Below are 144,179 nucleotides of genomic sequence, written 5' to 3' on the forward strand. Positions count from 1 at the left end.
CTTGGTTTTTCATTCAGACTCACGTATAGAGAAGGGGAAGTCGATTGAAAATTGATAAAGAAGAAAAAAAACTGCGGATGTTCTTGGAAGTAAACCTTTGATAGTGATGGGGGATTTAGAGCGCACCGGGGGGCGAAGTGCGAAATGGCGGAGAGGGAGAAGACTTGGGAGAACGAAGGAATGAATGACTGCAGGGAGAAACCATTCAGAGTTTTGTTCGGGACGCACACACAAAACGTACGTATGCGTGCGTGGAAAATTCCCTGAGATTCACATAAGAGCTGAATCATGCAATGGCTAAAGAGAGAAAAAGGTAGGGTATGATTAATTCACAGAGTTCCACGGGAGCGCCCGAGCATTAAGATAGTAATTTGCATTACAGCGTCAAAATTAAAAGAAAAGACAAGAAATATGGAAGAGAAATGCAATGTATATATGTATTAGAGGAAAGTAAAGGAGTACCAGGAGGTAGTGAACAGCTCGATGACCACGGTCGGGAAGACTGCTACTAGTGGAAAGGTAGGGCCATTTCAAAAATCGAACGGAAATCAATTAAAAAACCAAAAAAATATTGTATACAACAGGGCCATGAAGAATATTATATCATAAAACTATTATTATATAAATAAGGGTAGAATTCAAGGATTGAAATTTAAGAATAAATACGTAGAGATAAATTACGTGTAAACAGGGCCAACAAGGTAAAAAGGAAAATAAAGTATGGAGGACGCAATATGAGGATAAGGTAGAAATGGTGTAATTTACAGCAAGGAAAGACCATTATGAGGAAGAAAATGGATTTCTAGGTACGATGGGTTTGAATGGACACAGGCTACCAAACGGTAGAACGAAGATTCCCTTGTCGCACTTAACATGGTAATACAACATGACAAAATGAGAAGCCTCTCTTCATCTCCGTATATTTCCTTCCTCCATCATTTCATCCAACATCCTAATCCTATTCCTGTCCGTTTCTGCTTTGCCTAAGATCTTTCCCTCTAACCAGTCTTCAACATTCCACTGCCAATCAATAAGGTTTGCATCCATATTTCCTGTCTCCTTTTCAATTTCTCCCTAAAAGCCACTCACATCCCCTCTCACCACTCCAAGCACTTCCTCATTTGTTTCCTTTTTACCCATTTTCGTGCCGTAAAAAAATACCTTTTATTTTTAATAAACATCCAGCATTGATTTATTTTTGGCGAGCATTTTCTTAACGTCTCTGTCATCCATTCCCTAATCCATGGGAAATTATCTTCACCTCGAGAAATTTTTCGACTTGCATCCCAACTACTTTGACCACTCTGGTCAAGAACACCTCCGAAATAGGCAGACTATTCCACAGTTAATGAACGCATATGCTGATATTCCACTCATCTTTTATATTCTGTAAGCTAGAAAACACTTGATTTTGTTTATATTTGTTCTTATTCTAAATATACCTATCGCACTGACCTTTGAATGCACTCAGGAGATAGCAACCCATTGGCTGACTAATGAGCTAAAGCTTGGTAACACCCATATTTAACTGATTTAACGTATTCGCCGCCGACTTTCATTCCTGCCTCCAGTCCATGCCTCTTTAATCATTTCCTCTAAATACAGGTTGAAAAGCAACGGCGATAATGGCCGCCGCCCTGCCTTACACGTCTTCCTAACACTGCCCATCTGGACTCCTCGTTCCCCGAGTACTCTGAGACATACACAGGGTGCGGATTAGCCTCCTGTCCCTCCAATCTATTCCTATTTTCTGTAATCTACTCATTAGTTTTCCCCGATTCACTCTATCAAACGCTTTATCGAAATCTACGAAACAGGCAAATACCTCCTGGTTGTGTTCTATATTCCTCTCGATTAATAATCTCATTACTGCAATGGCATCACGCGTACCTCTCCCCTTCCTAAACCCAAACTGATCATCCCCTAAGTAATCATTTGCCCTACTCTCTATCCTTTTGTTTATGATCCTGAGAACAACTTTAGCTGCGTGGGATATCAAACTAATTGTCCTATAGTCCTCACATGACGTGGCCTTTACCTTTTTCGGAATCGGAACTAAAACTGCTCTCACAAAGTCTTCCGGCCAGATTCCCTCCTCATAAATACTACGGATCAGCCCATATAGCCTCCTCCTCCCACATTTTCCTAAGCATTTTAAAAGTTCCACGGGAATGATATCAACCCCCACGGCCTTATTTAGTTTCATCTCCCATAATCCCCTTTCTATCTCATTGTCTAGTATGCCTGGACCTAAGCTGTCTTCCTCTACGTCATATTCTTTTTCAATGTCTAACTTTGTTGGTGGCAGTTCTTTACTATACAGTTCTTCTATATACTCCTTCCATCTCTCTTGGATCTTTCCTGCGCCAACTATTACCTTACCCGCCTTATCTCTAACTGTTAGCATAGGTCTTCCCTTCTTACATCCCGATAACGATTTAACTTTGCTGTACAGCGCACCGATTTCACCCTTTCTCTGCAGACTTTCCATATCCTCGCACTGCGTCTTCCACCATGCTCCTTTTGCTTTATTTGTTGCCCGCCTCAATTTATTGTGCAATTCTTTGTACTTCAGCAGTCTGAGACATGTATAGGTTGCGGATTAGCCTCCTTTCTCTTCAATCTATTCCTATTTTCTGCAATATACTCATTATTTTTTCCCAGTTTACACTATCAAAAGCTTTTTCGAAATCTACGAAACAGGCAAATACCTCCTGGTTGTGTTCTATATTCCTCTCGATTAATAATCTCATTACTGCAATGGCATCACGCGTACCTCTCCCCTTCCTAAACCCAAACTGATCATCCCCTAAGTAATCATTTGCCCTACTCTCTATCCTTTTGTTTATGATCCTGAGAACAACTTTAGCTGCGTGGGATATCAAACTAATTGTCCTATAGTCCTCACATGACGTGGCCTTTACCTTTTTCGGAATCGGAACTAAAACTGCTCTCACAAAGTCTTCCGGCCAGATTCCCTCCTCATAAATACTACGGATCAGCCCATATAGCCTCCTCCTCCCACATTTTCCTAAGCATTTTAAAAGTTCCACGGGAATGATATCAACCCCCACGGCCTTATTTAGTTTCATCTCCCATAATCCCCTTTCTATCTCATTGTCTAGTATGCCTGGACCTAAGCTGTCTTCCTCTACGTCATATTCTTTTTCAATGTCTAACTTTGTTGGTGGCAGTTCTTTACTATACAGTTCTTCTATATACTCCTTCCATCTCTCTTGGATCTTTCCTGCGCCAACTATTACCTTACCCGCCTTATCTCTAACTGTTAGCATAGGTCTTCCCTTCTTACATCCCGATAACGATTTAACTTTGCTGTACAGCGCACCGATTTCACCCTTTCTCTGCAGACTTTCCATATCCTCGCACTGCGTCTTCCACCATGCTCCTTTTGCTTTATTTGTTGCCCGCCTCAATTTATTGTGCAATTCTTTGTACTTCAGCAGTCTGAGACATGTATAGGTTGCGGATTAGCCTCCTTTCTCTTCAATCTATTCCTATTTTCTGCAATATACTCATTATTTTTTCCCAGTTTACACTATCAAAAGCTTTTTCGAAATCTACGAAACAGGCAAATACCTCCTGGTTGTGTTCTATATTCCTCTCGATTAATAATCTCATTACTGCAATGGCATCACGCGTACCTCTCCCCTTCCTAAACCCAAACTGATCATCCCCTAAGTAATCATTTGCCCTACTCTCTATCCTTTTGTTTATGATCCTAAGAACAAATTCAGCTGCGTGGGATATCAAACTTATTATTCTGTACTCCTCACTTGATGCGGCCCTTATCTTTTTCGGAATAGGAACTAACACTGATGTCTTAAGGTCTTCTGGCCAGATTCCTCACTCATAGATACTGCGAATCAGTGGATATAGACTTTTCTCCCGTATTTTCCTAGACCTTCAAGTTGTTCCCCAGGAACGTTGTCTAACCCCACGGTCTTGTATAATGTCATCTCCCTTAATGCCCTTTTTATCTCATCGTTGAGTATGTCAAGGCCTAAGCCATCTTCATCTAGGTCATGTTCTATGTCCATCCTTTTTGGCCTAAGTTCATTAAGTTCAGTTTTTCTGCACATTCCTTCAATCTCTCCTGGATCTTTTCTGTTATCTTACCCACCTTATCTTTAACTGCTGGCACAGATTATTCCTTTTACTTCCCGATAGTGATTTAACGCTGCTGTATAACGCACCAATTTCTCTCTTCCCTTGCTAACTTTCCATATCCCCGCACTGCGTCTTCCACCAAGCAAGCTTCTTTTGCTCTATTACTGCCCGTCTCAATTTATCATTTATCTCTTTTTACCTCCTACTACCTAATTCTGTGTTTACAAGGTCTATCCTAAACGTAGTAGGGCAAAGTCGATTGAAAAAATGCATTGCCAAAATTGCTATAGTCACGTAGGAGTCTTCGAAGCAGAACCCTATTGCGCCCACACACGGGTGGGTTTTCCACGCCTTGTACTCCTGGAAGGCGGTGCCTGGAATGCTGATAAGCTCCTGTTGTAACGCTTACACCGAGTCAATGTGACGTCCTTCCGCACGTGTTTTAGACGGAGGAAAAGGAAAAATGTTGAGGGGCTTTGTCTAAATAATGTGCCTCTTCACTCACATTGCGAAGAGGCTCTTGGCAGATATCCACGTGCCAGTTTTCTTTTGTTCTTCGTCCGAGAGCACTCGCGGCACCAGCTGCGCACAAAACTGTCTCATGCCCATGTTTTCGCTCACAAGTTGATGCACATCACCTTTGGGGATTTTTAGTTAGTCAGAAACCATGTGAACACTTAATTTTCGAGCCATGTTCAACAAAGCCTTCACTTTTGCAAGATTTTCGTCACATTTTGAAATCGGAATGCATCCCCCAAAACGTTCGGCGTCTTCAACATCTTCTCTACTCTCCCGAAACAAATGGCGCCACTCAAAAACACCCGATCTACCGATGGCGTTATCACCATAAGCTGACTCGAGCACGTGATGAGTCTCTTTCCGAGTTTTGTCCAGTTTCACGCAAAATTTGATAGCGTAGCGCTGTTCTAATAACCAGTCCATGTCGGAGCGCAGCGAGGTTACGTTCTACGGATTTCGCGAACGAACGATCCGCATTTCTCAATGGTTGGGAGCCAACTGCCGCCTCAAGCCTTTCCTGAGACTCCCTTCCCTCGTCCCCAGCCAGAGAAACCGTCACCCGTTCGTCCGTCTCTCGGGGAAAAAATAAGTACCACTACTTTTAGAATAGACCCTGTACATTCTTCCATTTCCTTTTCTCATCTATTTTTCTTATCATCTCTTCCGTTATCAATGGTTACCTTTTTCTATTTACTATTCCTTTGGTTTTTTTGCGACCCTTGATATATATTCTTTGATATATTCCCACTTCAGTACCCACCTATCTTTCCTCATTCATAATATTCTCTTTAGACTGCTAAAACTCATTCTTTAGCGATCCGACTCTGCTTTTAAGATCTGTTTCCTAAGCCGCCTTTTTTGTTACATCTTTTTGAATCGGAGGCCACACTTTAAAATTGCTAAATTGTAATCCTGGAACGTATGTATCCCTAGGAAAATTGTGAAAATTGATCGCGCTGATTCTGTGACTAGCCATAATTGGTACCTACGCCTTTGATGGGGTCTTAACCATTTATTAGGTCTGTATAAACGCTGTATCTTGCAAACTTGATGAATGACAAATGTTTGCGTTAGATCTATTTTGAAATAACTTACACTGCTCTGCCACCGAGTTTAAGTCATTTTTCAACGACTGTAACGCGGATGTTTTAATTTTATGCGAACATTTCTATTCGTATGTCTTCGTTTTCGAGCAATGTTTTGGCAATAATAATTTAAAGTATTCAGGAACGCAAATAATGCGTACAAAGCGCCATCTATCAACTGAAAAATTACTCTCACCTCAATTTTAATGTAAAATAGCTTTATATTTAACGGACGGATTAATAAAAAGAAAGAAGGTTCAAGGTCTTACTCAATGAGTGAGTGATTACCCATATATACGCACGTGGTTTGTCCAAAAAATGTAAAGAGTGCAATATTCACAACGCCACAGTGCATTGCTTTTTACAGAGATTTATCCATGAGAAAGGTGCGCCAAGTTGGTCCCCAAGGTGCCCTCGGAAGACTGCCCGTGTGACAATTTTGCCTTGGACCTCTTGGACCAATGGAGAAAGTGACCCGAATTGTTTTAGAATAGGTGTTTGTTTACTGATGGCGAGACGTGGGTCTTCGACTCAAGTACAACCCCTTTGAATATCACTTTGGACCACTTGTTTATGCCAAAGAGGCCGTGACTAAGTGCCTGAACGAAATTCCCGTCGACGCCTTCCAGGAAGCGTGCCAGAAGTGTGGCAGAGGCAATGCCATGCCATGCCATGCATGTTGATGCACAAGAGTGCTCTTTTGAAGAGTATTAGTAATTTGTACTTTGATCTTCAGTGAATATTTTCCCCAGATTCACTCAACTTATTTTGGGGACAGACCTTCTTTTCGTGTATTCCAACTCTCCCATCTTGAGCTGGCAGTTTTGAAACCCCCACAAATGTATGGACGCTTCTTTGAGTGCTATGTGTGATCTGTGTAACTCACAAATTTATAGAGAGGTGATAAATAATTATTGTTTTAAATTGAAACACATTTAAGATAACATAAAAAATATGTTGCACACATTAATTAAGCTTAAAAATGAATATCCAAAGATAAATATTTGAGTCTACAAGCGTTGGAATGAAACGTCTGAGCCCGTCTCTTTCTCTTATCTTGCACTGTGGTCTAAGACGCATGCTTCGCCTCATATCCTCTCTAAAAATGCAGTATTTCACGTCCAAGATCAAAAGCGTCGTAAGCTTTTCCACTCAGCTTTTTCTATTTGTTACCTGAGTGGCTGACGCTCCCCAGGGCATTTTAAAACCCCCTGCGGGATTTAAATTTAATCCCATCCTTCCCATCACGCTTCCACCCCTCTCCCAAACCCCCTCTCTCCACCCCTCCCTCCAACCCTCCCTCCTCCCCCCCTTCAGGAATTTCGAACGATTCCATCAAGCTGAGTCGGGTCAACACGGATTGGCACTCGAAGAGATCCCCCTCCCCCTCCTCCCCCCTTAGCCTTTCCCGCCCCTCCCTCCCTCATTCAATCCGAGGCAAGGGTCCGATCGCGAGGCGGGCACTCGGGCCGGGGGCAAGGGGCGGGGTCCAGGGCATGTGAGTCTCTCCGCAGGGGCACAGAATCTCCTCTCCATCTTTTCTTCCCGGGGATTGACTTGAATGCCCACTTACCCCTGGAATAATACCCCTGCTCGGGGATTTCCAAGATGGGCCGACACTTTTTCCTCGAACTACATAAGCCCCCACTTCCCTCGCCCTCCCTTCCGCAAACCCGCACAAACGGATCCGCACTTTGAATCACTTGGACTAAGTCTCATTAATTCAAATAATAAAATCGGATACCTTAGCATGAAACAATTCGATCTTCCGATTACTTTCGTTCATTTCATTCAAATTCATATTCTTCCAAGAGTCGTATTTTTAAGCGCAATGCCCACCCATAACTAATGGTATATTTTTCCTCGTGATGATAGATTAACAAGGAATGAAACATCTTGGGAAGGCTGAATTTGATATCGTTGAAAAAAAAAGAAGTGCGTTTCAGTCTGGCCAAAATAAAAGTCTGCTACGGCCGAGTGCGGGTGTAAAGATTGAAAAAATCTCCACTGGTGAATCTCCACTCATTATGTCGAAACGAAGCGTCGTAGTTGCGAAAAGGTTGAATTTCTCGCCTAATAAACTACTTATTTGTAGGTCATGCTTGAATATTTACGAAAAAGACGACGCTCTTCAAAGATTCAATATTAGGGAGGCACTTTTTTACTACTTACCGTTGTATAATGGATCTGCAATAATATATCGGTTGTATTGGGTAATTGAAAACATTCGGCAGTCAATTGGGTGAACTTCTGATCAATTAAGTGAGGCGGGTGAGTGTCGTGGACGGGGGGGGGGGTCGATGCGACTGACGTTCTCGATCTGCAGCCCTGTCCCCTGGAGGATTGATCGCGGACCTCTGGTTTGGTGCCGAGTGGAAGGCGTTAATCGAAGGTTGCGTGCTATCCGCTGCTGTAATTTTTAGCCGAAAGCGTAGGTCAGCGTGCAGGTCTAATAGAGGGACTCCTCCTTGCCAAATTATTTACCTTTAAAAGAAGTGAGGGTGAGTTGAGAGGCGTATACAACATGTTTCTTGATATAGTCTGATAGCAACGGATGGGATATTTTATGGGGAATTCAATAATGGTGGATTCAGAAGTAAAATGTGCCCCGTCAAATATCCAAGCAGTCGTAATGCCAAGGAAACATATACATCTGTACAATTAGTTGCCAGAAAAATCAAAAAAAATTCGGTGAATGTCACAACCTTATTCAAAGCACATGCGCAAATGTAGCAATAGGAACTGAAATCTGGTAATCTACTGATTTAGCTGACAATGAAGTTTCCCAAAATCTATTTCTATTTACAGAAACGACAGAGTGTATTGAATCAGGGGTGGTGTTCTTAGATCAGTTAAGAACTCTTGTCTTAGCAGAGCTGAAATGATTCCAGATAACGGTTTTGATGATGCTTGGTATTCTATTGAAAATCCTCATTCCGAAAAAGCAAGTTTGCATATTTTATGCGTCCCCTGACGACAACGCTAATTCAATACTGGAATTAGATCAGCATATCAAAAGTTTAAAATACCAAAACAACGATCGAAACATTCGGTGAAGATTTCAATGACCCATCTATTGACTGGAGGACAGATAGTTCTAAAACGGGTGGTAAAAACAATGATATCTGCGAATCGCTATTGAATTCTTTAACGCTGAACTCCATATATCAGAGAAGTAAAAAAACAATGTACCTTTCCAGCAATTGTTTTTGTCACGACTAGTTTTAACACATCGGCGTCATCCTCAAGTTGGATGCGTTCCAATTTGTCGTATCTAATAAAAAATTTGGTGGAGAGATACATTGGTTTTTTTATTTTAGTGATAATGGGTTTCCACAATTTAAACCTGAAAACATGGATTATATTGATGTATCAATTTTGCACCTCGCCAACCAAAGAAAATATTATCCTTGATTTTTTGCCAACGAGCGTTCCCAATAACGTATTTAATGTAGTGACCATTAATGGAATGAGGACTTAAGAGCAGTAAACGCAAAATTTTTCCTGCATGGAGTAGGAAACAAAAGCTCAAAAGAAAAATTCAATCGGTAAAAAATGTGACTATAACGGCTTAGAAGCGCGTAACAGATTTCATTTGTGAAGTTTAAGAAAGAAAGTACACGCCAAAATACTGGAGGTACGTGGAATCACTTTGGAGTGAGATCCCTACTGTTATAAGAGGTTGAGGTTAACGCTATGACGACGGCGTTTACAGAAACTCTATGGAAAATCAAAAGGAACGTTAACGGAAATTGTAAAATAGAATCCAATTCCCTGCTCTTTAGATTCTATGTCGGTTCTATGTCAAGAAAATAATCCAAAGTTAATTCATTAAGAAACGATAAAATGTAAGGAGTAACTAGCAGTTTGGAAAAGGCCAGCTTCTTAAATTATTTCTTGACCATTTTCTTCACCAATGCCTCCGATAGCTTACCAAATCATTTCCCCCAACCGATGCCCAAAATTAAAATATCATAAAATGGAAAACAACGTTCGCTGAAAAATATCACGCCAAAAACCTTCCGGGCCTGATGAAATACCCAGTTGTATATCTAAGGGTCTAGCTTCGAAAATTGCGCCGTATTAAGAAATCATATTTTAAAATCCCTAGTAGAACACAAGGTTCCTTGTGATAAGAAAACGGCTGATGAATACCAATTGAAAAATGGAAGCAAGAAGGAACCGGGCAATTGTAGAACTATTTCCTTCACATCCCTTTTGTGCAAGGTCATGGAACTCGCAGTCGCTGGTTCATTCGTGACGCCCTTGGATAGTCAGGATTTTTGATGAAAAACCAGATTGATATCTGAAAGAGTAGATCCTGCGAGACACAACATGACCTTTTTTCATGATATTCTTAAATCGGGAGAGAGTAATGTAGCAATGGACCCGGGTTTTCCATATTTTAAGAAAGTCTTCAAAAAAGTACATCATAGTAAACTGCTCACAAAGCTAGAAGCATATGGCATGGATAAAAATATCCGGGGTTGGATTAAAGACTTTCGAATGGTAGCGTATTAACAGCAATAATTGACAGTGGTATATCTAATGTGTTAGAAACCACATCAGGTGTTCACCACGGAAATGTCTTCGGACCTATGTTATTCCTTCTTTTCATGAACAGAAAAATGGAAAAATACCACATGCAAAAAAATAAAACTGAAAATTACACCCACAGCAGCGAACACACTCATGCAAAAATCCCTTCATCCTACACCCATGCCAACATATTGGCCATAAATCAATAAACAACTGCACCCCAGGATGCAGCACGAAAGCCATCCCAAACACGCAAGCCAGGACACAACAAGCAAGAATGTAAAACATCACTACCACATGAACATGCACCACAAAACACTCTACCCCCAAAGAGTCTCTAAAAGGCAGGGAATGCGACCCAACGTTGCAGGTAGAAGGAATTTCCCCCCGCGAAGAGGGACGAGGGATTGAAAGGGAGACTTAAAAGCAAATGAACAGAACACTAATGAGCTCATTCGGTAAGAGTGGGTTATGATAACAAAACAAACTTGGCTAGTGGAAGAGCATGCATTTGAGTAGAACTAATTATTTTTTAGACGGTGAGGGTGGCAAGTGGAATTTTTGCTATCTATAACCCTGCAGTTGCTATCCCGTATTGTCCGTGGGAAGATGGAGTCCTTGAGTCGGCTTGTTCTGGAATTTATTTCCCGAATTTTATATGCATTATCCAAGCGACCAATGTATATCAGAGTACGAATAATTTGCGAGACCTCGGTGCTGAAACATGCGGATCTGAATTTATTTAATAATTTCAATCTTGCATTGAATCGTCTCTCTTCTAATGATTCCCACCCCAAATCCATGAGCATTTCGGTGACGCTTTGCGTTTTATCGTAGGAATTTTTTACAAAACGGGCTGCCCGGCGTTGAACCTTCTCAATTTCCCGAATTAGACCTTTTTCACTCGGATCCCACACGCTGCATGCGTATTCTAAATGAGGCCTTACAAGAGCGTGGTAACAACGTTCCTTGACCTTCGAGTCACTTTTGCCGACAATGCGTCTAATGAATTCCAATTTTTTATATGCTTGACCGCAGACTTTACGTATGTGAGTCCCCCAAGTTAAGTTTTTTGTGAATGTGACACCTAGGTATTTTACCGTATCAACTACTGCTAGGTCATCTCCAGCTAATTTGTAAGCAAATCTTGTTGATCTTTTAAAGAAATTTACCACTGAACATTTATTATAATTTAGAGTCAATCCCCAGTTAGAACACCATTTAGTAATGCAATCTAAATCCTGCGCTAGAATAAAACGATCCTCATCCCCAGATATCTCCCGATAGATCACCGTGTCATCCGCGAACATCCTAATTTTACATTTCACTTCGCGGTTCAAATCGTTAACAAAAATCAAGAAAAGCAACGGCCGGATTACACTTCCCTGAGGGACCCCTGACGTGACTCGAACGCTGTCGGAACTAGCGCCATCAAGGACTACCCTCTGTTCCCGTTCTGATAGAAAATCTTTAACCGAATTTATGGCGCCCTTGTTTATACCCGCGACGGGCAAGGGGAAGGTAACGCTGTGGCGTGGATTGGACTCTGCGGAGGCAGATACGATCCCCGTCTCCAACAGGTAGCAGGTGCTGTCGGATGAAAGCAGCCCCGTACCCGCAGCCCCTACGCCTACTCCGAGGGCACTACCTAGGGTAAGACGTTAGCGAACAGGAAGGGAGGGAATGGTAGTAAATGGCAGCTCGATTGTCCGCCGTGTAATGGTCCAATCTAGGTACATCTACATCTACTTAATACCCCGCAAGCCGCCGTAAGGGCGTGTGGCGGGGGGTGTTAGGACACCACCCGTAATTTAGAAAAGAAAAAAAAACCGCATGCAATATCCACAATAGTTAAAGGGCGTGCCGTGTAGGCGTTGATCAAGGGGTGACCGCCTGGTGTATACCAGGCGGAGGAGTCCCTCAGGTGACGAAGGCGATCGAGGTGGCGGTCAAAGGCACGAAGTGCTCTAGGCTGCAGGTCGTGGCCCATGTGGGCACCAACGACGTCACGGACCGTGGATCCGAGGAGGTCCTCCGTTCCCTTAGGGAACTGAGCTCCGAGATGAAGCGCGTCCAGGGCGTCGAGGGGGTTCGGCTGGGAGTAACGGTCTGCAGAATCGTTCCGAGGGAGGATCGCGGGTCTCTGGTTTGGAGCCGAGTGGAAGGCATAAACCAGAGACTATCGAGATTCTGCTCGGACATAGGAGCCTCCTTCGTCGACCTGAGACCAACCCTCCGATCTTGCAGGACTCCCCTTAATCGAACTGGGGTAGTCTATTACACGGCGGAAGCGGCGAGTAAGGTAGCGGATAGGATACTCGACCACTGTAGGCCTTTTTTAGGATAGAGGGCAGGTCACTTAGCGGGTCAGTAACATCTGGGGATAGCGCGTATAATATTATTAATAAAAATATAAAAGTCACCGACAACACTGGCATTGATTTAGAAAGACATGTGACACGCACTTCCCCACAAAGGCGTCCTAAATTACAGCCAGTCACAAATAAGGACGTTTTTCAACATCAAAATAATTTAAATATACTTGTTATAAATTGCAGAAGCCTCAAGAACAAATCAGCGGTTCTAGAACACATAATCCAAACTCATTCCGCTGATATAATATTAGGCACAGAGAGTTGGCTGTGTAATGACATAAACGATCAAGAAATTTTCCAATAGATTTCAAAGTTTACCGACACGATAAGGGATACAAGACCCGGAGGAGGGGTTTTCGTGGCAGTTAAAAGTCATTTTGAAAGTAGGCAAGTTTCATTTGAAAATAATAACATTAAAAGTGTTTGGTGCACCTTAATACGGACCAATCAACCCAACATAAATTTATGCTCTTTGTACAGACCTCCAGACTCCGATTTGAAAACACTTCACACCCTCAACGATCAAATTTACAGTTTTACTCGTAAATACAATAACAGTATCAACATAATTGCTGGCGAATTTAACCTCTCTGGTATGGCTTGGGACAGCAAAAGCGGTAAATCTGGGACCCGCGATCGCGAATCTTGCAATTCCATGATAAAATTGGTTCAAAGAAACTCCCTCCATCAAGCAGTACGCATGCCCACCCGTGGAAAGAACACATTGGATCTATTTCTTACAAACACGCCTGAACGTATTATTTGTGTATCAACTGATGAGGGCTTGAGTGACCATAAAGCAATTAATGTCCACTTGGACATAGAAATAAAAAAGATCATTAAACCAAAAAGAAAAATTTATAATTACCATAAAGCAGACTTTGAATCTTTTGCCAATCAATTAAACTCTTCACTACCCGAGTTCAAAACCCGCTTAAGCCATGTCAACGTGGAATAATCTTGGACAGAATTTATCAATATCATGCAAAAAGGAATCGTAGATTTCATCCCTATAAAATACGTTAAAGCAAATCGCGACCCCAGGTGGTACAATAAAGACGTTAGGAAAGCCCTTCGAAAGCAGAGAATGCTACACTCTAGGGTAAAGAGGGCAGGCGGGAAAACATCATCTCATGAGAATAAATAATTATGGGACACATATAGATCCTCTAAATATGAAACCAAAACACAATTACGTAGCGCTTTACTGGACTTTAAACGCAAAGTACTTTGCGAGCACTTGGACACTGACCCCAAAGCTTTCTGGTCACACGTTAGGGAAGTAAATGGGAGTAAACAAACCGAGGCTTGCCTAAGGGATTGTAGCAATACAATTCATACAGACAGTGAGGGTAAAGCTAACATCGTAAATTCATTCTTCCAAAGCGTTTTCACGAACGACGTTGCCACCGCATATCTCCAAGAAACAATACATACTCCACCCATGGAAAAAATAACAGCTGACCAACAAGGAATTCTAAAATTGCTTAATGAGATTAAACCCAACAAATCCCAGGGTCCCGAAAATATACCAGCTAGGGCAATAAAACATTTAACTCCACACATTGCCCCGTTCCTTGAATTTATATTGAACAAATCCCTCACAGAGTGCTAAGTACCTAAGATTTGGTAAACCGCCCAAATAACGCCTATTTTTAAAAGTGGTGCCAGGGAGGACCCCAGTAATTACAGACCTATATCTCTCACTTCTATCTGTTGCAAAATGTTAGAGCACATAATTGTCAGTTCAATATAGATACACCTTCATAACATGAACTTTTTAAGTGACAATCAACACGGATTCAGGAAAACCCGCTCCTGCAAAACCCAAATAGGATCATTTACACATGATATACTCATAATTCCCTCTCTGGTCCTCAACCTGAGCGGAACGGCCTACTGAGCGCTCCTGATAACCGGTTTGACCCACCAGAGGCTACCTGCCTGCCAGCTTGATTCTTGGTGCTTTTTGTTTTAGTGCAGTGTAGTGTCAACGTATACGTTGCTTCGTTTATATACTTTTCGATTTGTGTGTGGTTTATTTACCGTAGAGTGTGGTACAAGTAATTTATTTCAGTGGAATGTGGTTGTTTTTTGTCCTTCGACTCTGATTGGTGATCGGTGAGTGCTTTCCTTTTTTTTACTTTCTTTTTTTGGTCCTCTGAAAACCAGACCTCAAATATCGTTTTTTCCGCTCAGGCTTCATATTCCATTCCTTAGCGTAACTAATTGATTGAGCTAAATTTAGCTAAACCCTTTTAGAAATTTTAGCATAGTGTATACAGGTTAGCTCATGTTGGGAACTCCATGGTTAAATTAGGATGGCTACATCTAGGTCCCCTGTTGCCATGCTCGAAGGCACTGGCGAATGCGCGGCTTTAAGAGCCCGTATCGTAATTCTGGAGAGAATGGTGCGGGAGCTTCGATCGGAGATCGCCGGCCTGAGGGCTCCCCTCAGGAGAGATGGTGCTCAGGATGGGAATACGAAAACCCGCCACGCCAAAAGGGACGCCCGGATTCGTCCGAATGCTACACGTGGCTGGGCGATTAGAGACCTACCCCGTGTCCCATCTCTCAACGAGGGAGTGTCTCACGTCCGTAGGTAGAACGATTGGAGGGTCGTCTCTCGGGGCAAGGGGAAGGTAACGCTGCGGCGAGGATTGGACTCTGCGGAGGCAGATACCATCCCCGTCTCAACAGGTACCAGGTGCTGTCGGATGACAGCACCACCGTACCTGCAGCCCCTACCCCTACTCCGAGGGCACTGCCTAGGGTAAGGCATCAGCGGTCGGGGAGGGAGGGAACCGTTATATTAGGTAGTTCAAATGTCCGGCGTATAATGAATCCGCTGCGCCGCAGAGTCCAACAGGAGGGCAGTATTGGATTTTTGTCGTCCTGGTGTATACCAGGCGGCGCGGTACCCCAGGTGACGCTGGCGATGAAGGCGGCCGTCAGTAATACGGGCTGCTCCAAGCTACGCATTGTGGCTCATGTCGGGACAAACGACGCCTCGGAACGTGGATCTGAAGAGATCCTGCGCTCCTTGAAGGAGATGCACCCTGAGATAAAACGAGTCGAGGTAGAGTTGAAGGTCCCAATTAAATTAAGTATAAGTACGAGGGTCATCCGGAAAGTAGTACCCGTTCGTGAAATAAAGACACAGAAGTAAATATTAACAAACATAAAAAATTTTATTTGAAAGAGGATACTTTAAACTACTTCTCAACATAATCTCCAAGCAAATTAAGGCATTTGTCATAACGTGTGACAAGTTTCTGTATTCCTGCTGCATAGTCCTTCGCCGCCAGCTCATTGAGATACGCGAGGGACCCATCTTGCACAAATGTTTGCATAATGCAGATGGTGTTTAACAATTTCATGAACAATTGTTCGAGAAACATTGGGAAAATGCTCACAGATGTCATCAATTGTGACGCGCCGATCGTTCCTCACGAATTCGTCAACTGAGCTCACCAGTTGGTCTGTAATGACAGACGGTCTCCCCGAACGCTCATCGTCGTGTGTGTTCCCCCTCCCCATGTTGAAGTTGCGACACCACCGCCGAGCAGACGACTCGTCCATTACATTGTCTCCATACACCTCCTTTAATTGGCGATGAATATCACATGGGCGAACGTTTCTTGCATTGAGGAATTTAATCACTGCCCTCACTTCACAACTGGCGGCGTTCTCAATTTTTTTAAACATTGTAAACAATCACAGAAACAACACAGGCAATGCTAGCGTCACGCAACTTGGCTCAGAGAAGGCAGACAAGCCACTGAAGCTATCTGACCTCGTCCAGCGGCTACTCGCGTCGTCAGCACTTCATGCGGCACGAACGGGTACTACTTTCAGGATGACCCTCGTAGTATTCTGCCGCGTATAGACCGCGAAAGGCTCGTTTGGAGCCGAATTGAGGGTTTAAATCGGAGATTGCAGGGATTTTGCCGGGAAATCGGAGCGACCTTCGTTGATCTGAGGCCCGTCCTCTCATCGTGTCGGGTACCCCTCAATCGCTCCGGGGTCCATTATACTGCCGAGGCATCGCAGTTGGTAGCGTGTAGGTTACACGAACACGTTTCGAGGGTTTAGCGTAGCTGGTAGGCAAGAGCGTAGGTCATATATTGGGATAAATAAAGTAGAATCCAGCGCTTTTTGTCAATTCAGTTCAGGTAATGCCTCTCATATCCCCAAAAAAATTGAACAAACAAACACTTGCGTTAAAACAACATATAACTCACGTAAATTTAATAAAATTGGTGCCTCTACATACATAACAGATAGCAATGCAAGTGAATGTAATTCTTTTGTCTCTGTTCACCACGAATCGTCTCAAAACAGTTTTGTTAGCGTACATAAAACCGAAAAACAAGAAGTTATTAGCCATATTAAAATTTTAACATTAAACTGCCGTAGCATTAGAAACAAAATATCGGATATTGAACATATTTTTGTCAGTACAAACGCAGACATAGTAGTCGGAACAGAAAGTTGGCTCACGGGAGATATAGCAAACAATGAGGTTTTTCCAAACGGTTTCACAATTTACAGAAGGGACAGACCAAATAGGTTGGGTGGGGGAGTATTTATTGCAGTAAAGTCACATCTTAGTAGCCAATGATATAAATGCGACGTAGATGACATAGAAAGCGTTTGGTGCAACATTAAGGACTACAATGGCAGAAGCCTATTCGTTTGTTCATTTTATAGACCCCCAGATTCTAACACAGATGTCCTACACAAGTTCGACGGACAAATATCCAGTCTCAGCAGCAAACATAACAACAGTAATATTATAATCACTGGTGACAAAAAACTACCGTCAATTGACTGGGACACGTACTGCTTAGGAAAATTTGCCAAAAACGAGATTCATGCCAAGAGCTCCTTCATATATTCACAAAACAGTCCTTAGAACAAATTGTTAAATCACCAACACGGGGCTAAAGCATACTAGACATCTTTGCGACTTTTATGCCCGAAATCATGACTAACATTGAAATAATAGACGGAATCAGTGACCATAAGGCTATTCTTGTAGAGTTAAAAACTAAGTTGATCAAAATAAACAAAGAAAAGCGTAAAATATACCTATATACCAAGGAATAGTTTAACGGACTACGAGAATATTTAGAAACAAAATTTCCAGAATACAAGACAAAACACTGACAACCAATAGAGAGAACAGTTGGAATTATTTCTTATATATTTCACGGAAAGGAATGTAGACGCACATCCCGTCCAAACTCAAATGCGACAGTATGGAACCTAGACGGCACAACGGGGAAGTAAAATCGGCATTAAGAAGGCAAAGAAAGCTACAGTAAAATTTCAAAAAGAGTTTAAAAAGTGACGATATAGTTTATATGAATACATCCAAACAGCAACTAAAAGAAGTTCGTAGTAAGACAAAAAGTATTATGCGCACAGCACTACACTCTTTTAAATCTAAAATGCAAAGCGAATATCTTGAGGAAAATCCAGTCACTCTGGCCCTACGTTAGGGAAATATAGGGTAAATGTCCAACTGTTCATTCTTTGAAGACTGAAAATGGAGAAATCATTCCAGATAGCGTGAAAAAGGCAACTATTTTAAAACATTTTTTCCAGAGCTTCTAAAACAAAAACACAAACGCACCAAACGATCTTCAACACCCACCCAAGGAACACATGAGCGATCTTACTATGACCAAGCAGGGAATAGCACATCTGCTCCGTAGTATTAAAGCACACAAGGCACCTGGTCCGGAAGAAATACCTGCTAGAATATTAAAGGAATTAGCTGAAGACATTGCCCCATTATTACATATTTTTTTTCTAAAATTAATAGAAGAAAGTTCAGTGCCTCGCGACAGGAAGCTAGCCCATATAACTCCCATCTATAAAGGCGGCGGTAGGGATAAACCAACTAATTACCGACCCATTCCTTTATCATCGATCTCTTGTAAAATATTGGAACACATTATTGTCAGTAACATTAAGAGATTTCTTGATAGTAGGAAAATACTAATCCACAACCAGCACGGATTTAGGAAAAGCAGATCTTGCGAAACATAACTTGGTCTCTTTATTCATGATATACTCAGATCGGGAGAAAACAACATACAAATCGATGCAGTATTCCTAGATTTCAAAATAGCCTTCGACAAAGTCCCACACAATAAACTGTTACATAAACTTAAATACTATGGAATCAATGAGAAAATAATTAATTGGATTGGAGACTTCTTGTCAAATCGCAAACAAATAGTAGTCATTGATGGGTTATGCTCAACGGCTAGAGATGTAACTTCGGGCGTTCCCTAGGGAAGTATAATAGGGCCTCTTCTGTTCTTAATATACATTAATGACTTAAGAACACACGTTGGTAGCAATCTAAGGTTATTTGCTGACGACACGGTGGTATAAAGGGAAATAAGGAGCCAACTAGATCGCGAGCTACTCTCTAGAGACTTAGAAAATATCTCGGAATGGTGCAATAAATGGGGATTAACACTTAATACAGATAAATGCACATTTTTGAAATTTTGGAACAAAGGAAGCGACGAACAGGATATTAACTACGAAATAGAGGGTTCAGTACTAACTACGCCCAATCAAGTTAAATATTTGGGGGTTGTTCTAACACCACGCCTTTCATGAAAAGCACATATCAGGACCATACGCGGATCAGCTTTAAAGAAACTTGGCTTCATAAAAAGAGTGGTGGGGAAATGTAATGAGAAAGTTAAAGAGAGGTGATATTTTGCTGTAGTTAGACCGCATTTGGAATATGCCGCAAGTATTTGGGATCCTTGGGAGAAAATTTGGCAGGAAGAATTAGATAAAGTCCAGAGAAAATCCGCTAGATTCGTTAAAAATTGTTATGATAAGAACACAAGTGTGACAGCTCTCTTAGGGGAATTATGCTGGGCTCTACTTGAAGTGCGGAGAGAACAAGCGAGGCTTAGACTTTTAGAAAGGTTCAGAACCAACGAGTTTAACTATGACACTGAAGGAATTGTAATGGCCCCACACTACTTAGGTAGATCAGACTACAAAGATAAACTAAGGGAGATATATTCCAGGACAGATAGGTACAAATTCTCATTCTTTCCCCAAACAATCAGAAATCATAATAGTAAGAAACCGAAGTCACTTTAGAAATATTAAAAACATTGAATTCACAAGTCGGAGCAAAGTTAAACACTGCAAAGCTGTTAGGTATACTTTCAGGTGCATGTGTATGTTAGTTGGTATTTTGTGTGTTTGCATGTGTGTGGGGTGTAAGTGTTTATGCATGAATGTATGCCATGTTTTTTGTGGATATATGAATTTGTGGTTTTGCATGCGGTTTTTTTTCTTTTCTAAATTACGGGCATTGTCCTAATACCCCCCGCCACACGCCCTTGCGGCAGCTTGATGGGTATTAAGTAGATGTAGATGTAGAATATATCTATATATATATATATATATATATATATATATATATATATATATATATACATATTGTGAATGGTGTTCTAAATGGGGATTGACGCTAAATTATAATAAATGTTCAGTGGTAAATTACTTTAAAAGATCGACGGGATCTGCTTACAAATTAGCTGGAGGTGATCTAGCAGTAGTTGATACGGTAAAATACCTACGTGTCACATTCACAAAAGACTTAACTTGGGGGACTCACATACGTAAAGTCTGCGGTCAAGCATATAAAAAATTGGGATTCAATAGACGCATTGTCGGCAAAAGTGACTCGAAGGTCAAGGAACGTTGTTACCACGCTCTTGTAAGGCCTCATTTAGAATACGCATGCAGCGTGTGGGATCCGAGTGAAAGAGACCTCATTCGGAAAATTGAGAAGGTTCAACGCCGGGCAGTCCGTTTTATTTCTTACGATAAAACGCAAAGCGTCACCGAAATGCTCATGGATTTGGGGTGGGAATAATTAGAAGAGAGACGATTCAATGCAAGATTGAAATTATTAAATAAATTCAGATCCGCATGTTTCAGCACCGAGGTCTCGCAAATTATTCGTACTCTTACATACATTAGTCGCTTGGATCATGCATATAAAATTCGGGAAATAGATGCCAGAACTAGCCGACTCAAGGACTCCTTCTTCCCACGGAAAATACGCGATAGCAACTGCAGGGTTATAGATAGCAAAAATTCCACTTGCCACCCTCAGCGTCTAAAAAATAATTAGTTCTACTCAAATGCATGCTCTTCCACTAACTTGTGTGTTTTGTTATAATAACCCATTCTTTCCGAATGACCTCATTCGTGTTCTGTTCATCTGTTTTTAAGTTTCCCTTTCAGTCCCTCGTCCCTCTCCGTGGGGGGAAATTCCTGCTACCTGCAACGTTGGGTCGCATTCCCTGCCTTTTACAGTCTCTTTGGGGGTAGAGTGTTTTGTGGTGCATGTTCGTGTGGTAGTGGTGTTTCACATTCTTGCTTGTTGTGCCCTGGCTTGCGTGTTGTAGGATGGCTTTCGTGCTGCATCCTGGGTTGCGGTTGTTTGTTGGTTTGCGGCCAATATGTTGGCATGAGTGTAGGATGAAGGGATTTTTGCATGAGTGTGTTCGCTGCTGTGGATGTAATTTTCCGTGTTGTTTTTTTGCATGTGGTATTGTTCCATTTTACGGTTGGTGACCTAGCACCCCCGCCACACGCCCTTGCGGTGGTTTGCGGGGTATTATGTAGGTGTAGATGTACGGTGACCGGGGATATAGATAGAGTAAGGGAGGGAGCGCTTGGTATGGGAGAGGTGGCAACTGCTGTACTAAAGATATTGCTGCTTAATAGAAGGGTTTAGTGTAGACAGAGGTCAGGAATTTGTTATTGCAGAGGAAAATATTGACATCGAGGAAGGTAATCTGAGAAAATGAAATGGTCAAGATGAAAGACAGAGTTGAGGAATCATTTAGTTGGGAGATGAAGGAATTTAGGGAATCTATACTATGTAGCCAGAGAAGAAATTGTCATAAATGTATCGGAGCCACAGGAGGGTTTGCAGAGGATAATTGGAAAGGAAATTCTCTTCCAGGACACCGAGGTGGAGGTTTGCATATGAAGGGCTGAATCTGCTTCCCATGGCACATCCCTTTATTTGGAGATAATAGCTGTTGAAAGGAAAGGAGTTGCGGGTGAGAATAAAATTAGAAAGTTCAATGAGAAATTCGGTGCTGGGAATGTGAGGGGTAGGGCGTTTGGAGAGGAAGTGACGTAGGGAAGAAAGGCCTTCTTGTTGAGGAATGGGTGTGTATAGGGAGGTGACATCGATAGTAGCCATAGTAATTTGGGTATCAGGAGGGAGGGAAGTTGAGTGGAGCAAACTGAGGTAGTGGTAGGCGTCTTTTATAAAGGAGGGTAGGGAGTGAACTAAAGCTTGGAGGTAGTAGTCCACGAAGGCAGAAATCCTTTCAGTCAGAGAGCTACGAGAGGAGACTATAGGGCGGCCTAGGTTTTGGATCTTGGGAAGGATATAGAAGTGAGGGGTTTGTGGTTGGGAAGGGAAAAGGAGGAAAATGTCCCCAGGCGATAGATTCTGCTTAGGGCAGTTTTCTAGTAGGAAAGCGATTATTTCTTTTTGGAATGCGGGGTTAGGGTGAGAAGGAATATGTTGATTGGAAGAAGTGTCGGAGAGTAATATATGTATATATATTCGCATGTGTATATGTATGCATATACAATACTTGAACGGCACAAAAAAACACAAATAAAATAGTAACACTCAAAGACTCTCAAACTGTAGATTATTTAATTAAGCCTTCGGCCTTCTGCGAAGACTTCTTCAAGTAAGATATATATATATATATATATATATATATATATATATATATATATATATATATATGTATAATTTTTTAGAGTCTCACGGGCGTTAATAATAATGTATTACACTTAGCACTAGTGGACACAGACAAAAACACAGAATTACAGAATATCTTCAGGATGGCGTTCTCGTGGAAGAGCGGAGAGGACATGTGCGGGGAGAGGTGAGGGAAGGAGAGGTAAGGGACCAATAGGAAATGAACAAAGGGGTGGGAGGCGATATGTAGGCAGCCACATGTTGCATTCAGGGCTCTTCGTTCAGCCCGGACGGATTGAATGACTGGGTCACCCAGATATGCGCCATCTCGCGGGTTCTCACCTCTATTATACTAGCAGATTTGGGAAGGGTTTCTATCACCGAAACGGAGAAGCAGTCATCAATAGATTGATTGTGGGAAGCAGTGTGATTAGGGTTGGGATAATTAAGGAAGGTGGGGGATTTGGTGAAATATCGGTGGTTATTCGTACAAAGGGAAAGCGTGGTCGTGCATTCGCCCACGTAGAAGGCCGGGCAAATTACAGATGAGTTACAGGAGAGAGGAAGGCAGGGAAGAAGTTCCAGGAGAGGCGATATATGATATTTTTTGAGGTACAGCAGGCGAGTGGTTGGGAGTTGGTACTGAGTGAGGGGGAGGGTGTTAAAAGATGACAGCATTTGCAGCGTGGGCGATTGAATGGTGCGGACAGGGGCGGGGGAGAGACGGGGATGCTTGCAGTTGGTTTTGCTAACTTGAAGATGTCTCGCAAGTTCGACGGGCAATTAAGCGAAACAGCAGGCCAATGTGGAAATAAAAGTGATGTGGACTTAGTGTTATTAATAATTGGGAAGAGGTCACGTATTAAATGTTTCATTTTGTGTGTTCCGGGGAAGAGAGTGGTGATAAGATTAGGGAATTTTGGGCGGTATGGTTTGGGGAGGGGAGTATATTGGGTTGACGGTTTGAGGATTTTACTATTCAGTAGCTTTTCAGGGTACCCACATTTTCTGAGAGAGTCATGTAGCTGGTCCAAGTATTTCTGTTGGAAGGAAGTGTTGTTCCAGAGACGGAAGCCACGGAATAAGAGTGAGAAGGGGACGTAGCGCTTTGTGTGAGGTGGATGGCAGCTATTGAAATGAAGATATTGCTGCTTATTAGTTGGTTTAATGTGAACTGAGGTGTGAAGTATTGTTTTCTTATTGATCTTGACCAAGCAATTTCTTGATCAATTTCTTTCTTGATCTTGATCAATCTTTTGATTACTGCTAATCCGTTTCGGTGATTGAAACCCTTCAAAAAACTGCTAACACAATACAGGTGAGAACCCGCGAGATGGCGCATATCTGGGTGACCAAGTCATTCAAACCGCCGGGGCTGAACCAAGCCCACTAAATACATCAAGTGTCTGCCTACATACCCCTCCCACCCCCTTGTTAATTTCCTATTGGTCCCTCAACTCCCCGCACATTTCTTGTCCACTCTACCCCGAGAACACCATTCTGAAGACGACGGCCGAGCAGTCGAAACGTAAAACAACACATGTGAGTGTCCTTTCTTTGCGTTTCTATGATTTAAAAATCTACATCTGTGTGTGTGTATATATATATAAACATACGTATATGTTTATATTTATATATATACATATATGTTTATATGTATATACATATATGTTTACATATATATGTTTATATATTATATATATATATATATATATATATATATATATATATATATATATATATATAGGGAGGAAGAAATCTGGCCGGAAGACTGTGAGATCAGTTTTATTTCCTATTCCGAAAAAGGTGAAGCCTACATCATTTGAGGACTACTGGACAATAAGTTTGACATCCCACGCAGCTTGTTGTTCTCAGGATCATAAACAAAAGGATAGAGATTAGGGCAAATGATTACTTAGGGGATGACCAGTTTGGGTTTAGGAAGGGGAGACGTACGCGTGATGCCATTGCAGTAATGAGATTATTAATCGAGAGGAAAATAGAACACAACACGGAGGTATTTGCCTGTTTTGTAGATTTCAAAAAAGCGTTTGATAATGTGAATTGGGAAAACTAATAAGTATAATGCAGAAAATAGGAATAGATTGGAGGGAAAGGATGCCAATTCGCAACCTATACATGTCTTTGACTGCTCAGGTGCGGGTGGGGAACGGGGAGTCCGGATGGGCAGTGTTAGGAAGAGGTGTAAGGCAGGGTTGCCCATTATCACCGGTGCTGTTCAACCTATATGCAGAGGAAATGATTAAAGAGGCATGGGAAGAACTGGAGGTAGGAATGAAGGTGGGCGGAAAATTCGTAAAATCAGATAGGTTTGCTGATCAAACTTTAGTTTGTCAGTCAGCCAAGGGGTTAAAAGCATTGCTGGGTGTATTGGGAATTCAGTGCAATAGGAATGGGATGAGAATCAATATTAATGAAACAAAAGTTATGCCATTTTCTAGAAAGAAAAAGACTGAGCTAAATACTAAAATAGGAGGGCAAAAACTAGAGCAGGTAGAACAGTTTGCGGATCTCGGAAGTGTTCTGGACCAGCACGGTCAAAGTACTAGGGACGTAAGGAGAAGAATTGCGCTAGGCAAAGAGGCTTTCACAAGGAGGAGGGAGTTGATGACGGGGACTTTGAGTAAGGATGTTAAGAAAAGACTCGTAAAACTTTGATTTGGAGCGTAGCTATGTACGGCGCGGAAACGTGGTCATTGAAGCAGGAGGATAGACGTAGATTGGAGGCTTTTGAAATGTGGTTGTGGAGAAGAATGGAGAAGGTGAAATGGACAGAGAAGAAAAAAATGAGGAAGTACTTGGTATTACCGGCGAGGAGAGTTTATTTGGAGAAGTCCTATGGAGGCAGGAAAAGTGGATGAAGGGGGTGTTGATTGGCAGTGGGATGTTGAAGACTGTAATAGAGGGGAGAATGTTAGGCAAACGAGGAAGGGGAAGGAACAGGATAAGGATGTTGGACGGGATGAAGGGAGGAAGAAAGTACTCAGAGATGAAGAGGGGACTGATGTGTATATATATATATATATATATGTATGTATTTATATATATATATATATATATATATATATATATGTATATATATATATATGTATGTATATATATATATATATATATACACATATATGTATTTATATGTATTTATATATATATACATATATATATATACATATATATATACATATATACCGATAGGAGTGGCGCGGGAAATTCGATTTGCTGACTTGTGGAACGTACTTTATACATATACACACACACACACACACACACACACATACATATACTACCTTGATCAAAAATTTCCCGGAATTTATTCAGAAAATTAAAAATACAAGTTTATTCATCTAAATCTATATTGTCCCCTTCAAAGTAATCCCCATCGACTGCAACACACTTATGCCAGCGCTTGATCCAACCCTCGAAACATTTTTTATATTCGGTTTTCGGTATGTCCTACAGTGCTTCCTGCGATTTTTCCATTACTTCCTCTCGGCTGCTAAAACGCGTTCCCCGTAATGGTTTTTTAACTCGATTGAACAGAAAGAAGTCACAGGGAGCCAAATCAGGTGAATTCGGTGGCTGTTGGATGGTATTGGTTGCATTTTTCGTCAAAAAATTACGAATAATGATAGCACTGTGCGACGGTGCGTTATCATGGTGCAAAATCCACGAGTTTTCTGCCCACATTTCTGGTCTCTTTCGGCGAATTGCTTCACGCAAACGTCTCATAACGCCCAAATAATACTCTTTGTTTACTGTCTGGCCTTCTGGCAAAAATTCATGATGCACTACACCGTTGTAATCCATGAAAACCGTCAGCATTGCCTTCTTTTTTGACTGAAAACGACGTGGTTTTTTTGGTCTCGGCTCATTTGGTGAACGCCATTCACTTGCCTGATGTCTGGATTGCGTGTCGTACTCATAAACCCACGTCTCGTCTCCAGTAATGATCCTTTTGATGAATGTGGGATCGGATTCAGCCTCGCAAATCATGTCTTTTGCGACGTCAACACGGTCTCTTTTTTGCATGAAATTGAGGTATTTTGGCACCAACTTTGCTGCTACACGACGGAAACCCAAATCATTAACCACAATGTCTTGGGCGGATCCATAGGCAATGTTCAAGTCCTCCGCTATTTCTCTGATGGTTAATTTGCGGTTATTGACCAACATTTCTTTTACTTTATCAATTTTTTCACCGACTTTCGATGTCGATGGTCTGCCACTGCGTTCATCATCTTCGATTGACTCACGACCACTTCTGAACCGCTCGTGCCACTGGTAAACGACCGTTTTTTTAGAGAATCGTTGCCGAAACACTTTTCCAACATTTCCAACGTCCGTGCGCCACTAAATCCGTTTTTTACGCAAAATTTAATACAAGTTCGTTGTTGCAAATTTAAATCCATTTCTGCAATTGTAAAAAATCGCCAACACACACAGAGATAGATGTACTCTTGGCTACGTAACTTTTGCAAATGTCAAGTTATGACACTAAGATTTAAAGGGAATATCAACAACAGATGTACCAATTTAACAAAAAAACAGAACTCAAATCGGAACGATGGGAGCGCCACACGGTGGTTATTCCGGGAACCTTTTGATCAAGGAGTATATGTACATATATATATATATATATATATATATATATATATATATATATATATATCTTTATATATATATATAATGGGCTGACACAATATAACACAAATAGAATAGAATAGCAACATTTAAAAGGACGCTCACACGGATAATTGTTCGAGCTTTCGGCCCTCTCAGAGGCCTTCTTCAAGATATATATATATAAACACACACACGTGAATGGATTACCTTGCATTTTCTTCTCTAGATAATTTTTTTGTTAAAAGACTGGAGTTACAATGTAAAAGTATGTATAGTCTTTAAAAGCGAAAACTTTATTCCTGCGTTACGATGTGTTTCTGATATTTTCACCACCTATTATTGCACCTAAAAAACTGATTCCTCCAATATTCTGATCTCAAACGAGGAATCAATTTTCACACATAAACTTAAGAAACATAATTGTATGCTATTACATAGTGGAGATAACTATGATTAATGCTTGGCATGGGGCGACGACATCGTATTGTTGGTCATGTAAACAACCGATCATCCAGGCATTAATTGAATTCCTGGGCCACCGTTTTACAAAAATATACGACTACTCCAACACTTATGAAATGGCAAAATTAATGTATACCTGTGGAGCGAATGAAAATCGTCCCTAGTGTCAATTCTCGAGCAATAGGCACGCCAGCGGTGCTCTGGAAACTGCTACGGGCGGCCCGAGCGAATACGTTTTTGAACAGCTTTTGAGAGAACTAATTATTGATATCGAGTTTAGCGGTAAATAAATGAATGGAGCTCATCCGGTTTCAAATTATTGCTATTCAATGCATTACTCGTTTATCGGGTGGGCAGCCATCCCGGTAATTTTCCCATTCGAGCCTCTCCTCTATTATTCAACAATAATTGCCATAAATGCGGACTCTTTTACTGATTCCTCACCATTTACGTCAAATTTATTCGTGTTTTGCAGACGCTGAATAAATATCGGCAATCAAGCGGATCCCGGGCGATGTATTAAATGCGTAAATTCCTCTCGGGTCCTCCACCAGGTTATATCGTCCAAATTGGCCGAAGTTTCGGTATCCGACTCGGTCATCGTCTTCAGGGCTTCTGAATGATGTATCAAATATTTGAAGAGACTGAAGAGAGCATTTGAACACCAATGCATTCCTTGGTTAATTACATGCGGATAGCTCATGAATGATAGTTCAGCTGTCAAAACCAATTCCAAATTTGAAAGGCCATGAGGGAAATGTGTTGTAATAGCACCCCACTACATTCTATGCAATAATATCTCTTCCATGGTTATGAACTATTATGCGATTATGTTTACCAATATTTCGGCCGATTCAATCCCAAAACTAGTTACGGCCATTTCTCTAAAAAGAGCAATCTAAAGTGTTTAGCAAAACTATGCATCGTAAATATTTTGCTAGGTTTCGTCTTATTTCTAAATGGTGGTTTGTATTTATTTTTAAACCAAATGGTAAAATCACTTTGGTTTTTCCAAAAACTTGCAAACATTAGTGGAGAAACCAAGGTGTGTTCACACTTGACGATCAAGAGTCCCAACCAAGGCCACCCACTAGGTTCTGTTAAAAGTAGCAAATCTAATTTCCATTCAGAGAACTAAAGCAGAAATGCACAAAAATATAAAGGAATTTGGTTTATTTGGCCATATCGAGTGAATGGACAAGCGTTGAATTACCAAACGGATACATGCGCATGAAAGAATACTAAATGGTAGGAGAGGAATGGGTGCAGCGAAGTCATGGCAGAATGTGTCGGAAGACAGCCTTAAGATGCAGAACATAACTATCGAAAGAAACCTTAGAATGCAGAGAAAGCAATTGAGACGAGTGAGACGGTGGCGTGAGAACGTACATGGAGATGGAGCAGATGAGAATAATAATAATTAGTGAGCGGAACAAGTGAGTGTTCCTTCGTAACTTGATACGTGGCTCTTCCAGGAAGGGCCTCCCGCGATTGGAGAGAGCGCTGGAAGGGCATGTGCTGTGATTGCACTCTTAAACCCTCCATCGAGACAAATGGTTTATCTGGCACCACAATTATTTGTGATGCGTAAACGAAGGTCTTTTTTCGCCTATCGTCCATCCCTTCACGTGAGCCATTAATGTCATGTTCCAAGAGATGCCGGTGGTACGTGACAACACCCAAATAGATATTGATTGGTTCCAGGGAACCCGTGAATCGCACCGTTTATCACTTCATGTAAAATACGTATGATGCATGTAAAATACAAGAACCATTAATTGTGCATTTTCATTTACATAACATGCTAAGTGGGTCACGGTGGACCAGGGGGTAGATCGTTGGGCTATTGATGTCAATGAAGGAGCTAGAGGAGCAGCGTGTGTGCGTGACATTTTGTCTCAAACTTGGCAAAAGTGCTACGGAGACATTTGAAATGATTCAGCAATTTTGTTAATAAATCTATGAGTCGAAGCCAGGGTTTTGAGTGGTACAGTCGTTTTAAATCGGCCAGAACCTCGACAGTTGAAGATTCGCAAACGGGGTGGCCTGCGCTATATATTGGCGAACGATTTGGTGCGGTAAAATCACCGTTTTACTGTTTGGGAGATAGCCGAGGAAGTGAACATTAGTTTTGGACCCTGTCACACGATTTTGACAGACATTGTGGGCATGACGCGCGTCGCATCAAAATTAATTCGCCCCGCGGGTGCTGACTGATAAATAGAGACAAAAACGTGTGGACATTGGTCTGGAACTCCCGGGTCGAGCCAATGCCAACCCAGAGTTTCTTAAAACCATCGCCACCGGTGATGAATCCTGTGTTTACCCGTTACGATGTTAAGACAAAGGCCCAATCTTCTCAGTGGAAAGGTCCTCATTCTCCGCGACCAAAGAAAGCTCGCATGTCCCGGTCCAATGTGATGGTCATGCTGGCGTGTTCCTTCGATTGACAGGGGCTGATTCATTACTAATACGTCCCTCAAGGTCAAACCTCCAACAAAGATTTCTTCTTAAAGGTTATGAAGAGGCTGAGGGTCGCAGTAAGCCGAAAGAGGCCTGAAATGTGGAGAAGCAGTGCATGGCTTTTCCACCACGATAACACATCGGCACACACGGCGCTGATCTTGACAAAGTTTTTTGCCAGAACCGGAACTTGCGTCATGCCGCAGCCACCCTACTCTCAAGACGTGGCTCCATGAGACTTTGTTTTGTTTCCAAAGTTAAAATTAACCTTGAAAGGGCTCCGAACCGACTTTATCGCGGACATTAAAAATAATTGTACGGCGGACCTTAAGAGGATCCCTAAGGTGGCTTACTAGGCAGGGTTTCGAGAGCTGGTGGAAACGTTGGCAAAGGCGTGTCGTCAGCCAATGCATGATATTTGAAGGCAACAAGTTCGATTAAGATATCATCCGTCGATATAAACAAGTCCTGTCTTTTTTTGATCAAATCTTGTATTTTTCTTCATTTTTTTTCCTTTAGAATGGCGTAACCTAAATCTTGATGAGAGGTAATGGATATGTCTTCTGTCGTTGTTTTCCAATCCAAGCAATTCTAGTGTCTTGAATGTCTTGTTCCATTCGACGTTGTCGAAGGCTTTCTTCAAGTACACCAATGACACATATAATGGCATATTTACGTGTCTCATTTTTTCGGCCAGAACTCTCAAGCTGAGGATTGCCTCTGTTGCTCCTGGGTTTTTCCTGAATCCGAAGTTGTTTTCTGATAGGCTTCCTTGCACCCTTCTTCTATTCTTCGATTAATTATTCGAGCAAGGATTTTTGATGCTTGAGTCACCAAGCTGAATGTTGTGCTCTTCGCATTAATCTGTTTCCGGTTTCTTCGGGATTGCAATCATTATACTGTTCACGAAGTCTTCTCATATCTTTCCGCTTTGATTCTTCCATAGAGGGCATTCTTCGCTTTGACCCCGAGTGCCTTGATTATTTCTCCGTTTATTTTTTCATCTCCTGGTGCTTTGCTGTTTCTCAGGTCTGCCGCGGCTCTCTCGAATTCGCTTCTTAATATCTGCGGCAGTCGATCGTCTTTACCTATCTTTACCTATTCATCTTTCATTCAACCATCTTCTAGTGGTTTGCAAGGGTGATAGAGTACTTCAATGTAATATTTCCATCTATTCCTAATGCCATCACCATCTATTAGTACTTTTCAATTATTGGCTCGGATGTTTTGCGATTCTGTTTTTCTTTCCCCGAATTGCCTATTCACTAGTTTGTAAGCCATCTCGCTATTTCTCTTTTTCATTTTGTCGTTAATTTCCTCGCAACAGCTTTCTATTCAATTCTGCCTTTGCTTTCTTGCGCCCTCGTTTGACCTAGTTCCGCAATTGTTTATAGAGGTATTTTTTACTCTCATTTATTGGATTCTTGTATTTTCTTCTTTCGTTTATGAGACCCCTTATTTGAGCTGTTATCCATTACTTCTTAGATATTTCCACCTTATTTACAAGGAGCTTATCTGATGCTTTGGTAATTATATATTTTTCATTTCTACCCATCGACCCTTAGTGCTGGTATTTTCATTATTTCCTTCCATTCCCCTTTCGATGGCCGTGGTGAACCTTTCTCTTGCGCTCTTTTCTTCCAGTATCATTGTGTTTCATCATGTTTGTGTGAATAATTATATGCAGTTTCTGAATACTCAACTGTATTTTAAGTAACCTAATTGACAGATATGAAAAATGCGAGCGAAAATAACATGAGCCTGGATAATCGATTTATTTGTCTGGCATTGTCCGAAAGTTAGGCGACTGAGACCTTCTCTCGGGAAAAGATGCTTAGTCTGAATTTCAAAACTGAAAGAATCAACCATTGTAGAACTGGCATACATACTTGTATGTGGTAAATCCCACTCAATAGCAAACCTTGGCGCAGCTATAAATTAATCGGGTACAATACAGGCGAGCACGCCCATCTTATTCCTTCCCCGTCCTTGCTTGCCCGGCGTTCTGCCCCCAATAACTGACTTTGTCGTCCCATTCCCAAAGAAGGCGCTTTGAAATAATACTCACCACCCCCCTCCTGTTTTATCCCAACTCTCTTCTCCCCCCCCCCCTTCGCCAAACGTATCCTCGGTCCATTTCACCGTGTCGATCCTTCCGCACACCCATATTTCAGGGCATCAAATTTAAAAACAAGGAAGAAAGGATTAATGACGGGGACTTTGAGCAAGGGTGTTAAGAAATGGCTCGTCAAAACTATGATATGGAGCGTAGCTTATGTACGGCGCGGAAACGTGGTCACCGAAGCAGGTTGATAGGCGTAGATTAAAGGCTTTTGAAATGCGGGTGTGGAGCAGGATGGAGAAGGTGAAATTGACCGAAAGGAAAACTAATGAAGGAGTACTAGGTATGGTGGACGAGGAGAGGGGATTGTTGGGAGAAATCTCAAGGAGGTAGGAAAAATGGATGAAGGGCGTATTGATCGGCAGTGGGATGTTGAAGACTGTAATAAAGAGGGGAAACGAGGAAGGGGTAAGATGGATGCCGCACCGAGGCGATAATTCTTGTGGAACACTTGGAGAAAGAGCACTTCGAAATGAAATTAGGGAGTATGGGGTGCGCCGACAGGGCCGGCCTACTTTCCAGACGTCCCTGCCCATGTGGGAGCATCCACTCCTCCATTATTCTTGCAGGCGCTAGGGCCGGCTAAGATTAACAGCGTCTCGGTGCGCCGGAATAGATCCGGATATCAATTGCTTTCCGGAACCCCTCGGGAAGGTTTCCCGTCTTTTGTTCTCGCTGGTCGCACCCTCCTCCGAACCACACACTCTTGGAAAGTGCGTCGAGGAGACATCGCGTCAGCGCGCACGCGCAGTGCGTGGAGACGAATTACGACTCCAAATCGCCACGCTCTTTTAAACGAAAGAAACATTCAAGCATTATGCATATTTATGTGATTGAGAGACTTCACTAATTCTAACACTCCCCTACCTTTCAATTGGTTTGGTTCCACCTACTGGCATTCATTGCCTAATATTTTACTAACAAACCCACGTCAATCTCCTAGTGCAGTTCCCATCTCTTATTGGCATACTCGGCTTAGGCCAACCTGGATTATTTTTCTGATCCACCCGACCTCCTAGGAACCCTGACAACCGCCGAGCCTATTGAGCAAACCATTGGATTGATTCAAATAGGCTTTTCATGAATTTTTAATAAGAAATAGTACCGAATGTTTCTTTATAGCAAAGAATTCGCACATTAGGCGTTATTTATCCTCCGAGGATAATAAAATATGGAACGTGTAATAGGAAGAAAATAAGTTGATATCATTCCGGGCCTTAGTTCATCCCTATGAAATGCTTCAAAACGTGAAGGTGTCATATTTTCCTTTGAACCGCGACTTTAAATAAAAAGGGCACTCAGCTCTCTCCTCTTTGAAATATTTGATATAAAGAGTTTTTTCTAAAGGATGAGGCTTCTCAGCGGCGTTAAAACGTTTTACGGCAGATATTACTCATTGAATTCTTCTTCTTCTTTGGAAGCTAAAACCTTGTATGCGTTTGGCATCTTCTACACACAATTATAGTTCTTCCCGGTTTGAAATATTAATTCTATAAAGTCTTCTTAAATATGGTTAATAAATAAATTAATTAATTAATATGGTTTTACGTTGGCCGGAACATTCTTCCGACTATTTTTCTGCCAAAAATACATGTAAAATTTTTCTTACGTTTTCTAGGATAACCTCCATGCCTCACAGCCGTATGTTACACCTTTTTTTGGAGATTTTTTTGTTAGCTCAGACTACCACAAATTCGTGCGTAGTACCTTCATGGTGAACTGAAATCTGCCACCAGCAAGTATAACATGTTTTTCTGCTAATATTGCATTTTTTACACTAAACGATGATCAAACATAGTTATTTAAAGTCACTTCCATTTTCAAATTTTCTTTTTTCCAATTTGGATGGTTCCCATATTTATTTTGATCACTTTATAAAACTACATCATTTTTTTACCTTTCACAATGAATACCATCTTATAGGTCATGTTTTCTAGTTATACCTACTTTTACCAATTTATTGATTTTTTTACGGGTGGATTAATACTAGTATCGTATCAATGATAAAAATTTTAATTATTTTCCTTTCCAATTTCCTCCTACTACTCTCGCTCTAATCTACAGCTGAAGCATTTCACATTTCCGCGTAAGCTCTCCATGTCCTCTCACTGTGACCTCAACCACGCTACTTTTGCACAATCAGTCACTTGCAACAGCTTATTATTTTCACCTTTGTATTTATTACTGTTAAATTCGGTATTCATATCCTTCCATTTCCTTTTTTCATTTACCTCTCTATCCTTATCGTTAGTAACCCTTAACTTCTTCCTTTCCCAATTAATTGTCCACATAACATTTTTTTGCAACTTTCGTTGACCCTTTTATGATATGTTCCCAACTATCGTCAATCATTCTCCACTTTCTCACAATACATATTCCCACCGCCTCCTCCCATTCCTTCACACCAGTTTATGCAATGGGTTTCCTCGTTCTCCGTTTAGTCCTCTTCGGACGCGAATTTCTTCCTTCGTGATTCGTCGGTTATCCAGGAAAACGCCACCGATCCGCCCAGTCACCTCGGACGTAATGGGCCCGCCCTGGACGCGCATTCCTGTATGCAGAATGATGTGCACCCCTATCTGTCAAATGCCACTCGTGCACACTCGTCGGAGACAAACGGTGCATGCACAACCCTGTACAGCTAAGACATGCCATTGCCGCTGAAATCAGTACACCCCAGCGCCCTCGACCACCAAAATACAAACCACACCTCACTGCTCTTCTTTGCTTGCCACTTCATTTCTCCAGCTAAACGACAACACCAGATATATATATATATACATATATCCCTCCCCGGACTACAACCTTGACGTGGTGGAAGGGCTTGTGCGTTCCGATGACCCCTAGAGCTGTGCTGGCGGGAGTAATAATTATTGCTCCTGGTAGGGTCACCCATGCCAGATAGGTCGAAGGTAAGGAGCCAGACGAAAGGTAGTCCACGCAGCGTCTGTTCCTCAGTGAGGCGGCTGCGATGGCGTCTGACCCCAGTGGGGCGGCCAGTAAGTGATGGTGTCACGTTAAAAACACTATTGAGGGAGGCAACGGGAAACCACCTCAATTATCATTCCCTAGAAAAATATGATGGACAAAAGAGATATTTTGAGTCATGGAACCCACGGGGCTCGGCCCAATCGGCCGTGTGTCGTGCCCGGCAGCGGGGGAGGCAAGGCTTCCGCGGTCGTCATCCCACGAAACCCTTCCAAGGGAAAACCCGCAGCAGCAGGACAGAAGACGCAGGAGAAGAAGACGAAATTAGTTAAAATAGGAACGTGGAATGTTAGGACAATGATGAGGACAGGGAAATTGGAGAATGTTAAGCGAGAGATGGAAAGGGGAAATATAGATATTTTAGGTCTATGCGAGGTGAGATGGAAAGATAGCGGGGATTACTGGAGTGATAAGTATAGAATAATATACAGCGGCGGGGACGAGAGCCAACGAGGGGTTGCCATTGTATTAAATGAAGAGGTAGGGAGAAGCGAAGTCAACATAGAGCAGGTAACGCATAGAATACTACTAGTGGAGATAAAAGCAGAACCGACGAACTTAGTTATTATTCAGGTATACATGCCACCGAGCAACCATAAGGAAGAAGAGGTCGATAGGATATACGATCAGTTAGAGGACATGATCGCGTGTGTTCCTGCAGGGAAACATTTGATAGTGATGGGGGATTGGAATGCGACGGTAGGCGAAGGAAGAGATGGTGATGAGGTGGGGGACTACGGTTTAGGCAGGAGGAATGACCGCGGGGAGAAAGCAGTTGAGTTCTGCAGAAGACAGGGGTTAGTCATCACCAACACTTGGTTTAGACACCACAAAAGACGCAGGTATACATGGAAAATGCCAGGTGACTCAGAAAGGTATCAGCTAGATTATATCCTGGTTAGACACAGGTTTAGGAACAGTGTGATGAATTCGCACAGCTTCCCGGGAGCGGATACGGACGCTGACCACAATTTAGTTGTTATGAAATGTAGCGTACGTTTCAAAAAGATAAGGCAGGGGCGGCGAGTTAGAAAATGGAATGTAGAAGCGTTAAATGGGTTGAAAAGGAAGGAATACAAACAGGCGGTAGAGAAAATCATGGAGGATGGTAAAGGGCTTAGTACTATCGAAGAAAAATGGGAAATGATCAAGAAGGGGTTGTCTAAAGCCGCAAAAGACACTATTGGAACCGTTAATGCTGAATGGGTTTGGAAACCAAGGATCACGGATGAGATAATCACAAAGATGGATGAGCGGAGAAAATGGAAGAATGTAAATACATAGTTAGGAAAAATGAAATACAAATAATTAAACAATAAATTGATGCACGCAACAAATATGGCAAAAGAAGCATGGTGAAAGACCTAGTGTGAAGATATGGAAAGTTTGCAGAGGAAGGGTGAAATTGGTCCGCTGTACAGGAATGTTAAATCTTTATCGGAAAATAAGAAAGGATGATCAATGATGGCAGTTTGAGATAAGGCGGGTAAGAAAATAGTCGACGCAGGAAAGATCCAGGAGTGATTGAAATATTATGTAGAAGAACTGTATAATAAAGAACTTAGACCAAAAAAGTTAGACATAGAAAAGGAACATGACACAGAGGAAGATAGCTTAGGTCCAGACATACTCGACGATGAGATAGAAAGGGCGTTAACGACGATGAAACTTAATGAGGCCGTTGGGGTGGCATTCCCGCTGAACTATTGAAATGTTTAGGGAAATGTCAGAGGAAGAGGCTCTATGGGCTGATTCGTAGTACTTATGAGGAGGGAATCTGGCCGGAAGACTTTGTGAGATCAGTTTTAGTTCTTATTCCGAAAAAGGTAAAGGCTAGATCATGTGAGGACTACAGGACGATAAGTTTGATAACCCACGCAGCTAAAGTTGTTTTCAGGATAATAAACAAAAGGATAGAGACTAGGGCAAATGATTACTTAAGGGATGATCAGTTTGGGTTTGGGAAGGGAGGAGGTACACGTGATGCAATTTCAGTAATGAGATTATTAATCGATGAAGAAAATAGGAATAGATTGGGAGATTGATAGGATAGATTGGGAGACTGCTCGGGTGCGGGTGGGGAACGGGGAGTCCGGATGGGCAGTGTTAGGAAGGGGTGTAAGGCAGGGTTGCCCATTATCACCGTTGCTGTTCAACCTGTATGCAGAGGAAATGATCAAAGAGGCATGGGAAGAACTCGAGGTAGGGATGAAAGTGGGCGGGGAATTCGTAAAATCAGTTAGGTTCGCTGATGACCAAGCTTTAGTTTGTCAGTCAGCCAAGGGGTTAAAAGCATTGCTGGGTGTATTGGAAATGCATTGCGACAGGTATGGTATGAAAATCATATTAATAAGACAAACGTAATGCGATTTCCTAGAAAGAAAAAGGCTAAGCCAAACATTAAAATAGGAGGGCAAAAACTAGAGCAGGTAGAACAGCTTACGTATATCGGTAGTGTTTTGGACCAACATGGTCAAAGTAGTAGGGACGTATGGAGAAGAATTACGCTAGGCAAAGAGGCTTTCACTAGGAGGAGGGAGTTGATGAGAGGGACGTTGAGTAAGGATGTTAAGAAAAGACTCGTAAAAACTTTGATATGGAGCGTATCTATGTACGGCGCGGAAACGTGGTCATTGAAGCAGGAGGATAGGCGTAGATTGGAGGCTTTTGAAATGTGGGTGTGGAGTGAAATGGAGAAGGTGAAATAGACGGAGAAGAAAACAAATGAGGAAGTAAATTCGGGAATCGCCATTGAATCAATCACGAAGCACGGCCGTGATTGTGAGTGGGGCCGCCGGGGGGAGTGTGGTCGACCACGCTCTCCTTATGCTTGCAAATTGCAGTTGCAGATGGAAAATAGGACGCACTCGACATATCTCATATTTTAAAAAAATAGTTAATGCGCAACAAAATGGCAAAGAGAGACACTAATATTTCTCGCGCTCTTCATTTGTGCGTCTATTGTTGGAGCAAAGGATTTGGATAGGGATTTGGCCATTTTTGGAGTGCTGAAATGAGGAAATGTACAAGTAATCGCTTACTTCTTATAATGAATATTTAATCTGCAATACTTATATAAAATCAACAACATTTGGGTAATTTAATTATCAAAAACGTTTTCATCTCCATTTGCAGAGGGATGACCCCCTGCCACGAAAGTGTGTTTCCGTGCTAGATGGCTGAAATGGAATGAAAAGGCCCAATGGAAAGAAAGCTGGAATGAGATGTCAAAATTGCGTAAATTGAGATAACAGCATAGTAAAATTAATATAGGAAAATCAAACTTATGGTGAAATTCAATCTTCAACGCAATTATTTTCAAAACGCATAATCTTTATATTCTTAGCTAAGATATCATTCTTTGCTATTTTGTTCCGTCTGTTTAAACTTGCATGTGACGAAATTGTAGAAAGTAATAGGGAAAGTACTGGTAATAAAATTGAAGGTAGAAGGTATCCGTAAAATATGATTTTGCGGATGATCGCGCTTCAGTCAACTAGTAATCTGAAGGATTGGAGGAATTTCTGAGCTTATAAGAAAATCAGGGCGAAAAGCATGGGATGGGAATAAGTGCAAAGACAACAAAGGGAGAGAGATTTTTAAGAGGAGAAAGGTAAAGCAAAGCGTTGAAATTGGAGATAAGTGAAGGAGATTGGAGTAAAACCAACCAAGTGATAAATATGAGTGGGTTAAATTGTGAAATCGAAAGGAGGAAGTAAATTGAATAGGAGTATTTTGATTGGCGATGGATTTGTGAAAGAGTCCGCCATGCAAGTGAGGAAGACTGTCACAGGCATTTTGGATGGACTGAAGGAAAGTAGGATGTATTCGGAATTGAAGAAATAGATTACTTAAGGGCGATGTGTCAGGTTTTGTCTTGTTGGGCGAGGCTAATTGATACAGGCGTGTTGTCTTTGTCCATCCAAAACATCTCTTAAACAGAAGACTACCAAATGATAATAAAGCATATTAATATGATAGTCTGAAATCCAAAGCACCAATAAATATGATAGTCCGAGACCATAATGTTATACATCTACCTGTAAGCTAGTCACGCATAATGAAGCACCCAAGAATATTATATATTTAATACATTGATCCCCTGGTCAATGGTTTGCGTTCAGAATGATTAAAGATGCATACGCATATTTCAAGTTTCTACCTTTCCTTTTCCCAGACTTCCCCATAACAAGGAACTCACACTAATGATAAATAACTATGTAAGCGTTGTTGATCCTTGAGCTATTTACACTCACCCTGGCCAGCCTCCATTCGCATGGCGCCTACGTACAAAAAGCAAAGAGGTCGATGGAATTAAACGAGAACGCTAGTTGCAAAACGTCATCATCAAAACATCGATTCATCTTCCAAGGCTTAAGTTAAATCAGATAATGAAAAATGCTGGCATTATTTTCCAAGTGTTAGCTAACTCTACCGATCAACAAAGTTGTCTGATGGAACAAAAGCCGAACGCGAATCTCAGCTTTACACCGCACGAAAGGCCATCAATTTACACATTGCCATCAGATACACTTCAACTCCACGCAATGGCTGCCTCCCTCAATTCCTCTCCACAAGCATCTTCTATTTTCTCTCTTTGGTCTCAGGCGGCGACCTCCTCGGCACATCGCAGCATTCAATGCCCCATTCGACCCACCCCGCTGCATCCAATTCTCCCATTTCCCTCTTCGGAAACTTCTTTCCCCTCCCGCCAAACATACCTCCATTTGTTTCTTTCCGTATCAAAATTTCCAATCTCCCAAAGCATACTTGTCCTTCAAAAATTTTACCTGAATAATAGCTTTTCTAGTGACTAAATTAATCAGTTTCTTCAATTTTAGCTGGGCAAGCAAGATTCGTGTTTCATTAAACCACCTATATCGCAGGCATTTTATAAATCGGAGAGCGCGACGGAAATGTGACCCTGAGTAACATGCTATGAGCAATAAACAGCGCTTACAATGACGTGGCGTTATGAAATGGGGAGCAGCACCGGAAGCGTCACACTGCTCTTTACATATCACCGCGTTTTGCAAAAATTACATTGTTTTATCGGTCCAGGATACAATTCTCAGTCACGACGTTAAATCACATTCTTATTATGATTCTAACAACGCTTTTTCATTAAACAACTCCTTAGGAGACAAATATTGACATTCAGGCTATTTCCCATATCCCTGGGGGGGGGGGGGGGGGGATAGATTTTCGGATGATTGTGATCGTCACAACAGGGCATTCAAATATCAATTTTTTTTTTTTTAAACCGTCGTCGGTAAACGCATGCGCACGCTGGCCTCCGCTAGAGTAATAACACGTTGGCCGTTCCTGCCTGACCCGCGGTGAGGGTCACATTGCAGTTAAATTCCACTTCAAAAATCCCCGACGAGGCCTCTAGGGGTGGGGGCCGTGCGGTGGAGGCGGTGGACATCCCGCCTCCAGCGGTGTACCATTCGCGGCGGGTCATTCAGAGGCGAGCACTTCTGCCGCTGAGTGCAACGAATGGTTAACAAACCACACCCAACCACCCGAAAACGGGACCTCGCATTAGCAAATATGATTTGCTAATATTCTTCAGGGAAATTATTCCGGAGGTAAAACTTCAACTCTCAAATCCAATTTAAATAACGATAACAAAATCTTTTTATCTAATTACAAAACAAAACCTTACACCAAACACTAAAATTAACCCCTCTTCAGCTCAGCATAGCTACTTCCTTTATTCCGCCAGCATCCCTGCCCTATTCCTGCCCCTCCCTACTTACTCAACAATCTCTCTTATGCCACGGTCTTTAAATCGAATCGGGAAACAAAACGCTCGGAATCCATGTTTCCTGAATCCCTTGGATTTATTCCGGCAACAACTTTTCCACCAATATCGCGTGAATAATCTCCTATTTCTTTTACTCTCTTTCCATTTCACTTTTTCCATCCATCTCCACACTTAATTCAAAAAGCGTCCAATTGGCTTCAACGATCATGTTTCCGCACCGCAAAAAACCACGCTATACATTAGTTTTTACTAGTCTTTTATTGGCAATCGTACCCGTTGTCATCCTCACTCAACACTTTCTTCAATTAAGTGAAATCTCTTCTGCTCAGCGAAATATTTCCTTTGTCCCAACTACTTACACCACATTGGTCCAGAGGACTTCAGAGTTAGGTAGGGTTTCCCCAGCTCCAGTTTGTGAAATCCTATTTTAATATTTAATTCGGCCTTTATCAATCTTGTAAACCACGTCACCTTTGTTTACATGCATAGATTTACATTCCATACCTAATGCCACGACTTTCTAATTCATAAGGGAATTTTGCAACCCCGTTGCTGGCTGACAAACTTAAGCTTGATCAGCCGCAAATTTATATGACTTCAAGTATTCCCCATCCACTTTTAATCCTTTCTCCAGTTCCCCCATGCCTCTTTTACCAATTCCTCCTCATATGCATTCCAAATCACGATCCCCCGCACTTTGAGGAGCCCGACCCTATTTACTATCATGGAGCAAATTATTTGTGATATTCATATACAGGTACAAGCTGCTTAAATTTGAAATTAATTTCAACTAAAGAATTTTTCAATATGAAAATAGGCAATATAGGACTCGATTTTTAACAAATAGCCATTATTAATTATAAAGAAAGTATTAAAGGAGATTTGACGAAACTATACTTAAACTGTTGTTACTTAGACTACACTTCAACTAACGCCTTCTGTGAACAATTTGGATACGTCCATTCAAAATGTATTTCATCAAATAGACTCATCTTGCGCATTCATCGAACACTTTGATGACGGGTGAGGCTTCATTTTCTATTCTAAGCAATTCATAAACGTTTACTCGCCATTTTTCTTAAAGGTGAAGTTGGTGATTTAAATACCATATTTTCTAAATTTGTCAGGGAACTCACGGAAAATCCGGCAATGGTAGGTGACTTATATCCAACGATACGCCGTGGCCAACGGTCCTCCTAACCACAAAATAATTCACTGCGAACCTTTGCCACTCGAAAGGATCCAAAACATTCTGCTTACTTCTTTTTCCGCCATTTTGTCATCCAAAATAGGCGCTGCGTTCCACCGTAAAGAAGAAGTTGCACTCTGAAAGCGGATTTTAATATCCTTAAATTATATGTGGGCAATAAAACGTACAATTAAAAGGTTTACTGGCCCCTTGGAAGAATCCAGAATCCAGATTCGACTAACACTTGCTATAGATACTTCTGTTGAATTGGCGCTGCGTCAAACGGTTTGAGGTGAAAGTGTGCCATGGGCTGGAACTGGTTTTACATAAGAAAATAAGGAAAATGATTTGGACTATTTAAGTAAATTCTAGAACGTGTACCTAATAATGCCTTAACTATCATTTGGAGAATCATGCACCGGTTAGAGCAACGGCCTTGCAATTTGATATATATATATATATATATATATATATATATATATATATATATATATATATATATATATATATATTATGTCCTGTATGCAGAGGAAATGATTAAGGAGGCATGGGATGAACTGGACGTAGGAATGAAAGTGGGCGGGGAATTCGTAAAGTCAGTTAGGTTTGCTGATGACCAAGGTTTAATTTGTCAGTCAGCCAAGGAGTTGCAAGCATTGCTGGGTGCATTGAAAATTCAGTGCGACCAGTATGGGATGAGAATCAATATTAATAAAACAAAGGTTATGCGATTTTCTAGAAAGAAAAGGCTAAGCTAAACATTAAAATAGGAGGGATAAAACTAGAGCAGGTAGAAAAGTTTACGTATCTCGGTGGTGTTTTGGACCAACACGGTCAAGGTAGTAGGGACGTGAAGAGAAGAATTGCGCTAGGCAAAGAGGCTTTCACATGGAGGAGGGAGTTGATGACGGGGACGTTGAGTAAGGATGTTGAGAAAAGACTCGTAAAAACTTTGATATGGTGCGCAGCTATGTACGGCGCGGAAACGTGGTCATTGAAACAGGAGGATAGACGTAGACTGGAGGATTTTGAAATATGGGTGTGGAGAAGAATGGAGAAGGTGAAATGGACAGAGAAGAAAACAAACGAGGAAGTACTTGGTGCGGTGGGCGAAGAGAGGGGTTTGCTGGGAGAAATCCTATGGAGGCAGGAAAGGTGGATGAGGGGGGTATTGACCGGCAGCGGGATGTTGACAACTGTAATTGAGGGGAGAATGTTAGGCAAACGAGGAAAGGGAAGGAACAGGGTAGGGATGTTGGACGGGATGAAGGGAGGAAGAAAGTACTCAGAGCTGAAGAGGGACCTGCTGTAGAGTGGGATGTAGTGTTTTTCTAGGTGTCAAAAATTATGTAATTAGTAATTATGTCCATCCAAAAATCTACCTTAACCCGTAGATTACCTCATAAAAAATAATGTATTATAAATACATATACACATTTAATATATCTATATATCTATATCTATATATCTATATCTATATATTATATATATATATATACATATATATATATATATTATATGTACATACACATACACACATATATGTGTGAGTGTGTGCGTGCGTAGATAGAGTAAACGAATAATGATAATATCAATCAACCGAACGAGTTTTATCCTTTCAATTTTCATATGAATGGCAATTTAATTGGAATATAGGATGTATAGAATGACTCTCAGTGTTTTAAGCTTGAGTCGCGGCGAAGTCGCGGGTCTTTTATCTGCCGTCCCTATATTGAGACAAAGCTATGAATATTTCCAAGAGACGGAATCACAAGATGGTTTCCTTAAAAAAGAGAGCGCTCCACCTGCTGCCACTTGAGAAGCCATAAATATGGTATCCAAATACTCTTAAAGAATATCACATGAAAATGATGAAAAAATTCTCGCCAATAAGTTACTGAATTCAATTTCCGTGATGCTCAAAGAACCAAGCTGCGCCAAATTCGCCCGCGAAACGAAATATTTATCTGCAAAAATATCGCTCTCCGTACCTCCAGCTTGAACGAAATGTCTTTGAGGAAATGTATGAATATTGCGGCAGTGCTCCCACCTGCACTATTCTTCCCCCTACGTCTTGCGGGCGCGCAATGGGTAGGCGTGGGCGGCCGGGGGCGGAGAGGGTGGAAGCGATTGCCCGCCGAGCGGGGGCGGGGAGGGAAAACAAGAGGGTGCGAGAGGCCATTTGGGGCTGGATTAATGATCCCCCCCCCCCAATCTCATCGGCCGTCCGTGCAATCGAAGCAGATTGCGACATCTATTGTGGGGCGGGGAAGCAGAGAAGTATGTTATAATCAGGAGGCCAAGGTGGATGAATGGCGTGCGATCGGAAATAGCTTGATCGCTTTTTCAGCTAATTTTCACCCATTGAAATAATCACCGCAATTTGTTCTTTCCGGAGTAACACTATGTAATTTACAATACACATTGAATTGAACTGAGTAGCTTTGTAATTACACGCACACTGTAGAACGCGACCCAGGTTTCGACGTTGTACGCCATCACCACGTGACGTCCAACGTCGAAACCTGGGTCGTGTCCAAAATAAAATGTATGTGGAAGTTAAAAGTTACCAATTTCATTTCAATAATCACAGACTTTAAATGACACTCAATTAAAAAAAATTAGATTGTGCACGTCTAGATTTAACAAGATTATTTTCGTTCTTAGCGCCACCGACGAAGCTGAATGTCCGTCGTCGAATGGCAAGGCGAAATGGAACGTTGGAGCGGTAGAGCGACCAATCAAAATTCAAGATGGGCAATGCGTTTCTTAGTTCTCTAGGATGACGCCGAAGTAAATCAGTGCCAATGCTGACGAATAACAACGACTTTGGGCAAGGCGTCGAGTCACGTTCGAATTCAGTAAAAATAACAAATGAAAGGAGAAAGAAATGGAAACGACGATTCATTTCCGACGATGATGAAATGTGCAGAAAAAAATTTCATTATATATATTATTAACCTTTTATTATTTCTCATTTTACGGTGAGAATTGAAAAAAATGCTGCAGTTAAAATTTAACGGATCAAACATTTTGCAGCCAAGAGTGAAAAATCGACTCTTACAAACGCACTGATTCACGTTGACTTTCATTAGACTTGGATTTACTTAGAATCGCTTGGCCATCACCCTCGATACCAAGTTAATGTCACTCTTCCACACCGTGCTCTTCAATACATTTCAATTAACCAGAAAATCGTGAAAGCTCGGTTTATTTTGCATCACCCGGGGGTCAGATTTCGTTTGTCTTCCGCCCCGGGGTTTGCTTTGAAAGTGGCGCGCGGGTGAAGCAGCAGTCAGGGGTGCCGAAGGTAGAGGGTTTACTCCCCCCCTCACTCACTCACTCCCGCCTTTCAAAAGGGTTCGCCCCCTTCAACTTTGAGAGGGAGGGAAAGGAAGAAGATTAATTAAAATTCCTCCAGAGAGGATATTTCGAGCCGCTTTTCCTCCTTTCAAAGCCATAACTCCGAGTTAACATGTCCCTCCTCCTCGGGAGCGTCGGAACGGGGAGCGGACATGAAGTTTGGGCCCCTCTACTGCGGCGGGGATGGAGGCCGGGCTCTGGTGGGGGCGAGGGAAGGTGATGAGGCCCTTTGATTACGTTCCTGCGGGAATGTACACAATCCTGGCGCACACAATCGCATACGGGGTTGGAAATATACCATAGCAATATATATGCCTTGCTGCGGAAAAACTCCCTTGAGAATCAAGCGGAGTTGCATGCTCGACTTCTGTCTCCAGAACACAATGCTCTTCTAGAGATTTACGGAAAATTTCAAGTCACTTGTGCTCATGAACAAATGCATTAAAAACTAAAATCAACAAAAGTGAATGATTACCTTGGGAGCAGACATTAAAGATCTGATCCTTCCGGGGTTCACTCCGCGTTGGTCAATATATACTGTATATATATATAGGGCAACTGTTTCGTCTGTGTTGAAGTCGGCATCTTCAGCGCTTATGATCTAGAGGCGTTGACTTAAAATGGGAAGATAACAAAAAAGGGATAGAATAAGCTGCAAATAAAATATTAGGTGCTTTAAATAAAAACAATAATGACGAAAAAGGCAACGAAGGCATATAAATACAGGGTTAGAGAAAATGATGTGCAAATAGCAAAAGAATTGACTCAGACATGCAACAAATAGAGCGAAGAAGCGAGGTGAGAGACACTGTTTGAGGCTTGCAAAGAAAAAGTAACATTGGTTAACTATTCAGGAAGGTTAAACCTTTCGGAGAGAGGTGGAGGCCACCCCATCCCTGTCAACAACGGCTTTGCGGCGCTGTCCGAGCACGGCGTCGAGACGCCTGTTTGCACGGCCGAGAGCACACCCTGATCCTCGACGTCTTCCATCCCTAGGGGTAGTCACGCTGGGAGGGGGTAATCTTATTGCTAGGGAGTTCCAACGTCCGGCGGTTGGTGGCCCCATTGCGGGAGAGGTCAGATAGGAACGTGACGAACCAGAGGGTTACCTCCTACTGTATGCCTGGGGGGTTAATTCCTAACGCCACGGCTGCAGTGGGGGCGGTGGTCCGGGGCTCAAACTGCTCCATGCTGCGGTTGGTAGCCCATGTCGGCACCAACGATACTTCCAGGTACGGGTCCGAAAGGATTTTGGGTGCTTTTAGGGACCTAAAATCCGAAGTGGATCGTGTGCGGGAGGTATCTGGTGTGGACTTACGGTTGTCCATATGCAGCATAGAGAGATGGAAGTAATAGAGAAATGTCAGGTCAAGGTATTAAACCAGCAAGGTTAGACATAGAAAGAGAATTAGACGTGGATAGGATGGCATAGTCCCAGACATACTCAATGGAAAGATAAAAAACGGTTTAAGGAAATTGCTATAAATTTTAGCATGACGAGGGAGAAAGAGTTTTTATGGATTACTTCGCAGAATTTATGAGGTAGTAATTTGGTCGGATGATTTGGTGAGATCAGAAGTAGTTTCTAACCCAAAAGAGAATAAGAGAGGAAGCTGTGAGGTACACAAAACAATTGAGAGAACAATGGAACAATAAGTTTGATTACCTCCCTCCAATTCTCTCCTATTTGGTTACAAAGTGAAACAACCCAAAATCGCGAGGGTAGATCCCTTTAAATAATTGGGTGTAAAAATCACTCACCATCTGTCCTGGGGAAAGTCCATATGAGAAATATATGGTCTTGCTAATAAAAAATTGAGATTTGTAAAAAGAGTGCCAGGTAAATGCGACGAAAAAGTGAAGGAACGATGTTTCCTTGCCCTAGTCAGGCCCCACATAGAGTATGCTACCAGTATATGGGATCCTCAAGAGATAAATTTGATATCGGAATTAGATCGATGATTAAAGAGGTATGGGTAGAGCTGAACATACGCTACGGAAAATATATTTCAAATGAGGTCGTGTGGGTAGATAACATTCCCGCTGAGCGTAGATTTCGTCTGATGTGATATTTTCAATCCCAAAAATAAGGAATGTCAGCCGATTACGAGGACTAAATAACAAGAAGTGTCATTATCTCAATAGTTTCAGCCTCAACTTTGTGGAAGTTCTTTTTGATTTATTAAGAAGTTTCATTTTGCAATCAGCTAACGTTATCATGATAAATGAGAGTGTGGTAGAGAGGGCCACTGATAACATAGGGGATGATGTTTGAGTTAAGAGGTTGGATCTTCAGGGGCTTTGTCAGAGCAGTCATGAGGTCACTAATAGATAGGAACAAACAATTAAATCAGGTTTTATTTATCGTACATGTTAAGGCGTAATGATTGTAATTGAGAAAAATGATTAGATTGGGAGAAAAGGCGACTCAGTGAAACTAGTTACACTGCTCAAGTCCTGAGTGGCGGACGGGGAATCCGGATGGGCAGTGTTAGGAAGAGGGTGTCCACTATCACTCGTGATTTGGTATGCATATGAGGAGGAATTGGTAAAAGAGGCATGGGGGAACTGGAGAAAGGATTGAAAGTGGATGGGGAATACTTGAAGTCATATAAATTTGCGGCTGATCAAGCTTAAGTTTGTCAGCCAGCAACGGGGTTGCAAAATTCCCTTATGAATTAGAAAGTCGTGGCATTAGGTATGGAATGTAAATCTATGCATGTAAACCAAGGTGACGTGGTTTACAAGATTGATAAAGGCTAAATTAAATATTAAAATATGATTTCACAAACTGGAGCAGGTGTGGAACAGTTTATCCATCTCGGAATGGTTCTGGACCTTAACGGTCGAAATAGTAAGTCGAAGTGATGTAGCACGGAAATATTATGCAGAATTGCGTAGGGTAAATTATCTCTCACGTGGAAGGGGGAATTGATGGCAGGGACGTTGGTTAAGGCTGATCAGAAAAAGCTCGTCGAAACTTTGATTTTGAACGTGTTTATATGCGCCGCGGAAACTTGGTCATTGAGGGAGGATAATCGACGTAGATTGGAGACTATTGAAATGTGGGTGTGGAGAAAGATGAAGGAAGTGAAGTGGACAGAAAGGAAAATAAATGAAGAAGTGCTGGGTATAATGGGGAAGGAGAGGAGAATAAATGCAAAGGAGACGGAATAAAAGGATGCAAATCATATTGATTGGCATCGGGATGTTGAAGACTGCGACAGAGAGAGGCAAGGGAGGGAGGGTAAGGAATAGGATAGGGATGTTGGAGGGAATGCAGGGAGGAAGGAAGTATAGAGAGGTCAAGAGGGGCTGAATACAGCGTTGAAAACCCGGTTGCGTTTGCTAGGAGATGCAATGGAATTGTTGCTGTACCGTTGTTGCACATTTTCTATAGATAAAATATTCCAAAGGAAAGGGTTCACATTTAGATTCATACTTTCCCACCAGCTGTAATTCAGGAGGAACTATACTTTGCAAAATTATTCACAAGTAAATTATTTAAAAATTATTTTTTACCAAATCAACGGCGCATTGGACAAATGAGAGATCTTTAATGAGCGGTTAAAAGAATTTGGTCCCTACCAAATGAAATTTGATTGAACTTCAACTTACTGGAGTCACATTCTCAAGTAAAGGATTATCTTTTGCATTTGATGCTCATAAAGTGTAACATTACGAAGCTTCTGCAGCTGAGAGAGTGAGTAAGGCGTCGCCATTTACGCCTTTCGTAGGGAATGAACGGCCCCAACTCTCACGTAAACCGTGAATTTCCCGTAAATTTTTGTCCTCAGAAATTGAAAACTAATAACAACATTTAAATAGAGCATATTAGAAGAAATATCACCGATTGAATAATTCTCAACTTAAATCCACTTAATTAATCATAACAAATTTTAATGCCGTACGAAATGCTTACGAATAAAATAGCCTTTAAGGGCATAGGACAACATGTAATACTGTAATATAATGTAGGATGTAGCGGAAAAAACCTGCTCAAGAATTCAAACATATTTCTGGATGAAATAATCGTTAGGTATATTACGGAGGATTTAATGGACAATGAAATATTAAGGTCAAATTGACTTCTCCAATGATGTAACTTTAAAATCCTACCTCAGAACACTAATGACTATCAGGCATTACCATAAGATTTTAAAATGCTTTTTTGAGGTATTAAACCATTCAATGCAAAATTGTTCTTGCTCCCCTTTTGCTGTATTTTGGAAAATTCTAATCCGTAGAATATACCTCTATACAGCTCTTCCAGCATTCTCAGGTCTACATATATCTACATCATACCCCACTGCAAAGGTGTGTGGCGAGGGGTGCTAGATCACCAGGCATACAGGCACCATCAAAATCAGTCAATTGGATCTATTACGACTTTCAACAACATCAACATATTATCCATTCACCCCATCAATCTGCTTCCGATCTTCATCCAATACTTTCCATTATCTAAATATTACTCATCCTACTTTATCTTTCGCTACCCCGTGTGTCTCCACTATTCTAAATATCCACACCCCAGGACCGTTAATCCACATTTTTTTCTCAACGGACAAGTTTCTGGGCTTTCAAAGGCTGATTTCAACAAAAAATACCTTTCTTATCTTTTAGATGTGTCCTTGGTCGCTTGCCTTCACTCCCGTAGAGACTCCTTCATTATTTCCTCCTCCCTCTACATCCTTCGTTTGAACACAAAACTCTTCTCCTTGCCCACTCATTATTTTGCCATTTTTTCGGCCGTGATGCCCACTCCCCAGGCCCCGTAATACGTGCTCCATTAAGCCCCAAAAAAACTCTGCTACTTCAAGCAACACTTTTTGTCGTGACTCTTATCGATATTCATTTCAAAGTAACATTGTTTCAATTTATTCCAAAGACTGTGAGCTTACCTCTTCATCAGTACTAACTACCAAAAGCAGGCTCATATGATCCAGAAAAGGGCCGAGAAGGAAGAAAAGAAGAGACAAACCACCGCAGTTCCCGACAGGGAGGAAGACTCCAGACCACAACCGAAGGCTTACGTCACCATCCCCTTCATCGCAGGGACTTCGGAGAGAATCGCGAGGGCTTTAAGGAAGCATGATGTGGTGACCAGATTCAACTGCGTCACCAAGATAGCTGACACCCTACCCGGACCCAAGGATGAAATTTCACCGTTAATATCAGAAGGCGTGTACCAAGTGCCATGCTCCTGTGGCAAATGGTACATCGGTGAAACATGCAGAGCGCTGAAAACACGCATGAGTGAACACCAGAGGGCAACCAAGGCCAAACAGTTTAGAGCATCGGCCATCGCTGAGCACGCCTGGAGTGAACCCGGACACTCTATTCTGTTCGACGACGCTAAAATAATAGCGAAAGAAGAAAAATACTTCCCGAGGATAATAAGAGAGGCCATTGAAATTGTTAAAAGGCCAGAAAACTTTAACAGAGAGGATGGATATCCACTCCACAGTGCGTGGAAAAGAATTATTCCGCGCAAATATGAGGACGTTCCCTGATTGGCCAAGAAATTTCCCGGTGTTAGCGCCGGATTTTCCCTATATAAGAAGGGACAACGAGCTTCTTTTCATCCTTGACCTGAGGACGCCAGCAGGATAGCTGGCGAAACTGTTGTACATTTAAATGACGCGGACGCAGCCCGAAAAATGTGGAAATCACCTACTCGTCGCCGCGGAAACCTGCGAACGAACATCAGTCATTAATGACAGGATATATAACATTGTTTTACCGGAATTTCAAGCTTGATGTTGTGGAATATATCCATTAGGGAAACAAATATTACAAATTTGTGAAATTCAATAAATGTTGAATCGTACGCCTTGGTTTGCAATGCATTTTATCTGCATGCATAGTACCTGAAGATGATAGGCCTTATGTATTGAAACCCGGGTCGTGTGATTAAACATTGAGTGGCATTCATAACGCCGTTATCTCGCCAATTGAATATTCTACGTAAATGGAATGGAATGTGCGAAAAGAAGAATACTGCCATTGCCACTGGAATTCCCACTGGCATTTCCCACACATTTCAACAACTTTTATGTTCCTTTATTGGGGCTCCCTCGATCTAGGAGGTATAATGTGTATAATGTATGCCCCCTTAGATTTCTCATTTTTCCATGTCTACAAAATTATTCGTCTTTCATTCACTGTAGTTTACTTTTTCCTGACATCTTCCATTGGCATTCTGATAACTTTCATGAGTTAGAGTTCAAAGATTATAATTCCGTCGTTGTTATGAAGTATACTAGTAAGTGGTCATATTATTTTCATAACTTGTTTCAATTAACTTCATCATTTTTCCAAAACGAATTTTGCACACTCCTAGTTTACATAAACCAATATTTTAACTTGGAATATGTGTGTTTCATCTTTCCTACCTCCATCTTGACAAAATGTTTTTTTTCAAATTTCTACGCTCTTCCTAAATTCTAAATGGTATTGTCAAACCCGGATTTCTAATCGGCCTCATGTCCTTGGATTGATTAAGCCACTATTGTAGGCTTTACGCAAATTTAACCAGACTGGATTCCGTTCTTCTCGCATATCTAAGAGCTGTTCCTTTCATACATGCGGGAGGTTAAAGATCAATCCTTTAACGGTAACCTACCCGCGTTGTGTGTAAGTAAGGGAAGAGCACGCCCTCGCACCTGCATGTTAACTCACCCCATCAATAGGGGGAAAACTAGACGACAATGCTCTCTGCCTTGCTTGAGGCACTTGATTGCACAAAGATGTAGTGGATTAGAAAAAAACAAAGCTTAGTTGAATGCGAGGGTGCACTGAGGCACCAACTGGATTCGAACAATGGTGCTTCGGAGCATGGCTTACTGCTCATGCCCCTAGGCCACTTACAATTAATATGAACTTAATTTTTACAGGTGAAAGGGTCAATTATGAGGATACCTATAGTATGTCCAGAACCCCCTGAGCGTTTTGCTGCCACCCTACGCACGGCGTGTCTTTCGGGATCGTGGCGGTCGAGAGAGGGAGAAAGAAGGAGGGGATGGAGAAAAAAAATAACTGGTGCCCTCATGCACCCTGAGGAACGGCAGCAAAGGGGGTTAAAGGCGCGCTATCGATGATGCAGAGGCCTCGCGATCGCTTGCACATGCAGAGTCGGACGAAAGCAAGCAGCCGATTGGACAAGGCGAGGCAGGCTGCTGACTCCCTGCCCTCAGGCGCCCGGATCCAAGATAAAATGGTTCAATCAATCAATCAGCCAGACGGTCGGTCAACCAGCTTCCCACTCCCGCTCGCGAGGCCCTCTCCCTCTCCTGCGCTGTCTCCTCCGCCCTCTCTCCTGCGTGTCTCCCCCGCCGACCCACGCCGCCCCAGCGCCAGCCACAGGTCACCCCCACCCCCCCACCTCCCGCCCTCGGAGGCACTAACAAAAGGCGGGAGAGAGATGGGAGGGCACGGTCGACGCCCGCCACTGCCTAAAATACCAATTCCGTGGCGGGGCATGAGGAGGCCACTTTCGAACCCTTCCGCTCGTACCCTGGAATTCCACTGCCCCTTCAATCCGCCGGAGAGGGGCCGCCGAGGATGGGGTCCCGCCCGGAAGGAAATTGGCATTCCCCTGACCTCTTTAATGAAAAAGTGGTTTCGCCGGAGCCGGCAGCGACCAATCTCGCGACCACCTCCCCATCGCCCTCCCACTCATCTCCCGGCTACAAACCCTTTAAACAGGGGTCACCCCCGACTCAATGGCACTCTCCACCGCCCCCCCCCACCGCCATTTCCCCTCCCCTCTCGCCCATCCGCACTCTTTTGTCTCGCGCACCCCTTCTTCACGGGGTCGCTCTCCGAACCCATGCCTACTAAGGCCGACGACCCCGGCCTCCGCCTCCCTTGACCCTGCCTCCTCCAGTCCCACCGCGTCCCCATTCCGGCCTGGCCCCACCGGCAGGGGCACACACCGGAGCGGTTTCCCATCGTCATAATCAATTATGAAGTGCTTCGAGCACAGTCGCACACCCAGAATTGAATGTATTGTGGTCGATGCCCCAAGGCCATTAGTCGTCATATTGTGTGTTGTCCGAAAAATGTTTTTCGTTTTATGTCTTTGCTTAATACAAAAATAAATCTCACTTGTAGAGGTGTACTTGGGGTCAATCCATTTTTCCTAGCCAATAAAATTGCAATATTTAGAACAAAAAAACCAAAGTCAGAAACTCGAAGAATGGGTTGTGATATAGGGCTGATTCCGTGCCTAGCCAAAAGGAATACGTCTGCCACGTATTCAGAGTGACTGGGACAGTTACTTATCCTCTATGCAATCCACCGTTTCCCAGGAATTTCTACTAGCATATGGACAATTTGACAGTTTTGATCTAATTGACAGACAGAACAAGAGAAAAACAGTTATCAACTTTCCACTTTATAGGTTCTTTGATACCTACTAGTTAGGGTAAACTACAACATTTTCAAGTCAAGTCAAGTTTTGACCTACCTAAGGGTGGGTGCCCAGAAATCTCACCCGGGTCCTTCCGGTTCTTAGCTGGGCTCTCTCATCCATCTCCGCGGCCTTCGAATCGCATGCCAGAGTTATCAGTCTCAACTCAATGGTTTGCAAGAAAAGTATCGGGACAATTTCAGAAAATAGATTTATTTCAGATATCGCTGCAATGCCTCAAAATTCCCCAACATTTTTGCCAGAGCGGCTTTACCACGCCTCGAAGGCTCCCTATTCGGCGTATTCCGGAAAGGACACTCTCAAGGGTACGCGTGCAAGCTCCTTTGATGGCACTAAGGGTCGCATGGGGGTGTCCTTTGAGGGAGGATTTCACTTTTATGGGGAATAGGAATAATAGTCTGCTAGTGGTACCCAGTTGGGACTATAAGGGAGTTGGGGAATCGTCGCGATGTCCTTGCAGAAGGTCTTCGCAAGCAGACACTGGACTCTGCTCTTGGTCGTCCATCAAGACTTTCGGGAGGAGTTTAGCGAATATCTTTCGCCTCACCAAATTTTCAGTGATAATAATGGTGTGTACTTTCATTATCTTATCGATGCCAATATACGATCGGCGATCATGCGCACACTGAACCGAAGCTCTGAATTCAGCACTTCACGGGTCATTTTGCAAGTACTACGCTCTTTTTACATTCATCATTAAATTTTTACTAGCAATGCCATTTGTTAATTTATTATTATTGATTATTAAAAATACATATGTGCTAATGGACAGTGTCAGGTGGCACACAAGTCCCAAATAATCGTAAAAGATAATACATAAAACTAGACTTCAAAACACAAATCTCTTTAACAAAACAGGTGAATCCCATCCCATTTACAACCATTAATCAGTAAGAAAAAAAAAGATAAATTAAAAAAAAACAAAAATTAACCTATTACATATAATACAATACACCACACATCAATCAAATTATTACATATATGCCTTACATCTATTCTTAAAAGTATACACTCTGTTAGGAAAGGGCTCGAATATTTTTGCAGGTAAGGTGTTCCACTCAACAATTGTTCTATTTAGAAAAGAACATTTTTTTATTTGTTCTCTGTGCCCGGCATTTTACCTTAAATTTGTGATCATTTCTGCCAAAAAAATTTGGGTTCCCCGCCTCTTTCCTAAGATCTGCCCAAGCTTTCTCCCCCTTCAGAATTCGGAACATTCCACAAAGTCTGCTTGCTTTCCTTCTAGTTTGTAGAGGTTTCCAGCCCAGCGTTTCTAGCATGTCAGACACACTCTCCATCCTCCTATGCTTCCCCAGTACATATCGGGCAGCCTTTCTTTGCACCTTTTCCAGTTTTTTAATATGATTTTCTTCATGAGGGTCCCACACAAGAGAAGCGTACTCTAAAATTGGTCCTACTAGGGTCTGATATGCCTTCTCCTTGGTTGCGCTAACGCTCCCTTTGAGGTTTCTCATCACCCAATGAAGAGGTTTGAATGCTTTCTTAAAGATGTACTCCACATTTAGCCCCCACCCTAAGCCTTAGTTAAATATGCACCTAAGTATTTGCAAGTATCACTTCTAGGAATGACATTTTCTGAGAATTTATATTCCCTATTTTTTCCATTTACCTTATTGCTAAAAGTGATGTATTTGCATTTGCTAACATTAATATCCATCCCATTTTTTGTCATCCAATCCGCCATTTTATTTATGTCCCTTTGAAGTTTGTCACGGTGTCTGTCATTTCCGACTTTCCTGTAGATAATACAGTCGTCTGCAAAAAGTCTTATCTGAGAATTAATATTTATTGGGAGATCATTTATATAAATTAAAAACAAGAGCGGGCCGAGTACGCTTCCTTGTGGAACTCCCGATGTTTCCCTTGTTTTTTCAGAATACACTTCTCCTAATTTGACTCTTTTTGTTCGACCTTCCATGAATTTTCTGACCCAAGAGATTACTCTTCCATCTGTGTGTAGTGGCAATTGGCCCATCTTAAGCATTAAGCGTTCGTGGTCAACTTTGTCAAAGGCTTTTGAAAGGTCGACTATTATAGCATCCACTTCTATTCCCGCATCCATAGAGTCGAACATTTCTTGGCAGAACCCTAATAGCTGAGTTTCGCAAGAGTGCCCTTTCCTAAAACCGTATTGGCGACTATACAACCAATTCTCACTCTCCCACAAGTCCCAGAGATAATCAGCCATTATCCTTTCTAATAGCTTGCATACAACTGATGTCAAGCTTACCGGTCTATAATTATCAACTAGTGCCTTATCTCCTCCTTTGAAAATTGGCGTAACATATGCCTCCTTCCAAGCAATTGGCAGGGCATTATTGTTTAAGGTAACATTGAATAAATGATTTATATAATTTGAAACTACACTACCGCCCAATTTAAGCAAGTCAATTGAGATACCATCTGGCCCTTTTGATTTATTTGCCCTCATTTTCATAATTTTGTTATAAATTTCTGCGCTCGTCGTTTTAATACCTTTGGTATTTAATATTTTTTCGCCTCCTTGTTGACTCAGAGATGTATCTACAGGATCCTTTTTATTTACCATAACCTTAAATACACTTGCATACCAATTATTAAACGCATTAGCCTTTTCCTTATCATAAGCGATTAGTGTTCCATCCTCTTTTTTTTAAGCTGTTATGTTTTCCCTGTTGTCTTTCCTCCTCCGGAGGTACTTTTTCCATTATCTATCCCGATTATTTTCTGCAGAAAACTATCTTTGGCTATTTTCTTTTCTCTATTCAATTCACGAACTAATTTTTTGTAAATTATGAGCCATTCCGAGCTCTCGTTCCGTTTTTTGTGAATCACTCTCAGTTTTTAACGGCTCGTATTTAAAATATGTTTTTAATTGATACGATTAGTTTGATGAATATTGCTCCATTAGATTTAAATTTCTCCTCAAATTTGTGGACTGCTTCGCTGCGAACTTTAAAATCCTAAACGAGTACATTTCAAACATCCACAAAATCACCGAGTACCTCCTGCTTCGCCATTCCTAACACATTCACGTCCGTCTACGTACCACTCCCTACAAATTCACTTGCCTACATCAATTTCTCGATAGCCCCCATCTAGTCTCATCCTCTGACTACATGTTTCGGAGCCATAACCCGATTCCTCTTCCATAGTCGACCGCGCCTGCTCTTTACACAGCCATAGCAGTACTACTGTGCTTTCTCTGTATTCTTAAGGCAATTCACAAATGAAAAAGGATGATTTATCCCAAGGATGAACTGTTTTAATTACGTGACAATTTTTTTAAGGCTTGATTAATATGATTTCCAGATGTTAAAAAGTAATTCACGCAATATAATCTACTTCGACCTCACTTGTGCTTGCACGGAAGCAGGGAAATGATCACCGCATAACGTCGTCAGTGCAATTTATAGACATTTTATTAAACGTATTTTGTTGACTTCAATTTTGCAGTTTCAGTCACTTCAAGAAACGAGCTAATTCCATTTACTTCACAGTTCCCTTCAGGCTCCGCTACATTTGCGGCAAAACCCATACTGTCATAAACCCAGCTAACATTTGAAACTATTCCTGGAATTGGACCAATGAACGCCGAAGTATACTGAGAACCCAATGTAACACTACCATGCGGTTACATTTCACGTCAAAAGAGAGGTGTTTTTTTTATTCGCCACAAACAAAAAGTGTCCTTCCACACGAGGGCGGACCTGGGAGCGAATGGGTGGCCCTCCATGGCTCTGGGACTCATCAATAACCATCAACGGACAACAGGGGTGGGAGATCAAGTCAATATTTTTTTCCGATGAGGATTGCTCTAGGGACGTGACTCTGCACTCCGGTGGGTGAATCACTGCGTGTCCACGGGTGGCCTCTCTGCTCATTTCGAAGGGAGCGGATGCACCCAGGGGCGCGGGATTCCCGGATGAGGAGTCCAGAAGGCACGCCGGGTTGGCTGACGAAAATCAATGAGCCAACGAACGGTGCACACCTTTATTTGGGCGAAAATCGTGTGTGTCTGCCAATTAATGATTTAGATACGACGTCATTTTCAAATCATTCGCCTTTTGATTAACTTTCAGGATCGGGAATCAGAATCAAAAGCCCCAATACACTCGATATGAATTCCGAAATATCCTGTAGAGGAGCAGAAGGGGCGAAAGGTGAACATTAAAAGGTTTTTAGAAAGAGTATCGGTCGCAATATTTTCCTGAGAAGACTGTGCGTCGTGGCGCACTCGCCCTCTGCATGTTTGGTGGTGGGGGGTCTGACTTTTAACATGCGTCAAGCGCCAATCGCCCGCGAGAATTCGTTTGGGCTAGATCGTGTTTTTAGTGGACCACTGTCCAGTGACCTGGTGCAAGCGTTAAATGCAGCGGACGATTGGACAGCGGAACGCATTCAAATTTTGTCTCAGACTGGAGAAATCGGGTACGGACACGTTGGGCATGATTCTTCAAGTGTTCAAGATGAATGCATGTTCCAGGGCTGCAGTTTTTAATAGTGACGCAATCTCTTCAGAGATAGCCGAGAGAGCGGGGGAGGAGGACGAGCCCGCCATAGACGGCAACCGACGTCAAGAGCCGATGACAACGTGTGCTGAAGTAAAGTGCTGAATTCAGACCGTCGGTTAAGTGTGCGCTTTGTATTGTGTGTATTGCCGGGAAGTAAGATAGGGCAATCCGTGTAAACAATCAAAGCTTAATCTAGAAAATTATCAATACAACCAGAATATAATCAAGAATATAGAATGAACAAAGAAGAACTATGTATATGGCAAAGACATTAGGCCAACAAGTTTGAATATATGAAGAAAACATGTCGTAGATGAGGAATGGATAGGTTCAGGCATAGTTTAAGGCAAGATAAAAATAGAATTTCGGGAATTAATACAGAAAAAGCCCGTGGGGACAGACAATAGGAATTTAGGTAAAAAAGAAAGGAAGAGGTTTTATGGAATTATTTCTAGTATTTACATGGGATTACTTTTGCCAGATGATTTCGTCGAGTCATAATGTGTTCCGATTTCAAAAAAGAAAAGGTGGCCATATAGGAACACTGTCAAATTGTTTTGTGGATTTTGGAGAGTTATGAGGGTAGAAAAAGAAGCTATGCACCTCTACATAAAGATTTAATGCTTTATGCGACCATGGTTTCATGAGAATGACGCGCAGCATCGAAGCCACGCTCATATGAAGTATTAAATCTTTATGTGAAAGTACAAAGTTTCTTTTCCTACCCTCTTTATGAATGAATTCCACAAAGTTAAGCCTGAAACTGTAATGTTTGTCAAAGAGTTACTCAGGATCACAAATAAAACATTAAGGAATAGGGCAACTCATCAATTTGCGAATGATCAATTGGTGTTCGGAAAGGGAAGAGGCGCGCGTGATATCGTAGCAGTAATGAGGGCACTGAGAGATAAATATAGAATACAATGAGGTCATATTTTTGCATCATAGACTTTGGCTTGGCGTTTGAAAAAGTGCATAGGTAGAAATATTGAATATTATACAGAAAATAGAAGACTGAATATGTAAGAGGCTCCTCTGTAATGTATACTAGTACACGTCTACACTCATCTACGTAATGCCTATAGAAGGTGAAGTGGACCGAAAAGAAAATAAATGAGGAAGTGCTGGGTACGGTGGGTGAGGAGAGGGGATTGTTGGGAGAAGTCATGAGGAGGAAGGAAAAAATGGATGTACAGCACATTAATTGGCAGAGGTATGTTGAAGACAGTGATACGGTAGGGAGAACGGTTCGGCAAACGAGGAAAGGGCTGCAAATACGTAGAATAGGGATGCTGGACGGGATGAATGGAGGGAGGAAATATGCGGAGAATAAATTATATTTATTGCAAAATCGTATTTCAGGTACTTTTTCAGTTAAGACAGCATAGAATTTAATAGTTTTATTACTGTTTAAGCTGTGTTAGTCCAAACGCTACCTTAACTTGAAGAAAATCAACAATAATAGTAGTAGCGTAGCTATCTGCGCTATTATACCACCATGCACTTTAGTTTTTGAAGCAGAAAGGAGCCTTACACTTATGCCTGAATATTGAATTAACGTCATCGAATATTGAATTAAAACTAAGGATTGAACACGCTCACTGGAAGAAAATATATGTACGAGTAATATCCTAAGGAAATTGCGCAATAGGCATTTCCAAAATTTCAAATGTTTCACGTGAATTAAATTTAATTTTACTTTTATCCCAAAATGTTAATAAAATTCAAATAATTCCACAATATTCTAAGTTATATATTTCCTGATTAAGTAGTAAATATTACTTATCATTTGATATTAGTTATATCAAAGTTTTAATAGGATAAAATGCGAATTTAGGTTTTAAAAGTCAAAATAATTTAAAAAATATTTCCTATTCACAAAACGGGCTTATTTTCATATAAGCGAAAAGATAATGTCCTGCGTATTTAACTGTCGTTAAGATCAACACATTACACATAAGTACATATCATGTATCATATTACTTTGTTGTATCTCTTCAAAAATATAATTTTATAAATGAGGCATTTAGTTTTTTAGATATTTTATGCAAACGGAATAATCTTAAATTGAGACACCAAGGAATTTATTTTATTCAGGTCTTCGGATGAATTGCAACAAATCATCCCCGTAGATGAATTCTACACGATAATTTACCAGTAGGTGAAAAATAAAGCGATAGTCAGAAATGGAGCAAAGAGCAAAGGCGAGCGGGACTTCATCCATGAAAAATGACAGGAAACAAAATAAAAGTTCATTTTATTTAACCAGAACATAAATTCATAGAACTCAACGCATCATGCCAATGCGAAGCACAACCATTAATTTTACAGGTCAGGACGAAAACTCAGCTTTCCTGGACGCAAAGTGTATCTTCGGAAGCAATTAATTATTCAAACTGAAGTTTTTCAGCTCTAAACGGTACAACGATGCCTCCGTTTCAAGCTCCTCAAGCGTTCGCCCTTGATTTTCCCTTCTTGCCTCTCTCCACTCTCCGGCCGACTCGGGGACGGACGCATCCTTTCCTGCGTCGCAACCACTCGGATTAAAAACGGGGAAGTCCGTCGGCACTGTCGTCTCGAACCCGAATTTTAGCAGGGGTCCTTTCACTCCATTCCCCACCACAACCCTTCTTCCCTCTGGCTCCCTCATTCCGTCGGCCCTGCTTCACCACACCCCTTGCTCACCCCCTCCCTCTGGGATTTCTTCTTCCATTAACTTCCCCTCGATCTCTCTGTCTCCTCCCCCTCCCTCCAATCGCAACCCCATCTCGTCCCCTCCCCTCTTTGCACCCACTCCCCTCTCGCCGATCATGTAGCCCCTTCCTGGCCCTTCCGCGCGACCTCCTCCAAAGGGACAAGACTCCAGCGATACACGTCCGTGCCCCGATGTCGGTCCGTCCCTCTGGGCTGGAATTCCCCGGGCTGGTGACCACATATTCCGAATTTCCAACGCTATATCGGCATATGAGGAGGGGGCGGGAGATGGAATGTCCACTCCTTACGAGAAACGGAGCGGGAATTTCGCCGAACAAATCGAGGGAAGATGTGGGAAATATCCCCGTGATCTAACAGTGAGAACACATGCCCAGATTTCGACGTGAAATGCGGATGCTGGATCAAAATTAAAATAAGTTACTGCTAATGTCACTTGCGATAATGGTAACCTACTACCATAAAAACCCACGGTGAAGTAAAAAATATTAATAATTAATGCATGTTATCTCTGAAATCGAAAAGCCTCATTTTGTTTTCTTTAGGATGGATTTCGACAGAGGTTTAGCAGAGAAATTAATCATCCCCCGAGCAAACACTTGGGCACTCCGTCACATGCAATAATGCATGCAATTCTGAAAGCGTGCCCTTTTAATACAGGATGACATTTGACTCGAGATGACCCCAAACGATTTCCATGCACAAATCAGTTAGTCCTATTGATAAATTAGCTGGAGAATCAATTAATATATCTGCAAACCTAAGCTATAACTACAAGAAACAGGAGGTCGAATTTTAAGAGTTGGTATCAACTAACTTATGCAATTACTTCCCACCACAGAGTTCACTCGTAGAGCGAAGGGTAGATGATAAATAATTTGTAATGAAGCAGAAAAGTTAGGAGCGGAATATAGTGGTAGCATTGAGGGGAGGCGACCGACTGCTGAGGTCATTTGCGCCAAAGGGGATGGACAGGAAAGGATGAAGGGTGGAGAGAAACCCGGCGTCGGTATTAGCCTACTCTTTAAGAAAGGCGCCAAGGGGTCCGCAGCTTAACGTCCCATCCGACGGACGGCGTACTCACTCAGAGAACCCTCACCAAAACACCTCAAGTAGGGATCGAGATACCTCTGAAAAATATTCAACACCGCCGGGATTAGAACCCGGGCCCTCTAGGTAGGAAGCCAGTACGTTAGCCCCCGCACAGGAGGCTTTTTATATTTGTAGCCAAAGGAGAAGATCAAATGATCCAGTAGTAGAACTCTTAAGAATGTTGGATACGGATGAGAACTGAAACAAACTTTGAAAAAGAGGGGGTTAAGTTATCGAAAAAATTTAACATCATGAATACAAAAGTGAAACGAAATGAGGAACACATGAAGACGTTAGCCGACGAAGAACACGAGCAGAAAGTAAAACAGTGCCGCACCGAACTCAGGATTGATGACTAACGATTATATTGGCATTATTATTTAGCATCTTAGCATGAATAGTGATTGGCTATGAGGTTCACGTGAGTCCATCTACCTTCACATTATTATACCGGCCGGTCTAATCAGTTACCACGCCAAATATCCGGCAAAAACAGGATCAAAATTAATTTCAAATACATAACCATCATGGAATTCTAAGAAAAGGAAATTGCTCCCTTATCCTGATGTGGCATTTAAAATGTTTGGGTTTAGTATGGGAGCACCTCTACCCTTAAATTGTCACCCTACAATCAACTTCCATAAAAATAGTAATCTCAATTATAATATTGAATAGCTCAGGGTTTTTTTATTGAACTTACACGGTTAATGTATATTTTTATCAAATCTCAGATTATCAGCTCATTGGGAGGTGACAAAAGACCAATACATTTCTATTGAAGTGTTAACCTCCAGATTCTATGTCTCATTTCGCTTAGAAATAATTTGGAGGGCACAAAAATGGATGGATTCTTTAAATACACGAAAGCTAATAAGTAGCACAGCACTAATGATGAAACAAGGCACTTTGCTTTTTTACGTAGAATTTTATTTATTACGACCAGGGTGTCGTTACAGCGTAACATCTTCAGGTTAAGAGATCCTACGCTCCTAGGACGTGTTAAACAAAATATTCTACGTGGAAAAGAAAAGGGCCTTGTTTCATCATGAAGGACTCTCACCACGTTACGCCTAAAACTACATTACTTAGCGTAGCGTAGTATTAACTTTAGCATCCGAAGATGATATTTTTAAGATAATTAACATCAAAATGAATATCAAACCTAGTGGACAGAATGGGATTAATATAAATTACATAAAAATGTGCCGTATTACTATTGAACAACTAAAAGATATTTTAAGCAGCCAAAAGTCAATGTAATAATCTCTAATAGTGTGAAAAAAAAGCTGTGAAAAAATACACGAAAGGATATCATAAAGATTTGCTTAAATTTCTTCAATATTGAAAATACCTATTATTTAAAACATTGTGAAAAGACGTATGGATAATAGATTTCCTTTATAAGTATGAGTTTAAGTTAAAGTTACAATTTTGTTTTCAAACAAGTATACGAACCAAATATGCAATTGAGCTAATAGTAAATAGTGAAAAATCAGAGATGGAATGGATAGCAGGTTCAACACAATGACGACATTTTTAGTTCTTTTAAAGCTTTTGATGCAACATATTTCAATATACTGTTGAAATTTACGCTACAGAAGAGTCAGTGGACGCGACCACGTTTCAAATTGTGGACAGAACAGAGAAATCATCCCTAAAATCAGCAATGAATGCAGTGAAGAAAATGCACGTGGCATGAGTGTCAAACGCATACGTGTAGCACAAGACATATCCTCCGCCCTACACTATTCTTGATACTCGATTCAGTTTCTGTCATTTCTGTAAAATGAAATTAAATGCCGATGACGAAGTACTCATATGAAAGCATAGAGAACCGACAGTGACTATTCCGGGCATGACACATGAATTAAGTAAGCTGGTACTCCGTAAGAGAAGGTCTTGTGAGACCCAACTGGTACTTTTTGTTCATGGTAAACAATTATTTACTCTCTCTAGAGACAGTAGAAGATATAAGATGGGAAAAATATCACTCGACCGTTGAAAGATTCAAAATATATGGAATTAATACGTAGAGGAGTTATATGGTGAAGTGAACAGGCCGACAAATTAAACAGACGGAAAAATGTATGTCTATGACGATGGCTAAGGTTACTGCATAACAAAGACTGAGAATAGAAAAAACATGTGCAATTAAAAAATGACATTACTAATCAGGCGATGTGGGTATCAACCATCAACTTCTTTTTATGGGTTACATCCTAGTGTTTATGAAGTAGGAATTTGTCCAAAACACTCCCTCAGTTCTGGATTCTTTCAAATTCTATAAAAGAGTATAGGAGCCATATTTGATTACTATGGAAGAATTAAGCTGTATTTTTCATGTAGCTGAGATACTATGAGTACTTGGGATCATAGATAAGAGCATGGAAAAGCAGTGAATGATTACTCATTGATCTATTTGTGCGTAGGAAGAGGAGAGGTATGGGTAATGCCATGGTAATAGCGGGATCACCGATAGCAAGAAATATGGAATATGAAGGAATTTACGCTTGTTTCATAAAGTTGATTCTACAAAAATAATAGATGTGTTGTGGAGGATGGATTGGATCGGAGGTAAAGAGCAATTGGAGATCGGGGAAGGACATCCGTGCATTTTCATCAAAAATGCTAAGAGTCCCACCAATTGATATCCCCTTGGCAATCAAGATTACCGCCCGCCCCCACCCGCAGACGCCCACATTGTGGACTTACGCGACTTTATGTCGTCGCGGCATACGAGAGCACGCCGCCACAAATTCAGGTAGGAAGGTCGAGTTCCAAGAGGTCACTCTGATCGGGCAAAGGGCCTGTTGAATGCCTCTCGGTTGCCCTTCACCTCCCTAGCGAAAAGGACACACTTGCCAAAATGCACTCACCACCCGCATCTATTCCTATTCTAATCCCCTGCTCACGATTGACGTGCACTCAAATCCGGATGACTTCGGGGGTCTTAAACATGTGCTGTAGTTACCTGAAAAGAGAAGCGAACAAAAATGAGACTTTCAAGCAAAAATAATCAGCAAATTTAAAAGATTTTCGATTTAACAATATGACTTATATTGATACCCATTTTTCTAAATAAAAAATTGCATAAAAAGATTCGGGAACAATTTATTCCTGACGTAACTGTACAGGTACCTGTCAATTGCGACGCAATCGTAACGCGCAGAATTGGTAGTCTGGGCCTTCATCATGCACCAAGCGCCAATCGTCTGTAAGCGTTCTATTTTGTGTTTTCAGCTAACCCCAGTTGAGCGACTCGGTGCAAGCGCAAAATACCGCGAACGATTGAACAGTGGTCCGCAATCAAAATTTGTTTTGGACTGGGAATATTAGGTACAAGATTTTGGAAATGATTCGCCAGGAGTTAGAAATGAAAGCGTGTCACAAACTGCAGTTTCAAAGATGGCCAGGGTTCAAGGATGGAAGGATGCCACAAACTGCAGTTTCAAAGATGGCCAGGGTTCAAGGATGGAAGCATGCCACAAACTGCAGTTTCAAAGATGGCCAGGGTTCAAGGATGGAAGCATGTCACAAACTGCACTTTCAAAGATGGCCAGGGTTCAAGGATGGAAGGATGCCACAAACTGCAGTTTCAAAGATGGCCAGGGTTCAAGGATGGAAGCATGCCACAAACTGCAGTTTCAAAGATGGCCAGGGTTCAAGGATGGAAGCATGTCACAAACTGCAGTTTCAAAGATGGCCAGGGTTCAAGGATGGAAGCATGCCACAAACTGCAGTTTCAAAGATGGCCAGGGTTCAAGGATGGAAGCATGTCACAAACTGCAGTTTCAAAGATGGCCAGGGTTCAAGGATGGAAGCATGCCACAAACTGCAGTTTCAAAGATGGCCAGGGTTCAAGGATGGAAGCATGTCACAAACTGCAGTTTTTAAGTTCCTCAAACTCTTCAAAGATGGCGGAGAGTGTGGAAGACCGTCTGGAAGGCCGTCGACGTCAAGACCCGACGACAACGTGCGACGTTTGATAAGTGAAGTGCTGAATTCAGATCGTCGGTTTAAGTGTGCACATGATCGCACATCGCGTATCGGCATTGATGGCAGTGCACACCGTTCACCCTGGGAATTCGGTGATGCGAATGATCTGCGATAAACTCTTCCTCTCGAAGATCTTGATGAACGACCTAAAGCGGCAAGAAAAGAAAAGAAAACGACATCGCGACGATTCCCCAATTCAATACAGTCCCGACTTGGCCAGACCAGCAGACTATTTCCTGTCCCCTATAAAATTGAAATCCTCGCTCCCTCAATGGGCACCACCATGGCACCCCCTAAGGGCCGTTCAAAGAAACTTGCACGCGTTCTCTTAAGAACCTACCGCCTGCCAGGGAGCCTTGGAGTCGTGAAACAGCAGCTGGCAAAAGTGCGTCGCCTCTCAATGGATGTAATTATAAGAATTCTGAGGCATTATAGTGATAGCTGAAATAAATCTATCCCCCGATACTTTTCATGCAAGCCCGGAATCATCATGCAGGAAAGATACGAGGGTCATCCGGAAAGTAGTACCCGTTCGTGCCGCATGAAGTGCTGACGACGCGAGTAGCCGCTGGACGAGGTCAGATAGCTTCAGTGGCTTGTCTGCCTTCTCTGAGCCAAGTTGCGTGACGCTAGCATTGCCTGTGTTGTTTCTGTGATTGTTTACAATGTTTAAAAAAATTGAGAACGCCGCCAGTTGTGAAGTGAGGGCAGTGATTAAATTCCTCAATGCAAGAAACGTTCGCCCATGTGATATTCATCGCCAATTAAAGGAGGTGTATGGAGACAATGTAATGGACGAGTCGTCTGTTCGGCGGTGGTGTCGCAACTTCAACATGGGGAGGGGGAACACACACGACGATGAGCGTTCGGGGAGACCGTCTGTCATTACAGACCAACTGGTGAGCTCAGTTGACGAATTCGTGAGGAACGATCGGCGCGTCACAATTGATGACATCTGTGAGCATTTTCCCAATGTTTCTCGAACAATTGTTCATGAAATTGTTAAACACCATCTGCATTATGCAAAAATTTGTGCAAGATGGGTCCCTCGCAAGCTTACAGATGAGCACAAAACCAAGCGTATGGCTGCAGCACTGACGTTTTTGGGACGTTATTCTGATGAAGGAGACTCTTTCTTGACTCGCATAATTACTGGTGACGAAACATGGGTTTGTTATGCATCACCTGAGAGTAAACGACAGTCAATGGAGTGGCATCATGCTCATTCACCAAACAAACCAAAAAAATTCAAGACAGTTCTGTCCACCAGGAAACTCATGGCAACCATTTTCTGGGATCGACGAGGTGTATTGCTTATTGATTTTATGGCCCGTGGAGACACTATTAATGCCAATGCGTATTGTGAAACATTAAAGAAATTACGGCGGGCAATACAAAATCGGCGGCGAGGTCTATTGTCTACTGGTGTCATTCTCGTTCATGACAATGCCAGGCCTCATGCAGCTGGGATAACACAAAAACTTTTGCAGCAATTCAAATGGGAAACTTTCGACCATCCACCGTATAGCCCGGACTTGGCCCCTTCAGATTTTCATCTCTTTACAAAGCTTAAAGACTTTTTGGCAGGAAAAAGATTTGACAGCGATGAAGAACTTAAAGAAGGAGTGACCCTGTATCTCAATGAGCTGGCGGCGAAGGACTATGCAGCAGGAATACAGAAACTTGTCACACGTTATGACAAATGCCTTAATTTGCTTGGAGATTATGTTGAGAAGTAGTTTAAAGTATCCTCTTTCAAATAAAATTTTTTATGTTTGTTAATATTTACTTTTGTGTCTTTATTTCACGAACGGGTACTACTTTCCGGATGACCCTCGTATTATTACAGAAGAAAATAACATCAGCACATGATTAGTAGTTTTAACACATATTAATTTATGTCCGCACCCACAGGCCAAGTGCTAAATTGAGTATTATACTTTACATAAGTTCATAATTAATTATGCCGAGGTAAGTACTACGGCCTTTGGTCTTCGATTCCATGAAATTTTAAACCAGTCAAGTCGCATCGTCCCGAAGATTTTACAGTCCTTGTTTGCAAGGAAATATTTACATAGTGAGAAAGACATGTTAGCAAATCGTTGGCATAGCACAAGGCATCAGCGGATTGGAAATTAGCTAGCACCACGCATGTATTTAAAAGTGATGATAGGGAAGAACCCAGTTATAACAGACCAATCTCTCGGGCCGATTTGCTGCATTTGGATTTTAAAAAGGCTTTCGATAAAGTGCTTCATTATATGCTAATTACAAAATGAAAAAACCTTGGCATATACCGTACATTTAAATGCTGCATCATAGAACTCTTACTCGCGAACGATAACGGAGTTTATCAGAAAGGATTATCAACTCAAGCAAACACGGCTGGCCCTCGAATAACTCCCTGCTTAGATCTTTGGCCGCGGCTTAAACGAGTATTACGTAGAAGTGAATGCAATTTCGATTTTTTTATTTTTTTATTTATTAAAAATACACATGTGCCGTGCCAGACCGTGCCAGGTGGCACACAAGTCCCAAATAATCCCAAAAGATAATTGATAAAATCCGACTTAAAAACACAAATCTCTTTAAAAAAACAAGCGAATCCCCATCTCATTTTCATCCATCAGTCAGCAAGAAAAAATGATAAATTAAAAAAATTAAGCTATTACATATAACACAATACACAACACATCAATCAAATTATTACATATATTCCTTGCATCTTTTCTTAAAAGTGTACACTCTGTTAGGAAAGGGCTCGAATATTTTTGCAGGTAAGGTGTTCCAATCAACAATTGTTTTGTTTAGAAAAGAAATTTTTTTATTTGTTCTCTGTGCCCGGCATTGTACCTTAAATTTGTGATCATTTCTGCCCATAAAATTTGGGTTCCCCGCCTCTTTCCTAAAATCTGCCCAAGCTTTCTCCCCCTTCAGAATTCGGAACATTCCACAAAGTCTGCTTGCTTTCCTTCTAGTTTGTATAGGTTCCCAGCCCAGCGTTTCTAGCATGTCAGACACACTCTCCATCCTCCTATGCTTCCCCAGTACTTATCGGGCAGCCTTTCTTTGCACCTTTTCCAGTTTTTTAATATGATTTTCTTCATGAGGGTCCCATACAAGAGAAGCGTACTCTAAAATTGGTCTTACTAGGGTCTGATAAGCCTTTTCCTAGGTTGCTCTAACGCTCCCTTTGACGTTTCTCATCACCCAATGAAGAGTTTTGAAAGCTCTCTTATAGATGTACTCCACATTTAGCCCCCACCCTAAGTCCTTAGTTAAATATACACCTAAGTATTTGCAAGTATCACTTCTGGGAATGACATTTTCTGAGAATTTTATTCCCTATTGTTTCCATTTACCTTATTGCTAAAAGTGATGTATTTGCATTTGCTAACATTAATATCCATCCCATTTTTTGTCACCCAATCCGCCATTTTATTTATGTCCCTTTGAAGTTTGTCACGGTGTCTGTCATTTTCGACTTTCCTGTAGATAATACAGTCGTCTGCAAAAAGTCTTATCAGAGAATTAATATCTACTGGGAGACCATTTATATAGATTAAAAACAAGAGCGGGCCAAGTAAGCTTCCTTGTGGAACTCCCGATGTTTCCCTTGTTTTTTTCAGAATACACTTCTCCTAATTTGACCCTTTATGTTCGACCTTCCATGAAATTTTTGACCCAAGAGATTACTCTTCCATCTGTGAGTAGTGGCAATTGACCCATCTTAAGCATTAAGCGATCGTGGTCAACTTTGTCAAAGGCTTTTGACAGGTCGACTCTTATAGCATCCACTTCTATTCCCGCATCCATAGAGTCGAACATTTGATCCGAAATACTCTTAAATGCATCTGAAACGAAAGAACTAAGTTCAGGAAGTTCGCGAATGCTCTGTTTTTACCCTAGGAGGAGTAGAGGCTATGCAGACCGCTCTTTTTGATCTTAAGAACTTGGTATAATTAATGAAGACATTAATACTCATGGTGCGAAAAATATTTCATGCATAATAAAACGTCGAGGAATAGAATTCCGAGGTGATACATGCTTCCAGGAAATATGGACAACAATCAGTTTAAAAGTCTGTTTTCAATGAGCAGCGTCTCAACATGAAAAGGAATCCCGTGGGTGATAAGATGCGGTGAGCGATGTACAGCTCCGCCCGCCAGTCATGAGTGAGAAGGGTTAAAGAATTACGCGTGCTGAAATCACGAGGAGCGGCACTGCCAGCGGCCAGAGTGGCTCGGTCAAAGATGAAGGCATTGACATGGCCTTGGCTTGCGTCCGCAGCATTCGAAGACGTAATTTATAAGCAGCCAATCGCTGCCCATTTTTCCTACTCACATTTCCCACCAAACCCAACGGTGGGAATAAATTAATCATTCGTACACAAGTCAGGTTTGCGAATTCCGAAACACTTTTTCGTCCACTCTAACACAAAGTATCAGGAGACCCCAGGCATAATCTTGTGCAGTGGAGGATAATTTTCCACAAAACTTACAGCGGGACGGGAAATACGCTATAAAACGATCCGCTTGCCTTATTTCCTGTTGATGGTCCTCCCTTCATTGAAAAGGTTGAAATTAGGTGGAATATTGACCCCAATTAAACTTACTTATTTTTTTAGAGTGTAAATCATTCAACTTGACCGAAAATCGAACCAGGATCACTCGATGTCCGGCCGAAGTCATTGATTTTTAGTCTTTGAAATTGTGACATTGTAATGTACATTTAGCAGATGAGATCTCTTTAAAGTTACCGTCGCGTCATTTCCCGCGGTTTCTTAGAATTTTACGTTTTTTTGACGAATTTGCATATAAATGAGACAATGAATGCAAAATATGCAGCGAAAATATCTAATAACATTAAAAATGGTTTTTCATGACATATAAAATTAAATATATATTAAAAGTGCCAGTAGAAAAAAACACAAACAACGAATGAATATTAGATAAAGTTCATGGAATCGGATGCGACAACCAAATTCGCCGACCCCGGTGGCGGCGGGGTAACGTCCTCGTCTGCTATTCCAAGGGTCGCGGGTTCGATTCCCGCCTGGGTGAATTTTCCTCCACCTAGGGCTTGGGTGTTTGTGAATGTGACCATTGTTATCGTTGTTAATAGTTCGATGTAAAGGCCAAAATGTGCTGTTTTCGGACTTATACTGAATAAATAAAATAAATAAAATAAATAAAATAAATAAAATAAATAAAATAAATAAATCACTGGATCATATCAAATCTGTTTTCCTCCATAATAGGAGAGTAGAACATTTTATTTAAAAAGCGGAATTATAGTTAGTCCATTCCGCTGATCAAGCCCAAACCCATTTTTCCCTTCTAGAACTGCATCGGTTACTCTGAATTTTCATAGCCAACACCATTAATTAGAAAAAATCACGACCTTAAATGTTCGCACTGCACGGAATTATTAAACCGGTAGAGCGAAATAATTATCATTCAAATCATTCTATCCAAACCATCATATTTTTCATAGGGATTTTGTCATCAAATTCAACAAACGGGACTATATACAAGATATTAAGCTTACGAAAACAATTATTATCGATTAAAAATAGAGGTTTGGCCTCGGGTAGGTTTTTCAATGGACTCAGTATTCACTCGCTAGCGCATATCCATAGTTATGTAATCTTAACTAACATGACACGTAAATACACCTAAGCCTGATACCAAATGTCCACGACAGTAACTCCGTGACCGAGCTTATTTGCTACTTCACTTATTTCTATCCAAACGCCCTTTTCCCCCACTTAACCTATTGTACCGAGCATTCCCCTAATTCCCTCAAGTATCTACTGCTTTCACTTTTCTTGCCTTCTTAAACGCTCCCTGAGCGTCCGTATCTCTCCCCCTGCCACTCTTTGTTGCTTTTCCTCTCCATCCATTCATCTCTCTATTCTTCTCGACACCCATATCGTAAAATAAGGCAATCTACGATTATTTCCTTAACTCATATTCAGCACACGTGTTCCCGGGAAATGTCTAACTACGCTCAATTCTATATTTTTCCTATATTATTTCAATATTTTACCCAAGAAGAACTATCATCAACAGTATGCCTTGCCTCCTGGCTTCTTATTCCTGATGCAACCTTTCTTTTAATGGTCTTATATCTTATTTTAAAAACACTTCCTAAATAGGTAAACACCTCTAACAGTTCTACTTTATGTCCCCCAACTCTTGTGTTGTGTTTCACTCATCATACCTAATTGCCATTTTCTCATTACCCTCGTTTCCTTATGTCCTATGTCCATCCTATGTCTAACGAACTCTTCTTCAAATGCGCTCCAACCTAATTGATTTAATTAGTTTCAAATGTACTTACACCACTGCCTCAAGCCATTCCCATGCTTAACTTGCAATTTCCTCGCCATAATTATGCATGTAAGCATATACACACATCTATATAAAACTTTTTGAATGCCTCACGGACGTGAATAATAATGTATAAAATTTAGCACCAGAGTACACAGACAAAAGCACATAAACACACAAAAAAGAGACTCACTAAGTTTCAAATTTTTGGTGATCGCAGCCACCTTCCTCAAGGAAGAGAGGGTGCCTCTCTGCAGTGCTGTCCCTCTCTTCCCTGTTATGTGATTATGCTATGTGATTTTCTAGAAAGAAAAAGGCTAAGCTAAACATTAAAATAAGAGGGCCAAAACTAGAGCAGGTAGAACAGTTTAAGTATCTCGGAAGTGGTTTGGACCAATATCCTCAAATAGTAGCGACTTAAGGAGAAGAATTTTTCAAGAAAAAGGGGCTTTCATAAGGAGGAGGGAGTTGGTGACAGGGACTTTGAGTAAGGATATTAAGAAATGATTCGTAAAAACTTTGGTATGGAGCGTAGCTATGTACGTCGCGGAAACGTGGTCATTGAAGTAGGAGGATAGACGGAGACTGGAAGCTTTTGAAATGTTGGCGTGGAGAAGAATGGAGAAGGTGTAATGGACAGAGAAGAAAACAAATGAGGAAGTACTTGGTATGGTGGGCGAAGAGAGGGGTTTGTTGGGAGAAATCCTATGGAGGCAGTAAAAATGGATGAAGGGGGTATTGACCGGCAGTGGGATGTTGAAGACTGTAATTGAAGGGAGAATGTTAGGCAAACTAGGAAAGGGAAGGAACAGGATAGGGATGTTGGTCCTGGATGAAGGGAGGAAAAAAGTACTCAGAGCTGAAGAGGGACCTGAGGTATAGTAGGTTTCATGAATGTGTTTTGTTAGGAGTCACTAAATATTTATTTGGTAGTTGTGTCCATCCATAAACCTACCTTAACCGGTAGATTACTATAATAGTACTATTATAATAATAATATCACATTTCTACACACACTGAACATTCGTTTCTTACAACTCCGCCTAGCACTACCAAGCTCGACTATGTGCACCCCTTCAGGGTGAAACAGTCCTAAGAGAGAAAATATTCGGTAAACAGAGATTATATAATATGAACCAATTTGGATGTACCTTTGGAGTAAAAATAATCAAGGGAGTACAACTGTGCCTTTAAAGTTCAAAATATAATCCTTTTCATATTTTATATTATCACATTTTATGTGAAAATACTTGATCAATTACCTGCAGATTTAAATAATTCATTTTCACTAATATACTTCATTACATTTCAATGGTAATGAACAAATCATTCTTATTCGTGAAATATCTTCCTCGTCCACCTAGAGAGCGCAGGTGTCCCCCCCTCGGGTGGGCGCGCAGGAGTTGAGGTGCAGTCCTCAATGTCCTCAGTCTCGCACGCAGCCACTCGCCCGCCCGCTCTTCCGCCGCGCGGGGAGGCCGACGCCCCTGGCCTCGACCTCGCCCGCCCATCGCCCACCCGCGGCACGCCTCAAACGACATCGAGACTCCCACACTCCTCGAACTGCAATCCGCGAGCACCCCAACCTCTCCCGTAATCGTAAATAGAAAAAGGATCGTTTCGCAATAAATATGAATCACTGATCTCATTTCCCTCACCTCGAAGTCTTTTACACAGATGCAACGAATTGTGCATATCAATCACATTCCGATGGGTGTAAAGATATTGTAGAGATATCGTGAATCTTAATTCGATAATGTAGACACGGAAAAGCGTGAAATACACATTTTCAACAAGGCAAATTTTAACGGACTTCGAATTTTTTAATTATTCTACTCTATAAGGAATGAAGGCTTACGTTTCTTTTAAACTTCAATGCGGTAGTAAGGAATCGGAATGGTGAAACGGAGAAGCAAGAGCGGCGTTAAAAAGGCGAAGAATGTTGTGATCAGAGTCTAAAAAGACTTTGTGGCGCGTTGCGCCCTACTGTGAAGATGCAAGCATAGAAGAGGCCATCAATCGAATAATGAACAAGAGAAAATCGAGAGGAGCATGTCGTAACCAATCAATTCAAACCTCATTGTGTACGCCAGCAAGGCAATATTATTGGCAGCAGATACTCGAGAGGATACAATTACACGAGACGTAATTTTTAAGCACTATTTTGATATTATGGGAAACGTGTAAAATTTAAAGTTTTAATATTGCATTAAAGTCCGTACATTTATCCACTTTCGAGCGCAATGTCCTCAAATATTCAGGCACTTATCGGTTCGTAAAACCCGCCTCTGCACCCCATTAAAATTGAAAATTGCCGCCTGGTTTGCCAAACGATCTTTTAATGTCATCACCATCGTCTTGAGGCTGAATTTTCGGATCCTCTCTCAAGCGAAGGGAAATATGTTAATTGCTGGTCGCCGAGTCAGTGCTATGGCAGTGGAGGGCGATCAAGTTGTTCCTAGCCATGTGATGCGAAGTGCTGTTCCATTCGACGATCCCAAAGCATTTGCATCAAGCTAGAATATTCCCTGAAAGAACATATTATGACTTTTCTCTGGGATTGCTCGATGAAGTTTGGTTAAGGTACCGCAATATGTCTGCGAATTCACTGTGCCAATCAGAGGCAACAAAAATGCAGAAGCACTAACTATTCGCAATAATAACGGCAATTTTGAAACTGCAATCAAATCAATCATGTATGTAGACTAGGTCAAAATACATGAGAGCACGAAAAAAATATTGATGTTCTGCTGAAAGTGGCCAAATGGAGAGAACGTTGTGAGATGATTTCCAAGTATTTCGCTTTTTTATGAAAAAGAATGTTGAATCAAAAAGTTCTGTTGGTGCGCTTGGATCGTATATATCATAAAGACTAGTTAGAATGTCTCTAGCCTTGGACCCATGAGATTCCAAAATGAAATTCTTCTCGCATATCATTTTTGCTTCTGAAAATGGTTGGATTGATTAAAGTTTAACTACCGTACATATAGCTAATTAAATAATAATTTACACTTTTCCACTCCAAGGCAGTCAGTCACCTTTAATTATTATTTATCATTGTTTCCACGCAACGCTCCGCGCACTTCAAAGGCTTAGATGGGTCCCTAGATAAGAGGGCAGGCGGAACATTTCCCCCCGTCCTTTCCCGATTCCGCCCCCTCCGCCCCCCGGCGACTCCCTCAACCCCTCCCGCGTTCTCAGCGCCGATTCCCCCTCCGGCGGCCCTGCCATTAAAATTCCCCCTGATAATTTCAGCGTTTTCCCCCGCTCCATTTATGAAGCCTCTCTCAGGCACAGCAACACATCTAATAGAAAACAAGCACTCGAAACCCGCAAAAAAACCCCAAACAAACGGAAATGTTTCGAATTGAAAAGAAGTTAAAATTTCCACACCAGAAATGACCTCACGCCGTATTTTAACACTAATACGTCATTTACGATAGTAAAAGAAAGTTGGACTCGTCTCACCGGGAAGAGTCGCCACAGCCATGACTGAAATTGAAAGGAGACTGGAATCCGTCTCCCCCTTCCCTTCGCCGCCACGCCCACGTCATTCACCTCCGTCGGAATCGCTCCCAGGGAAGTAGGTAGTATCGCCCCACTGCCCTGCCCCTCTGCGCCCCGGCGACTCCCCTTCCAGTATAGCAGTATGTTCCTGTCAAAAATTCATTAGCGGACGCTGTGACAAAAGAGGAGGAGTCGTTTGGGGCGAGAGAAAAGAGGCGGGAGGAGCAACCGGACGGGGGGAGCTTACTTGAGTGGGCGGGGAAGAGCCCTTCACTCGAGGCCAATGCCGGGGTCCTCAGGCGAATTTCATCTCCATTATTTTGAAAATTAAGTTCACACTAATAAAAAAACTTTGTGAATGCCTCGAGAATGACAAACACGGGCAGGAACTAAATTAATGAATTAGACGCCAATGAGCTGATGGCTTGCAATTGAACATGATTGTGGTGACAGCTATGGCCGGGAATCGTCGAAACAAAAGAGTGAGTCGCAAATCGCATGCATAAACGAAAAATTAAAGCGTTGACTGAGATAACACACGTATTTGTTTCCGCTAACGCTTTGACAGTGTTCATTTGAAAAATTAAAAATTGCAAGTTTAAGTACAAGGATTTCACAAATATAAAATAAACACCGCAAAAATAAACTCGTGTAGTCGCGGTAATGGATGACTTTTCCGGGGTAAATTCCTGTGCATAAGATGATTGCAGAAAAGAAAAAATATCCCTGGAAAGCGAATCAGGTTAAAACTCTGACATTATAGCATGGATATAAATGTAAAGAAACGGAAACAAACAAAATCTTTCGTGAGAGATTAACTTTCTTTGACCTCTTAAAATAAGGAATATTTGATAAGAGTCAAGTTACTTATACTGAAATGCTTCTGAAAAACTAAGCTTTAAAATTGTTTACTTTAATTAGGGTGCCTTTCGCAAAAATTTAAAAATTTAATCAGAACACGAAATTATTATGACTTTATCGCCATTTTATAGTTTTCATTCGTCTCCCACGTCACCGCAGCAGGTGACATATTAATTTGTAATTTATGGTTATGGAAAAGTTAAAATGGCTTCAAATGAATGTTAATCTGTATGTTTTTTCGAGGACACGAGCTGTGAACATATAAAAGCTTTCCAGGCGTGAATATGTGATACATTATATAGAAATTCATTAACTAAAAGCGTGCCATCCATTCCACCGTAACATGTTTTCACTCAATGTGGCACTTCCTTTTAAACCTTATCTATAATTCCCATCCATAAGGTATGCAGCAAGAAAATAAAAGCCCCAAAGAGTCAGACAAATTAATCGGGCGCATTGTATGGAAACCTAGAATCAGTCACGTGACATAATCAACAAAACATTTCCCTAAGACTAAGGCTCTCATCATCATTAGGCATCGCATTTGTACGATGTCTCTTCAAAAAGATCCCGAACTTTATATATTGCAAAAAAATCCTTGGCTAACAGATAATTGGTGAGGGTCCCCCCCTTCGAAGCAGTCTCCTCTCCAACGTATATGCGCATATATCCAAACGGCGTTTCCACTTTTTGAAACAGTCCTGTGGAACGCTTCTTCCGGAATGCTCATTCCGAGGTATTTCCAAAAATTACCAGAACTTTTTTATTTCCAAAAAATACCTGCAGAATATTTGTATCTCTCAAACATTTCCTTTAACATTGAAGCTCAATACGGCGTGTGAAAATCTCACGTCTCAGGTGAAGCTGAGGGTGCCACAGAGAGGCGTCCATGGGAGTTAAACCCGGGCCCTCTGGTCAGTATCCCAGCGCTCTACTCAGTGCACTATAACGTCCTGATTCAATCACAGCCGAGTGTTTCTTTTCTACTACTACACGCGTGATTGGTTGCAGAGTGCAAAAACAAAGGTTGGGCGGGTGAAGAAACAGAAGCAGCCAAGAGGGAAAAGGGTGACTGTGCGCTTTTGTTTGGCTAAATGTTATGGCGCAAGTCTAATCCAATGAAAGATTGGATGAGAAAATCAGCAAATGTATTTCAACAAACAATTTACGGCCGGCGTCTGAGCGAGGTCCCAAAAGGCAATCAAGGAGAAATGCGTAATGCGTAATGTGATTCGATGATCAAACCCCCCGGGACACCAGGACCACCATTACTCTTTCAAGAGATTTACTTGAACGCTATACGAAGGAATGTATCGACTCGTATTCATCCAAAATATGTACCAGAATAGCAATTAAAACTGTGAAATGGGAGTGAGAAGACAGGGGCTGCGAGAACCATGGGCAGGGGTAGCCTTGAGGAGAAGCGGCGGGGGGACCACAGTGGCGGGCCTCCGCCTCTCCGCTCACTGTCCGGCTATCGCACTGGTTCATGGATCTTGTGGTATCAATTGCGGCGTATCTCGCAGACATCTCCACGAAACGAAATTAAGGAAATGAATAAAAAAGACGGTCTAAATGCACATCTTCTCAAAACAAAGAATAAAACTTTTTCATTTTCCAGGAAGTTGACTTTGATGTCGACTGTATAACATGATTATTGGGACAAACCACGAATTATTTGTTGTACGTAAAAATCAACAGCAGTTATATCTTAAATAAGGTCAGGATCAACGTTAACAAAGTTGGAACTCCTACATTACTTGCACACAATGGAAATTCAATCAATATATGAGATGCACATTATATGTAAAAAATTTAAGACATTTCTTTGGTGACATTTTAGGGCCGCTTGTAAACCATGAATATTCAGACTAAACAAGATGAGCAAATCATCTAGCGTTTGCACACATACATATGCGAATATGCCTGATCGAAATGCACAGAAAAAATACATTTGAAAAAATACCGGAAACCAACGAGAATGAAACCGCACCCGTCATACCAATTCTACTTCACTCGGCAAAAAAAGCGAAAATGTCGACATTAAAAAAACACTCACTATTTACACGAAATCGCTTAGGTATTGTATACAAATATCCGTTCAATCTTTAGTGACTATAATATATTGGTCCATAACAAGTATTTTGTTCGCATAAATGAATGTTTACATGGTGAAATCTTCAATAAACGAAGTTTACAGTACATGTTTGTCGGGTTATCCATTAGTGAAATTTTCTTATCTGTGATTTTGATGTTCACCATTTGAACGAAATTTGAACCGTCTAGGGTTTCTGCAAGTTCCCTTTCAAATTACAAAGAGTAACATGGTCACATTAAAATGAAAACGGAGCAATTGTGTTCCCGTTGCTGGCAACAAAACTTCCCCGCCCTTATTCTACCAGGCATTCTCCGGAGTAGACTCGGCCAAACCATAAACTCTTTCCCGCGCTCGGAAAACGATCTTTCACCGGAACATTTAGGTGAACTATGGCACAACTATGGTGGTAGGTCGACCGAGCCAGCTCTTCATTTCGAAGCAACGTAAGGGAGAGGAGTGGGGGGGTGCAGGGGTCGTTCCGCTGCCAGCGATCCTCGAGGGGGAGGGGTCAAGCCATCAGCGGTGTCATCTCCACAGGCGGAGTCGGCACCGCAGTCTCGCGGACGGCCCACAACCCCTCGAAACTCGAATTAATTCGCGCGGAAAATCCCCGGGAATGACCGCGAGGGAGTAAGCAACGGCCGCATGTCGGAGGGAGATAACCGCATCCTCCCCCCGGCCTCTCCTCTCCCCGGCCTCTCCTCCCCCCCCGGCCTCTCCTCCCCCCCCGGCCTCTCCTCCCCCCCCGGCCTCTCCCCCGCACACTCCCACAATATTTACACAGTCGGACTGCTCGCGTGGATCTCCACCAGAAGCATCAATTCCATTCTTCCCGAGGTGGTTTCGCCACCATCTTCGACTTCGCGCCGGGACCGCATACGCTTCCTCCAGCCTCCGATTCTTTCAGCCTCTCGGTGCAGTGAATTGTGAAACAAATCCCAACAGCACGGTCTCCCCGCGTAAATGCGCTTTCCGTGAGGACGGGCACACCCTCGAATTTCCACTGCTAACATCACTTGCATGCATTTAGTAACATGGTTTAGATCTTGAAATCATGATTTGAACGTTAACTGGTGAACTGCGTCCGTTAAGCACCTAAAAGAAATGCATACTGATGCATTCAAATTAAGTTTCAAATCATTATGCCTCCTTTAAATTCTGCATTGTCAAACTTCACCTATTTGTCCGTGAGAAAATTATGAAAGTAGTAATTAGTTTTTTTGTAATCTTCATAATTCACATTGATTGCATGATAATGTCCCTAAGATTGAGTGTTATCAGTAATAATAATCAGGTATTATCAGTAATAATAAGGAAGACTTCAAAAGAGATAAATAACAAAAGATTGAAAAAAAGAATAGATATGTGTCGCATAGTTACACGGAGAGACAAGGTCAGCTTATCCACACAACCATTTGAAATAAATGTAGTTTGGTTCAATTTTTTACATTCCAGAAAACCCTACTGCAGAAAAGTAAAATATAATAATAATAATAAGGCCACTAGACATCCACCAAGTTGGATTGGTAGAAGCAGTATCGATGCAGCGCTAATACACGCTTGATAACATTTTCGCCTCCCACACGTGGCACCACTCTTCTCATCTGGTGCAGGGACTGCGGAGACACACTTCGGAGCACAAATTCAAACTATCATTTTCTATTTGAAGTTGGCTGTATTCCAACTTGATCACCATTAGACCATAACCACGAATGAATTTGCAAGTACCTGGGTGCAGTATTGCGTCCTTGCCAAAAAATTATAATATCTATTTGAGAGATATTTGAGGCCATTACTTTGTGTAATTCCGAAATTTAATCAACGAAAAATGAAGACTCAGAATAACTTTGCGTTTCCAAAGGATATAAATTTTACGGTCAGCTAGTTTCGCTACGATATGAGGGTTGCTATTTATACTTCGAGCCTTATAATGAAAAGACAGTAATTTATTGTTGAAAATTGCTTTATTATATTTTTCGAAGTATTCTCCATTATAATAAATACACTTTTGCATGCGCTCGAACCAATTTTCGCGACACTTTCTCCGATTGAGGTACGTACCTCCAAAACATGGTTTTCGAATGCATCAACGGCTTCTTCAGGCAACGAAAAACGTTGGCCACACGGTTTTTTCTCGATAAATGGGAATAAAAAGAAGTCATTTAGTGCTAAATCAGGGCTTTGATGATCCTTCGTTGCCGCTTCTTTTTCCGTATTTCACCAGGCACTTGCGTCAACATATTCTCGTGTACCATTCCGAATTCACGGTCTACGTTGCTCCGACGGTGCGGGTGCCGCATGTCCAGTTATTCCGTAGAAGCAGGCGATCATTTGCTTCGACGTGCACGAATCCATTTCGTCGGATTTGGCTCGTCTTGGAAGACCCATACAGTGGATTGCTGTTTCAGGCTCACACGCATAGATACAAGATTCTTCACCAGTGAAGATGTTATGCACAGCGTTTGGTGCACCGCGATTGTATTTCTTGAGCATTTCTTTGTACCAATTGACACGAGAATCTTTGAGGTTTTGTCAAATTATGCGGGATCTAACGCGAACAAATTTTTTCACAGCTAAATGTTCATGCAATATCTAATTGATGCTCGTCGTACTAACTCCCAAGGATGCCTCAATCTCACGATTGGTCACCTGGCGATCTTCTTTTACTAGTTCTTGCACAACATCAATGTTTTCTGGCATAGCAACTGATTTTGGACGACCTTCACGACTTTCGTCACTGAGCGAACGGCGGCCATGATGAAGTTCATTATATCAGCGTTTCACAGTGGCAAAGTATAGTGCTTCATCGTCAAAAGTGGAAGTAATTTGATCGATGCGCTCCTGTCTTGATAATCCACGTCGAAAGTTGTAAAATTTCATCGCAGTTCACGAGTTAACTCCATTTTTTCGCTGAGAAAAAATTTTCGAGTCACTGTAAACAACACAAGTTATTATCAAACGACAAAATATTCTCAAGGGAGTTAGCGTTAAAAGGGTCAAAATTTCAGATGGAATCGTAAGATGGCGCCTAAAGCACTTAGTGTTGTCAAGGCCCAAAATATCACAGCAACCCTCGGTCAGCAAAATTATGACCTTTGTAATCTCTGAGTCGTCGCCGCTTTTACCACTTTAACAGGATTGGATGTCTAGTAGCATAATTTTCATTATACTTTATTTTGTTTTTCTCTTGTGGTGTTTTCTAAAATGGCGAAAGATGGTCTAAAAGATGATCCAACAGTTTTGCGGGATTAGTTGAGAGTAAATATTCTATGAACTTATTTTTTATTTTTAATGTTATCAATGTCAATGCGGCGGTCAATTTGTTTCTGTTGATAGGTGCATACGTTATGAAGTTAAATGTAATTATTTTTTAAACATATTTTTTCCACGATCGATATCATTGTTGTATTCATTGATTGAAAAAGGCCTGAATAATTATGAAAAAAGATATTTTTAATTTATTCATCAAGTTTTTCGAAATACTTCACATTCAATCATGTTTTGCTATGTTTACATCGAGGAAACCTGCCTTTGGGTAATTTTCTTCTTCTACTTAGAATAAAATATTTATACTCTACACATATACATCCAACATTTTTCTTAAATTTATATAATTTGTCCATGCCTACGTACCATCCCGTGAACCGCCGTATGGGCGCGTGACGTCAGGAGTTGGGTCACCTGTATTCAAATTTTATTTTTGAACTCTTTCACTTCTTTCGGTTAGTGCATATGACACACAACCAATTGGTGCAATGCTCCGGATGGCTTCATTACCCTACTCCTTTTATCATAATCCACTTTTGCTTCCCTAAGACGCAGAACAGGCCTTCCTCAAGTTCCTCTTTCCTTCCACCAACACATTATACCGAGGGCTTCTTCGCACCGATTTCTTGGTGTCATTCTAGACAACCAGCTCACTTTCCAGCCGCACCTCGACTTTTTCAGTCAGAAAGCAATGGTCGCAAGGTGCCGTCTCGTCTGCCTTTCCTCCATGATTTCTCCCCTGGGTCACGCCGACAGGATGCGACTTTACAGGTCGATCATTCGCCCGCAGTTTCTGTACGCTTGCCCCGTGTTTGCCATCCGGAAAACGCTCTGGCGTCACCTTGAAACCATCCAAAACAAGACTGTTCGGTCGTTACTCCAAGTGAGTCGTTTCACTAGGATGGCCGACGTGCGAGCGGCGCATAAACTCCCATCCGTCGCGGAGTTTATTCGCTCGCAAGTCGCGATTTTCAAATCCCGCCTCGCACCGTCTGGAAATCCGCTGCTACAAACCATCTGGGACTATGATCCCGGAGAGAAACACACTTATACACTGCCTAAAGATATTACTCGCCTATGAGTCTTTACTATGTCTTTTAATTTTAAATTTTCTTCATAGTATTAAGCCGCTTCATGGCCGGACGGATCTCTTCCTCCGTCCTCTAAGTTATATCAGTATCATTTTATCCGCTTCACGGTCTTGCTGTCACCCGCTTCCTCTTGCCCAAGTGTGATTTCCCGCTGTGGGAAATGGGCGACCCTCGCCTCCGCTTCCTTTTTGTACCGCTCTATGCTCAGAGTGTGCCGGTGGGCAGTTAGTGCTGTTACTGACGTACTTTTTTTATTTTTTGTAAAAAGCCGTTCCCTGTCGGCTTTCCTTTCTTGTTAGATTAAGCATTCATATTTTATTCCTAGTTTTAAGATTCACTCTCTCGCAAACCGCACTTACACCTCAGCCATGTTTCTTTCTTCAATGCCATGCGTTTCTTATGTACAATGACCGGTAAAGGTGGGACTTCACTCGCAGGGACGGTTTACACTTGCCCGCTTGGGCAGTCAATGAACTTTTGTTTGTTTGAAGAAATTATTTTGCCAGAGATACTTTCCATATTAAAAACAAGGAAAGAAAACTTCACTTGGCAATATTGAAAGTCAAAATGTGTTGTAAGAAGTGAAAGGAAATGGAAGATGATATTCTGAGCACAGTATTATGCTTAACTTTCCAGGTGTTTGCTCATCGATTTTTATTCCAGATTTTCCCCTATTTCCATATGTTACCCAACATTTCGGTTTGCGATAAATTCAAAGTTTGGAAGTCACATCTATGTTTCCATTGGACATTCAAGTGTTTTTTCATAAATAATCTCTTCGCTTCATAGTTAATTTCCAGTTGCAATTCCTAAATGTTTTAGATAACTAATGTGGAATTATTGTAGTAATTCGGTAACTAGACTGTCGTGGGACGACTCAAAGTGGAGATGCCGCCCCAATAACTTTTGGCTGGAGCAAAGTTCACATGAAATCAATCACACATTATATATGACACAACAAAAACAATAGTACCTACTAGAAATTTTAATCTTTTGAATATTCCGTCTGGTTTGTCAAATTAAAATGTACCTGAGTAATTAACCTTGGCTGATTCCGAGTACATATAGGTATAATTTTTGGCCAGTCACCTACATCGTCCAAATAATAAACACCATACAGTGATAGAAGTTTCTCCATCATCAGACATCCACCCACAGCATCAGTCGCCCCAATGAATGTCTCTCCCGTGGCGAACGGGGCGACGGAGCCCCATGGAATCGGGAAAGCTACCGAATGCACACGCGACGTGGGCACCCCCGACGGGCGTGAGTATAATTAAAGATACTGCAACACAAGCCTAACGCGAGCTTATTTACGACGAGATCCAATTTCGACTCATTTATCACAGGATGCTTGGTATCCTACCCGGCATGGCGTGGCCAACGGCGCTTTAAACGACGACTTCAGTTTACTAGAAAATCAGGAGGTGATTTATAAAAGCCGCAAATTCAATGGAAATAAACGGATCCAATTTCACCGCGGAGGCAATTTCGCTGCATAAAATCTGGACCACAGCACGAGAATGGGAGAGGCTTAAAATATTGCCTCAAAAACATAAAAGAATCAAGATGAAATTGACAGTGAACCACAACAAAAGCCGTATCACACAGGCGAAGGGCCAATCTAACTCAAACAAAATAAGTCAAATGAGGCAGATGGATTCAAATCACGGATAGATTAAGTCGTGATAGCATCGCCTAGATGTTCAATTTTAAGTTTTGTTACTTGATTGAACACAAGGTGAACTTCGACTAGGGGGTGATCGATGGTAAATCAGTTGTTAGAGAATAAGGCTACTTCACAAGGAGTGTCGGTCATGAATCCCAGAAAGAACTACGCAACGTAATTTCTGCACGTTATGTTAACTTAGATATTCAAAACGTTGTATGACCTAAATCGTGGTTTTCCAAATCCTAGCGAAATTTACGAACTCATACATTAACCAACTTAGCTTGAAAGAAGTTGAAAAGATTCTGTCATTGATACTTATGTAAAGCAGCAAATTTGGTGCATTAAAATTTTTTTCAGAGGAAAAAATCGATTGTTTAGAAGTAATCAAACTCACAATTCTCACTGAAACATCAAATTCTTCACACGGAAATCGGATTCCCTCTCTAATAACACTGAGAGCAATGGCTAAATGGTAGCAGTGTAACAAGAGTAAGTCAATTGTGTATTTGGTGAGCACCAATATATTTATATATTCAATGTTTGAGCCAAATTTTTAGCATTATATCTGACAGTATTAAATACATTTTTACAACTTTTATAATTAATGTAAAATAATTAATGAAAAAATCAGTCGAATAATAATTACTTTTTAAGATCCGACGCTTCTGAAATGCATGTCTTGTTCATGGCCCTCTTTCATTACAAATACCTCATTTCATTGCACCCTTCGAAAGTCAATCGATTTTTCACATACCTGTGTTCGTACTATTTTCACAGCTTTCCTCGAGTATTTTTGATTATATTTAGTACCATAACTCATATCTGTATTAACTATCGCCATTTTAACCTTACAAGCAAACCTTTCCAATGTTTTCATTCTCTTCAAAATCCAAAAGATAGAGAGTTCCAGCATGCCATAACACGCCATAGCCTTCCAAACAGTTTTTGAAGAAATAAAATGAGTGCTCTGCATTTTGATCTTGTATTTTTTCTTGTTATCCATTACCAGCGGACCATGAGAAAGTACTATCATATTTTCAGCCAATATTGCCAATTAAATTTGTATTTTATTTTAAGCCACATAATTGGTTTCCTTATTAATTTCATTTCGTCCTTAAGGGCTTCGAACTGCCAAAGGATTCAAGTAAAACTCTTTACATAAAACTCAAGAAACCAATTTCAGTGATAATGTTTAACTTTTCATTTTTACTTCCCCTTGGCAAAAAACGTTACAATTTTTATTATAACACGCAAAACCTTTTCCTCTAATTTCTTATAAAAAATCACGAGAATTAATTGACCACAGCGTAACGCTCACTGTCGTACTCTTTTAAATATGATTTGTACACATTGGTTAAAACCCGCTGAATTCATGTTGGTGATTGATGAAAATAGCCCAAGAAAGATCGCAAGGTAACTATGCAAGAGCGGATGAGAAGAGCAGGGGGGAACAAACAGGAGAAGGAGAGAAACTCGTTGGGAAGATCCTGAGGCAAATTTTAGGTCTGAGGTCTTTTGAGGTAATAACTGACAGAAACGTATAAAATTAAGACAAGCAGAATGGAAGAGGACGCAAAAATAACGACGAAGAAGTTAGAAGATTGACAGGTAGAAACGTAGCTTGAAGATGAATTGAAATAACATTGGGTAAGCCGGTTGGAGGGAGGATATACATTCGGCATTTAGAGATGGAAAGATGCATCTGAAAAACGATCAAATGTTATGTATATGACTCTGAAATTGAAGAAAAAGTACCTCTCGTACTAAGAACTATGTTCCAAAGAGGGCCAAAGTTTAACTCACTCCCAAATTCTACGACCGATTAACTACAACTATTAAAATGACAACTGCTGCCTGTGAAAACTGAATTAGAAGTAAGCATCGAAGTCCAGGAAAGACTATCAGTTGTTCGGGCCCGCATGAGATGGCCGGCAGAGTACTACTGATGATAGTTATGCGTATCCTTTAGTGGACAAAGTTTCGCAAGGAAGAAAGTAAGTTTCCAGAATGGCGTGCAATGGCCCGTGGACATACGAGCGATGGCTTCAAATTAATCTTGCAATCACAAAGAAATGCCACGCTGGACGGACAATCTCGTAAAAATAAAGAAGAACCCAAGCAGAAACAAAGGAACGCTGCCGCTTGCATGCGCGGGTGGTTCTAATGCGCACGTGGTTTCTCACACTCCGCACAGCAGATTTTTTATGATTGAAAAAATGGCGAATGGATAAAAAACCGAGTGCGATGGGAGAGAGGGGGGTGAGGGGCGGCGGAAGGAGTGTGCGCCCATGATACGTCAGCATGAGGCATGGATTACGAAAAAAAGAAGTGTTAGCGAAAATCTGCAGAAAGGAAATGAAAGTTGGCGCGTGCAATCCATGTAGCACAGCGGCGGAATAAAAAAGAACGGAAAAAAGAGCCCTCCGCGAATTTTATTCACAAAATATTCGACGGCGGTGCGGATGGAAAATGCGATGCTCCCTTGCTGCCTCCTCGTGCTCAAGGGTCAAGGCGTTCGTGCATGCGCTCGTGCGCGATTCTGAGAACCCTCGGCCAGAATGTGCGGAGATCGAGAAAATAACTTGAAGAAGAAGAATAAGTGGATAGGGGAGTGCAGCCAGGCAGTGAAGTTCACCCTCTTGTCTTCCGAGCGGGCAAAACGTCTCGAGATTGAAGGAACCCCGTACTAGAGAGCGAGGATCGAAAGGGCAAATAAATCATCTCATTGGACCTGTGCGCCAACACTGCACTGGGATCAGGGGAGCCCTGGGTCCGTCTGAAGGGTTGACCCGGGGAGGGCGAGGTCAGCGCAACCTGAAAAGATGAAGGGATAAAAAAACAAGAGAACTTCCGCATCCGAAGAGGAACGAACAAATGTGATTATGAACACGGCCCATGGAAATCTCGAAGATCCCGCCGACTTGGGAGACTGCCACAGGGGAAAGCACAGCGGGGAGGCATTGAAGGGAAGGGGAGAAATCCACTCGCGTTGGCCGTCTCAAGATCCTGCGACCGTCACTTCATCCGGGAGCAATGCCTCCTCCGCGGATGCGACACACTGCACTGACGGGATCAATGGCGGGCACATGGGCGGGAGCACTGGGATTATGGCTCAACCGTTTTGGTGACGGGGGCACAGTGGAATTCAAATTAATGACTGAACGAAAGAATAACGAGGAGTATTTGGAAAAAAATCAGTGTTCTTGCACGAAAATTACTGATGAGGAGAAACATTAGTTTGATTTCTCAAGACGCGTTGGTTCGCACGAGTTGTTAGGAAGAACGGAAATATAGAATGAGCACACCGATTGAGATCTGGGCAGCCAGGATAAGAGATTTGTTAACCAAGTTACTGCAATTCCTGGCGAACAAGGTCCCCGGGCCATTAAGCTCTTCTCACTAAATTAGAAGGATTACTTCGGAATAATTAAAAAAACTTCAATGCAACGATTTCAGAGTGTAAAAATCATTCGCCTTGACTGGGATTCGAACCCAGATCCCTCAATATCCGGTCGAGTGCTTTAGCCACTTAAGCTACCGAGGCGTCCTCTTAAACTCTGAAATTTTGGGGCTTTTAAAGGAACAAGGTGTTGTGACGAAATACCGTACATACAATGTCACAGGCATTCGTAGTCGTGCGCGAGGCGCCACAGTCCACGAGGTTAAAGCCAACTTTAAACACTTATGGTGTTTTCACTTTGACAAATTCCAAAGAAACTGCGGGAGATGCCGCAACAGTAACTTTTAACGGAGTCATCCGCTAATGTGCATTTCAATGCAACGATTTCAGAGTGTAAAAATCATTCGCCTTGACTGGGATTCGAACCCAGATCCCTCAATATCCGGTCGAGTGCTTTAGCCACTTAAGCTACCGAGGCGTCCTCTTAAACTCTGAAGCCCCAAGCTCTGAAGCCCCAAAATTTCAGAGTTTAAGAGGACGCCTCGGTAGCTTAAGTGGCTAAAGCACTCGACCGGATATTGAGGGATCTGGGTTCGAATCCCAGTCAAGGCGAATGATTTTTACACTCTGAAATCGTTGCATTGAAATGCACATTAGCGGATGACTCCGTTAAAAGTTACTGTTGCGGCATCTCCCGCAGTTTCTTTGGAATTTGTCAAAGTGAAAACACCATAAGTGTTTAAAGTTGGCTTTAACCTCGTGGACTGTGGCGCCTCGCGCACGACTACGAATGCCTGTGACATTGTATGTACGGTATTTCGTCACAACACCTTGTTCCTTTAAAAGCCCCAAAATTTCAGTTTAAGAGGACGCCTCGGTAGCTTAAGTGGCTAAAGCACTCGACCGGATATTGAGGGATCTGGGTTCGAATCCCAGTCAAGGCGAATGATTTTTACACTCTGAAATCGTTGCATTGAAATGCACATTAGCGGATGACTCCGTTAAAAGTTACTGTTGCGGCATCTCCCGCAGTTTCTTTGGAATTTGTCAAAGTGAAAACACCATAAGTGTTTAAAGTTGGCTTTAACCTCGTGGACTGTGGCGCCTCGCGCACGACTACGAATGCCTGTGACATTGTATGTACGGTATTTCGTCACAACATCTTGTTCCTTTAAAAGCCCCAAAATTTCAGAGTTTAAGAGGACGCCTCGGTAGCTTAAGTGGCTAAAGCACTCGACCGGATATTGAGGGATCTGGGTTCGAATCCCAGTCAAGGCGAATGATTTTTACACTCTGAAATCGTTGCATTGAAATGCACATTAGCGGATGACTCCGTTAAAAGTTACTGTTGCGGCATCTCCCGCAGTTTCTTTGGAATAAAAAAACTTCGTTGGCTTCTAATAGAGTCAAAGCACCGAAGGAACCAACGTAATTGTTTCAATATTTGAAAAAAGAATATAAAAATGATAATTATTATCGATGAAGGCGGTATGGGTGCGGGAGAAACAACCTCCGAGGCAGGAGCTTCCCGAATGCTGCTCGGTGTGGGGAGCGGGGAGGGTTGGGTTATGGGGAGAAGATGGGGGGAAGTGGGGGCCAGGGGTCAACCGGGCTCCTCCCCGCCGAGGGCACCTGGAAGTGGCGAATAGAGCGAGGGGGATGAGAACATTAACTCCGTTCACTTATCTCTGTTGCTCCGGACATTCCTCGACATCCGCCGCTGTTTCGACGCGTCAGGCATTGCGCCATTTTCAAAATGTAAGACTGTGGATTGAGATCGCATTTGGGCCCACTTGCGCCCGTGGGTTAGACGAAATGAGAAACAGAATCTTAAAACAGCCACTCTGACTCACTCCCAACTTCCTGTCCAACAAATCCCGAGCGAAACTCACGTTGTAAAATGCACACTCCACATTTTTTCTATTTATGAAGTTTGGGTAAGAGTCGAGGGTTTGGATGGAGGGATTGTACGGGGGGGCGGGAATGAGGGGGGGCGGGAATGAGGGGTGCCTGGGAGGGCAGCATTGAATCCACGTAGCGTGGCGATGGGTACTTTCGGGGAGGGAGGGTGAGGGTCAGGGGGGGCGGTTGCGTTTGATTCGGACGGCGGCCAGGGGCTGGCGTGTGGGCCGCAAGGAGTCTAGAAGGTGTGGGAGGTATGATTGCATAGTTCGGAATTCTCCCCGGGAGCAGCGTGGTCGTCTGCTAGGGATCGACCTGCCTTTTATATAATTCCGTTCTTGTTATTTTGATTGGATTGTATTGTAGTGAAGGAAGATGATTTTCCATACATATCTCTTAAACCGTGAATCTTTCAAATATTCAAAATTGGAAATCTACGCTCGGATAAACGATGATGTCTCCTCCATCGCCATTTATACTATTTGGGCGCTGATTGGCGAGCGGTGAACGAATCATGGAGAATAAGTACAACCTTTCGTGTATTCAGTTGTAGTTGATGTGACTTCTAAGAATTTACTCATAAGTATTGCGAAGAGCGCTCAGAAATATTACATGCTTTATAATTGAAAACTCGAGGAGTTTAGACATTTTCGTGTTATTGACGGAAGTATTTGCACAGAGTTAACACTCATTTGCGTTCAACTAAGTTTGTATGAGTTAGGCGCCACCCAGTGCAAATTTGCACTTTTGACAGTATGCGAGCGTCAAAACCGTAAATCCGTTTCATATTCTTATTTCATTAGTATATAAATGTGGTTAATAGGATAATTATCAATTTTCCATCAATTACGAAAGGTGTTCATCTTGCAGGAAAACTTAATTGCTCCTGCACTGAATTCTGTGGCAGAACAGGTTTAACCAAGACTTAGCTTTTTACATTAATAGTAATTCTGGGATGCACTTCATAATAATATGCTCTAACACTGTGGTAAAAGTTTATTAACAACATAAGTGATGAGCACGAATTGATATTGGCATGGATATTGATTCTTCCTTTAAATATTAATTTAACCAAAGGTTCGGAAAACATGTATTCAGGCTGTTTCATACGTTACTTAGAACGAAAGAATATTTGATTATATCGATATAATAATGCATTATATCGATAACTTGGGATTATTATTTCAAATGGCAAGAGACTTCCAATATATCGAGTTGGGAAGGTATGGTGACCCTACCACAAATCGCCCTTTGAACCCATAGGGCGTTCGTACAAGCGTGGCCATTTGGACTTCCCCCTTTGGCCCGAGTCCAGTTCGAGACTTGGATCACCAAGAGCATCCTAGAAAAATAAATAAAATACAAAGAGTACCTCGTAGACACCTCGTATTATACGTAATATCAATTTGGCGATTTACTTCAAAGGTGGAACTTGCTACAGTTCGAATGCACCACCTACCGGCACAGAAGATAGGAGCCACGCCAGGGCAAAACCTAACCTTCCAGAAGCCATTCCCTTGTGTCAGAGTGGAGACGCAGCCGAGGAGTGATAATTGCAGCGGGAAGGCAGAGGGTACGAAGGCGGCCGAAATCCCACCACGAGGTGGCAGTGCCTCCCTCCCTGACCACACCTGCGTTTTTCCATTGAGAATCACTCACAGAGCGAGGGTAAAATTGCGGGTTTTTTCTGGTATCTCGTAAATTGGAAGGAGGATTCTTCAGCGACGATATTTAAAATGAATCACAAGCCCTAACTTACTACGGTAAGAAAGATAGTTCAAATAAAATTACAGTGATGTGGGAAGAACAGATAGATTTACAGATAAGATGAAGTTATCTTCGCCGGCACTATATGAAGTATTTGACATGTATATACTGTAATTAAATATTATGAAATATTTGCTTTCTGATGTCGCATACCTGCTATGTACTCATCTGCTGACATACCCTTGTGGTGTCTTGAATATTATTTTCGTATTTTGCTTTTATTTCACATTTATCTTAATATGGTACTTCAAATTTACCATGCACAAAGTCTGTCCCAAAAGTAGTTGGAATTATTTTTTCTCGGATAGCCGGACGGACGGGCGGCGGTTTCCCTGGCTGGGTTCGAGGGTGGGTTGTCTCAGGAAACGCTGCTGGCCAGTGGTAGTTGTCGCCCACCCTTTGCGGAGTGCAGATAATTTGTTTACGAAACCTCTATTACGTGACCTCGTTACGCTCCGTCATGAACAATTTATTGGAATAGCACTATGCCATCAAATTTTGCGTGAAATGGGCAAAACCGAGAAAGATAGTCACGACATGCTCAATGCAGCTTATATAACGCTATGGGTAGATCGGGTGTTTTTGAGCGGCATAAGTTTTTTCGAAAGAGTGGAGAAGATGTTGAAGACGCCGAGCATTCAGGACGCCCTTTGACTTCAAAAGGTGACAAAATATTACAGGAATTGAAGGCTCTGCTGGCCAGGGATGGCTCATTAAGCGTTCCCATAGTTTCTGATGAACTCGGCATACCTAAAAATGATGTGCATCGACTTGTGACCGAAAAAATGTACATGAGAAAGGTGTGTGCGAAGTTGGTGTGCTGCGAGTGTTCCCGAATTAACAAAATCAAAATCACACGCGGATCTGCCAAGAGCTTCTCGACCATTCCTCAGCCACCCTACAGCCCTGACGTTGCCCCATCAGACTTCTTCCTCTTCCCCCGCCTCAATTTCATGCTGGAAGGACGTCACCACGGCTCGTTGTAAGCGTTACAAGAAGCCGTGACGATGGAACGTAGCAGTATTCCGGTAGCCTCCTGCCAGAAGGCGTGCGAGTTATGGAAAACTCTGTGGCACCGATGAATCGATACACAAGGGTGCTACCTCGAAGACTTCTGAGTTGATGCATCAATTCTGGCAATATATGTTTTTAAATCGACTCAGTCCTACTAATTTTGGGACAGACCTCGTATTTTGAAGTTATTGAGCACAAGAAGTTCATTGATTGCCCAAGCGGGCAAGTATAAACCGTCCCGGTGAGTGAAGTCCAACCTTTACCAGTCATTGTACATAAGAAACGCATGGCATTGAAGGAAGAAACATGGCTGAGGTGGAAGTGCGGTTTGCGAGAAAGTGAAACTTAAAACTAGGAATAAAATATGAGTTCTTAATCTAACAAGAAAGGAAAGCCCACAGGGAACGGCATTTTACAATAGAGAACAAGTACGTCGCTAACAGCACTAACTGCCCACCGGCACACTCTGAGCATAGAGCGGTACAAAAAGGAAGCGGAGGCGAGGGTCGCCCGTTTCCCACAGCGGGAAATCACACTTGGGCAAGAGGAAGCGGGTGACAGCAAGACCGTGAAGCGGATAAAATGACACTAAAATAAGTGTGCGTTTTCGTCTGCGGGAAAAGTGAATATGTGTGCTTTTGTCAGGATTGATTCGTATTTTCCAAGTCCGTGTCCACCGGTGCAGTTTGTCAAGGCGTGCTGTAAGTCGTCTGATGTTCGCTGAGCGTGTTCGAGATGTGGCGGCGATAGCAGTGTCATCGGCGTACATGTAAAGGGAAGTGTGAGGTGTAGAAGGCAGATTTTGAACGTACAAGTTGAATAACAGAGGGCTGATAAGAGAGCCCTGCGGCACGCCCGCCTCGGCTCTCTTTACAGAAGAGAGGGAATCACCCAACGACACGCGGAACGTACGATCGGAGAGGTAATTTCGGACGAGGAGGAGAAGGGGATGGGGAAAGTCGAGGATATGCATTTTGTAAATGAGGCCCTTGTGCCAAACGTGGTCGAAAGCACGGGCGACGCCCAGGAAGACGGCGTCCGTGCGTTTTGAACACGATCGTTCAAAGCCTTTCATCCAGCCAAAATATATTTTCATCCTTGTCAGATGCTGTTTCCTTCGAATCCCAAAATATCACGACCAGAAAGCATCATCTACATCTACATAATACCCCGCAAGCCGCCGCAAGGGTGTGTGGCGGGGGGTGTTAGGTCACCAACCGTAAAAAGGAAAAATACCACATGCCAAAAAACAACACGGAAAATTACACCCACAGCAGCGCACACACTCATGCAAAAATCCCTTCATCCAATACTCATGCAAACACATACCGCAAAACAACTAAAAAACTGCACCCGATGATGCAGCACGAAAGCCATCCTACAACACGGAAGCCAGGACACAACAAGCAAGAAATTGAAACACCACATGAAAATGCACCACGAAACACTCTACCCCCAAAGAGTCTCTTAAAGGCAGGGAATGCGACCCAACGTTTCAGGTAGCAGGAATTTCCCCCCGCGGAGAGGGACGAGGGATTGAAAGGAAAGAGACTTAAAAACAGATGAACGGAACACGAATGAGGTCATTCGGAAAGAATGGGTTATTATAGCAAAACACATAAGGTTAGTGGAAGAACATGCATTTAAATACGACTAATTATTTTTTAGACGCTGAAAGTGGCAAGTGGAATTTTTGCTATCTATAACCCTGCAGTTGTTAACCCGTATTGTCCGTGGGAAGAAGGAGTCCTTGAGTCGGCTAGTTCTGGCATCTATTTCCCGAATTTTATATGCATGATCCAAGCGACTAATGTATGTAAGAGTAGGAATAATCTGCGAGACCTCGGTGCTGAAACATGCGGATCTAAATTTATTTAATAATTTCAATCTTGCATTGAATCGTCTCTCTTCCAAAGATTCCCACCCCGAATCCATGAGCATTTCGGTGACGCTTTGCGTTTTATCGTACGAATTTTTTAAAAAACGGGCTGCCCGGCGTTGAACCTTCTAAATTTCCCGAATGAGACCTTTTTCACTCGTATCCCACACGCTGCATGCATATTCTAAATGAGGCCTCACAAGAGCGTGGTAACAACGTTCCCTGACCTTCGAGTCACTTTTGCCGACAATGCGTCTAATGAATCCCAATTTTTTATAGGCTTGACCGCAGCCTTTACGTATGTGAGTCCCCCAAGTTAAGTCTTTTGTGAATGTGACACCTAAGTATTTTACCGTATCAAATACTGCTAGGTCACCTCCAGCTAATTTGTAAGCAAATCCCGTTGATTTTTTAAAGAAATTTACCACCGAACATTTATTATAATTTAGTGTCAATCCCCAGTTAGAACACCATTTAGTAATGCAATCTAAATCTTGCGCTAGAATAAAACGATCCTCATCCCCAGATATCTCCCGATAGATCACCGTGTCATTCGCGAACAACCTAATTTTACTTTTCACTTCGCGGTTCAAATCTTTAACAAAAATCAAGAAAAGCAACGGCCGGATCACACTTCCCTGAGGTACCCCTGACGTGACTCGAACGCTGTCGGAACTAGCGCCATCAAGGAAGATGGCATCCTTTTGCCTACCTCTCTCACTAGATTAAAGTAAATTATGTGTAAATAATCCTAATTGGGCTTCGCAGGAGCGGGTGTTCCTGAATCCGTGTTGATTGTCACTTAAAACGTTAATATTGTCAAGGTGTCTCATTATTGAACTGACAATTATATGCTCTAAGATTTTGCAACAGATAGAAGTGAGAGATATAGGTCTGTAATTACTGGGATCCTTCTTGTCACCACTTTTATAAATAGGCGTTATTTGCGCGGTTTTCCAAATCTTAGGTACTTTGCACTCTGTGAGGGATTTGTTAAATATGAATTCAAGGTACGGGGCAATGTTTGGAGCTAAATGCTTTATCACCCTAGCTGGTATATTTTCGGGACCCGGGGATTTGTTGGGTTCAATCTCATTAAGCAATTTTAGAATTCCTTGTTGGTCTACTGTTATTTTTTCCATGGGTGGAGTATGTTTTGTTTCTTGGAGATACGCGGTGGCAACGTCGTTCGTGAAAACGCTTTGGAAGAATGAATTTACGATGTTAGCTTTACCCTCGCCGTCTGTATGAATTATATTGCTACAATCCCTTAAGCAAGCCACGGTTTGTTTACTCCCATTTACTTCCCTAAGATATGACCAGAAAGCTTTGGGGTCAGTGCCCAAGTGCTCGCAAAGTACTTTGCGTTTAAAGTCCAGTAAAGCGCTTCGTAATTGTGTTTTGGTTTCAATTGTAGAGGATCTATATGTGTCCCTTAATTGTTTATTCTCAGGGGATGATGTGTTCACGCCTGCCATCTTTACCATAGAGTGTAGCATTCTTTGCTTTCGAAGGGCTTTTCTAACGTCTTTAATGTACCACCTGGAGTCGCGATTTGCTTTAACGTATTTTATAGGTATGAAATCTACGATTCCTTTTTGCATGATATTGACAAATTCTGTCCAAGATTCTTCCACGTTGACATGAATTAAGCGGGTTTTGAACTCGGGTAGTGAAGAGTTTAATTGATTGGCAAAAGATTCAAAGTCTGCTTTATGGTAATTATAAATTTTTCTTTTTGGTTTAACAATCTCTTTTCTTTCTATGTCCAAGTGGACATTAATTGCCTTATGGTCACTCAAGCCCTCATCAATTGATACACTAATAATACGTTCAGGCGTGTTTGTAAGAAAAAGATCCAATATGTTCTTTCCACGGGTGGGCATGCGTACTGCTTGATGAAGGGAGTTTCTTTGAACCAATTTTATCATGGAATTGCAAGATTCGCCATCGCGGGTCCCAGATTTACCGCTTTTGCTGTCCCAAGCCATATCAGAGAGGTTAAATTCGCCACCAATTATGTTGGTGCTGTTATTGTATTTACGAGTAAAACTGTAAATTTGATCGTTGAGGGTGTGAAGTGTTTTCAAATCGGAGTCTGGAGGTCTGTACAAAGAGCATAAATTTATGTTGGGTTGATTGGTCCGTATTAAGGTGCACCAAACACTTTCTATGTTATTATTTTCAAATGAAACTTGCCTGCTTTCAAAATGACTTTTAACTACCACGAAAACCCCTCCTCCGGGTCTTGTATCCCTTATCGTGTCGGTAAACTTTGAAATCTATTGGAAAATTTCTTGATCGTTTATGTCTTTGTACAGCCAACTCTCGGTGCCTAATACTATATCAGCGGAATGAGTTTGGATTATGTGTTCTAGATCCGCTGATTTGTTCTTGAGGCTTCTGCAATTTATAACAAGTATATTTAAATTATTTTGATGTTGAAAAACGTCCTTATTTGTGACTGGCTGTAATTTAGGACGCTTTTGTGGGGAAGTGCGTGTCACATGTCTTTCTAAATCAATGCCAGTGTTGTCGGTGACTTTTATATTTTTATTAATAATATTATACGCGCTATCCCCAGATGTTACTGACCCGCTAAGTGACCTGCCCTCTATCCTAAAAAAGGCCTACAGTGGTCGAGTATCCTACTCGCTACCTTACTCGCCGCTTCCGCCGTGTAATAGACTACCCCAGTTCGATTAAGGGGAGTCCTGCAAGATCGGAGGGTTGGTCTCAGGTCGACGAAGGAGGCTCCTATGTCCGAGCAGAATCTCGATAGTCTCTGGTTTATGCCTTCCACTCGGCTCCAAACCAGAGACCCGCGATCCTCCCTCGGAACGATGCTGCAGACCGTTAGTCCCAGCCGAACCCCCTCGACGCCCTGGACGCGCTTCACCTCGGAGCTCAGTTCCCTAAGGGAACGGAGGACCTCCTCGGATCCACGGTCCGTGACGTCGTTGGTGCCCACATGGGTCACGACCTGCAGCCTAGAGCACTTCGTGCCTTTGACCGCCGCCTCGATCGCCTTTGTCACCTGAGGGAATCCTCCGCCTGGTATACACAAGGCGGTCACCCGTTGATCGGCGCCTACGCGGCGCGCCCTTTCCCTAAATGGGACCATTACACGACGGACATTCGAGCTACCTATTACTACAATTCCCTCCCTTCCCGTTCCCTGACGTCTTACCCTAGGCAGTGCCCTGCTATCCCGTATTGGTAATGGGAAGAAGGAGTCCTTGAGTCGGCTTGTTCTGGCATCTATTTCCCGAATTTTACATGCATGATCCAAGCGACCAATGTATCTAGGAGTACGAATTATTTGCGAGACCTCGGTGCTGAAACATGCGGATCTGAATTTATTTAATAATTTCAATCTCGCATTGAATCGTTTCTCTGCCAATGATTCCCACCCCAAATCCATGAGCATTTCGGTGACGCTTCGCGTTTTATGGAAAGAATTTTTTTACAAAACGGGCGGCCCGGCGTTGAACCTTCTCAATTTCCCGAAACCAACTCTTCTACAAAGTGCCTTCAATCTTAAAGTTATACCAACCTTTTCTCCGGACTGGTACCATGAATGTACTAGAGGAGGGTGTGATTGAGCTTCAAGTGTACACCACGAATGGTAAACATCGACGGATGCACCATACAGTAGACCGAGTTCGTCTTGCCGCCGCTAAAGAGAGGAGCTTTCTCAATATTCGAAATGGCGTCGTTTAGTAAAAGAGAAAGGCTTGTGGTAATAGTTTTTCTCCAATTGCACGACCCATTGACAATCACTGACCACTGAGTGAGACTTGCAGTTCCGGTGATGTGATATTGAAATACAGTCGTTCGCGGGTGCGGAAGTTCAAATAAGCGTCGATCCCGCGCCGTGAGACGACGCACCCAAGACAAGAGGGGGAGGCAAAAGGTACTCACTCATTACTCTCAAGTGATGCTTAGTTGTCGAGTGCAAGTGATTAGCAGATACGATGGCACTTTTTCTATGTCCTTGCTCCATTCTTCTAAGATCATTCCTGTATAGGCGAACATTTTTTACCGGCTATACTTTCGGATATTCCTTGTTAGTATCAAACTTATTATTCATATTTCTTAAGACGATCACTTCCTTTGGTATCATCTTATTAAATCTCATCACGCCCGTATCTCAAGAATGACTGCAATTCATTGCCTAACCTAGCTGACTTACTTTAGTTTCCTCTTCTACAATTCTTAACGAATGTTCAGTGCTACCTCACCTGCCCTCATTCCTGCCTCCAGGTTTTTATATTTATTTTTTAACATTTCCTTTGAATATAAATTTCAAATTTCGGCTAACAATGGACGATCTCATCCCCCAGAGACCAAGGCCTAAAATGCTGAGTTCTTTTTATATTTCTACGGATGACGGAGCAAACAAAATGCCCGCGGTCCCTCGCACGAGGCAACATAAATAAGAGGACCCGGGGAAGCGCTTTAGTCGCCTGAGTCGGGGGCCGTGGTCGATTCCCCGGCCCTCTCCCTGCCATGGCCTGCATCGATGCATATTCATTGCGGAGGACCAGGGGGACGACGGGGGGGTGGGATAGTGCTCGCTCCGGCGACTTCCCGGTCCACGATCCGCGTCACGTCCGACAACGCGTGCCGCGGCATCGTCGGCGCGTCGGTCGCTTGGCCTGCTGCGCCAGTTTGGCTCGAATCAGGGGGATTGGCGAGAGGGACGGGGAGGCTGCGTGGCCGGGCGGATACGCATCTATCTCCCTTCACAATTTATCCACGGAGAAATTATATATTTGCGCTCCGACAAAGTTCGTTTTTTCATTTTTTTAAGTTCCGGGAGGGAGGAGTGGAGGGAGGGGGCGGGGGGAACGGCGCCCGATATTTCATGGCTCGCCACTCCCTCCATCTGCACTTCCTCCCCCGGTGCGCTTTCGACGCGCTTATTTGTTTCTCCTCACGCTCTACCGTCCACGCGCCGCGCCCTTGCCTTCCTCGCAGAAAAAACAAAACACGCCCGAATCGGCGCACGAAATGGCGACCTCAGCTAAAGAGGAAGGAGACGAGCAGGAGCTCGCGGCGAAGCGAAGAGAGCGATGACCCCGCCTTCACCGATGACCGCTCATGGGCCCCCGGTCTCACTTGGTCACTGAGCCGTTTGTGGGATCCATGAGTAGGTACTCAAGCGGCCACCTCCACTAAAGGGGCCAGAAATACTTTCCCCAATCTGAGGCTACTTGATACAAACATGGCTTGAATAAAAAGTATCGAGTAATGTTTTGAAAATATAAATTTATTTATGGTATTAATAGTGTCTCAAAATTCTTCAAAATTAAATCTCTTGAGCTTTAACAAACTCTTACCAACGAATTTTCCAGGGCTCGAAGGCTCCCTGGTAGGCGAGCCTTAGAGCACGCGTGGGCTGAGCTAAGAGCCCGCGAGCAAGCTTCTTTGACGGCACTTAGGGCCCCATGGTGATGTCCTTTGAGGGAGGATTTCACTTTTTGCAGGGAATAGGAAATATCCCGCTGGTGCCAAGTCGGGACGGTTATAGGATTGGGGAATCGTCGCGATACCGTTACGGAAGTTCTTCGCAAGCAGACCCTACACACTCCTTTTGGTCGTCCGTCAAGTCCATCGGAACGAATTTTATTCAGATTTTTAATATCCAAATTTCAGTGACAATGGTGTGCACTGAAATCTTATGTCTATGTCAGTAAAATCTGCAATCATGCCTTTGTATAATCTACGGTCAGAACTCAACACTTCACGCACACACCAGGAAAAAGTTGTTGCCGATACTTTTTATACAAATATTGAGAAGGTGCTGGTGTAGACAGATGTTCTAATACGTTAAAGATTTGTACCACAAAACTAGGACTAAGAGTTTGAATTTTATATGCATATATATATATATATATATATATATATATATATATATATATATATATATATATATATAAATAACGATTGTACGGAAAAACTCACACGAGCGGCACAATAATGGGCTGACACAATATAACACAAATAGAAAAGAATAGACACATTTAAAAGTACACTCACACGGTAAATTGTTCGAGCTTTCGGCCCTCTCAGAGGCCTTCTTCAAGAGAGACTGGAAGAGCAATCTCAAATCTCTCATTTCGAGCAAAGCTCGAAAAATTTACCATGTGAGTGTTCTTTTAAATGTGTCTATTCTTTTCTATTTGTGTTATATTGTGTCAGTATATATATATATATATATATATATATATATATATATATATATATATATATATATATATATGAGGGTAATTAGAGAAGTACTCGACCCAAAAACGAAACCCAAAAATTTTGATTTTTTTTCATATTTTTAACATAAACTCCTTTCAGCTCTATTCAATTTTCCCACCTATTCTCAAGAAGTTCGATACCTCCTCAAAATAGCCATTAACTGCCGACATCAATTCTTAACGTTTGGAAAATCTTTGTCAGTCAAGTTTGCGAACAGAAAATAAGCCAGATGCAGCCCCCAAAGAATAATCCGATGGGTGTACATCTGGCGAATAGGGTGCATCAGGTAGCAATTAAAATTTTAATTCATGGCTTTTGGCCATTGCAATAACGGCTCTGTGAGCTGGCGCATTGTCTTGATCAAGCAACACTTCCTTCTTAGCCAAATTCGACCGCTTTTACTCGATTTCTTCGCTCAAACGTTGCAATAAGTTCGCGTAATACTCGCCGTTGATAGTTTTTCCTTGTTCAAGATAGTCCATGAAAAATTATCCCACACACACCCTTCCATAAAAGCGACGCCATGACCTTGTCTGCAGATGAAACGGTCCTCACCTCCTTTGGAGACGGTTCTCCCTTTTGAATCCATTGTTTTGATTGTTCTTTTGTCTCACTTGTGAAATAATGGGCCCATGTTTCATCTATGATTATGAAACAGCAAAAAAATTAGGCTCTGTTGTTGTGAAACTTTCCTAAACTCTCAATTGAAGCACCTTTATGACACTGATTTTTCTCGAGCTCGACCCATCTTGCACATTGCATTCTCATGTACAAATTTTTAATTATTTTGCGATGCTACGTACTTTTTGAAATGCCTACTATGTCTGCTAGCTCGCGCACTATCAGTCGACGATCATCAGGTGTCACTTTGTGGATTTCCTTCACCATTTCTGCAGTCATCACCTCATTTGGTCGACCAATGAAAGACTTGTAAATTCAAAGTTTTTAATATTTCTAAAGTGACTTCGGTTTCTTAATATTATGATTTCTGATTGTTCGGGGAAAGAATGAGAATTTGTACCTATCTGTCCTGGAATCTATCTCCCTTAGTTTATCTTTGTGGTCTGATCTACCTAAGTAGTGTGGGGCCATTACAATTCCTTCAGTGTCATAGTTAAACTCGTTGGTTCTGAACCTTTCTAAAAGTCTAAGCCTCGCTTGTTCTCTCCACACTTCAAGTGGTTCCCAGCCTAAATCCCCTAAGAGACCTGTCATACTTGTGCTCTTATCATTACAATTTTTAACGAATCTAGCGGATTTCATCTGGACTTTATCTAATTCTTTTTGCCAAATTTTCTCCCACGGATCCCTAATACTTGCGGCATATTCCAAATGAGGTCTAACTAGAGCAAAATAACACCTCTCTTTAACTTTTTCATTACATAGAGTAAGGATGTCAAGAAAAGGCTCGCCTGAAACTTTAATATCCAACGTAGCTATGTACGGCGCGGAAGCGTGGTCATTGAAGCAGGAGGATAGATGTAGATTGGAGGCTTTTGAAATGTGGGTGTGGAGAAGAATGGAGATGGTAAAGTGGACAGTAAAGAAAACAAATTAGGAAGGGCTGGGTATTGCTATGGAGGAAAATAGAAAGCAAATGGGGCAGGAAAAATGCATACAGAGTTTTTTGATTGGCAATACTTATGTAGAACACCTTGATAGGAGTGAAAAGATTGATCAAGCGAAGAACCCGTAGGAATCTGGTCACATGCATCTACATCTACATAATACCCCGCAAGCCGCCGCAAGGGTGTGTGGCGGGGGTGTTAGGTCACCAACCGTAAAAAGGAAAAATACCACCTGCAAAAAAACAACACGGAAAATTACACCCACAGCAGCGCACACACTCATGCAAAAATCCCTTCATCCAGTACTCATGCAAACACATGTACCGCAAAACAACTAAAAAAACTGCACCCCATGATGCAGCACGAAAGCCATCCTACAACACGGAAGCCAGGACACAACAAGCAAGAAATTGAAACATCACTACCACATGAAAATGCACCACGAAACGCTCTACCCCCAAAGAGTCTGTAAAAGCATGAATGGAGGACGTAATTATGGGGAATTTTAGACGACCTATTACTTATGCCCGGCCATTCAAAATGTCTTAAATTAAGGCCAGAATATTTTATTCATGCCATAGGCTTTTAGCTTCGTGATTAGTTAAATACGAGCTACTTTATCATGAGCTATGTTCTTTTCTAGAAAAATCGCATCCACTACATCTCCGCACTGCTCTCTCCCAGACTTAATATGTCATGAATAAAACGCGCAAGTTGTGTCTCTTTCAGGATTTATTCTTCCATAAACCGTGCTTGATTTCAACAATAACTGTTTGCTATGGAGACATCTCATAATCGAACTAATATGTACCTTGCATGAGAGGGCAATAGGTCTCTAATTACTCGGTTACTGCCCGACCATGATATTGGGAAGATGTGAATCTTTAGGAACTACTAGCAGTTTTTTTAAAAATATGATTTATCGATAAAACGCTAGATCCTTAAATATACGAGGGTCATCCGGAAAGTAGTACCCGTTCGTGCCGCATGAAGTGCTGACGACGCGAGTAGCCGCTGGACGAGGTCAGATAGCTTCAGTGGCTTGTCTGCCTTCTCTGAGCCAAGTTGCGTGACGCTAGCATTGCCTGTGTTGTTTCTGTGATTGTTTACAATGTTTAAAAAAATTGAGAACGCCGCCAGTTGTGAAGTGAGGGCAGTGATTAAATTCCTCAATGCAAGAAACGTTCGCCCATGTGATATTCATCGCCAATTAAAGGAGGTGTATGGAGACAGTGTAATGGACGAGTCGTCTGTTCGGCGGTGGTGTCGCAACTTCAACATGGGGAGGGGGAACACACACGACGATGAGCGTTCGGAGAGACCGTCTGTCATTACAGACCAACTGGTGAGCTCAGTTGACGAATTCGTGAGGAACGATCGGCGCGTCACAATTGATGACATCTGTGAGCATTTTCCCAATGTTTCTCGAACAATTGTTCATGAAATTGTTAAACACCATCTGCATTATGCAAAAATTTGTGCAAGATGGGTCCCTCGCAAGCTTACAGATGAGCACAAAACCAAGCGTATGGCTGCAGCACTGACGTTTTTGGGACGTTATTCTGATGAAGGAGACTCTTTCTTGACTCGCATAATTACTGGTGACGAAACATGGGTTTGTTATGCATCACCTGAGAGTAAACGACAGTCAATGGAGTGGCATCATGCTCATTCACCAAACAAACCAAAAAAATTCAAGACAGTTCTGTCCACCAGGAAACTCATGGCAACCATTTTCTGGGATCGACGAGGTGTATTGCTTATTGATTTTATGGCCCGTGGAGACACTATTAATGCCAATGCGTATTGTGAAACATTAAAGAAATTACGGCGGGCAATACAAAATCGGCGGCGAGGTCTATTGTCTACTGGTGTCATTCTCGTTCATGACAATGCCAGGCCTCATGCAGCTGGGATAACACAAAAACTTTTGCAGCAATTCAAATGGGAAACTTTCGACCATCCACCGTATAGCCCGGACTTGGCCCCTTCAGATTTTCATCTCTTTACAAAGCTTAAAGACTTTTTGGCAGGAAAAAGATTTGACAGCGATGAAGAACTTAAAGAAGGAGTGACCCTGTATCTCAATGAGCTGGCGGCGAAGGACTATGCAGCAGGAATACAGAAACTTGTCACACGTTATGACAAATGCCTTAATTTGCTTGGAGATTATGTTGAGAAGTAGTTTAAAGTATCCTCTTTCAAATAAAATTTTTTATGTTTGTTAATATTTACTTTTGTGTATTTATTTCACGAACGGGTACTACTTTCCGGATGACCCTCGTACGATCGGGTACTTGATTGGGCACGGGGAATTTGTTATGCATAATATTTTTCAGGAAGCATTTTATCCCATTAATTAGTTTTCAAACGATCTACATCTACATCTACTTAATGCCCCGCAAGCCGCCGCAAGGGCGTGTGGCGGGGGGTGATAGGACACCACCCGTAATTTAGAAAAGAAAAAAAAAACCGCGTGCAATAACCACAAAATCATACATCCACAAAAAAAACATGGCATACATTCATGCATGAACACTTACACCCCACACACATGCAAACACTCAATCTTCATCTTACATACACATGCACTTTAAAGTATACCTAACAGCTTTTTATTATACTACTATAATTTGATACTCTTACTTAGCGCGCGATGCCAAGAATGTGATAATACTGACGTATCCTCAGTATTTAAGTGTTTGTTTATCTTTCTTAAAAGTTTCAAGTTGACTTTTTAACTCGGATTGTAAGTCATTTAGTTCCCTTTTTCAACAAGGTATTTGGACTTCTTATTTTGGACCCCATATGTCGTAATCCTTGAATTTACTGCTCTGTAGTAACCGAGTACTTCAGAAGTTTCTATAGTCAAGGCGTTTTCGGGTATGTCGTTTACTAACAAATCTAAAATATTAATACTCCAAGCTGGTGAAGTGACAAGCTCCACAAGCAAGTTGAACGTAAAGGAGTGTAACAGCGACTCGCCTGTTTGCCTTTACCACCCCTTTTAAAACTATGAGTCGTCCAATAAATAGACGGGACATTGAAATATCCACCGATTACGCATAATACTGCGATCAATGTGTTGGGATAAGGAACTTCTGATTTGCTGCTCTATTTCTGGCCTAGAATTATATATGTCGACTGGCGGTCTGTAAAATGCATTTAAATAGATTCTTTTGGAATGAGGGCATTAAATTGACCACCAAACGCTTTCCAAACCATTACCTGGAATTACTTCAGCCCTGCTGACGTAAAACGTTTAAACTACAATAAAGACACAACCCCCGATTCTATTTGTTCGGTCATTTCTGTGAAAAGGAAAGGATTTTGGGAAAACTTCACCATCGGCCACATACTTGGATAACCAGCTTTATATACCAATAATTACAACTGCGTCTGTGCTTTGAACAACGTGATGACATTCTACGACTTTGTTTTTTTAAATTCGGTAATTAATTACCGACAAAGATAATGTTTCTTGAATTAACGGCTTTTTGAATTTTTCACGAGGATCGTTTTCTTTTTAACATTGAATCCCTTACTAAGCATTCCATCCGATGCTATTTGATTCGTGTCAAATAAGCTATTGCTAGCACTGATCTCACATCCATTGAAACATAAATTATTCGGAAATGAAGTATTTAGTTATTCACTATTTGAACTACACACTTTCCTATGCTTTACGATCTAAGAAGGCCTTGCAGTGCTCGAATATCCTACCCGCTGCACACCTGGTGGTCTCAGACGTGTAGTGAGCACCAGAGTGGTTCAGGGGGTTCCTGCACGATTGAATCGCCGGCTGAAGGTCAACGAAGGACGCCCCGACACCCCTGCAGAAAGCACGCAACCTCTGATTGATGCCGAACCAGAGATCCCCGATTTATCCTCGAGACAAGGCTGCAGATCGAGAGCGTCACATCAACCCCCGTGACGCCGCTTCACTTCCGAGTTCAATTCCCCCAAGGAATTCAGAATATCTTCAGATCCACGGTCCAAGGCATCGTTGACGCCAACTTGAGCCTAGACCCTCTCAGCCTGGAGCACTTAGTGCCCGCAGCAGCCGCTCCAATCGCCTTCGTCACCTGGGGAACGCCGCCACTAAGAATCGACCAGGCGGTCAGGTGCTGGCTCACACCTTCAATGTAGACCCTATCTCCCGCAATCGGACATTTGCCCTTCTTTCTTTACTGCTGGCCATCACTAAAGTCCCCCTTCCCACTCTTGCGGTTCCTTCTGGGTGGTGCTCTCACAGGGGCGGAGGTAGGGGCTGCAGATACCACTGGGCTACCTTCTGCTTGTATCTAATATTTGTTAAAGACGGGGCCAGTGCCGTGTTTGTGTCTGCCCCGCCGCATCTTTAACTTCCAACCGTTACTGCGTCAACAAACCGTCCGAACTTCCTCTCAGCGGATTGGCGCCTCTCCTTCATCGAAAGACCGCAACCTGGGAGGCCTTTCGACCACTCCCGTTTGTTGCATTCGGGCGAACTAATATAAGTATTATTTGCTGAAATACGCTAATTTCAACAAAAGCTTCGAGAGAGAAGTTCACGCTAAGTAATTGCATAGGATGGCCGGAGTTTTATCAACGCTGACAGTTTCATCAATGATTCCCGAGCGCCAGCCATCTTGGCGCGCGCGACGCCAGGGAGTGTAACGGCCTTCCAAAGACGTGCACCTCCAACCCACGGCACCATAGCACACTCGCCTGACGCCCTGCGTGGTGATGCACTTGATAGAGGTCATCATTGCTTTGATTTTCAAGAAACCATTACTAATAATAAGGCTGCATTCCATTTCATTGAGTCCTGTCCTCGGAACACTTTCCAACTATAGCCACGCCCGCATTTCCTTTTCTGAGTGCTCTTGTATGTAGCACGGAACATCTAAAATTTATGCAAAACCTACGGTGAATTTTTCAGCTGGCGCTCTTATGAGAGGTCCATTAAACATCTCTGAATTATTCAGGCGCCCTCATTTTTCACTGGAGTCAGCCACCATGTGAAAGGATAATGGAGATTGTGAAATGCAGTAATAAATATTATAAAGGACGAGCTACACTAGAGTTGGATGGTCGTAATTGTGAAATAGATATTATAAAATATTCATGGTTTGCAAACGGTAATAAATATTTTGTCAAAAGAACGCAACACTAAATAATCCTTAATTACTGACACTTTGATCTCGTAAAAGCCATCTCCTATATTATAAATGTTTCTTTCTCAAAACACCATTGTGTTCCATAATATCTCTTGCCGAGAAATCTGCTCTCTCTCTCCTACTTTCTCCCCCCCTCAACAGGCGATCGGAATGATGCGGCATGAGTTTCCAAGGCCATGCGTCATTGCAAGAGGGACTCTGAGGAACTCTGGATCTCTGAAAAGCTTGACGCACACAATTCAGAGTGCAGCCTGCAAACGGAAAATTCGGAGTTCGTTTTCGTGATTATCCTTTTTTATTGGGTTTTACGAAATCTTCTACGTGAATTTTAAATAATGAGCACGGCGTCAACATACGCCAAAGGAAATTTCAGGAAAACCGTTTGAGATTAATTCATATCATAATGTAGATGTAGAGGTATCTCAAGGGATTTAGGCTGGGAACCACTTTAAGTGCGAAGAGAACAAGATACTTTAAGATAGATTCAGAACACTTTGGATGGACTTAAAGAAAGGTTCAGAACAAACGAGTTTAACTATGACACAGAAGGAACTATAACAGCCCCACACTTCTTAGGAAGATCAGATCACAAAGATGAAATAAGGAAGATAGTTTCCAGTACAGAAAGATAAAAATACTCATTCCTTCCCCGAACAATCAGGAATCATAATAGTAAGAAACCGTCAGATATATTGGAAATATTGAATTTACAAGTCGGAACCAAATTGGAGATTGCAAGGATGTTAGGTGTATTTGTAGGTGCATGTGTATGTTAGTGGGTGGTTTGAGTGTTTGCATGTGTGAGGGGAAATGTTCTTGCATGAATGTATGGCATGTTTTTGGTGGATGTATGGTTTTTGCATGCCGTTTTTGTCTTTTCTAAATTACGGGTGGTGTCCTAACACCCCCCCCCCCGCCACACGCCCTTACGGTGGCTTGCGGGGTATTAAGTAGATGTAGATATCTTATACTTTGAAATTTAAAAAAAAATCACGGGTATCATTACCACTGAGGCTGCAGATTAAAAGAAAGACTTTCATTGCGCAGCAGCACATGGCAACGCACAAGACTACTTAAAATCAGATTAATTGTTCAAAACACTATGATGACCGATGCATCTTAAGAGTTCCTTAAGAAAACGAGAAATGTTGAGAAAACGTCAATTGATTAATGGAAAAAGTTTGAAAAAGGAAAAAAGAATGAATGAAGAGAGAAAAAAGAGGATTGGATAGCTGGCTTCAATCTCTTCCCTTAGGTTCCAAAAATATTGACGAATATGTCAGACTCACTAATTTGGTGATGAATCAAAGTTATTTTACGTTCCAAGGTAAATTTTACAAACAAGAGTTTGGAGCTGCAATGGGCAACTCACTCTCTCCCTTCTGGGCGAATGTATTCAAGGCTCACTCTGAGAGCACTTTCAAAGAAAAATTGAGTCACTTCGTAGCGCTTTATTAACGATATGCTGACGACATCTTCTCCATAGTTGATACGACTAAATAAACATCTACATCTACATAATACCCCGAGGGCCGCCGCAAGGGCGTTGGCGGGGGGTGCTAGGAATTTTATATGCATCATAAAAAGGAACAATACCACATGCAAAAAAACAACATGGATAATTACACCCAGAGCAGCGCAGACACTCATTCAAAAATCCCTTAATCCAATACTCATGCAAATACATATGCCATGAATCAACGAAGAAATGCACCCCAGGATGCAGCACGAAAGCCATCCAACAACACGCAAGCCAGGACACAACCAGCAAGAAATTGAAACACCAATACCATGAACATGCACCACAAAAACACTCTACCTCCCGAGGAGACTGTAAAAGGCAGGGATTGCGACCCGACGTTGCAGGTAGCAGGAATTTCCCCCCGCGGAGAGGGACGAGGGATCGAAAGGGAGACTTACAAACAGATGAACAGAACACTAATGAGGTCATTCGGAAAGAATGATGATTCTATGGGTTATGATAACATAACACACGAGGTTAGTGAAAAACTCAATGTCATGTACATCTACATCTACATAATACCCCGCAAGCCGCCGCAAGGGCGTGTGGCGGGGGGTGTTAGGTCACCAACCGTAAAAAGGAAAAATACCACATGCAAAAAAACAACACGGAAAATTACACCCACAGCAGCGCACACACTCATTCAAAAATCCCTTCATCCAACAATCAAGCAAACACATATGCCGCAAACCAACAAACAACCGCAACCCAGGATGCAGCACGAAAGCCATCCTACAACACTCAAGCAAGGGCACAACAAGCAAGAATGTGAAACACCACTACCACACGAACATGCACCACAAAACACTCTACCCCCAAAGAGACTGTAAAAGGCAGGGAATGCGACCCAACGTTGCAGGTAGCAGGAATTTCCCCCCGCGGAGAGGGACGAGGGACTGAAAGGGAAACTTAAAAACACATGAACAGAACACGAATGAGGTCATTCGGAAAGAATGGGTTATTATAACAAAACACACAAGTTAGTGGAAGAGCATGCATTTAAGTAGAACTAGTTATTTTTTAGACGCTGAGGGTGGCAAGTGGAATTTTTGCTATCTATAACCCTGCAGTTGCTATCCCGTATTGTCCGTGGGAAGAAGGAGTCCTTGAGTCGGCTAGTTCTGGCATCTATTTCCCGAATTTTATATGCATGATCCAAGCGACAAATGTATGTAGGAGTACGAATAATTTGCGAGACCTCGGTGCTGAAACATGCGGATCTAAATGTATTTAATAATTTCAATCTTGCATTGAATCGTCTCTCAGCCAATGATTCTCACCCCAAATACAATTATGGGACACATATAGATCCTCTAAAATTGAAACCAAAACACAATTACGTAGCGCTTTACTGGACTTTAAACGCAAAGTACTTTGCAAGCACTTGGACACTGACCCCAAAGCTTTCTGGTCATATTTTAGGGAAGTAAATGGGAGTAAACAAACCGTGGCTTGCTTAAGGGATCTACATCTACATCTACATCTACTTAATACCCCGCAAGCCGCCGCAAGGGCGTGTGGCGGGGGGTGCTAGGACACCACCCATAATTTAGAAAAGAAAAAGAAAAAAAAACCGCATGCAAATAACGACAAAATCATATATATAAAAAAAACATGGCATACATTCATGCATGAACACTTACACCCCACACACATGCAAACACTCAAACTACCAACTAACATACACATGCACCTGAAAGTATACCTAACATCTCTATAGTGTTTAATTTTGTTCAGACTTGTAAATTCAACGTTTTTAATATTTCTAAAGTGACTTCGGTTTCTTGCTATTATGATTACTGATTGTTCGGGGAAAGAATGAGTATTTGTACCTATCTGTCTTGGAATCTATCTCCCTTAGTTTATCTTTGTGGTCTGATCTACCTAAGTAGTGTGGGGCCATTATAATTCCTTCAGTGTCATATTTAAACTCGTTTGTTCTGAACCTTTCTACAAGTCTAAGCCTCGCTTGTTCTCTCCGCACTTCAAGTGGTCCCAGCCTAAATCCCCTAAGAGACCTGTCAAACTTGTGTTTTTATCATAAAAATTTTTAACGAATCTAGCGGATTTTCTATGGACTTTATCTAATTCTTTTTGCCAAATTTTCTCCCACGGATCCTAAATACTTGCGGCATATTCCAAATGAGGTCTAACTAGAGCAAAATAACACCTCTCTTTAACTTTTTCATTACATTTCCCCACCACCCGTTTTATGAAGCCAAGTTTCTTTAAAGCTGATCCGCATATTGTCCTGATATGTGCTCCCCATGAAAGGCGTGGTGTTAGGACAACCCCCAAATATTTAACTTGATTTGCCGTAGTCAATACTGAACCCTCTATTTTGTAGTTTATATCCTGTTCCTCGCTTCCTTTCTTCCAAAATTTCAAAACTGCACATTTATCTATATTGAGTGTTAATCCCCATTTATTGCACCATTCCGAGATATTGTCTAAGTCTCTAGAGAGGAGCTCGCGATCTAGTTGGCTCCTTATTTCCCTGTATATCACCGTGTCGTCAGCAAATAACCTTAGATTGCTACTAACGTGTGTGCTTAAGTCATTTATGTATATTAAGAACAGAAGAGGCCCTATTACACTTCCCTGGGGGACGCCCGAAGTTACATATCTCTCCGTTGAGCACAACCCATCTATGACTACTATTTGTTTGCGGTTTGACAAGAAGTCTCTAATCCAATTAATTATTTTCTCATTGATCCCATAGTATTTAAGTTTATGTAACAGTTTATTGTGTGGGACTTTGTCGAAGGCTTTTTTGAAATCCAGGAATACTGCATCGACTTGTGTGTTGTTTTCTCCCGATCTAAGTATATCGTGAATGAAGAGACCAAGTTGTGTTTCGCAAGATCTGCTTTTCCTAAATCCGTGCTGGTTGTGGATTAATATTTTCCTACTATCAAGAAATCTCATAATGTTAGTGACAATAATGTGTTCCGATATTTTACAAGAGATCGATGTTAAAGAAATGGGTCGGTAATTGGTTGGTTTATCCCTACCGCCGCCTTTATAGATGGGAGTTATATGGGCTAGCTTCCAGTCGCGAGGCACTGAGCCTTCTTCTATCGATTTTAGAAAAACAATATGTAAAAATGGGGCAATGTCGTCAGCTAATTCCTTTAATATTCTAGCAGGTATTTCTTCCGGACCAGGTGCCTTGTGTGCTTTGATACTACGGAGCAGATGTACTATTCCCCGCTTGGTCAGTGTAAGATCGCTCATGTGTTCCCCGGGTGGGTGTGGAGGATCGTTTGGTGCGTTTGTGTTTTTGTTGTAGACGCTCTGGAAAAAATGGTTTAAAATATTTGCCTTTTTCACGCTATCTGTAATGATTTCTCCATTTTCAGTCTTCAAAGAGTGAACAGTAGGACGTTTACCCTGTATTTCCCTAACATAGGACCAGAATGACTTTGGATTTTCCTCAAGATATTCGCTAAGCATTTTAGATTTAAAAGAGTGTAGTGCTGTGCGCATAATACTTTTCGTCTTACTACGACATTCTTTTAGTTGCTGTTTGGTTGTATTCATATAAATTATATCGTCACTTTTTAAACTCTTTTTAAAATTTGACTGTAGCTTTCTTTGCCTTCTTAATGCCGATCTGACTTCCCCGTTGTACCATCTAGGTTCCTTACTGTCGCATTTGAGTTTGGACGGGATGTACGTCTTTATTCCTTCGCGTAAAATATTTAAGAAATAATTCCAAGTGTTCTCTGTATTTGTTGTCAGTGTTTTTGTGATGTATTCTGGTATTTTTATGTTTAAATATTCTCTTAGTCCGTTAAAATTTGCCTTGTTGTATAGGTATATTTTACGCTTTTCTTTGTTTATTTTGATGAACTTAGTTTTTAACTCTACAAGAATAGCCTTATGGTCACTGATTCCGTCTATTATTTCAATGTTAGTAATGATTTCGGGCATAGAAGTCGCAAAGATGTCTAGTATGCTTTGGCCCCGTGTTGGTGATTTAACAATTTGTTCTAAGGAGTGTTTTGTGAATATATGAAGGAGTTCTTGGCATGAATCTCTGTTTTTGGCAGATTTTCCTACGCAGTAGTTGTCCCAGTCAATTGACGGTAGATTTGTGTCCCCAGCGATTATGGTAATACTGTTGCTTTGTCTGCTGCTGATAGTGGATATTTGTTCGTCGAGCTTGTGTAGGACATCTGTGTTAGAATCTGGGGGTCTATAAAATGAACACACGTATAGGCTTCTGCCGTTGTAGTCCTTAATGTTGCACCAAACGCTTTCTATGTCATCTACGTCGCATTCATATCGTTGGCTACTAAGATGTGACTTTACTGCAATGAATACTCCCCCACCCAACCTATTTGGTCTGTCCCTTCTGTAAATTGTGAAACCGTTTGGAAAAACCTCATTGTTTGCTATATCTCCCGTGAGCCAACTTTCTGTTCCAACTACTATGTCTGCGTTTGTACTGACAAAAATATGTTCAATATCCGATATTTTGTTTCTAATGCTACGGCAGTTTAATGTTATAATTTTAATATGGCTAATAACTTCTTGTTTTTCGGTTTTATGTACGCTAACAAAACTGTTTTGAGACGATTCGTGGTGAACAGAGACAAAAGAATTACATTCACTTGCATTGCTATCTGTTATGTATGTAGAGGCACCAATTTTATTAAATTTACGTGAGTTATATGTTGTTTTAACGTAAGTGTTTGTTTGTTCAATTTTTTTGGGGATATGAGAGGCATTACCTGAACTGAATTGACAAAAAGCGCTGGATTTTACTTTATTTTTCCCAATATATGACCTACGCTCTTGCCTACCAGCTATGCTAAACCCTCGAAACGTGTTCGTGTAACCTACGCGCTACCAACTGCGATGCCTCGGCAGTATAATGGACCCCGGAGCGATTAAGGGGTACCCGACACGATGAGAGGACGGGCCTCAGATCAACGAAGTCCGCTCCGATTCCCCGGCAAAATCCCAGCAATCTCTAATTTAAACCCTCAATGCGGCTCGTACTTAATTTAATTGGGACCTTCAACTCTGCCTCGACTCGTTTCACCTCCGAGTGCATCTCCTTAAAGGAGCGCAGGATCTCTTCAGATCCACGTTCCGAGGCGTCGTTTGTCTCGACATGAGCCACAATGCGTAGCTTGGAGCAGCCCGTATTACTGACGGCCGCCTTCACCGCCAGCGTCGCCTGGGGTACCCAGCCGCCTGGTATACACCAGGACGACAAGAATCCAACACCTCCCTCCTGTTGGACTCTGCGGCGCAGCGGATTCATTATACGCCGGACATTTGAACTACCTAATATAACGGTTCCCTCCCTCCCCGACCGCTGATGCCTTACCCTAGGAATTGGCCTCGGAGTAGGGATAGGGGCTGCAGGTACGGTGGTGCTGTCATCCGACAGCACCTGGTACCTGTTGGAGACGGGGATGGTATCTGCCTCCGCAGAGTCCAATCCTCGCCGCAGCGTTACCTTCCCCTTGCCCCGAGAGACGACCCTCCAATCGTCCGACCTACGGACGTGAGACACTCCCTCGTTGAGAGATGGGACACGGGGTAGGTCTCTAATCGCCCAGCCACGTGTTGCATTCGGACGAATCCGTGCACCCCTATGGGCGTGGCGGGTTTTCGTATTCCCACCCTGAGCACCATCTCTCCCGAGGGGAGCCCTCCGGCCGGCGATCTCCGATCGAAGCTCCCGCACCATTCTCTCCAGCATGACGATACGGGCCCTTAAAGCCGCGCATTCGCCAGTGCCTTCGAGCATGGCAACAGGGGACCTGGTTGAAGCCATCCTAATTTAACTACCGAGTTCCCAACAAAAGCTAACCTGTATGCACTATGCTAAAATTTCTAGAAGGGGTTAGCTAAATTTAGCTCAAACAATAAGTTACGATTTGGAATTGAATATGAAGCCTAAGTGGAAAAAACGATGCTTGAGTAAGGTCTGGTTTTCAGAGGACCAAAAAAAAGATAGTAAGAAAAAGGAAAGCACTCACCGGTCACCAATCAGAGTTGAAGGACAAAAACCACCACAATCCACTAAATAAATTACTACTACCACACACTACGGTTAACAAACCACACACAAAACGAAAACTATATAAACGAAGCAACGTATACGTTGACACTACACTGCACTTCACTAAAACCAAAAGCACCAAGAATCAAGCTGGCAGGCAGGTAGTCTCAGGTGGGTCAAACCGGTTACAAGGAGCGCTCAGTAGGCAGGTCCGCTCAGGTTGAGGGCCAGAGAGAGAATGAGATTGTAGCAATATAATTCATACAGACAGCGAGGATAAAGCTAACATCTTAAATTCATTCTTCCAAAGCGTTTTCTCGAATGATGTTGCCACCGCATATCTCCAAGAACCAATACATACTCCACCCATGGAAAAAATAACAGTGGACCAACAAGGAATTCTAAAATTGCTTAATGAGATTAAACACCAAAGATGATTAAAGACCAACAAATCCCCGGGTCCCGAAAATATACCAGCTAGGGTGATAAAACATTTAGCTCCAAACATTGCCCCGTACCTTGAATTTATATTTAACAAATCCCTCACAGAGTGCAAAGTACCTAAGATTTGGAAAACCGCGCAAATAACGCCTATTTTTAAAAGTGGTGAGAGGGAGGATCCCAGTAATTACAGACCTATATCTCTCACTTCTATCTGTTGCAAAATCTTAGAGCACATAATTGTCAGTTCAATAATGAGACACCTTGACAATATTAACTTTTTAAGTGACAATCAACACGGATTCAGGAAAACCCGCTCCTGCGAAACCCAATGAGGATTATTTACACATGATTTACTTTTATCTGGTGAGAGAGGTAGGCAAGTGGATGCCATCTTCTTAGATTTTCAAAAGGCATTTGATAAGGTCCCTCATGCTTCGCGGTTCAAATCGTTAACAAAAATCAAGAAAAGCAACCGCCCGATCACACTTCCCTGAGGTACCCCCGACGTGACTCGAACGCTGTCGGAACTAGCGCCATCAATATAAACGGGTGGTGGGGAAATGTATTGAAAAAGTTAAAGAGAGGTGTTATTTTGCTCTAGTTAGACCTCATTTGGAATATGCCGCAAGTATTTGGGATCCGTGGGAAAAAATTTGGCAAAAAGAATTAGATAAAGTCCAGAGAAAATCCGCTAGATTCGTTAAAAATTGTAATGATAAGAACACAAGTGTTACAGGTCTCTTAGGGGATTTAGGCTGGGAACCACTTGAAGTGCGGAGAGAACAAGCGAGGCTTAGACTTTTAGAAAGCTTCAGAACAAAGGAGTTTAACTGTGACACTGAAGGGATTATAATGACCCCACAATACTTAGGTAGATCAGACCACAAAGATGACCAAGAAACTAAGGGAGATAGATTCCAGGACAGATAGGTAAAAATACTCATTCTTTCCCCGAACAATCAGAAATCATAATAGTAAGAAACCGAAGTAATTTTAGAAATATTGAAAACATTGAATTTACAAGTCGGAGCTAGGTTAAACACTGCAAAGCTGTAGGTATACTTTCATGTGCATGTGTATGTAAGATGTAGTTTGAGTGTTTGAATGTGTGTCGGGTGTAAGTGTTCATGCATGAATGTATACCATGTTTTTTTTAATATATGATTTGTGGTTATTGCATGCGGTTTTTTTTTCTTTTTCTTTTCTAAATTACGGGTGGTGTCCTAACACCCCCCGCCACACACCCTTGCGGCGGCTTGTAGTAGTATGGTATGGTAGCTTTAGTAGTAGATGTAGGTGTAGATCAAGGACTACCCTCTGTTCCCGCTCTGAAAGAAAATCTTTAACCCGACTTATGGCGCCCTTGTTTATACCCGCGACCTTTAATTTATGAATGAGTTTACCATGTGGGACCTTATCAAATGCCTTTTGAAAATCTAAGAAGATCGTATCCACTTGCCTACCTCTCTCACCAGATACAAGTAAATCATGTGTAAATAATCCTAATTGGGTTTCGCAGGAGCGGGTTTAACATGTAAACTCAATGACTTCGTGGACAATCTCAATAGTTTTCCCCTCCATCTTTTTCAACGTTGAAATCTAAAAGAACAACATCCTCCCTTTCCTCGACCTGTCCCTCAATAGATCGAACGATAAATTACTCTTTGACATATATCGGAAACCTACACAAACATACAACTTCATCCACAAACATTCTTCTGACCATTCCGGCCACAAATTCGCTGTCTTCAATTCTCTCATACACAGAATGTTAAATATACTTTTGACCACCATGGCTTACAATAAATAATTTGAATACATGTTAAATATTTCCAAACGGAATGGTTTCTAAGAATCAGTTATCGACAGAAAGTGATATTAAAGATCGTGCTGCATCCTGGGGTGCAGTTGTATGTTTTTTATGGCATATATGTTTGCATGAGTGTTGGATGAAGGGATTTTTGCATGAGTGTGTGCGCTGCTGTGGGTGTAACCTTCCATGTTGTTGTTTTGCATGTGGTGTTGTTCCATTTTTCGGTTGATGACCTAACACCCCTGCCACACGCCCTTGCGGCGGCTTGCGGGGTTTTATTTAGATGTAGATGTAGAAATAAATACAAGTTTAAAAAAATAATCTCGATTTCCACAACACACAAAAAAGACGCAATGAAAAAATAAATTATATTACCCTTCTATCATGAGTTAACCAGGGGTATTGACAAAATTTGCAAGCCCGTTTGACTCGAAAATCTCCCACACCAACAACAGCAAACTAAAACAGCTCCTAGGAAACACCAAAGACAAAACACCTACAACAGAGAAGTCGGGTAAATTACCAAATCAACTGTGGGACTTGCCAAGCTTCTTACATAAGCCAAACACTCAGAAACATTCTTACTACAAATAAAGAACACTACGCCCACTACAAAACACTATAAACCAGATAAATCCAATATGGCACAGCATTTAATTGAAACAGCACACCGCATGACAAAAGACAATCTAAATCTTCTAAAACAAACGATGAATAAATTACTTGATAGCTTTGAGAGCATTTTGATTTTCAAAGACAGAGGCAATCTCCTAAACAGCGACACAGAACCTATTTCATATTCCTTGCTTTTCTCCTTGCCAAAATTGAAAGAGCCTTTTTTGTTTATTTTGAACCTACAGTCTCTTCAACGTTTGTGCTTCTCATCCCTCCACTTTTCCCGTTCCCAAACTCAATTCCCCGATTGTGAGGTATTCGCTTCATTCTTTGCAACCTTCTTCCCCCTTTACCCTTCCTCAACGGCCCCTTGGTCCACTGGTTGCCTTTCACTTCTCCTTCCCCCACCAACGTACGCACAACAGTTGGGCTAAGCTTCCCCTTCACTTCTCCCCTCCCCCTCCTTCCCCAACGGTCATTTTCTCGATCGTGCAGCTCCCCTTACCCTTAGCAATATACCGCACCCATCTCCTCAAACTCCTCAACTGTCGGTTCAGTATATTGGCTCCCGTCCTTTTCACCACCCCCCCCCCCCATTTCACACTGCATATATTCTGCGAATGCCCGAAACCCATTCGAACTTCAACTTGTGTTGTCGTGACGATTCACCTTCTGTACGTTGAAGAAGGCTACTTTGTGGCTGAAGTACGCGTAATCGTATTCACCTTTCTTATATCTTATCTTATTTACACAATTCTTGACTTTAAGCGTTAGCCAACTAATCTCATTTGTAGTTTGTTTATGGCTATTGTAGTTTTTCGTTTATTCAAATCTTAATGTCAATTAAGCTCACAAGCCTGAACTCAAATATCTCCCGTGACATTGAGAATGTCATTTTTTGTCTACTCTTTTTTCTCTTCTAACGAGAGTCTATAGATATAAAAATGCGTTTAATTTGACAATCACTCTGTTTGCCAGACATTAGCATAATATGCTCTTAGTGAAATCTGCAACTTCGAAAGCCCGTCTGACAGAGAACCACGTAAAAAAACGTTGGATAGGATACTTGACCCCTGTAGGCCTTTTTTAGGATAGATGGCAGGTCATTTATTGGGTCGAAAACATCTGGGGCTAGCGTGTATAATATTATTAATAAAAATACAAAAGTCGCCGACAACACTGGCATTGATTTAGAAAGACATGTGACACGCACTTCCCCACAAAGGCGTCCTAAATTACAGCCAGTCACAAATAAGGACGTTTTTCAACATCAAAATAATTTAAATATACTTGTTATAAATTGCAGAAACCAAAAAACAAAATTAGTGGATCTCGAACACATAATCCAAACTCAATCCGCTGATATAGTATTAGGCACCGAGAGTTGGCTGTGCAATGACATAAACGACCAAGAAATTTTCCCAATAGATTTCAAAGTTTACCGACACGATAGAGATACAAGACCCGGGGGAGGGGTTTTCGTGGCAGTTAAAAGTCATTTTGAAAGCAGGCAAGTTTCATTTGAAAATAATTACATAGAAAGTGTTTGTTGCACCATACCACGGACCAATCAGCCCAACATAAATTTATGCTCTTTCTACAGACCTCAAGACTCAGATTTGAAAACATTTCATAGCCTCAATGATCAAATTTACAATTTTACACGTTAATACAATAACAGCATCAACATATATGGTGGCGACTTAAACCTCCCTGGTAACGATTGGGACAGCAATATCGTTGAATCTGGGACCCGCGATCGGGAATCTTGCAATTCCTTAATCCTTAGGCCTCCGCGCCGTCTATCTGATGAATCCATGCTGATTTCCGGGAATTACCGTCGCGTAGTTTAGTTGGTAGACAACTGTTTCGCCCCCAGTCCTGGAGGCGTCTTCAGGTCGAAGTGATGTGCGTTGCAAAAAAAAACAATACGGATACCACGCGATAGGATAGACTCCTCTTCGGGGTGGAAAAGGGATGTGCGTTGCGTTTTGGCCGCTATATATAGGAGACGCTGGCTGGCTGGGAGCCCTGTGATTGGCTCTTTCTTGAAGGCGAATGAGAATCACCCTTTTCCAGGGTAGCCGTCCTCACGGTTGAAGTTGTATGGATTTTCTATTATTTCCACCGCTGCTCTGATGAGTCGCGTAAAATATCTCCTTTCTCTTGCCAGCAATCTAGTCTGGTCGAACTTTATAGAGTGTCCGGGTTCCGACCACGCATATTCGGCAATTGCCGAAAGTCGGAACTGTTTCTTATCCGTGGCTCTTTGGTGCTCCTTGGTCCTGCATCTGATGGACCTTCCTGTTCGACCGATATATGACTTCCCACACGTGCACTTTATGTCATATACAACTTCGTGCATGAGATCGGGGATTTCGTCCTTTGACTTAGATATTATGTCGCTGATTTTTCTGGCTGTGGAGAACCTAGTGGTTATGTTATGCTTCCGTATTCAGTAGCTTGCTTATCTTCTCAGCTGTTCCGGCGACATACGGGATGGTAGCATATGCCGCTGGTTATCTTTTTCAGGTTTCTCCTTGCTCTGTTCCTTTGCCAGAATCCCGTCTTTCGTCAACTCCATTTCCTTTATGACGGTAATTTTTTGGACCATGTGTTCTGGGTATCCATTTTTCCCCAGCGCAGAAACGAAGTATCTCTTTTCTGATGGGAGTGATTCGGCGTCGGAGATGGCGTAGGCGCGATGAACTAGTGTATTTACTAGCGAGCTCTTCTGGGCGGGATGTTGTTGTGATCGCGCATCCAAATACCGGTCGGTGTGGGTTTACTCTCGGTATACCGCATGGCCAAGGCTGCCATCCGGTTTTTTGGTCACTAACACATCTAAAAAAGGGAGAACACCATTCTGCTCAGTTTCCATGGTAAATTTTATGGCAGGATGTTGCTGATTTAGGTGTTTCAGGGACAACTCTAGTTCTTCTTTCCCGTGTGGCCAGATGAAAAAGGTATCATCGACATAGCGGATCCAAAGAGATGTTTTTTTCGGATAGGTCTCTATTGCCTTCTTCTCAAAATTCTCCATGAAAATGTCAGCTACCACAGGAGAGAGTGGTGATCCCATGTCCGCACTTTTTTCTGCTGAAAGTATTATTATTTTAAAGGAAGTATGAGTTCTTCTTCCCACGCCTCGTTCTTCTTCCCACACGTATTATTATTTTAAAGGAAGTATGAGTTCTTCTTCCCACGGACAATACGGGATAGCAACTGCAGGGTTATAGATAGCGACAATTCCACTTGCCACCCTCAGCGTCTAAAAAATAAGTAGTTGTATTTAAATGCATGCTCTTCCACTAACCTTATACCCCCCGCCACACGCCCTTGCGGCGGCCTGCGGGGTATTATATAGATGTAGATGTATGTGTTTTGCTATAATAACCCATTCTTTCCGAATGACCTCATTCATGTTCTGTTCATCTGTTTTTAAGTTTCCCTTTCAATCCCTCGTCCCTCTCTGCGGGGGCAAATTCCTGCTACCTGCAACGTTGGGTCGCATTCCCTGCCTTTTAAAGACTCTTTGGGGGTAGAGTGTTTCGTGGTGCATTTTCATGTGGTGTTTCAATTTCTTGCTTGTTGTATCCTGGCTTCCATGTTGTAGGATGGCTTTCGTGCTGCATCATGGGGTGCAGTTTTTTAGTTGTTTTGCGGTATGTTTGCATGAGTATTGGATGAAGGGATTTTTGCATGAGTGTGTGCGCTGCTGTGGGTGTAATTTTCCGTGTTGTTTTTTTGCATGTGGTATTTTTCTTTTTTACGGTTGGTGACCTAACACCCCCCGCCACACGCCCTTGCGGCGGCTTGCGGGGTATTATGTAGATGTAGATGTAGATGTTCTTGAGTCAGAATTCTGCGGGGTCCGGGAAATCCTTTGGTAATCCTTCGGAGGTGAGCTCTTTGATTAGTAGCATTGAGTCATCAATGGGAGTATTCGTGAAAAGAGAGACTACGTCAAAGCTCACTAGCACGTCCGGTTCTTTAACTGATATTCTTGGTGGTGTTAATGAATTCCGTGGAGTTTTTAACGGACGAGTCGGTTCTTCCGGCGAAGGGTTGCCGAGAACTCGCAACGTACTTTGCCAGCTTGTAGGTCAGTGCGTCGGTGTTGCTTACGATGGGTCGTAGGGGTATCCCCTCAATGTGAACCAGAGGTAGTCCATACAGACGCGGTGGTTTGGCTGCCGATGGAAAAAGTCTCCATTTGTCTTCCGTTGGGATGGATGACCGTTTGATTTTCTCCCTCGTGAGTCGTTCTATTTTGGCTGTTGGGTCACTTTTCAATTTGAAATAGGTGCTGCTATCCAATAAGGCTGCAATTTTGTTGTGGTAGTCATCTTACTTCATGATTACCGTAGCATTCCCTTATCTGCTGGCAGGGCAAGAAGTTCCTTATTGTCACGCAGTTTTTCCAATGCTTTGCGTTCTGCAGCGGTGGTATTGGGTCGGGGTGGTTTCGCCTTGCGGAGAATTTGAGTGACATCCTCCCTCATCTCGTTGGCTAGATGTTTAGGTAGCTTCCTAAAGAAGAAGAGTAGATACCTAAAGAAAACATCATTATAGGAGTCGAAGATGCAGCACGGAAGGAGGTTCTTAGGTACTTTGCACTCTGTGAGAGATTTGTTAAATATGAATTCAAGGTACGGGGAAATGTTTGGAGCTAAATGTATTATTACCCTAGCTGGTATATTTTCCGGACCCGGGGATTAGCTTGGTTTAATCTCATTAAGCAATTTTAGAATTCCTTGTTGGTCAGCTGTTATTTTTTCCATGGGTGGAGTATGTTTTGTTTCTTGGAGATATGCGGTGGCAACATCGTTCGTGAAAACGCTTTGGAAGAATGAATTTACGATGTTAGCTTTACCGTCACCGTCTGTACGAATTATATTGCTACAAACCCTTAAGCAAGCCACGGTTTTTTTCACTCTCATATATTTCCCTAACATATAACCAGAAAGCTTTGGGGTCAGTGTCCAAGTGCTCGCAAAGTACTTTGCGTTTAAAGTCCAGTAAGGCGCTACGTAATTGTGTTTTGGTTTCAATTTTAGAGGAACTATATGTGTCCCATAATTGTTTATTCTCAGGGGATGATGTGTTCACGCCTGCCCTCTTTACCCTGGAGTGTAGCATTCTCTGCTTTCGAAGGACTTCTCTAACGTCTTTATTGTACCACCTGGGGTCGCGATTTGCTTTAGCGTATTTTATAGGGATGAAATCTATTATGCCTTTTTGCATAATATTGACAAATTCTGTCCAAGTTTCTTCCACGTTGGCATGACTTAAGCGGGTTTTGAACTCGGGTAGTGAAGAGTTTAATTGATCGGCAAAAGTTTCAGAGTCTGCTTTATGTTAATTATAAATTTTTCTTTTTGGCTTAACAATCTTTTTTATTTCTAAATCTAAGTGGATATTGACTGCTTTATGGTCACTCAAGCCCTCGTCAGTTGATACACTAATAATACGTTCAGGCGTGTTTGCAAGAAATAGATCCAATATGTTCTTTCAACGGGTGGGCATGCGTACTGCTTGATGGAGGGAGTTTCTTTGAACCAATTTTTATCATGGAATTGCAAGATTCGCGATCGCGGGTCCCAGATTTAACGATATTGCTGTCCCAATCGATACCAGGGAGGTTAATTTAATTGAAGCTACATACCTTTGTCCATTTGGGAAAAACATTGACTTTCGCGTGTTGATTAACCGCCTCCATTTGAAAAGCTCGACACCGAAAGAGATCAAAAGCCAAGTTGGAAGACGTCCATGGGGCACACTTTGCTCTTATTCTTGCGACTGTTTGAATCGGGTAAGGAGTTCAAACGGGGCCGTGCACTTGCAAATGATTGACATTGTTATGGATATCACTTCCTCCGAATGTCGAAGTAACACGATCCGAAATGATTGAAAAGACATGGTTTCGGTGATCGATGATACAAAGTTCACAAAACGTTTGAGGATATCAATATAGTAAGGTGTTTTCAACGATTTCACGAACATTTTGGCGTAGAAATAATTTCAGAAGGATGGGTGGATGGATGGGCTCTCAGTGGAGGATAAATACAATCGTGTGATCGATTGTGAGCCGGTAAGTGGCATTTGCGTTGTACCCGTGATGGGTTTCTGCGTCGATATATAACTATGAACGAAACACGATTAAACTCAGTGATGAAGGAGCAGTGAAAATAGTGGCCTTATTAAGGCGATCCGACGCCGAAGACGGTGAGAAGAGCCGACAGGATGATTGCCACGGTTTTGTGGAATTCACAAGGAATCATAAAAAATCAATTGCTTTCACAAAGGACAAAAGATAAAGCGAGAGTATTATAAGTAGTCATTACACCGGTTGATCAAAGAAATAAAAACGTCCTTTTTTGACGAAGTTCTTCTCCATCAAGACAATGCACGGATGCGTACACCTGCGCAGTTTCAGTGCCGAAAATAATGGTCCATTTACGATAGCATCCACCGTGCACATCATATTTGACCAATGATTTTTTATTTCCCATCTTGAATAAATGGCTCGTGGGAAGACGATTCACGCCAAACAGTAAAGCCATCGCCAACCAAGAAGACTGTTTTGAGGACCACCCGAAATCATACCTTCTGGACGGCTAAAACAAGTTGGGAGTATTGTGCATCTAGTCAAAGCACATTATTCTGAAAAATTAGAAAAAATATGTCCAAAATTATCTGCTTTTCTCTTTTTTCCTAAGTACTTTTGGAACGAACTATGCATACTTATGTTTTTCCCTGGTATTTTCATTTCGATTTCATTTTCTCATTTGGTTAAAAATTTTAAATATTTCCTGATGTTCTCACTGCATCTAAAATTGCCTGAATCTAGCATTGTCTCCATATCCCATTGTTTGAAGTCTCTCTCGTGTTCGTTTTCTAATAAACGTCGCTCGCCCGATTTTATTTCATTCTAGTGCTGACATCTCTGCTGTCGCCACACCATAGTTCGCATACGCCCATTTGCGTTGAAATACCCATCATTGTCACAAGTATGCCTTAGAATGTGTATCTGTCATTATAACGCAGTTTTCAAGTTTTCAGTGATATTCCACCAAGGAAAGGGAGCACTCCCTCCTCTTGGCCCTTCTGCTCGTCCCGATGCGGTCACATCCTTTCATAGCTGTGTGTGCGTGTCTTCGTCTGTAGCGCAGGCCATCTGTTGTTCCTTGCGAATGCTTGCGATCTACATTGGAGTGCAGCATAATCCGTGCATCATTGACCTCTGGGGGTCCGACGCGGTCCAACACGTGACCCAGGCCGAAATCGGCGGAGGATGCTCGTCTCCCATTGATACCACAAGTTTTATTGCAAAACTCAGCGAAAATATTTTAATATTAAAGAGTAATCTCAATTTTGTAACGGCACTGATAACCATAAATGCATTAAATATTATAGTTAAACTCAAAAATTTTAAAATCTAGAATTATAGATCTTTATATTAAATTTTACCGAAAATATTATGACCCCGATATTCATGGAATAGCTTCATGGGGATTGAGGGAAAAAGAGAAGATTTGTACTTATAATACACCATGCATCACGTCTACCATTCAGCGAAGGTACGTTCACCACATTACAACCATGTCAAAGAAAGTGCACGTTTCGCTCGCGAAGGCTGCAATCGGTAATTCTCTGGATTACTAGTCCATTGCAATATCCACTGCCTTTGAAAACGTCTTTGACTGCCAACAAATTCTAACTGAACTTCACAGTTTAAAGGTATATCTGGTCAATTTCAGTTCTTTTCGCTCGTTTCAATCATTGCAAATTCCAGACTGCAACAAAACTTCCATCCCGAGATACCGCGGTTCTTGGTCGGTTCTCGATCGGGATTTCCCGTTCGACGATTGACCAAAGGGCTGAATAAAATAAATGAAATGATGAGGTGCGCGCCAGAAGGGCACAAGCGCACAAGGTCCCCCCGCGCGCACCGCCTGTACGTGGGAGCAATGAGTCGCAGGGTGGAGGGAAGGGACCAGAAAAACTGGAGAGAAGGGAGTCCTGGAGGAAATGGGGGGGTGGCGGGGGATTTGGGAGCGCGGAAAATTGAAAAATCTGGTTGATGGCGATGATGATGGGGCGAGGGATTGCATCGCGGGGCTCATCGTCGTTTTTTTCGATAGAAAAAGTGAGATCCGAGAGAAAAGAGCGGCGCCATCGGCGAGAAACTCTGGTAAGCACGCACGGCGAAAATGCCGAATACGCTGACCGAAACGAAAAACGCCGCCGCCCCCAAAATACGTGTATACGACAGATTCTGGGATTCTGGAAGTAGATGGCAAAAAGAAGGAGAGCTGTTTATTTATTCAAAGTCCCACTGGCTATGGAGTCAGTCCGCGAAGGGAAAAATGTATGCCCATCGTCAGCAGTGTAGAGTGTATAAACCTTGTGAACCGGTCGGAGGAATTATTTCAAATGAAATAATAGGATGTTTGAAGGAAATCATGAAAGTTTACTGAAACATTTATGAAAATTAAAATGGTAAGAGAGAGCTAATAGAGGAAACATGGAGAGATTTTCTCGAAATAAGAATGAGTAAACGAAATAAAGACATGAAGAAAGGTGGGAGGTATTTAAGGTGAATTGCGACACTAAGGTGAAAATTTCCGGAGCTTCTGATTAGACAGATCATGTGACTTTGTCCTAAACACATTCCGAGCTGAGTGACGTCGATGTCTTGCACTCGAAGAACTGTGATCGGAGACATTATAGTAATATGAAATTGCAACTGTGAGCTCATAAACTTATATCGCATTCAATCGCCTTATGTATGTCGCTTTCCCTACACCCTCTGCCACTCACCCCGACTGCATCAAGCAGTCCTCGACGCAAATAAGCTCAATGCCCAAAGCCGCTTAGGATTAAAACATGGAAAGTAATACTGCGAGGGGAGACCAGTGTGACTGGAAGGGTCAAATGAGCATCAATGTAATCACATCCTGTCCACTCACTGCGGGGAAGGCAAGTGACGTCTCTGTTTTGGCAGCTGATAGCAATTAGAAGGTTTTGTTGACTGAGGAGAAACTGTGATTTTAAAATCCATAGAATATGCGTTTAGTTTTTGTTTGACTCTACATTTGTATCCCAATTATTGAAAATAATACTAATTTAATAGAACCAACTCGAAGAATCAACAACGGGCGTTATTATCTGTCATAAATCAATTTCCATTCAAATCACGCTCTTAAACAATGTGACGGCCTTCAAATTACAAATAATACCAGTTAAACTTTTACACTACATAAATACAAATCATTTTTCTAAACCAACCTTCTCAATACATATTCTGAAATATTTTAATAGGTACAACAGTAACTTTTTAGAAATACAAAGTAAAAAAATACTTGAAAGACAATACCTGTAGCAAAATCAAAACTGCAATATAATGAGTTCGCGTTTAAAAAAAATGAAATGCCATTGAAAGGAACTGTTCCTAATCGACTGCTCTGAATAATCTTGGCAAAGGTCATATTGGTGAAATGCCAATGTCAGCATTCCAAGCACCTCGACGGAAATTACAGAACGGAACGAAGGGAAGAAGAGAGCGGAGAAACTGATGAGTAACTACGCGGATGTGCGGATGGCAAAGAGGATTTGGAAAGGGGGATTTCGGTGGGAGGCCAAGTAGAGGGGGAAAACTACAAGGAATGGAACGGGATCGGACATATGGATTGGAAGGAAGTAAACTTGAAAATTGAGAAAAGTGAGGGAATAAAGAGATTAGGAGGAAATTTGCAAAGAATTCAGATGGACCAAATGGAACGTAGGATGGGGCTACCGCTCAAATCTTCATGAAGAGGAATTTTTTTTAGATTCGAAAATACGAATTTCGCAGAACCGTCCGCGTGCCCACTGATGATTGGACTAACCGATATAAGACTCGACGGACCAATGCAACGCACCCCACAGACCATCAGAAAACAAAGCAAAATTATCTTGCATTAAATATACATTAGAAATACGAAAATGAGGACAAGGCGGGACTAGTATGCAGTTATGTCGCTTCTACACTCTTACGGGGTCTAGCTTGCAAAAGTGAATGCGATTCTGCGCGCTAAAATTTCATGTGTACCAAACTTCCAATACAAATAAATATATATCAATGATTTCTACTCCCACATAAACCACCTAAGAAAAAATATATCATCTGCCCTTTAGCATTAAGGAAGTCTACTGCGTTTCTCAAAGATTAGGTAAAATTATGTTCTTGTAATATGCACAGGTGGAGCGTACTGATTGCATTTTACAGTACTCGTCAAAAATATTAACCGCAGTGAATTTGAATGTTTTATATCAATTTAAGTCTTCGAATAAATCAAGGAAGCGTATTCCCTGCCCCACCGTGGCGACATACAAACCAGGCGATACATTTACATATGCCCACTCAATGTGCGTGTTATTCGTTCGTCTGGACATGCGCATCTTTCCTGTGCCTTTCCTATGTCGTTCAAACATTCCTTAGAAAGTCCAAGGGAGGGCGCTCGTTGTATTGGTATAGAATTGTTTTAAGGTTTCCTTCATCTCTCATTAGCCTGCTCTCAGATTTTCACCTTTTTCCATCGTGCGATTTCATTTCCAGAATCAATTGACGCAACAAACCTTCACTTATGTAGGAAAAAGGAACAAATGAGGTTGGTGTGGTATTTAAACACTTTTATCTTAAAGTCTAAACACCGACAGATATCGAAGCCGAGTTGGATGACGTCCATGGAACACAATCTGTGCGTGTGCTTGCGACAATTGGGTTAATGTGTTTAAACGTGGTCGCACCTCCACATATGACGAACATTGTTCGGGACGTCAAATTTGAAGTGACTACCTCCCAAAATGATTGACAACATGCACGATATGGTTTTGAATGATATACAAATGAAAGTATGCGAAATAGTTGAGATCACATGAATATCAGAATGCAATAAATGATTTTCAATTTTGCACAAAAACTATGGTGTGAAAAAAGTCATCCATCTAGATGGGTTCTGCGTTTGTTGTCACTGAGGAATAAACGCAATCTGTTGGAGGCGGGTTTGGCACTTTTCCGTCGCAATACTAACGAGTTTCTGTGTCGACAAATAACTGTCAACGAAACATGGATTCCCTACTACACTCCAAAGACCAAGGAATAGTTGAAACAGCGGGTTTCTACGCACCGGCGATTTGGCTCCGAAGAATAGGAAGACGGTGAAATCGTCCATCGGATGACCACGGATTTTTGGGATGCACGAGGATGGGAATCACCTAACCACATCGATTACTTACAATAAAAAAAAATAATCAATGGAGAGCATTTTGGGTCGCTATCGGACAAGTTGGTGAAAGATATGGAAAAAAGGTCCTTATTTGGCGAAGAAAACAATTCTCTCCCATCAAAACAATGCACGGGTGCACACCTGCGCAGTTATGATGGCGAAAATTATAATATTCAAGCAGAAATCAAGACAACATCCACCGCATTCTTTTCATTTGTTCTCCAGTAGCGTTTTCAATCTCGAAAAAATTGGGATGGTAACTACTCAAACGTGGAAGACAACACAGAAGTCTATTTTGAGGAAATTCCGAAACCTTAATTTTGGACGGCTTAAAAAACTTGTATGAAGAGTGGGAATAGTGTGTCAAGCTAAAAGGAGATCACTTTGAAAAATTACCAAAATCCACCCAAAATGATTTGTTTTTCTTTTTAATACTATGAGCTTATGGCTCTACCCACGTATCTTACGTTAAAAACCACACGAGTAATATTTTATAGCTTTACCTTTTATTTGAAGTATTAAGCATAAAATAATCGTAAACAAAATCTATATACGAGGGTCATCCGGAAAGTAGTACCCGTTCGTGAAATAAAGACAAAAGTAAATATTAACAAACATAAAAAATTTTATTTGAAAGAGGATACTTTAAACTACTTCTCAACATAATCTCCAAGCAAATTAAGGCATTTGTCATAACGTGTGACAAGTTTCTGTATTCCTGCTGCATAGTCCTTCGCCGCCAGCTCATTGAGATACGCGAGGGACCCATCTTGCACAAATTTTTGCATAATGCAGATGGTGTTTAACAATTTCATGAACAATTGTTCGAGAAACATTGGGAAAATGCTCACAGATGTCATCAATTGTGACGCGCCGATCGTTCCTCACGAATTCGTCAACTGAGCTCACCAGTTGGTCTGTAATGACAGACGGTCTCCCCGAACGCTCATCGTCGTGTGTGTTCCCCCTCCCCATGTTGAAGTTGCGACACCACCGCCGAACAGACGACTCGTCCATTACATTGTCTCCATACACCTCCTTTAATTGGCGATGAATATCACATGGGCGAACGTTTCTTGCATTGATGAATTTAATCACTGCCCTCACTTCACAACTGGCGGCGTTCTCAATTTTTTTAAACATTGTAAACAATCACAGAAACAACACAGGCAATGCTAGCGTCACGCAACTTGGCTCAGAGAAGGCAGACAAGCCACTGAAGCTATCTGACCTCGTCCAGCGGCTACTCGCGTCGTCAGCACTTCATGCGGCACGAACGGGTACTACTTTCCGGATGACCCTCGTAAGACAATTACTTGGGATGAAAAATGCTATCCTCATATTCTTTACATGAATAAAATATATATATATATATATAAATATATATATATATATATATATATATATATATATATATATATATATATATACACACACATTCAAACACGAAATCCCGCCAAACGGCGAATAAATACTCATATATACAGAAACATATATAAGGAAAAGGGATAGGAACACGTATAAAGGACGAACACAATAGAGGTGGGGAAGGCGGAATCGAACGGATCACAAGAGTAAAAAATTTCCTCAACCGGGACTCGAACACCGGATCTTTCCACTTGCCGGGCGGATGCTCTTAACCACTTGAGCTATCGAGGATATGTAATTTACCCTGAGATCCGTGGGTCTTATATGTCGCCAAGCGCCCCGATTCTTTAGCCAAGAGATGGCGTCAGGGGGCTGTTTCACCCACCAACGGAGAATTAGACAATACACAAGAGGAAAGGTCAGTGGTTAGAATTCATACAACATCATACAGGAATATATATATATATATATATATATATATATATATATATATATATATATATATATATATATATATATATATACAGGGTTCGTCCGGAAAATAAGTGTACTGAACTCAGGAAAAAAAATGTATTACACTTTTACATATCTTAAGCTAATATTCCTCAAAATAGGACCCTTGTGAGTCGATACACTTGTTCCAGCGGCGTTCCCATTCCTGGAACGCTCCCGCGAAGGCATCATCGGGAACCTCTCGAAGACACGTCGTCACGGCCTCTTTGACGGCGTCCAAAGTCCCGTATCGCGTTCCTTTCAAACTCCTCTTTATCTTCGGGAACAGAAAGAAGTCCGGTGGTGCCAAGTCCGGGCTGTAGGGCGGGTGCGGCAGCGTTGCCACGCCGTGCTTGGCCAAGAAGTCCGACACAACAAGCGCGGTGTGAGACGGCGCATTGTCGTGATGCAGCCGCCAGATGTTTTTGATCGCTGGCCGGACGCGGGCGACTCGTTTTCGAAACCTTTCGAGCACTTGGACGTAAAATGCAGCATTTACAGTTTGTCGTTCAGGTACAAATTCGTAGTGGACGACTCCTCTTTTGTCAAAAAAGACAATGAGCATCGCCTTGATCTGAGATTTGCTCATGCGAGCTTTCTTTTGAGTGGGTGATGATGGGGTGTGCCACTCCGCACTTTGTCTCTTCGACTCCGGGTCGTACTCAAAGATCCACGTCTCGTCACCCGAAACAACGTTCTCTAAAAAATGTGGATCATTTTTGCAGTGATCCGCAAGTTGTGTCGCGATTTCCAAACGATTGAGTCTTTGATCATCACTGAGCACTTTCGGCACCAACTTTGCACAAATTTTTCGCATCTGTAATTGCTCCCTAATAATCTCGTGCACTATTGTTTTTGGCACATTACACTGCTCTGCTATCATCCGAACACTAAGACGACGATCAGAGTTCAGTACATCGCGAACTTTTCGCACATTTTCGTCAGTGAGTGTCGTTGATGGGCGTCCAGGCCGTGGTTCGTCGTCGACCTCTTCTCTGCCCTCCACGAACATCTTGTGCCACCGAAAGATCATGTTTCTGGACATGGCTGACTCCCCGTAAGCCTGGTTAATCATACCGACAGTTTCGGTAGACGATTTCCCAAGCTTTACCGCAAATTTGATGGAATAACGCTGCTCCAAAAACTTCGGCATCGCGTTCCGTGACGTGGGTCGAGCGTGGAGGTTCGCGTTAACAGAGCTCCTCACTACACCACAGCTCAGAGCCGACTGCCTTTTTCAGCGTCGCTTGCCAACATACCCCCCTCCAATCGCAGCCCGTCAGAGCCGTGCTGGGCGCGCCTGGAGCGGCGGGAAAAAATCAGTACACTTATTTTCCGGACGAACCCTGTATATCATATTGACTTCTTCCTCCTTAATATTGCTCGGTGGCAGATATACCTGAACAATGACCAAGTTCGTCCGTTCTGCTTTTATCTCTACCAGTAATATTGTATCCCTTGCATATTCAATATTATGGACACCCCTAGTTGACTCTCGTACCCGCCGCTGTATATTATTCTATACTGATCACTCCAGTAATCCCCGCTATCCTTCCATCTCACCTCGCATAGACCTAAAATATCTATATTTCCCCTTTCCACCTCTCGCTTAATATTCTCTAATTTCCCTGTCCTCAACATCGTCCTAACATTCAAAGCTCTCATTCTGGCTAATGTGGTCTTCTTCTTCTGCGTCTTCTGTAATATTTAAATGTTCTTTATAATTTTCTCATCATATCTCCCAAAAGATTTAAAACATTATTATATTTTTTAAGCTTATCTGCCTGTTAAGGTAGTTTTTGAGTGGACAAAACTACCAAAAAAGTATTTTGTGACTCCGAACAAAACACAATCCACTAAACTACTCTACATCAAGTCCTTATTCATCTCTGTGTACTTCCTCCCTTCATCCCGTCCAACATCCCTACCCTTTCCTCGTTTTCCTAACAAGGAAACAAGGTTCCTAACAAGGTTTTCCCTCTATTACGGTTTTCAGCATCCCACTGTCGATCAATACACCCTTCATCCATTTTTCCTGCCTCCATAATATTTCTCACAACAAACCCCTCTCCTCGCCCACCATAGCAAGTACTTCCTCATTTGTTTTCTTCTCTGTCCATTTCACCTTCAAAAAGCTTCGTCTATTCACCCACATTTCAAAAGTCTACGTATAACCTCCTCCTTCAATGACCATGCCTCCACGGCGCTACGCTCCATTACATAATTTTAACGAGCCTTTTAATAACATCCTTATTCAACGTCCCTGTCATCAACTCCCTCCTCCTCGTGAAAGACTTTTCCTAGCGCAATGCTTCTCCTTACGTCCCTACTACTTTGACCGTGTTTGTCCAAAACACTACCGAGATACGTAATCTGTTCTACCTACTCTAGTTTTTGCCCTCCTATTTTAAAGTTTAGCTTAGTGCTTTTCCTGGAAAATGACATAACCATTATTCATCCTGATTCTCATCCCCTATCTATCGCACTGAATTTTAAATTCACTCAGCAATGCTTGCAAACCCTTCGGCTGACTGACAGATTAAGCTTGGCCATCAGCAAACCTAACTGATTTTACGAATTCCCCTCTGATTTTCTTTCCTATCTCCAGCTGTTCCCATACCTCTTTAATCATTTCCCCCAAATAAACGTCGAACAGCACTGGTGATTATTCTATAGTCTTCACCTTCACTATTCAAGTCTTCCGGCCAGATTCCTTCCTCATGGATACTACGAATCATTCCATATAGACTCTTCCTCCCAAATTTTCCTAAGCCTTTTAGCAGTTCCACAGGAATGTTGTATTACCTCTCGGCCTTATCTGACTTACTCTCCCTTATTGCCGGTGTCTATTTCATCGTCGAGTATGCCTGGACCGAAACTATCTTCCTCTCCATCATGTTCCTTTTCTGTGACTAACGTTGTTGGTCTAAGTTTACACTGTCCTTCTATATATTCCTTCCATCTTTCTGGTATCTTTTCTATGTCAACTATTGTCTTATCCACCTTATCTCTAACTGTTAGCAAAGATCTTCCCAGTCTACTTCCCGATAGTGATTTAACCTTGCTGTAGAGAACTTTAATTTCACCCTTCCTCTGCACACTTTTCATATCCTCGCACTGCGCCTTCCCAGAAACGTACTTTGCTTTATTTGTTGCCCGTCTAAATTTATTTTTTTAAAATTTTTTTTTCGTTATTATATGATTACGTATATTCAAATGAATGTGCTTTCACGTGAATTAAAATATAGCTTTGACAGAAAACGATTTCGCAAGTACTTTTATGCTTATTTATAGTTAGAAAATGCTTTCCTTCATAACTATGTTCAATAAAAATAACACACGTCATACTTAATACCCTTTATGAAACATGTACGAACAGGATATAATGGCCTCTCCTCCAAACAGCGAAGTCCAAACTCTTTACTCTGTTACTTTCAATGATTCCGTCACGTGGAACGTCTTTGCTATAACCGCTCCTCCGAATGGGGATCGGAGCGTTGTCGATCTCACGTCCGTCCAACATCAAGTTCCGTGACACGGAAATATCCTCACCACGAAGAGAACAGGCAAACATTCATGGATTCACATCTCCCTTATGATCACGATTCGGAGGGCTCTGGGAGATATTTTTAGGCAGGAAATTTCGGAATCGGAAAAAATATTTAAGGAGCTTGGTGGGCCAGCGTCATTTTCTGATTATAGCTTAATTCCAAGCCCAATGTGAAAAAAATTATCGTCATCTAACACTCGGTTTTCATTTTATCATTCATTCAAAGACACCCCATGCCACTCGCACTTGGAACTCGGCGGTGGCATTCCTACGAGACACCGCCCGCTCTCTTTCCCATGTCGCTCTCGATCCTCCGCCCCACTCCTCAGGCTTCACAACTCCCTCCCTAACTGAACAAACCCTGTTTTTTCTACCCCTTTCTCCCCGATCCCCTTACGCAATACGGCCGGCTCACACGCATCCCTGCGCCCTCCCCCCATCGCTCTGTCCGCTAAAAAGTGGTGTTCATGCCCTTATCGGCCACCGGGCCGACAAACACATTCACCCACCACTGACTCATTTTTATAATATTTTTAATTTAATTTTTTAACGACCGGGAGAGAGCACAGCATCATATCCCGCACATGCTCACGGGGAAGGCCCGGTGGAGCACGAGGGGGGGAGGAGGGGGGGGGAGTGGAGAGGGAGGAATATCATCCCGGAATATCCGATTTCCGTCTCCGCGCGGAAATAAAACAGACGGATTCAAAATTTCTGTCGCCCACCCTTCTCTCACACGGCGCTATAAAACCTCAAAAAACTCGACGCGATTAAGCTTACGGCCAAGTCCGAGCACAATGAAATATTCATACATTCAAACAAACCAGTCTCCCCCAACCCTGCCGATATGAACGCCGCCATCTGCTCCCTTGGGATACGCCCTTAAATGGGAGTTTCCAGCCCTTTTCCTTGTTTTTCCTTCGACAATAACGGGAGTGGGGCCCTAACCGTCGGAGGCCGCAGAGCGAGGAATTAAAAAAGGAGTCCCACGCTTCGGTGTGTCCGCTCAAAGGATCGCTCTTTTCACTTCCACCGGAGCGAGATGATATTTTTTCCCTTTCTTTCCGATTCAATTAAAGTCCAAATGAGAGAGGATGCTAAGGAAAATGGAGTCAGGGGGCGCATTGAGATGGATTACAGTCAGTCACAAATAAGGACGTAATTCAAAATAAAAATAATTTAACTATACTTGTTATAAATTGCATAAGCCTCAAGAACAAATCAGCGGATCTCGAACACATAATCCAAACTCATTCCGCCGGTATAGTATTAGGCACAGAGAGTTGGCTGTGCAATGACATGAACGACCAAGAAATTTTCCCAATTGATTTCTAAGTTTACCGAAACGATAGAGATAAAAGACCCGGAGGAGGGGTTTTCGTGGCAGTGAAAGGTCATTTTGAAAGCAGGCAAGTTTCATTTGAAAATAATAACATAGAAAGTGTTTGATGCACCTTACTACGGACAAATCAACCAAACATAAATTAAGGCTCTATCTACAGACCTCCAGACTCAAATTTAAAAACACTTCATACCCTCAACAATCAAATTTACAATTTTACACGTAAATATAATAACAGCATAAACAAAATTGGTAGCGACTTTAACCTCCCTGGTATAGATCGGGACAGCAATATCGTTAAATCTGGGACACGCGATCGCGAATCTTGCAATCCCATGATAAAATTGGTTCAAAGAAACTCCCTTCATCAAGCAGTACCCATGCCCACCCGTGGAGAGAACGTATTGGATCTATTTCTTACAAACAAGCCTGAACGTATTATTAGTGTATCAACTGACAAGGGCTTGAGTGACCATAAAGCAGTTAATATCCGCTTGGACATAGAAATAAAAAAGATTGTTAAGCCAAAAAGAAAAATTTATCATAACCATAGGGCACACTTTGAATCTTTTGCCGATCAATTAAACCCTTCACTACCTGAACGTATTATTAGTGTATCAACTGATGAGGGCTTGAGTAATCATAAAGCAGTTAATGACCACTTGGACATAGAAATAAAAAAGATTGATAAACCAAAAAGAAAAATTTATAATTACCATAAAGCAGACTGAATCTTTTGCCAATCAATTAAACTCTTCACTACCCGAATTCAAAACCCGCTTAATTCATGTAAACCTGGAAGAATCTTGGACAGAATTTGTCAATATCATGCAAAAAGGAATCGTAGATTTCATACCTATCAAATACGTTAAAGCAAATCGCGACCCCAGGTGGTACAATAAAGACGTTAGAGAAGTCCTTCGAAAGCAGAGAATGCTACACTCCAGGGTAAAGAGGGCAGGCGTGAACACATCATCCCCTGAGAATAAACAATTATGGGACACATATAGATCCTCTAAAATTGAAACCAAAACACAATTACGTAGTGCTTTACTGGACTTTAAACGCAAAGTACTTTGCGAGCACTTGGACACTGACCCCAAAGCTTTCTGGTCATATGTTAGGGAAGTAAATGGGAGTAAACAAACCGTGGCTTGCTTAAGAGATTGTAGCAATACAATTCATACAGACAGTGAGGGTAAAGCTAACATCCTAAATTCATTCTTCCAAAGCGTTTTCTCGCATGATGTTCATACCGCATATCTCCAAGAAACAATACATACTCCACCAATGGAAAAAATGACAGTGGACCAACAAGGAATTCTAAAATTGCTTAACGATATTAAACCCAACAAATCCCCGGGTCCCGAAAATATACCAGCTAGGGTGATAAAACATTTAGCTCCAAACATTGCCCCGTACCTTGAATTTACATTGAACAAATCCCTCAGAGAGTGCTAAGTACCTAAGATTTGGAAAACCGCGCAAATAACGCCTACTTTAAAAAGTGGTGACAGGGAGGATCCCAGTAATTAAAGACCTGTATCTCTCCCTTCTATCTGCTGCAAAATCTAAGAGCGCATAATTTTCAGTTCAATAGTGAGACACCTTGACAATATTAACTTTTTAAGTGACAATCAACACGGGTTCAGGAAAACCCGCTCCTGCGAAACCCAATTAGGGTTATTTACACATGATTTACTTTAATCTGGTGAGAGAGGTAGGCAAAAGGATCCCATTTTCTTAGATTTTCAATACGCATTTGATAAGGTCCCACATGGTAAACTCATTCATAAATTAAAGGTCGCGGGTATAAACAAGGGCGCCATAAGTTGGGTTAAAGATTTTCTTTCAGAGCGGGAACAGAGGGTAGTCCTTGATGGCGCTAGTTCCGACAGCGTTCGAGTCACGTCGGGGGTACCTCAGGGAAGTGTGATCGGGTTGCTTTTCTTGATTTTTGTTAACGATTTGATCCGCGAAGTGAAAAGTAAAATTAGGATGTTCGCGGATGACACGGTGATCTATCGGGAGATATCTGGGGATGAGGATCGTTTTATTCTAGCGCAGGATCAAGATTGCATTACTAAATGGTGTTCTAACTGGGGATTGACACTAAATTATAATAAATGTTCGGTGGTAAATTTCTTTAAAAGATCAACGGGATTTGCTTATAATTTAGCTGGAGGTGACCTAGCAGTAGTTGATACGGTAAAATACCTAGATGTCACATTCACAAAAGACCCTACCTGGGGGACTAACATACGTAAAGTCTGCGGTCAAGCATATAAAAAATTGGGATTCATTAGACGCATTGTCGGCAAAAATGACTCGAAGGTCAAGGAACGTTGTTACCACGCTCTTGTAAGGCCTTATTTAGAATACGCATGTAGCGTGTGGGATCCGAGTAAAAAAGGTCTCATTCGGGAAATTGAGAAGGTTCAACGCCGGGCAGCCCGTTTTGTAAAAAATTCCTACGATAAAACGCAAAGCGTAACCGAAATGCTCATGGATTTGGGGTGGGAATCATTGGCTGAGAGACGATTCAATGCAAGATTGAAATTATTAAATAAATTCAGATCCGCATGTTTCAGCACCGAGGTCTCGCAAATTATTCGTACTCCTACATACATTGGTCACTTGGATCATGCATGTAAAATTCGGGAAATAGATGCCAGAACTAGCCGACTCAAGGACTCCTTCTTCCCACGGACAATACGGGATAGCAACTGCAGGGTTATAGATAGCGAAAATTCCACTTGCCACCAACAGCGTCTAAAAAATAATTAGTTCTACTTAAATGCATACTCTTCCACTGACCTTGTGTGTTTTGTTATATTAACCCATTCTTTCCGAATTTCCTCAATCGTGTTCTGTTCATCTGTTTTTAAGTTGCCCTTTCAATCCCTCGTCCCAGTCCGCGGGGGGAAATTCCTGCTACCTGCAACGTTGGGTCGCATTCCCTGCCTTTTACACTCTTTGGGGGGTAGAGTGTTTTGTGGTGCATGTTCATGTGGTAGCGGTGTTTCACATTCTTGCTTGTTGTGTCTTGGCTTCCTTGTTGTAGGATGGCTTACGTGCTGCATCCTGGGGTGCAGTTTTTTGTTGTTGTGCGGTATATGTGTTTGCATGAGTGTTGGATGAAGGGATTTTGCATGAGTGTGTGCGCTGCTGTGGGTGTAATTTTCCACATTGTTGTTTTGCATGTGGTATTGTTCCTTTTCATGTTGGGTGACCTAACACCCCCCGCCACACGCCCTTGCGGCGGCTTGCGGGGTATTATGTAGATGTAGATGTAGATGTAAGGTGGGAGCAAGAGGCTATATGGGCTGATTCGTATTATCTATGAGGAAGGAATCTGGCTGGAAGACTTTGTGAGATCAATTTTAGTTCCTATTCCGAAAAGGATAAAGGTTGCATCATGAGGAAATCGTGAGGTATACAGGAAAATAAGTTTGATATCCCACGCAGCTGAAGTTGTTCTCAGGATCATAAACTAAAGGATAGGGAGTAGGGCAAATGATTACTTCGGGGATGATCAGTTTGGGTTTGGGAAGGGAGGAGGTACGCGTGATGCAATTGCAGTAATGAGATTATTAATTGAGAGGAATATAGAACACAACCAGGAGGTATTTGCCTGTTTTGTAGATTTCGAAAAATCGTTTGATAGAGTGAATTGGGAAAAACTAATGAGTATTCTGCAGAAAATAGGAATAGATTGGAGGGAAAGGAGGTTAATCCGCAACCTGTACATGTCTCAGACTGCTCAGGTGCGGGTGGGAAACGGTGAGTCAGGATGGGCAGTGTTAGGAAGGGGTGTAAGGCAGTGTTCCCCATTGCCACCGTTGCTGTTCAACCTGTATGCACAGCAAATGATGAAAGAGGCATGGGGAGAACTCGAGGTTGGAATGAAAGTGGGCGGGGAATTCGTAAAATCAGTTAGGTTTGCTGATGACCAAGCTTTAGTTTGTCAGTCAGCCAAGGGGCTGCAAGCATTGCTGAGTGAATTGGAAATTCAGTGCGACAGGTATGGGATGAGAATCTATATTAATAAAACAAAGGTTATGCGATTTTCTAGAAAGAAAAAGGCTAAGCTAAACATTAAAATAGGAGGACAAAAACTGAAGCAGCTAGAACAGTTTACGTATCTCGGTAGTGTTTTGGACCAACACGGTCAAAGTAGTAGGGACGTAAGGAGAAGAATTGCGCTAGGCAAAGAGGCTTTCACAATGAGGAGGGAGGTAATGACAGGGACCTTGAGGAAGGATATTAAGAAAATACTCGTAAAAACTTTGATATAGTGCGCAGCTCTGTACGGCGCGGAAACGTGGTCATTGAAGGATAGACCTGAAGGATAGACGATAGTAGATTGAAGGCTGTAGGATAGACGTAGTTTGGAGGCTTTTGAAATGTGGGTTTGGTGAATGATGGAGAAGGATGGAAAAGGTGTAGTCGACAGAGAAGAATACAAACGAGGAAGTACTTGGTATGGTGGGGGAGGAAAGAGGTTTGTTCGGAGAAATCCTTTGGAGGCAGGAAAAGTGGATGAAGGGGGTATTGACCGGCAGTGGGATGTTGAAGACTTGTAGAGGGGAGAATGTTGGGCAAACGAGGAAAGGGAAGAAACAGGATAGTGGTGTTGGACGGGAAGAAGGGAGGAAGAAAGTACTCAGAGCTGAAGAGGGACCTGATGTAGAGTAGGATACTGGATTTTGTTTTTTGTTAGGAGTCAGAATATATTTATATACTGGCTGCGTCAATCCTAAAACCTACCTTAACCGGTAAATTACCTAATAATAATGGAGGTGTGTCTTTGTGTGTGTGTGTGCATCAGTTTGGTTATAATTGTCATAATCAGTATTTGAATCCTAAGATTGATATAATCATTCCAATAAGATTAGCTGTTAATAGGTTTTAGTCTTAACATAGCTAAGAATTTGTCCAAAATCCTGGTCTGTAAAAACTTCTTGGTTTCTTTTCTTGAATTTTCTATTGGATTTACTCAAATATATATCTAAATAAGATGCAAGATCCGTCCCAAGAGTATTAAGATTGAGACTTTAATAAATGAATCGATGCATTCACCCAATAACAGTCTTCCAAGCAGCACCCTCGTGCGTCCACACAACATTGCCAGCGGGTTTTCCTTTCCTCGTACCCCTTCGGGAAGGCGGCGCCCGGAATGCTACTAAGCTCCATCGTCACGGCCTCTTGTGAAGCTTACAGCGAGCCGTGGTAACGTCCTTTCCGCTTGGATTTGAGGGGGGCGGAGAGGAAGAAGTCTGGCTTGGCATTGTGTTAATATATGTGATCCTGACTCACGTGGTTGAGAAGCCCTTGGCAGAGATCCTCGTGCGGGTTTCTTTTAGTTTGCCCGAGAGCACCCGCGGCATCAACTCCGTACAGATCTTTCTCACTCTAATGTTTTCACTCACCAGTCGATGTAAATAACTTTCAGGGATTCTAAGTTCATCAGAAACCGTGCGAACCCTTATTTCGTGAACCCTGTCCAACGAAGCCCATACTCTTTTAAGATTGTCGTCACTTTTTGAGGTCAAAGGGCGTCCTGAACGCTCGGTGTCTTCAATATCTTCTCTGCCCATAGGTAGTAACTTATGCCTCTTGAAAACACCCGTTCTACCCATGGAGTTATCACCATAAGTTGCCTTGAGCATTTCATGGGTTTAATCTGTTTCACAAATGTCTGCGGCGTTATTTTGTGCATGACGTCACTGCTCCTGGCTTTTAAACCATGCTTCAGCATCTCCAACATGAGAGGCTTATTAGAACATCACCTACTTACGTCAACACTCTTGGTGAAAAGAAAGGCGTTATCTACTTCATCAATAATACATTGCTATTCTCATGAGACGGAATAGCTTCGATTACAAAAACATTCACTCGATAAAATTTTTAAAATATGTAAGAGTGATAATAACATAAATATTATAACAAGACCATGAAAATAAATTAATTTAATATTTTTATGATTAAAATAAACTGATTTTATTTCGTTTAACTTTACTCATGAACACAGGTTTGTGTGGCTCGGAAACGTGGTCGTGAAAGCAAGAGGATATGGAAAAACTGCTGGCTTCAGGAGACGTGTGTGGGTGGATGAGGAACAAAATAAAAAGGAAAGATATAAAAGAAACGGGAAAGAATCGGAAGGGAGAGGTCTCTCGGGAGTAACTCAAGGAAGAGAGTAGATGTGAAGCACTTCGACAGATGATGGAAAAGTGAAAACACAAAAAAAGAAGAACGTAAAGTATTAACGCATTATGGCGAGGAAAAGTATCGGCATGTTTCCCGGAATGAACGAAAGGCTTGAAGTTTTCGGAATTGAACATATTTTAATGTATTGCGTTGTAAAGAATTAATTGTATTAACGTTCGCATTAACATTCATTCTTGAAAAAATTGGGAATGTAATATTCGGTTCAGCGTGGGATTCTTCATCGCCGAGGAATTAATTACATATCCTTTCCCCGTAAGTGGTTGCCTGGGATCAACCTAACGCTCGTTTCAGCGATGACCTTTAAAAAATTAAAAACTGACTTTTGGATTTTTACACTAATAACGCGTGGGGAGTCACAGGGTTGAGCGTATTGCCAGAAGGGGCTGAGAAAAGAAGAATGGTCGTCTAATGAACTCATCAAAAAGCTGCCTTTGTGGGTGCGTGAAGGCTAATAAAATTCCAAGAGTACTTAATTGAAGTGTGCGGAAGATTTAATCGTCCATGCCGCACAGTCTCGAGAGGCGCTCGGAATCCGTCTCGCAGCGAGGCTCCCTCCGACCCGCTCTCGTCGGAGGGACGCCGTCGCAAAAATCCACGGCGATACACTCTCCGTGTTTGAGGTTGGGTTTGGGAGAGAGAGAGAGAGAGAGAGTGGGGGGAGGGGGAGAATAGGGATCGCCTCTCTCCCCCACCCACCCACACACACACACACACAGGCAACTCCCACCCTCCTCCAGCTCGGCCGGAGGAATTTTACGCCTAAGTAAAGCATCCATTCGCATTCCGAGGCACGCGCCTCCAAGAGCCCGCCCGCCAATTCTCGACGCCCGCACACTTCCGCAAACCCCAGGGAGTACCACATTCCCTTATTCCCCCCCACCACAACCGCCTCCGGCAACCCACCCAAAGAAAAGCAAACGGAAGTGTCTTTCCTGTACACCCGAGCCCAAAGCGCGATACCATTACCGCCTTTGCACCGCCACCTCCCCTCCATCGATTGCCCCTCCCTCACTTCCCCTTAGCATACTTCCATCGGCATCTCCGACGGAATGTCCCATTTCATTGGAAGGTTTCCCACTGGGAAAAGCGGGTCATTCATTGGTTGCTAGAAGTAATCTAGGTTGACTGGAATTTCATTCACATCGAACCACAACGAGCTCCGCTCAAAAGGTTCTGGAAGTTTTTGAACAACACGCCTCCAGTTGGTTACTTTTTGATTCACTTGAAAGCGTTGTGTCCGCGAAATATTTCCAAAGAACTGCCTTCAACTACTTTGTTGATTAGTTACGGCCGTTTATGTGAAGGGGTGTTTGTGGACTTCGGCGAGAAATCGAATCCGCGGATATGAGCTCTTTAAAGGAGCTACGTTGTTTAGTGAAATTCTGCTTGCAACTCTGCAAATTCTTCACGGAAACGTCTGAGTTGATTACCAAGGCTTATAATATGGATGCGATGAAACGTGCCGCGTGTTGCTATGAGTGGTTTACCCGACTCACTCCATGGCTCCAGTGAAACTTGGTTCCGAGGGAGTA

This window comes from Hetaerina americana, unplaced genomic scaffold (assembly GCF_022747635.1).
Source record: "Hetaerina americana unplaced genomic scaffold, ioHetAmer1.1.p SCAF_28, whole genome shotgun sequence".
NCBI lineage: Eukaryota > Metazoa > Arthropoda > Insecta > Odonata > Calopterygidae > Hetaerina > Hetaerina americana.